The sequence below is a fragment of the Molothrus aeneus genome, chromosome 1 (genome assembly GCF_037042795.1).
Source record: "Molothrus aeneus isolate 106 chromosome 1, BPBGC_Maene_1.0, whole genome shotgun sequence".
Taxonomy (NCBI): Eukaryota; Metazoa; Chordata; class Aves; order Passeriformes; family Icteridae; genus Molothrus; species Molothrus aeneus.
In genome coordinates this window covers 123,906,944-124,051,122 of record NC_089646.1, presented here as the reverse complement: position 1 = coordinate 124,051,122, position 144,179 = coordinate 123,906,944, and the positions used below count along the sequence as shown (strand labels likewise).

At 42.6% G+C, this 144,179-nt stretch overlaps 1 protein-coding gene across 6 annotated transcripts; it reads left to right on the top strand.

Moving 5' to 3' along the window:
• Positions 1–82,585: 82,585 nt before the first annotated feature.
• TPD52 (tumor protein D52) lies at positions 82,586–123,506 on the top strand. Of its 6 annotated transcripts, XM_066564171.1 has the most exons (9): positions 82,593–82,706; positions 91,060–91,141; positions 111,278–111,393; positions 113,009–113,157; positions 114,051–114,152; positions 115,181–115,207; positions 119,463–119,504; positions 120,851–120,899; positions 122,047–123,506. In XM_066564171.1, exons 2-9 carry the CDS (start codon positions 91,135–91,137, stop codon positions 122,161–122,163), a joined length of 609 nt encoding a protein of 202 aa, XP_066420268.1. In that variant the 5' UTR covers positions 82,593–82,706; positions 91,060–91,134; the 3' UTR covers positions 122,164–123,506. The 6 variants fall into 6 exon arrangements, with proteins under 6 accessions (XP_066420260.1, XP_066420268.1, XP_066420235.1 ...); XM_066564163.1 differs by lacking the exon at positions 91,060–91,141 and having other exon boundaries at positions 82,586–82,706; XM_066564138.1 differs by lacking the exons at positions 82,593–82,706; positions 91,060–91,141 and adding an exon at positions 106,099–106,270.
• Positions 123,507–144,179: the final 20,673 nt, after the last annotated feature.

Here is a 144,179-nt window from a genome sequence, read left to right as displayed (position 1 = left end):
AGGTTTTTGAAATGATTAAGGCTGGCTATAAGCTTCTGTTCTACCCTGGAAACTGTACTTTCTGGAAATAAAATAAACTGAAATTTTATAGGCAATTTTTTACTTTGTCATGATATCTCTATCATGACAGAAATTATATCTCTTACTGCAGCACAGGGGTTTCCCTCTGACTGCCCTGGCTGATATGTTATGAAAGATGTAGTTTGTCCTGCCAGTGGGAAAGAAAGGAACAACTTTATTGGAAACAACAAATTCTTTCTAACTATGAAGCTAGATGGACATGGAAAATGGAAGTCTGAGAAGACTGGAAGAAACGATTTTTTGCCTTGTTTCAATGTGATTTTCTACCCTGATGTTTCCTAATCAAAAGCTTTGGAATATGTGTCCTGTACCAAGAGAAGGTACCTTGAAACTTCTCCAGGAGGTACCTTGAAACAGAACCTCTAAAAACTTGAGTACAGCTATTGATGTGCTTGAGTACAGAAGAATAACAATTGGTGAAAAATACAAACAACTTGTTTGACCAGTATAACAATAAATAAAACTGCAGCAGAATTTGTGTCTGTTAATAGATTCAGAGAACACAGAATGGTTTGAGTTGAAAGGACCTTAAAGATTGTCCAGTTCCAACGCCCCTGCCATGGTCAGGGATATCTTCCACTAGACCAGATTGCTCAAAGGCCCATCCAACCTGGCCTTGAACACTTCCAGAGACAGGGAATTCACAACTTCTCTGGGCAGCCCTTTCAAGCACCTCACAGTGCTCTCATAAAGTGATTAATGGTACCCAGCCTAGACCTCTTTCAGTTTAAAAACGCTGCCTCTTGTCCTGTCACTCGTAGACACTGCTGAAGAGTATCTCACCAATTCCTTCTGTAAGCCACTTCTGGGTACTGGAAGGTCACATTAAGGTCTCCCCAGAGCCTTCTCTTTTCCAGACTGAACAACCCCAGCTCTTTCAGTCTGTCTGTACAGGACAGGTGCCCCAGCCCTCTGGTCATCTTCATGGCCTCCTCTGAACCCACTTTAACAAATCTGGTCTTGCTTTTTGCTGAAGTCTTATCCTTGGTGATTACTAAGTGCTTTTTTCATGAAAGGAATGCAGGAATAGCAACTGTCTTTGGGATCATAAAACAGGATGAAAAGGAATAATGACACTTCCCAGTTTCCTGAAGGAAGTCTGAATTTAGCTTTATGTAGAACCAAATCTACCTTGACAAGTTTTGTATAAACCTATCACTTAACTTTTCTCAGGTATTAAATGTTTCTGAAACTAATCTGAGTGTGAAATAGGGCATTTTAGTAACATTTCCATAATGTGGTGTGTAATAGCTCAGGAAGTATATTAGCAACTTGCCTCTTGTCCACTCTTTTATAAATAATGCATGTTTTGTATCAAAGCCAATATTTTAAATTTACAACAGACATGGAAGGCACAAACAAATGTTCATGTGGGAAAACAAAAATGCAGGATTAACTCTGTTGGTATGAACTATTTGAATCTTGAATATATTAAACCTTATTTGTGAGCAACTGTTAACTTTTCAAGTAAAAGGTTAAAGCAAAAAATAAGCTGTGGTATGATGGCAAGTAGACTGAAAGATTTGTGATTAGAAGAAGTATGACTTTCTAGTACTTCTAGAAGTGTGCCTGAAGAAATCAGTGAATATTATTGAGAGTTACCATATTGCTCAAAGGGCTGTTACAGAAACATGTCTTCTTTTTTTTTTTTTTTTTTTTTTTTCTGAAATTCTTGGCCAAAACATCACCATTAGCCTTATTTGGTTGTATTTCTCAATTTACAGATTTGCTTGTGATTTTTTCTACTCTTTCAAGTGAATTAGTTAATTGATGTTTGTGCCATGTTTTCAAGACAAAGCTACCCACAATGAACTACAGTAACCCATGACTGCTTCTTAAAATCTAATCTAAATTCTATTTTTCATAACTAATCTGCAAATGAGCCTCAGTTATAGTAGGATTTTACACAGTGCAAATGTTGCCTCAGACTTCTGGAAGTGTCATTGCTGAATGTTCCTGCAAATCTAATATCAATTTGGCCTTTATCCTCATCTTAAAAAAAAAAGTCATATTGTCAAGTTATACTGGCAATAAAAAACATACAAAGTTTCTTCCTCTTGTTCCTTCATCTATCAGCAAAGGTGGTTTTGCACTTAACACCAGGAGGGTTTTGGCTGATGTGTGCAACCCAACAGACACAGATGTAGGCTGAGTACCTTGACCTGCAGCTAAGCACAGCTGCTGTTGGAGCTGGAAGCACAGCACAGAATGTTCTGGTGTTACATGGCCTGGAGGATGTGTTAAACCAGGCAGTGTTCATGGGGAGAAGAGAACTGCAGACCCCTTAGCTAGACTGTGCTCCTCTTCCCCTCCAAATATACAAATCCTTGGGCATTGCTGTTGATGATGATAAATAGCTCTTACTGTGGCCCTGCTGTTATGTTCAGGAAGAATAAAATTGCAAATTTGAGTGTCCTGTTTCAATTATGCATTCAAAGGCAGGAAGTATGGGTAGATATTCATGTTACTGAAAACAGGGAAAGGCTTAAACAGACAATATCTCAGCTGCCCTTTGATCCCACTGAATGTGAAGCACCTTCATCACTCAGCATGTGCACTCACAAAGTTACTCTGATGTTATCACTCAATGTCCAACCCTGTATTATGGGATATAGCACACATGCTGCTGTTTACACAGTTTACAGCAAGTTTTCTGCTCCATGTCTTTAAAAAGTGACTTATGTTTTACTGTAGTACCCACATCTGACTTGCCAACCCTCCAGGCAGCAGCAGCAGCCTGCTCCTGAATGGGAAGGTGCTCCTAGTAGCCTCCTCCAACGTCAGATGATGGCATTACATGGTTTGCCTGTAAGTTCTGAGGGTGCTGTTAACTCTGGCAAATTTTCAGGACAGTGGAGCTGCACTTCTCTGAGGTTATGACCCTACACCAAAACTGGGAATTAGTGTGGACAAAAATCTCACAACCTGCATCTGATGTCTTCAGTCTGTCACATCACCAGCAAACACGTGTGCCTTGCCTTCAGAGGTCAGGTATCACTGCTGACACATCCTCTTCCTGTCCTGGATGTCAGATTTAAGTTACATGCAGGAACAGGTCTGGTTCCTGTCTGGATCCATGTAGGCCAGCAGGGAGAATAGAGGTGTGATGAGCCTGCAGATTGTGTCAGCAAACACTGGTGCACTTGGAACCTTCTGCCCCGGGATCAGCAAAGGTAGACAAGATCTCTCACAACAACTAACTACACTTTAGCTGCTATAATACCTTCCCCTCCTTTTTTTTTTTTTTTTTTTTCTTGTGGGCTCTTGCAAACTGCCTTCAGCAAAGCTGGCAAATAATGTTTTATCTGTGGCATCCAGCATCTGGTCTCCACTGGGGATGTGTGGCCTGTGTGGTCACAAGCAGAATGCCACGTCTCTCAAGAAGACTTTTGGCCATTGAATCAGACCACTTGTGAGTCAACTCCTTTTAGATGATACCACAGACTAGAAAAATTTCTGTATGGAATTCTTCCTCAATGCTTGTCCTGGAATTTCCTGCAAATAACATGGTGACCTTGGGTAGGCAGAGTAGCTGGTTATAGACTTTGTGTGTCTTACTGCTGTGATTCTTTGTCTTCAGTCTTCTTGTTTCACATTCTGGCATCTGTGACACTCCTTAGCATTGACTGGTTCCTGTTTTTCATCTTGCTGACACCTTTGGCTGTTGAATGGAGCTGGAGAAAGTCCAGGCTTCACCCTGGTGCCTAATTCTTCAAATCAAATCCATCTTCGCAGGTTTGGTTTAGGCTTTTATTTTTGGTTAATGAAGATAGTGGTACTAATGTTGCTAACAATGATGTTTGTTATCTTCATAAAATTGTTTCTGCCTTTCTTCCACTCATCCAAGGTCTTTCTTTTGTTTTCAGTCTTCTATTATACACATGAATTTTGCTGCATGATCTTTACTGTCTGATCTCTTGTTCTGTTTATAACCCATATCAAAGATTTTGCCCTTTATGTTTTAGTGGGCTGTCCTGGTCCCATATCCAGCAAAATTCCAATAAAATCTTCAGCAGGCAGAGTCAATGTAACAGTCTCAGTGTGTCCCCAGCAAGGGATCCTTGCTAAAAGATCTTTATCAGGAGGAGATTCCTGTGTCCCTGCTCCTCCAATGATTGAGAGACTCCCCAGATACCTTTTCAGTTTTGTGGCCATCTCATTTCAAATGCAAAGATGAACGTGGCCATGTGTCCTGTGACACATTTTCTTCAGCATGGACAAGTTCTTGTACACCTTTCCTATTTTCAGAGTCTTGTAGTTGAAAAAACCCAGCTTTATTTTTTAATGTGAATCTGAGTATTTTCTGCCCTGTCTTTATCTTCTTCACCCAGTGGGAAGGTGAATTCTTCCCTTTTCCAAGAATCTGTCATAAGCTGAACCCTTCCTTCCTTCCTTCCTTCCTTCCTTCCTTCCTTCCTTCCTTCCTTCCTTCCTTCCTTCCTTCCTTCCTTCCTTCCTTCCTTCCTTCCTTCCTTCCTTCCTTCCTTCCTTCCTTCCTTCCTTCCTTCCTCCCTCCCTCCCTCCCTCCCTCCCTCCCTCCCTCTTAAGAACTTCACCATTTTCAGTCTTTCTTTGATGACATTTCTTCTCAGAAATCCCACTCAGCCAGACTTTCTTTCAAAATATTTTGCTGAAAATGTAATTGCACTTTCTTTAGAGTACTTTCTTGAATAATTTTCTCATTTATTCATATGCTTCTCAATGTTTCAGCTGTTACCATCTGTCATGGACTGCTGATGTCCACCTTTCCCTTAGTTAGATAATGTCTTTTATTCATATATCCCATCTTACCTTTCTAACTAGTCCATCTCCATGACCTGCACTGATGAAGCTTTCTCTGTGTGGTTATGTTCCCTCTCTTTTCCTCTCTTCACAGACATTTCTCTGATATAACTCACTCCAGATTTTCTTAAGGCTGTTTCATAGGCTGTTGGCACTTGAGTCTTTTATTTTCTATCATTCACATGAGCTCTTCTACATATTTTTAGTTATTTTTCACAAAACATCTGGCTTCCCTAAACTCTGCATGCTATAACCTGTTTAAATAGTTAGCTGTTGTAGCACTACTATCCACAGCATACTTGCACAGTGAATATCCTTCATTTGAAGTAAAATGTTTGCATGATTTGCAAAGGCTTTGATTTTACACTTGTAAGCTCTGGTCCATTGTCTACCACTGCCATTATCAGTGTGCTATTTCTGGCAAATACCTTGACTATGACGTTGGTTATATGCTCATCAGCTGTGTCATGTTTCTGGATAGAAGAAATCATAACTTAGAGACAGTGAGTACATTTTTTCCACATGCAATCACAGACCAGACAGTCTCTCTGCAAACTGTGTGGTCAAAGTGGGGTCAGCCAGAGCAGGTACCCCAGGACCCCTGGGGTACCCCCAGGCTGGGCTCCAGCTGGGGCTGGTGCCTCCCATCACAGCTCTCTGAGCCCAGGTCATGGCCAAGGGACAAATCTGTGCACCTCAGTACAAATACTTTTCCTAGAACAGTAGTGTACACAACATTGGATTCTGGTCTTGGATTCTTGGCTCTAACACTTCTCAAGTCAGACTTGGTAGCAGCAACATTTTATCCATTTGATATTCATCTCCTTCTTGTAAATTTGTGGGGTTTTCCTCCCATAACTTCTATACTTGTATTTAGTATGGTTTTTTCTTGTCCTCATGGCCTGTCTGGCTATGGTGAGTGCTCTGTTCCTGACACCAAGGGATCAGGATTATTTTGTTGGTATCCAGGCATGTGAGACATCCACATACACTGATGGATAAAGCATGGGGTCTACAGGACAGCCATGCCCTATGGGAGAGTAGATGGGTGTGATATGCACACACTCTTTGCACAGAGAGAGACATAATTCTCTGTCCCAGGATTTTTCCTGGGGAAGGCAGTGAGGAAGCTCAGAGAGAGAAGAAAAAACAATTCTTATCTCTATTTGCTGCGCCTGTTGTTTGGCACATGTGGAATGTGTTATGGAGATGTTTCCTGAAGAGTGATTTGTTAATTGGACACCGGTGATGGTTGTTTGATTGATTGACCAATTAGGTCAAAGCTGTGTTGTGGCTGACTTGAAAGGGTCACAGGTTTTCTTTAGTATAGTTTTAGTATGATAGTGTAATATAGTATAGCTCAATAAAGCAATTGTTCAGCCTTCTGAATTGTGGAGTCAGAGCATGTTATTCCCCAGCTGGGGGACATCCTGCATCTATAGATGGGGTCAGACAGAACTGTGTAGGACACTCTGAGGGAAATAAATTACTTATTTATGCAACTGAATGGAGCCCCTATTACTAAACTCATTTTTTTCAACCATTCCCACTTGCTGAAATGACTACAAGCATTAATTTCCCAAAATAACTGCTCCCCACACTCTGTATTGCTGGTCTATAGCAGCACACCTGGATTTTCTTCACAAAGTCTGGATGGTAACTGCAGATACCAGAACAACCTGCCTGAAGTTTTTGCAGAAAATAATTTTAGTCTTGTAAATACAGCAGCTGTGGGGAGCTGGGTACTGCTGATCTGAGCCTGTTTCTAGGCTGCAGGCAAGTCTTTATGCTTATCTTCTGGCAAAACAATCTTCTTGCCTTGTGAAGCCTCTCCCTGAGCTTTCACTTTTGCTCTAGCTGCTTATGATGTGTATCAATCTGTGGTTTGCTAATTTAAACTGCTGTTTGTTTATCTCCTTTGTCCTTCAGAATTTGCTTTGGGTCTTTGGCCATGCAGCAGAACACACAAGCCTGCTTTGCAGAGAAAAAAAATTAAATCCAGGTTCAAGTCAAGAGCTTTTTTTTTTGGTCTTGATTCTCTCCTTCATATTACTACAGATGACATAGATCTTCTGAGGGCACTGAACCAAGAAGTAGTTAATCTGTGGTAAGTGGCCTTAAAGTATTGACTCTTCTATGTTTATATGTGTGTGTGTGTATAAACACCTTAAAGAAATATATTATATATAAAATATATGTTTTTATCCCAAATTCAGTATTTGTAGGTCTGCAGTATATTTAGGGTATGTCATGTCAAGACCTTCTCTCCCTACATCTGCACTGCTATTCTCTCTCCTCTCTGTCTGCCATCCAACAGGAGGTGGGCCCTGAAGGACTCTCCTGCTCACCTCTCACACACCAGGGAATGGGTGGGAGATCACAGAATCACACAATCACTTGTTTTGGAAGGCACCCAAGGCACCATCTGGTTCCAACCCCTGCCATGTGCAGGGACACCTTTCACTAGACCAGGTTGTTAAGAGCCCAGTCCAGCCCATTGTTGAACACTTCCAGGGGTGGGGCATCCACAACTTCTCTGGGCAACTGTTCCAGTGCCTCACCACCCTCACAGTAAAAAAATTCTTCCTAATCTCTAATCTAAACCTAGTCCCTTTCAGTTTGAATCCATTCCCCTTGTCACTACATACTTTCTTAAATTGTTGATGGCCAAATCTCAGCCTGACTTAGGACAGGCATGAAAAGCCCCCCCTAGTCTGGTAAAAAGAAAAGCAAAACAGGCAAGTGTGGTGAGCTGTGATGGCCTTTGGTTCCTCATTTCTCTGTATGGCAGGTATCTGTCCCAGCCCTGCCTGGGAATGAGAGATCACATGGGATGTTACAGCAGTGTCTGCTGTCAGACACCTTTGCTGAGGAAATACAGTGCTGATGAGCTGACAAGAATGACTTCAATAAGAATCTGTTAACATAAGCCTGAAGTTAAAGCTGGGCTTTCAACATAAATCAGCTGATTCAAAAGCTTTTAGCATATTGGTGTCAGAAGAGCTCCTGTAGCCAAAAAAGGGAAAAAAAAAGTTTGCCTGATCAGCTTCCCCTTCTGTAAATAGAAGAGGTCACTACTTGTATAGTTTGAACTGAATGCAGGATATAATAATAATAAGTCTAAAGGAATAATATATATTTAGTATAAATCTCTGCTTAGAGAGAGGTTTAAGTCACACACTTCACAAGGTTTTCTTATCTGGAGTGAATGGCAACAGATGGATAGGACAGAGGGATTCCTTTACCACCAGTAGACACAAATTCTCGTGTACAAAACAGGTGTTGCCCAGAGTTCCTGTAAATAAAGGAAGAGTTTCACTGTATTTGTCACTGGAAAAACATAAGGGCCTTGAGCCTGATTTTCCCCTGTAATGTCAGGAGAGTGAGAGTTATCCAATCCCACCTCCCCGTGCCACAGCCTCAGCTGTGACACTGTTTTGGAGAGAAATTATGCCCAATCCATTTCTCTCAGTAGCAGCAGCCATTTTGCTGCTCTGAGCTGTTTTAGTGAGTTACAATTTGAGGTCCAGCATATCCAGCCTCCTGCTGTGCTGCCCTTCTCTTGCCATGAAATACATGCTGAGTTGCTGAGGGTGAAACTCTGGTCTTCTGCATTCTTGCAGTTTTTTGAGTGGAAAGATGTGAACTGTCTTGGCTGAGATTTTGAGGTAATCTTCCACTACAGCTCCCTTCAGCAAACTGCACAGTTTTAACACCAAATAGCTGACAAAGTGGTGGTTAACAGGGCTGTAAAAATGGTCTGTGTGTTGTTAAGGCAATATGGTACCAGGAATTGGTCATCTTTTCTTATGAAGACCCTCAGCCAACCATTATCTTATGGAAAAATATCAATGGCAACAATTGAGGCTGAGCAAAGCCATCCCAGGGGGTCCCTCAGGTGCAGGCTCCCCAGGCTGGTGGCATCTCCCCATGGCTCCCCAGGCTGGTGGCAGCTCCTCATGGCTCCCCAGGCTGGTGGCAGCTCCCCAAGGCTCCCCAGGCTGGTGGCATCTCCCCAAGGCTCCCCAGGCTGGTGGCAGCAACCATGGCTCCCCAGGCTGGTGGCAGCTCCCCAGGCTGGTGGCAGCTCCCCAAGGCTCCCCAGGCTGGTGGCATCTCCCCAAGGCTCCCCAGGCTGGTGGCAGCAACCATGGCTCCCCAGGCTGGTGGCAGCTCCCCAGGCTGGTGGCAGCTCCCCAAGGCTCCCCAGGCTGGTGGCAGCTCCCCACAGCTCCCCAGGCTGGTGGCAGCTCCCCATGGCTCCCCAGGCTGGTGGCAGATCCCCACAGCTCCCCAGGCTGGTGGCAGCCACCATGGCTCCCCAGGCTGGTGGCAGCCACCATGGCTCCCCAGGCTGGTGGCAGCCACCATGGCTCCCCAGGCTGGTGCCACCCTGGCCAGCGTGGTGGCTGAAGAGAGGAGCTCAGCCTCTGCAGTGGGTCTGGTGACAAGGCCATATATTACTGCTTTGCTCAGAAGATGACAGCAGAGCCTGGAACATTTCAATTTCTCTTTATGTACACAGGGCATGAGCCTGAGCCACAGGCAAAATGGTCTTTATAAGGCAACGATTCTGGGGTGTCTGGGGCAGCACTAGGGATGATCTGTGCTCTGCTGCAGCACTGCCATGGCTGGCTGGAGGAGCCTGGGGATCCCCAGCACTCATTTATCCCCTGGCTGAAACGGGGGCTGGCTGGGGTGGGAGCCTGTGCAGAGGCACTGGAGCAAGGTGGGGCTGTTTGAGTGCCAGGGGAGCTCAGGGTCCTGCAGATCAGCATCCTGGCAGCCACAGTGCAGAAGGAGCCAAGACTGGATTGTAGCTGAGGGAGGGTGAGAGAAAAGTAGTTTGCAACCTAAATTCTTGGCAGCAGCAGAAGCTGAATGAAATGCTGTCAGTGTTGTTACAGTGGTGGTCTCTGAGCTGTGCAGAAGCCAGGATCCCACTGCATTTGGAGCTAAATCCTTCCCACATGACTGGCTTGCTCTCTACTGCCCTTAGCCTGTGCTGTGGCCACTTATCCAGAGGGACAGTACAGGGCTCTGCTGGAACCATTTTTTGTCCCTGACAGGTTTGGATTCGTCTCACTACAGTCTCTTCTCAAAGCTATTTGGTATTAGTCACCCTCAAAGTTTGCTGTCCTTGTTGTGTGGCCTGGTTGCTCTGCATGTATCCATGCTCTGGAGCTGCCTCCCTCCTCTTGCATGTCCTGAGAACTTTCTGGCATGCAGAGTCCAGAGCTACAGACTACCTGGGGTTCTTTTTCCAGAAGATAATGTGTACTTTGAAAGGAAATCCACCTTAGACCACAACAGACATTTTTACTGAACTTCAGGCTGTGCTGGAAGTCTACAAAAGACAAAAGAATGTTACAGAGATAATTTAGTACACATTTAAGTGAAACAAAAACCAACAAACCATTCAAGATCTGTAAGCAGTGGGAACCATATATATGAGATTTACTTGTTATGTTTCAGCTCTCGGAGGCAATGCAATATATCTGCAGCTAAATCTGAAGTTTTATATCTTCCTCATGTTGAGAGGCTGAATGCACCATAACACTATTCTGCCAGGCATGCTTTGGATGATAAAAGCAGCATATGAAACCTGGGAAGTGCCACAGGACTGCTTGACCTCAGACAGCACAGTTACATGGACAGAGAAGGTGTTAGAGCTGGTGCTCTGTACAGTCAGGGAAGGACTCTGTGTTTGGAGCCATCCCCATCATTCAGCAGTGGCTGAGTCAGAGAGATGTGGCAGAGATGAAGAGGCTGGGTGCATTCAGTGTGTGGCCTTCATGAGTGCCAAATGGTGTGAAGGATTCTCCATAGGATCACAGAATAAACTGAGCTGGAAGGGACCCCCAAGGGTTACCAAGCCCAGCTCCTGGCCCTGCACAGCTCCATCCCCTGCACATGTTATCATGTGCCTGAGAGCACTGGCCAAACACTTCTTGAACTCTGCCAGCCTTGGTGCTGGGACCACTTCCCTGGGGAGCCTGTTCCAGTGCCCAAACACCCTCTGGGGGAAGAATTTTTTCTAATACCCAACCTAAGCATCCCTGACACAGATTCAGGCCACTCCCTTGGGTCCTGTCACTGGTCACCAGAGAGAAGAGATCAGTGCCTGCCCCTCCTTTTGCCCTCACAGGGAAGTTGCAGATTGCAGTGAGCTCTCCCCTCAGGCTCCTCGTGGCTGAACAGCCCAAGTGACCTCAGCCCTCCTCATTTGGCTTCCTTTGGACACTCTCCAACAGCCTCATACTGTTATGTTGTGCTGCCCAAAAGTGCACACAATATTCAGGGTGAGGCCACACCAGAACAGAGCAGGACAAACCCCTCTGTTGCCCTGCTGGTGATGCTGTGCCTGATGCACCCAGGACACAGGTTCCAGAACTCGTTGGGGAAAACATCAAAGCCCATTAAGAGCACTGTCACTGTCATTTTCTGGCCTTGTGTGAACTCACTGTGTAACATTGGTTATTCACATTTCCTACTGTGGATTACATGTTCTTTAATGAGATTCAAGTGTCTGTGCAGGGCAGTAAAACACCCAAAATGGAAACCTAACTGCTCTCCAGGTCAGAAAATTAAACTCCCCCCTTGAGAAACAGGTCAGATTCAGCAGTGTTAGATCTGTACAGGTTCCCAAAGGACTGAAAACATAAACCACTTATCTTTTGTCACAGGAGCTTGTAAAGATTCTGAGAATGGCTCAAGAAAGTTCAGCTCCTGTGAGAGGGAGTCTGGGGTGTTTCATTACTGGGAGTGTTTGATTCTGCATTTACTCAGCCTGGTTTTATTATTAACTTCAGCTGAGTTAATCCTGATCTACTCCTACACAGGTAACAGCAGAAGCAAGGATTTTTGCAACACTTGAGACTAACAAAATGCTCCTGAACAGATGATTAGATGTGAGTTGATACTGAGGAGCTAAGAGTTTGTACATGTACACACAGCAATGCTTCCTACCTCATTACATGGAAAAGTAAACATTATTCCCATTTTTCTGGTTAGAAGATGGACAGAAAGAGATCCAGTAACCTGCTGAAGGTGAAGGTGGCAACTGTTGGAAGAGCTTGAAATAAGATTTTATTTCTTGTGATTTCTGAGTTCACTGCACATAGAGACATGGAGAGTATGGCAGGACATGGATCTGCTCTGGTTGAGGGTGTGGATAACCACCCTCCAACAGCCCTCATGCGGGTCTGCTGTGAACTCACGACTGTTTTTCTGTTGAATTACCCAGTAATGTTAATTCCATCTGGACAAGGACAGATTTCATCTGATCAGGAAAAAAAAGAAAAGAAAAAAGAAAAGAAAGCCTTTAGGGACAAAACTGCTCTTTCAGACCTCTTTTGAGCATACTTGAACTGGCAGAAGGATTTTGCACCACTTCAACACCTTTTGTCAGATGGCTGCGAGGCATTTCAGCTGGCATCAGGAGCCCTCCCAGAGGAAATGGCACCCCATGGAGTCACTGCTGGGTGTGACAGCCCTGGAAGCTAAGGAGCAATCAAATGCCAAGCCTATCTGATGGTTCTTTCCATCTGTTTCTCTAGCAGCATGCAGCAGGAAACTTGCCACCATTTCAAGGGAAGCAAATTTGTGTGATCCTCTCTGCGTCTCTGTGTCCCTGCCATCACCTTCCTTCAGCCCTCTGCCTGCTTTGAGCACACTTGATACAAGGATATATGTCTCCATACAAAATTATTTTCCTGCATAACCCAGCATAAATAAATTACCAGGAAGAGGAGAGAACTGAATTTGAATGGGCATGAGATCCTCCCTAGTGACTTCTGATGGTTGAATCAAACAGGTGAGCTTGGTGGAGACCACAAAGCTGACAACCATGTGTACTATGAACTAAGACAGCCAGAAAAAACCAAAAATCCTCAACATAAAGGACTCATTAATACACTACAAATGGAACCTGCTGGGGAAGAAATGAGGTAATTAATGTAATGAAGAGTGGATTTAAGGTCTACATTGTTTTTTTATCAATATTTGGTTTTTATGATGTTGTGATTATGTTTTTTTTCCAAGCTGCTCCATGGATCTTAGGTTTTAGATTGTCATATCCCCACAAATTTTGAGATAGGAAGGTGCTTAAAGAGACCAACTGTATGTACTTAATTATAAGTCAAATTAGCTAACCTATTTACTCAGGAAATTAAGTGTTAAGGAATGTCTTTACTGATGAAAATCACATATTGTCAGCTGACTATGTGTTCCTTCTCCAAGCATAAAGTATTGAGTTTTTTTAAGGTAGAACAAAGACACTTAGAGTGTATTTTGAAGAGAAAAAACCTAAAGTTTGAGAGAGATATTTTAGGTTACCTCCTTCACTCAGCACAGATGCTCCTATTTTAGTTTCTCCAGGAATGAGATGATACTGGGGACAGCAATCCTTCTTTCATTCTACAACTCCTAAGCAGAACAAAGTGGACAGGCTAACCATGGATATGGCCCCACTGCCCAATCACAGTGTGCCAGCAGCAGCACCTACAGCAGAAGTTTTCTGATGTTAGCACGTGGCAGAAGGAGAATCAGAGCAGCCTTTGCAGTGACACTGCTTTGGTCTTGATCCAGGGCCCTGCAAACTCTCCATGGCTTTGAGGGTGTAGCTTTCCTTCTTGGTAGATGCTGCCAGTCTTTAATCTCAGTTCAATATACAATATACAAGGTTCAGAGCTGCAAATGCTGCTGATTTTTCAGTGGGGAGAGCTACTATGGATGAGAAGGAAGAGAGGGAGAAAGGAAGGAAGGAAGTGAGAAATTAGAGGAGTGGCAGAGGAAGGGTAGGAGGATAATAACTGGTTCACTGTTATTAGATTACAAAGACAAGTGCTTAGACAAAGAAATAATTTTACTGCTTGTGCCACTGTAATTATTTCTCCTCTGTGCATGCTTAGGATGGTGCCGATTTTAATGTCACAACCACAATTAAAGCAAATAACTCATGTTCTCACTGATAGGGCAGCACAAAATGAATTTAAAGAGAACAAAGCTGCAATTGGACGGATCTATTATTTCCCGACTTCTCAGTGCCTGAATTTACCATCCAGGCATCAGTAGTTTTAAATAGCTTGAGTTTACTGAGTCAATGCTGCTTACAAAGCTCTTGGGATCAGAAGAAGGCAGAGAAGCCTCTCAAGTACCGTGCCAGGAAGCTTCACAGCCAAAGCAGTGACAGCTGGAGGTGGGAATTGGAGGCTGCTGTCAGTTTTTAAAAAGATTGATGTGCTTGCAGAGCAGGACATCATGTCAGTGGCAGAAAAGAAGCAATCTTTTATCCCACAGTAAGGAGTCTGATGCCAAAAGCAGCACCTGAACATCAGTTCTGCTTTGCCATAAGCAAAGCAGCCCAACTCCCAGGCTATCACAGGGATCCCTCCCTCTGACCAGCTTCCACTGTCCCACAGGTTTCAGCTGCTGCCTGGCTTCCAAAGATGAGCCACGAGTGTGTCCCCAGATGGAACTGGTTAAAGAGCTGCTTACAGCTCTTCTCTGACATGAGGTTCAGTCTGTGGACTACACAGCCTCTGACTCCTGTACTTTCAAGGACAGGAGCTGAGTGAGTTTCAGCTGGGTTCGTCCTGGCACCTATCCTTGAAGGAGGCTCTGTGGACATGATCCCAAATGGATGAAGGGACATAACTTTTTCCTCAGTTCTGTATGTCTGTGAAGGAGGCAAACAGCACAGCCAAGCAGACTGAGCTGCTGCTGGGGTGCACCCAGTCCCTGTGCTGTGCTTCCAAGGGGAGGGGAAGTGCCTGAGCTCGATTGCTCTGCAGTGATTGTACAGAGCAATATGTCACATGGATTGGATTGCTGCCCAGGGCCAAGTGCTTCAAAGTATGATGGAGTGGCATCTACATTCCACCTCTTGTTTTTTTCCTTCCCACAGAATCTTTCTTACAGGACTTGCCAAAGGAGAAGACAGTTTTCTTTCCTGCACTTAGAAGGCATATGGGCTTCAGTGTGAGCAGAAGAAGAAACTAAGCTAAAACAGTGTTTTCTTATTCACCATGTCATTCCTGAAATTTGGTCTTGCAATGTGTTTCTAGGGACAGTACTGCTGTTCCATGAAGCATTAATGCATTCAAGTAACTTTGAGGAGAAAGGCTGGACCTTAAGGTCAAATGCATTCTGGAGTTAGGGCCAGCGTTGAGGAAACCACCAAAGCCCTAGAGAGAAAGCAAACAAATTGTGTAAATAAATGGGTGAGGCTTATCAGTGCAGAGAAATACCTGATGGGGGAATATAACAAGGACTGATAATATGACATGAAAGATAGTAATATGTCTAATATTCACATCATAACATTATGACATGTTGTATTATGACATAAAACATAATAAAAACACATAAGAACAAATAACAGTGTTAGACTCTCATGACTAGTATCCAGTGAAAGGACAAGATAAAATATAATAAAGAACTTTATTTACTGTTCAAACCATGGCACAGGCTGCCAAGAGAGGTCTGTAGTCTTTCCTTGGAGGTGTTCAAACCCCAAAGAGACATTGTGCTAGGAAACCAGTTCTAGGTGACTGCTTTGAGCAGGGGTTGGAATGGAAGACCTCTGTGATTCTGTGCCTCTGTGAAATCCACTTAGAAAGCAGGTGAATGTGGCAGCCTTAGCAGCACTGTCCCCAGTAACAGCTAAATCTTCACACTGAGAGTCTGGAAGCCACAGGTTGAATGCTGAAAGACATCAATGCACCCTGGAAATCCTGCATTAGTGATGTGACATAATGCATTCATTAAATAGCTTGTGAAGAATTGTGCTAAACAACAGGTCAAAGATCTCTTCTGTCCCCGTACTGTGGCCTTTGCTCACTAGTAAGTGACACAGAAAAATAATAGGTCTGGGTACTGATCAAAACATCATAAGGCAGAAGTGGAAATCCATGCTTTGGCCACATTCTTGGGCTTCTGTATCTGTACACACAGCTATGATTCCTGCTTAGCCTTTCATGAAATACAAGCAGTGCAAACAGCAGAAAACACTTTTTAAACAAATGCTGCTATGGAATATTGTGCTTAAAATATTACATGTGTACTGTCACAGTGACTTCTCAGGCACAGCTCAGTGGAAATTGTGCAGTATTTCAGTGGCTGCAGTTTGTGAGGCAGAATCATCATTAGTTAAGGAACCTTGAACTTTTGGGGTCATTTTTAATGATGTATTTCAATTATAGTAATTTTGGTGGAGCATGCATATATGAATAAAATCTGTATATCCTCTTTTTTCAGACTGTGTTTTTTAGGCTGAAGTTCTTCTTTCTTGTAATTTTTCAATGAGGTTTAGATTCCTTTCTGTATCTTGTCTCACACTTGCATCATTCTTTAGGTACCAGAGCATCCTGTGAAATCTGATCCTGTTGGCTTTAATCTTTGGCTGGCCATTTATGTACTGAATGGACAGGCAGGGCAACTACCAACAAAGGCTGGAATCATGATGGGGAAGTAAGAAAAGGCAGAAATTTGCAGGTTTTTCCTCTTTTTTTAATCCACTTTTTTTTCCCCAAGACTTTTTACATTTAAAACCTTAACTTTTGTTAAGGTTTTAAATGTAAAAACCTTAAACTTGGTTTAGTTCCTTGACATTGGAAGTAGCAAAGGGCTCACTTGCTACTCCTAGATGTTATACAGCAGTGTTAATAGTAACATACTTGTTTATAATAGAAAACCTTTCTCTGACAGCAAACATCTTTATGTTGAGCCACTCAATGACTGTTGTGAATATATTTACCTCAGTCTTTCCATTAGTCTTTGATGCTAATCTGGCATAATTGTCAGATATTAACCATAGTGTAAAAATAGATTACTGAGACAAAGTCCATTAAAGTAATCAATGTTTGATCTTAGACAAAAGAAACTTCAGCTGCCAGCACTTGGGGGTGAGAGGCTGAGTTCCCTGAGCACAGGGACACTTAAATTGTATCACTAGCCTTTAAGGGCTGTTCTTGTTTGTTCTGTGCTGCAAGGGCCCATTTCCGTTCTGGTATCTCTGCTGGTTTGGAGGAACTCCAGCATCCCATGAGCTCAGGGCTACTGCAGGAGCTGGCACCTGTGGCTAAGGCACTGAGCTGGGAGCTGGAAAATCAGAGGCAGATCTTCTCTACCTCAGATTTCCTGTGTAAATTCTCTAAACAGCCCAGTCCAGAAAAGCAATGGGATGCCTGATGTGCAGCCCAGGTGGAATTTGGCCACCTGGCTGCAATGACAGCAAACCTGCTTTGTCCCACAGAATCTGCTCTTCTGGGACACCTGAAGAAGTTCTTACCTGTAAAATTTCTTAGGTGTCCTCTTTGCCTAGCCTATGCTGGGCACGTTGTTGCTATTTAATTTCCATCTTTGGTCTCATGAACTGCACATCCCTGCCCTTCAAAGGGACTATTCTGATAGATGATTGTGCCTAACTCAGGCCATTCACAGACAGCAGCAAGGACAGGCATACACTTCAGAATGTATCCTGATGTAGGGCTGCTGGTGCTGCCAGCAGTGCTTTCTTTACATGAAATATCTTCTTCTACAATCCTTAACCCTTTTCCCACAGGGTAGAAGACTACAAACACGAAGGAGCATGGCAAAAACTTTTGTTTACACAACTTGGTCAGAATTAAAATCTTGCTTGTTTAAACTTCCAGCACCAGATATCCTCACCAGCTTTGCTTCATGAGTTGTACCATTACACCTCCCAGACATCACTCACACCACTTTCCAGCTAGCTGTTGGATTTTAGGCAGGAATTCTGATATTGGATGTATCAAAGGTCCATATGCAGGAACCCCATGTCTGTGCAGATAGTACCTGCAGAGGAGGCCTCTGCTCCTGCAGCAATCTCCTCCAGGGACAGCTGGTTTTTACAAATCCCTCCAAAGTATCCTGGTGGCAGTCCTGATGGTACATCTGTACTGCAAACTGCTGAAACCTTTTTACCACAGATCTGTGTGATAAGACTGCAAGCAATATTCCTGTCAGACAATTTCAGCAGTTACAGAGAGAGAAAGCCTGGAGGAGAATGTGCTATTTCAAATGCATGCATACATATTTATTTTCTAATTTGCTAAGGTTTAAGATTATGCAGATATACAGCAGTGGTTTAGCCTGGAGTTAAGGCAGCAATGGAGTGTGTGCAAACATAAAAGGGTGTGTTGTTCTGGCTTCTTGTTTAGAACAGTTATTAAGGTTTGAGGGTTGGTTTTGTTTTTTTTTTTTTTCCTGAAACACATGCAGCAAGAAGAATAAAAACTGGCACAATGCTATATAGAGCTGATTTTAAATGGTCATTTGAGAAACTAGTGCTCTCTTCTGACTGCTCTCACTGAATGCTTTTCCAGACAACTGAGACCCCATGGCTCTCACCCATCATTGCTGCAAAGCCCTGCCAGTTGAATGGCCATTGGAGCTGAGGAGCCAAAAGATTGCTCTGAACTGCCATGAGTGTGATAGGAAGGAGACACCTTGAAAATGAGACTAATGGTCTTCAACTGTGTCATCAGGATTTGCATTTACATATAGACATGGTAGAGTAACACCTATGTCCTTGCACATGGAAGTTCTCCTCGTTGGCAGATAATCCAGGAACAGACTGGACATTAAACAGCATCTTAAATCAATGACTAACCAATTACATTATCATCCTAAGGGCTTAAAGTTAGTGTCCCACTCTCAGGCTTTGTCAATAATTTCAAAATCTGTGGGAGCTGTAATTTCTGCATACTGAGTGCAGCAGAGCTGGGAGGTTGTGAACTCCACCCACTGGTGACCTACATTTTGGCTGTCTAGTCAGCCTCTTCCCAAGAACTGCTTACCTCAAGCATCCACCAGCAAATTACTGAGCCTTCATCCAACACTCCCAACCACACACAAAATAGCTCAGTTCAGGAGAGTCTTGCCAAAATAAGCACATTCTCATTGGAATGGCTGTCTGAAGGCAAAGGCAGTTAAATATTTCTCTGGAAGATGTTTTTGTCTTGCTGGAAGGTAAAAGGTCCTCATTTCATGTTGATGTTCTTCCAAACTCCATCATTTTCACGCAGAAATCCTTGTTCTGGGATACACATTGAAAAGCTTGACCTTTGGGTCTCTTTTTTCTTTACACAGAACCAGGAGGAGCAAAGGCATCTTTGAAGGATCACAACCATGGAAAACCAAGTTCAGCATGCCTGAATTAAAGCAAAACAAAGCCCAGTGCACTCCCTACTTCAGACTTTGGTGTATCCTAATTGCCCCTTGCCTCTGCTGGGCTTCACTCCCACCCAAAAGCTTTGTCCACACCTGAGGAGGCATCAGGTTTGGAGTGAAGACGGCCAAAGCAGTTCCCTTGGTCCTGTTGCTCCAGCTGTCAGTGTAGGCAGGCTGGCATTGCTTATCTGGGTGCTAAATCCTTCACAGCTCCACCTGTGATGTCTTACAAACATTTTGGAATTAACCAATGTGCAGATTTGCAAACTACTCATATGAACCTGTGCATCTGCTTGCAGTGTATCTTTTCAGAGCTATGACAGTCAACTGGCTGCCCAAAGCCATGAAGTTTGGGGGAGCAGAGGGGGAATGGGCTCCAATAAGGGCTGGACACCCTGAGTGAGCAGTGGATGGATGGAGGGTGTGGGTATGTGCAGCATCTGACATTTCTGTGCTTTCTGTTCTCTGTCTAAGGGCTCAGTGAAGAATGACCAGGGTTTGCAGTTGTTTTCAAGGGTAGGTGGAGTGGACAAGTGGATATCCTGGTGCCTGGTGGTCTCTGGTGAATGAGTAAAGGGAGATACAGTTCTGTGGAGGTGGTAAAATGTACTGGAGGCTGGGAGAGAGGGGCTGTAACCAGGACACCCTGGAGGACAGAGGTGTGGAGTTAACCTGTGATTATTTTAGGAGAACAAGAGAGCTGAAGGAGCTTTTTCATCCAAAGCAGGAGAGTGCTGTTCCACTGATGGCAGGTGAGAAGATTTTCAAGTCTTTCTGTGCTTGGTTCCCTGTGAGATGCCAGCTTTCCTGTCCCTGGCTGCTCAGGAGGCAGCGAGGCAGTGGCTGGAGGCACAGGCACGTGGCTTCCTCCCAGCTTCAGCTCTGCCCAAGACAAGGAAACCCTCAAGATGAGATAAGGCAGCTCTGATAGGGAGCTTGAGTGGTTTCAGATTTTCCTTTCCCTCCACAAGATAAACAAAAGAAAGGAAAAAGGAAAATCTTGAGAAAAAAAAATGTATAGGGTTGAGGAATACCACTAAGAGTCACTATTTTCATTCTTTTGCCATTAAAAATATTATTTTGCTTCTTTGAGAGAACACCAATTGTTTAATTGACCCTAAAAAGGAAATGGATTTTCTGTTCTTTTATAAAAACCCAATGTGCTGACGTTTTCCATCCTGAACTAGAATTAAAACAGCTGCAGTGAGAAAACTTAGCGTATTTTATTCATCAAAGAACTGAAACTGCTTTGAGGGGGGGTTGAGGGAGGCTGTAGTTTCATGTTACATCTTCTTTGCGATCAGTGCAGCACTGGGAGTGTTTTGTTTTGAATTTTTTTTGGAGATTTTTTAAGCCAGTTAGAAGATGGGCTCCCTGATCTGGTTTGCCAGGCACACAGTCACTGCTGGCACAGCTGCCAGGGCAGCAGGGAGCAGTGCATGGGGGGACAGACAGGCCTGTCAGGCTCTGTCAGAGAATAAAATATAAAACAAAACCATTACATGGTATGTTTTCATAAGTGAAGTGCAGTCCTTTCTAGAGTTAACTCTGGTTAATTCTATTAACCATATATATAACTATTTACTATATAACTATTAACTGTGGTTAACAGTATTCATTGGCAGTGTACAAAAGCAGAGGTTGGGAGGAGAGGAGGACCCTAGTCCTGAAGGAAGAGACCCAGGTTTATTATCTGGCTGTATTGATGCTCACTGTTTTGGGTTGGACTACTTGTTCTAGTAAATGTTCCCACAAGTTCAGCTCTAGAAAATAGAGCTGTTTGTTCTTTGAGATATCTGCTCATTGTCTTGGGATCCAAAAACTTCAGTGTCCCATGACATTTTGGGAACTGTCTTAAATTGGCCTTAAATCTGTATTTGTGCTGAAAGGAGAGACTGGCCTGAAACAATGTTTCTTTATGCAGAGGGACTTCACTTCTATCCAAAATAATCCAAGTCAGGTAGCTGAAATAATTTGTGCTGGTGACTGTTGATACAGTAAAAGTCCACGGATTAATGTTGCATAGCCACTGTTTGAATAGCCAGGAGAACAGGTTTCCTGCATGCATCAGTTCATTAAGGGACAAATTATAAAGGCAACTGAGCATAAATTACTGTAAGGCTGAATTCCTGTCATCTGAGTCACCCAGAGAAGGAGGAATTCAAGGAGCCCTTGTGCAAACATTCACTAAGCCAGGGTCTGGAGAGCTGCCTGGCAGGGAGCAAGGCAGCTGGGACTGGCCAAGGGGTGAGGACACCCCATCTTTATACACTGATGTGGCCTCAGAGACTCTGAATAAGCTGGAGCACCTGGGGGTGCTTTCAGAGTCCCACAGTGGAAATTATTTACCAATAGGAAACACCAAGATCAAGGACACAAGGGAGTGCAAGTCAGTGCTGATCAGCTGAATGTTCTGTGTTAAAACATGTGGGTAAAAAAAGAATTAGAGACACAAACCTACAAAAAAATCATCATGATCATGTTCTTGCCCTAAGAATTAAAAGAAATTACAAAGCATTTTATATATCTATATATATCTATATATCTATACATATATATAGATACAGATATAGATATAGATATAGATATAGATATCTATCTGAGTTCTGATGCAAATTTAGTTTGTTATTTTGCTTCCATTTTCAAATACAAATTCTTGTAAAAGAAAAATGACTGGCCAACGTTTGCAGAGAAAGCAATTCCTCAATTAATAGCTGCATATTTGTCTTGGATGTTTCCCTTTGAAATCTGAGGCCTGCAAATAACTGAAGAAGTAGATCTATCCTGACAAGAATGTTTGCAGAAAGTGTAACAGCACAAATCTACAATAGAAATCTGATTCTCTGTGTAAAGGCTCAGGTAGAAGAATACTGAAATGGTGTGTGTCAATCAATATATTAATTCTCAGATTTGTAGTGCTATCAAAAGTTTTTCATTAATTGCTGACTTGTAGAAATAATAAATTAATAATTTCATATGAATTAGTTCATGGAGGAAATATGTATAATCATACATTATTTTTAAAAACTTTAATCCTGGTGAGTCTACTTTTTTATGAAAGATAATCAAAATGGAATTAGTCTAGGGCAAAATAAAAAAAAAGGAGAGGGCAAGAAATAGCAATCAAAATCTGAAACATTTCAAGGATTTCAAAGATATTTTACTCCTTTAAACAAACTGAAAGGAAAAGAGGAAGACACATGCAATGTTCTCATTGCATTTTGGTTATTTATTGGTATTTTAAAATGAATCAGAAATTACAAAGAAGATTAATTTAAAAATCTAATCTGAGAAAATTAAGATTAATACGCCATTGATAATGAACTGTAACAGAACATTGTATACACAACTATTAAAGAACTAGCATTTGCAGTCTAGTGCATGCTATAGGTAATCTGTGTGTGAGTATTTCTGTGTTTGGACACATACACATTTATATGCACAAGTGTTTGTGAAAAAGAGAATACACACAAGTTGTGGTGAAAAAAGTTTTTAAAAGCCAAAACCCTGGAGTGCAAATTAGGCAGAAGGAGACTGTTTTGAGAACCAATAATTTCTATTTTAGTCAAACCAATGCACCTAGAAGTAAAGGAAAGCAGCTGCTGGAGGAAAGCTGTGATCTCAAGCAGAAAACACAAGACAAACTGCCCATTCTCAGTCATGCAGGTGAACAAAACACAATGCTGTCCTGTTTCTGTGAAATTTCTCCTTCACCTAATGTCCCAGGTACAGAGAAACCCAGGGCCACCTTCAGAGGCCTGGAGGTCTCGAGGATGGCAGGTGTCTGTTTAACTCATTCAAGCCCTGAAAAGCCATTTTCAACTTGTTTGGTCGGTTTGCCAGTAGATACTTGGCCAATACCTAAAACCATTCCTCCACATCTTTGATGATTTGTTATAAACCCCTCTGATGGATGGGGGGTTTGAGCCAAATTCCTTGCTGAAGCATCCTTTGAACCCCAAGAATTGGAAATCCTTGGTTCTGTGAAAATGGATTTTTGTGTCAAATTCAGCGTTTTTGGGCTTGAGCAAAACAAAGACCAAGCTTCAGATGTCACTCTCTATCAGCCTGTGTATAAAGATGTGGATTTTTGGTGTAATTATACCTCAGTTCTGTTTTCAGCACCTAGTTGTACCCCTTTACAATTACCATGGGGGATGTTTTTCACCTGTGGAGACAGAGCTTGGCCAGCCATTCCAGCAAACACCAAAGGTGGTCCATGTAGAAAGCTTACTTTGCTGACACCCAGTTTAAATATGACTAAAGACCATAGATGCAGAGGAAAAAGCTTTGTCCATCAGTATGAATCAGACTGTAGAGATGATTTTAAACCATTGGCTCCTGGCTGTCAATACCCACAGCAGTGCCCTCTGCCAGCTCTGGCTGCACAGATGTGCTGCTGTGCACAGCCCAGCTGTGCCCCTCCTTCAGACCACAGCTTTGAGTTCAAGTCCTGCTGGCTGCACACTGAGATGGAGCAGCTAAAAGGCTGAATCCATCTTTTCATCTGGCTTTTAAGCTCAGCCTTGGGAAAGGCTGAATGCATCTGCCTCTGGCTTTGCAGCAACTTGCATCCGGTGCTCATCCACAGCCAGAGCTGTATCCAGCCTAGTTTGTGCTGACCTTCTTCTGTCAGGGGGTTTTTAAACACAGTTGGGCAGATATGGCAGCCAGTTTGATGTCTGCAGTTTTAATAAAGCCAGGCACTCACACTGGTGCCTGAGCTGCAGGAGGACAGGCTGTGGTGTCAGATCTCATGTGGTTTTGAAATAGTTTCTTGTGGCATGTGTGATAGCACTGCAGAAACCAGCTCCCTCGGGCTTCTGAACACCAGTACTGCATGGGATTTCTGTAGGTAATGCATCCTCCTGTGCTCCCTGGGCCTCTGTGCCCAGGAGCATATTAATCTGCAATGTAAACATAGCTGATGCACAGAGATCCTCCTGACCTCTTAGGGTTTTCTGCCTTTGGATGTCTGTACATTAGTATGTGCTGACTGCTCTGTTTTGATCCTAATATGTTAACCAGGTGGATGTGGTGTCAGGCATGTGGTAGGGTTTACCTTTGGCATCTGCTGGCAGAGCTCACTTCCTAAGGAGATGTCAGAGGGGAAGTTGCCATGGACATATTGTTCTCCTCAGACCCCGTGGCCTCTCCTCACTGGGAGTAATTTTCCTGCTACATCCTTGGCAGAAGGAAAAGCTAAAGCTCAGTAGAGTTGCAGTATTTTTACTCGAGATTTACTTACAAAAATAACAAAAAATGTAAATAGAAGATTATTTAAGAGGACTGAGTGTTTGGATTTTTAACATTTTTTTCATAGTGCTCTGATCATACTGTGAGTTAGGTCAGTGTAAAGTAAGGCATGAAATGCAGCATCCCATGCAGTGAGTACAAAGTGTGCCACTTTCTTTGCAGCCAACAGACAACAAAACCTGTCGTGCTGTAAGACCTAGTCCATTTTATTAGCAGAAACAGGACAGCAGTATGTTAAAAACAGCTGTGTCTTCAGCAAAAGCTCAAAGCCCACTTCTCAGTGAACATGGAAGTTTTTCTCTCCAAACAGCCACCCTGAGTAAGGTGTATTCAAAGCCCAGGCTGTCCTCACTTAGACACCAAAGACTGAGGAAAAGGGAGCTCCCTCACCCCCCATAGCCACGGGCAGCTGCTGCTATCTCCCCATCTCCTGTTTCCAAGCCACAGGGCAGCATTCCTCCCTGCCTTCCTGCTGTGCAGGCACTGCAGGCCTGGCAGCAGACACCTCCCTGCTCCTTGGAGAAGCTTTTTCCTGGAGCAGTGGAAAAGAGCTGTGGCATCACTCCTCAGCTGGTCCAATGCCACTGTGTGCACAGCACCAGCAGAACACCATGTGGCTGGGTTTGTTTTTCTTTAGAAAAAGCCCATACAATGAAAAAATGAAACAATAAATGAATAAGTTCAGTATGATTGCCCAGGGCTACCTCCCTGGTTATGCCCCACTTCTGAATGCTTTTGCTCTTTATGGAGGTGAGGGATGTAAAGCAGGCTGAGAGAATTCTAGCTTATGTTAGCTTCCCCTTCCTTCAGCTTCAGAAGGCTTTGCTTTCTTGCAGTTTCTTAACACTGTGCTTAGGTAAATTGAGTGTTTACAGAACTAGAGACAGCTTTGGTGTTACAGGGTGACCCTCATGACAAGCAAGATTTATCATTTATCCATTTCTCAAAATTTTCTGCTGCTAAAAACAACAAAAGATAATTATTAGAAATGCTGGGAGAATCAGTGAGCAAGTCAGAAAGCAGTATAGAGGAGTGGGCTGTTAGTGGTCACACCATGAAAGTAAAGCATGGAATGGAGGTCACACCATGAAATAGAAACAAAAGTTATTGGTTCTCAAATCAGTCTTCTTCTGCCTAATTTGCTTTTCTGGGTTTTGCCTTTTTTCTGTACCTTGAGTCCCTCTGTACAACAGGAAACACTGAGTAGCAAAGTCATCTTTTTTTTCATATTGCAGTCTTTGTACTTTGCAGTTCATTAAAAGGTGGTCATAAACAGGAATGACTTGGGGAAATTGAACTGGCCTAAGATCTTCCCTGCTTACCCAGTTCAGCTGGTTTGTTTCCCCAGAAAGCAGGATCTGGCATCTCCTGACCTGTCAGGAAGGTTTCCAGGCAGCTGAAGGTTTTCTGCTCCAACCTCAAAATCTGGCTAGTGATTTCCAGTCTGGAAGTGTTAAATATTTGATCGCTTGGTATTGTCATGAGTTCCCATCTCAGCTGATGGACATCATAGGCTTGTTTTGGGGCTGGATCAGGTTTATTGACTGATGGAAGTGCTTGGACCCTGGCCACGTTATCCAGGGAGTTAAAAGAGGCATTGCCAAGAAAACAGGTGTTACAATTCAGAACTGTGCTCTGTCCTTGGCTCTGTCACAGAAATTTTGGACAAGCTGCTAAAATCAGGCTTTTCCAAAGTGGCTACTGCTAGTGTTTCACTCTGCCAGGCTGCCTGCTTGAGAGCTGGCTGCTTCCTTCATGAAAATATTGTGGACATCTCTGACTGCATCTCAGCTGTCAGCTGTGAAATGAGAAATTCACAGCAATTCTCTTAGAGGCAATGTGAAAAATGAATTAATTTGGGGTTGTGTTGTACTTGGATAATAGGATAACGCTTCTTCAGGACAGCCTTGGAACAGATTAATAATTCTTCCTTCAGATAAGGGTCTCAGTAGTAGGCAAGGGAAGAGAGACTTAAAGCTGAGCAGAGACCAACTGTTCATGTACCTCACCTTCCCATTCCCAGCTGGGCAGCAATTCCAGCAAAATGGCATGTTCTTGTGTGACTAAAGAATAGCCATAGTGTAAATGCAATAGCTTATTTCTATCCTTTTAGTCCTATCTATTGTTTGTAAGTATGTCACTTTGCAGCTTCTAATGTTCTTTTAGCCTCTCTTTTTTAATGGCAACTAGTATTAAACCCCTCCAAATTCACCTAAGCAAAATTAACATCTCATTTCATTGAGGAAATAGCAATCTTACCAGTACTAGTATCCTCAGGAAATAAAAGCATATGGAAATAAAATGAAAAAGGTAGGAAAATGCATCCTCTCTTCCAGGTAGGTGTTACTTTATCTCTAACTCTTCTGCAAATGCATTAAATCTCCTTTTGCTTTGGTATTGCAATTACCTTCTCCCACTCCCAAGGGATTCAGGCAGGGCAGAGGAGGAGGAAGTGCAGTGGGGAGGTGCAGTTTACAGGCATTTTATAGCTGTCACTCATTAACCAAGAACCCGACTCCACTGAGTGGAACAACTTTAATGTTCATTTTGCCCTTGACATTTTTCTTACACTGGCTTAAGGTGATGCCTACTTTGAATTTCATTGTAAGCCCACTCCTGATTCTTTTCTTTTCCCCCTTTTTTGAAGCAGGATGTCTAGTTATCCAGTAAGTGGCAGCAAATGGCTTAAAGATTACTGAACAGTAAATTGTTATCCAGTGAATCTTTGACCAGTGAACGAACAAAAGTCATGGATTTCTGTACATGACTACAGAGGGTGCAAGAGGAAGGAGAGGTGTGCAGTTTCCATGCTTGTTAACCCCCAAAACCTCTTGCCCTTAAATTTTGTGTCAGTAGAACCACTGCTGTTCACAAGATGCTTTAGCAAAAACTATGCTGAATTCAGTCTGAAAGAGTTCAAGCTGCCTAAGCAAAAAGAAACTTTTTGGTGATGTCTAATTCATGTGTCTCTTGTGGGTGGTGAAGAAGTATAAACTGAAGGGAAAAAAGGAAAGAAAACAAAAAGAAAGGAAAAACAAAGGCAAATGGTATGCAAAAAATCACTTTATCTCAGGGTTTTTTTAAATATTGAGGAAAGTAAGTAAATAGGAATAAAAGAAACAGTCATACAGAGATGCATTTCAATGTCATCCTGCTTCTTTTCACTTTCTTTCATAAAAAAAGAGAACAAAAACCTCTGAACTGGATTACAAATGAATAAATTTATGAAATAAAAGGAAATGGAAACAAGTATTTTACCACAAACTGTGGCTAAATGACACGTAATATTCTAAAAAGGAAATATGAGAAAGGACTGTCTAAAAAAGATGCCACATCTGGTAAAAATTTTATGAAAAACCCAAATACTAGCATGTTGAAACAGCAATTAGAAATAGTATCCTAAGAGTTTTCTTCTACTTCTAGTAGAGGCTATTTTTCAAAGTGGAAAGACATCCTAGATTCATCTGTTTCTGAGATGAAAACTCCAGGGCAGTGGGCTGGACAGTAGTGCAGGCCATTAACAACCAATTCTAAGGTGTGCCAGAGGTGACTGGCAAGTTCCATGGGTCCTTCTGGACATTCTCAGGTGGGATAAGAGCTCCTTAATGAATTTTTCCAGCCCAGTAATGAATGCTGGGCTGGAAAAAGCTCTTAGAGAGAACCACCGTGTGCCATTTGCCAACAGTGAGGAATGAGCCTCCCTGGTTTTCATCCTCTGACCAGGCAGATACAGCAGTTTATCTGCCTGACACCTGTAAGTGGCTGCTGAGCCTGTTTGTGATCCAGAGTGAGGCAGTGGGGCTGACAGGGTGTTGTGACACCATCGTGCAGAAGATAATCAATCCGGCATCGTCTTTCCATTTATTGGCATGCACATGGCTGGGACAGACATATGGATGACAGGGATGACTGTGAACTGCAAGTGACCCACAGCAACTAAAAAGGGAGTCATGCAATGAAGCTGATTCTGTATGAAGTGTCTTTCAATGGCATCCACTGAGATTACCCTTGAAATAGATGGCAGATAATGGATTCTGCTGAATCCATCAGGATCACTTGAAGGTGCTATGATTGGGTAAGGGATTGGAGCCATCTCCAGCAGGGCGGGTGTGGTGGTGTTCACAGGGGTCCCAGGACGAGGGAATAGACGAGAATCTTAACTCTGTGTTTCAGAAGGCTGATTTATTATTTTAATATATATATTGTATTAAAAGTAAATTATATATTAAAACTATACTGAAATAATAGAAGAAAGGATTTTATCAGAAGGCTAGCAAGGAATAGAAAAGAATGGGATGATAATAAAATCTTGTGACTGACCAGTGAGTCCAGGACAGCTGGACTGTGATTTGCCATTAATTAAAAACAACCACATGAGACCAATCAAAGATGCACCTGTTGCATTCCACAGAAGCAGATAATTATTGTTTTTCTTTTCCTCTGAGGCCTCTCAGCTTCTCAGGAGAAAAAATCCTAATGAAAGGATTTTTCATAAAATATGTGTGACAGGCAGGCTTTACTGTATTCAACCACAAGTTAGTTCTCTGTGGGTCTAGATGGTAGAGTGTCTTCAATTTTGAGTGTTGTTCAAGTGCACCTTGAAAAGAGGTCAGGTCCAGATGAGTTCTCCTTTCCCAGATATGATAGCACAGTTTAGGATGACTGTAAAATTCTAGGGCTTGGATTTCTGCTCTACTGATGAGTAAAATTCAAGGGGTTGGTTTGAAGGTCTAGAAGAGAAATGACACCAAAGGTTTCGTTTTTGTCATGATGAAGTCCCAGACTGCAAATCTGTGTGTACTGATGGTATGTGAGAAGTAGCAAAGAAACTTCCATCTGGAAGGGATTACCTTAGTCTCTCATGTAACCCCTTCTGCCATAGGCAACCCTGCCATGTTCACTCAGAAAGGTGTTTTCCAAAAGGAGGAGCCCAGGCAGTTTGCATTGCCTTATTGCATTGTACAACACTCTCCTATGTCAAGGATCCCACTCAGTCCAAAGCAGAGGCTTCCTCTGAACTTCTGTCCTCTGAATCTCATTTTTAAAGCTGTCTCTTTGCATGATGGAGGTCTCTCTGCCATTTGGGTGTCCAGCTTCCCACTGGGCAATAGTTGCAGGTAGAGTGAGAAGTGAGGATCAGCACCATTTGCTGGGGACAAGAGCCTGCAGTGCACTGGGACCATGAAGATGGAAAGGAGGGGCAAGAGAGCACAGTAGAGAAATAAGTCAGGACACAATGAAGAGTAGTAAAAGTGAGATGAAGAGATTAAAAAAAAAAGGGAAAAAACCTGGCAGGCTGTACAGGTGAAAAAAATCATATTTGAGATTTCAGAGGATGCCTAGGCAAACCCTTGCAATTTGATGTTCACATTCCCCTTTGTGTCACAAATATATCTCAGGAGATTCATCCTGTGGTCATGGGTTTCTTTTCTATGGTCATTGCATATTTTCACAGAGAAAAAAGACATCAGACTACATGACTGTAAGTATAGATAATACTAAAAAATGTCTCATGGTTGTTCTGTAGTTGCCATCTGTGTATGGATTTTGCTCCGTTGCTCCCAGATTCACAGATGCCAGGTCACAGTTTTTTCCATTTTAAAGTTTTACAAGATTTTGGCAGTTGACTTCCCCCATCCCCACCCCCAGATATTGCTATCACTGTCACTACTGAGGTGCACAAAAGAAGCAAAGGTGGATTTTTGCTATGGAAAGTAGTTTTTTGTTTTTCAGAAAACGTCTGAAGTGTTGTCATAGTCTCTACTGTTGGACAGGACTAGATAGTTCTGTTTTCAGTGTGATGGAGTCAGAAAGGGGCAGTGGTGCTGATGCTATAAGATGGACTCTGAAGCTTCTAGCTCAAGCTGTATGGCTTAGTTTAAATATTCTGGTTCTGTCACACCAGCCAGAGCACGCTGTGCTGTGCTCCCTGCATGGGCAGGCTGGTGTGTAATTAACTACAGAGGATGATGCATGAGGAAAAAAAGACAGCCAGTAAACAAGAAAATCTATGAATAGCAGTGAAAACAACTGTATAATTAACAGCCTTTTAATTACTTTTATTAAATCCTGGTTTGTAGTGGGATAGAACATAAGTAAATAAAGGTAGTATAAAAAGTAATCTTACCCCCTAATGAGTTGCAGCTGAACCAATTATTAAGGATTAGGAGCTGGCCTGATTTTAACAGGCCACACCTGTAGCCAATAAGAAGAGTGTTATAAAGGAGTGGATTGGTTGGTGGAGGGGAACTGGAGTCAGTTGGCTGCTGTGAGGACAGGGAAGAGTCAGTGCCTAGAGGAGCTGCCTACAAGAAACATCAAGGAGGTATGAAACTCTGGCAATATAGAACCCTTGCAATGTAATGACTATAGAACTTTTGTAATATAATGACAACAAGTGGTGACCCCAATGTGATTTGGGATAAAGGACTCAAATACTCAACTATATGACCCTGTGGATTTGGGACTAAGCTATATAACCCCATGGATTCAGGGAAAAGGACTTGAATACTAAACTATTGGTAAAATATATCAATTGCAGCTATTAGTGTTTGTTAAATATGAGTATAAAAGATTTTGAAGATAAGCACTTTGTAAACTGAGAAAAGCTGCAAAACTGAACCAACACTCAGAAATATATATATATTTGTACTATAATATGTTGTTTGAACATTTGTGTAACTCTTACTTCTAAATGAAATATATGAATGTGTCATAATACTAATTTATTTCAACATGTCCTTCTAGAAATGCTGCAACTCTGTAATTAAAAGAAAAAGGGGAAATTGTAGGGGGCTAGAACATAAGTAAATAAAGGTAGTGTAGAAAGTAATCTAACCCCCTAAAGAGTTGCAGCTGAGCCAATTATTAAGGATTAGGAGCAGGCCTGATTTTAACAGGCCACACCTGTAGCCAATCAGAAGAGTGTTATAAAGGAGTGGATTGGTTGGTGGAGGGGAATTGGAGTCAGTTGGCTGCTGTGAGGACAAGGAAGAGTCAGTGCCTAGAGGAGCTGCTTACGAGAAGCATCAAGGAGGTATGAAACTCTGGCAATATGGAACCTTTGCAATGTAATGACTATAGAACTCTTGCACCACAATGACAACACTGGTTGCCAGTGTTCTTCAGCCTGAGAGGTAAACCATAGGGTGGCAAGAAGCTTGCCCAAGGTTCTGTACCAGGATAAGATGGCACTTGATGACATGGCTACTAGCCTGTGGCTGAAGGTAGTCGTGGCTTTGTGGCCTCCAGCAGTGACAGGCTCGCTGGGCAGATGGCAAGCTGCTGAGGGACATCCACAGAACAGCATGGTAATCCTTGCTGTGGTTTCCTGGAAGATAAGCAGGGTAAGTGCTAAGCAACTTGACTATTTCACATCCCTGGAAGTGTTCAAGGCTAGGTTGAACACTTGGGAGCTCTGAGCAACCTGGTCTAGTGAAAGGCTTCCTTTCCCATGGTGGTGGGGCTGGAACTAGATGATATTAAAGGTGTCTTCCAACCAAGGCATTCTGTGTTTCCATAGTTATTTCCAAAATGTCCCCCTTGCTGGCTGGCTGAACAGGAAAATTCACAGTGCTTCCCACAGCTCCAGACAGTGGCAGGTGCTTTAGCTGAAGCTTTAGCCAGATTCCCTGGGCAAATGGTGATCTCCCAGTGACTGCTGAACCTGCCTAACTGCATTTCAAAGCAGGACTTGAAAGGGCACTGCTGACCTTATAGGCTTTCCATGAAGGTCAGCTGCTGTGTAAATAAGAGAGACACAAAGTTGCCTCCTTCCCCAGGAGGATGGTCATCACCAGCAGCAATGCTGGGGCTGTGGCTGGGTCAGGGAGGAAAGCAGGCATTGGGAGAGCTGTGAGGGAAGGTGTTGGTACCATGGGAGTCTGCTGAGGATGAGAATTTGAGCTTTCAGGATGCAAATCCACTGGAAAAGCAATATTTATTAATTTGCTGCTTACAAGAAACCTCCTGAGGTTATTCTCAGAGTTTTCTCATCTGCAATGGAGGTTGAGTTTTTGTCAGGAAAAAGTAGTGAAGACACACAGCTAAAAGGCTTGGGACTGGAGGTTAGTGAGCTGCTCCTAGCCATGGACAAGGCTTTCCATACAGCCCTGAACAAGCGCTTAATTTTTCCATGCCTCAGTTACCTCATTTATGAAACTGGAATGAAGATTACTTTTATCACCAATTACCTTTGGTAGCTCCAAATAGCATTTCTCAATCAGTGCCAGACATACAGTATCTCACAAGCTTTTGACTACATCTTTTCATAAACTTGGTGTCAGATTCTGACTTTTAGAAAATAATCTGCCTTTCTGTACAAGTATTTAAAACAATGCTAATACTACCATATTATAATATATCACATACAACAAATGTGATATATTATAATCACATATAATTATGTGATAGAGATAAAGCTTTTAAGAAAGCAGCTGTTTACAAACAGTTGCCCGAGGGAGGAAGAATTGTCGAGACCATACTATCAAAGCCAAGCCTTCTTTCTTCAGAGGAAGACCCACTCCCTACTGAGATGCTGATAATAAGGTCCTGAGCCCCTAATTGCCAGAGCCACCCCACTGAGTGTGCCCTCAGGGGAGAGCAGATCTACCAAACAGCTGCTTAAAGCCCATTCAGCCTTTCAGGGGCATCACAGGCAGCTCAGGAGAGGAGTTCTCACAGCCACTACACTCAGCTCTTCCTTTTCCAGCCCGGCGCTTTCTGTGTGAGATGTTCCTCTCAGAAAGGGTGTGTGTTGTGCAGTGCCAGTGTGGGATAGGATACACCCAGTGCTTCCAGCCAAGGGTCACTCTGTGCCTCTCCCCTGCCCCCCAGCTGTGAGTGCTGCTATCCAGCCTTACTCTGGATGGCTTTTCTAGCTTCATCTTTGGGACACCATGATTATCAGATTTCATCTCCTCCTTTATGGATAACGCTCAAGGCAATGACTTTATCATCACACAATGTGACTTAGGGGAGAAAACTCTTTTACTTTTTTTCTCCAGCTTCTCTACCAGGCTCACTCACCACATTCTTCTTCCATGAGGGAGTCAAATTCCTCTTGCCTTTGAGGGAGCACATGTCAGAGCATTTCTATATTCTGGTGGCTCCTTTTCCTTCCAGGGCTTTGCAGTTTACCTTGCAAAACCAGGGCCCTCCAAGACAAAGGTCAAAAATGACCAACAGGGTGTGAGGGTCAGGGAGGAGCAATGTGCTTCCAAATAAGACCTTTGTGTTTCTGGATGGCCTCAGATTAAACCAGTGGCCTTTCTTTCCTGGTGAAGTCCTGTATCCAGAAAGAACTGACAGTGAGTTATATCTTAGTTAGCCAGGAGTTTTGTGATTCTTTAAAAATTTTGTAATGAATTATGTTTAATTATTTAAGTGATGTTTGAATGTTTTACTTTGCTGGTTTTGATTTAGATATGTGTTGGTTGAGTGTCATTAGAAAACTCTAAGAAATTAGCTCATTGCACCTGCAGAAAGGAGCTCCATGGACACCTACCGCTTGGAGAATTCAATCAATAGATGAAGAACAAAATTTAATAAAGAATTGTTTGATATTATATAACTAGAGATAAATTAGGTGTTATAGAACAAGAAAGATACCATGAGGAAATTAAGTAGTTGAAGGTCTGTACACTGCAGAAAACTTGATTAATATGTTGCAGGTGCAGTGAGGGAGTCACTCTGTAGGCTTGTACACCCCAGAAAACTTAATCAATAGTAGTTTTCTAGCCAGGACAGCAAATTTAACAAAGCACTGTTTAGCTGGATAAAACTTGAGTCATCCATTAAACAAAGATAGATGAGGTGTCCTGATAGTAAATTAAAGAAACAAAACACCTACACCATGATGCAATAAACTGGGTGGACTTCTGGGAGTGTCTATAAAAAAATCTTGGATGCTGCAGGATATATAAATGTCTGAAAATTGTTGTTTCTTTGAACATGTCCATGGTGAATAAATTCTCAATATGCTCCAAATTTTGACTCCAAATTTTTATTAGGAATGTTTTTCTAGCAGCTTTTTGCTGTTAGATTTAGAGCTCTTTGTTTCAGAACCTGTTCACCTGTAGGAAAGGTCATGCCAAGAGCCAGGGAGGTCCATAGTTGCAGGGTGCACAGGTCACAGAAATCCCTTGGGAAGGCTGTGGGGGGCAGATGCCTTCACATCCCAGCAGGACCACCCTCTCCATGCATCTTCCAAACCCTGAGCAGCACCTTGTGCCTGCCAGGTGTGCTCTGTAAAGCATCCCCTGGGCTTTCAGGTTTGGCAGCATTTCTGAAAGGGTTCTGCTTCCCTTTGCCCAGGAAAGCTCTGCCTCCCTGAGCCAGCACAGAGCCCTTGAGGGCAGTGCTTTCTTTGAGCCAGCCTTCAGCCTCCTCTAACCAGCAGCTGTGCAGGGATCTGCCCCTCCGGACTTAGAATGCTGAAAGAACAAACTAAGCAGCTTCTTGGCTTGGAAAGAAAGAGATCCTCATGAATATTCCTGCTAACCTAAGGAAAAGTGATCGTGTATCTTTTGTCTGCCTCTAAACCCGTGCCAGGCTCTCCTCACCTTCTCCCTTCTACCACCAAGCAGAGATTCAGGTGGAGTGGAGAGCTTCATTTTGTGCAGCAAGAGACCAAAGATGGCCCTTATTCCTGTCTCCTGGGTAACCTTAGGATGTGCAAACATGGATGGGATTTTGTGGTTGTGCTCATAGGATAAGGACTGAACTACTTTGCTAAGCTTCTCAATGCTCAAGGAGCACTAAGCCAAATATAACTTGCATGGTGAAATGTTATTTATGCAGAGGATTAACAGATTGCTCATAGAAATGTGTTTATTTTGATTACTTATCTGCCCTGGGGAGGGCAGAGGAGCAACCCATGTGATTTTACATCTAATTGCAACACCTTTTCAAAGAAAACTTGATTAGCATGACTGGAGTTAGACTGCAGATCTCCAATTTCAGTTGAATCCACTTACAGTACATGACATTCTCCTACCAGGCTTTTACTTCTTCTTTGCCTGTAATATGATTGTTGGGTTGGGTTTTGTTTTCTACTTTTCAGTAATGCTACACTGAGAGTTACCTACCTGTGTGTTCTGGGCTGATCATTTTTGTCACTCTTTTGTTGATGGGAGAGGAAATAATTCATCATTGGAATCAGTTCAGGCTTTGCAGCATTGCACACACCACTAAGCATTACTGCTCTTGTTTCTGGAACCAGAGTCAGGCTACATCTGCCAAGAGCATCTGGCTTTCTGAAACTGGCACAGGTAGTCCCCAGCTCTCTGCAAGAGCCTAATTTGCCTGTGTTTGGAGGTCAGTCTGCTTAATGTAAGCCTGATTTATCTAGGTTCTCACTCCACCTTGGATCTTTGTGGTGCTACAGTTCCTAAAGGTTTATCCCAGTTATGGTTTGCCAAACAAAGCACCTGGTCTGCAGCACACTGAGATATCCCTGGCTGGGGCTCCATCTCTTTCCTTCTAACACATTACTGCTTTGCCAGGGCATGATCCTCCTCAGCTTCACAGGTTTGACAAGCAACAAGAGCTTCTCATGACAGTGACAGTGCTCATCCATGATAAATGGGCAGCTCTTGGAAGCACTGGGGATCTCCAGGTTCCTGTGATGTCAGAGGATGGAGGGCAATGGGGACACTGAGAGCCCATGGCTGAAGACAGCCTGTCACACAATGAGCTGGAAGCCCTGCCCAGGAGCCCCAGGTCTGTGCTGGGGCCAGCCCTGTGCCAAGACCAAGGGCAAAGAGCTCCTGGGTTGTGCCTTTTCTGTTGACAGAATGCTGAATTGTAATCTGTCAGGACTGTGGACCAACTTATGACTGTGGCCAACAACTTAGGTTTTATTGTGTTTTAAAACAGACCATAATGGATTTCAATATATTGAAATAGCTGTTTATTTTAATCATGGTATGGTAAATCTAAAACTCAGCTCTGTGACCAGGCATCACCATCTCTGTCTGCTCCATCTCTCACCTTTCCCTCTTTCCTGCAGCTCAGTGTGGGTGCTGAAGCCCACAGGGGACATGCAGTGGACACTCCAGCAGCTCCTTGTCCCTGGCTGAAGCCCACTTGGTAGGGCTGTGGGTGCCTGGCCTTGCTGCCTTTGAGTGCAGGAGGTGCTGGGAGCCCTGAGGACCTTCAGCAGCCCACAGGTACCAAATCCTCTCTGACAGCACTGGAGGCTTGCCAGCCGGACAGCAGCCAGTCACGACAGGCTGGGTAGGAAGGGGATTTATAAGCTGGACTTGAAGGAAAGAGCTTTGAGCCTCTGGGCTGTGGCATCCCAAATGGTGGAGAAAAAGGTGCAGAAAGTGTCATGTTCAGGTCTCCTCAGGGAATGAATAGCTGAGAAGTTCTGCAGGTGAGCCACTTTGGGTGTTGAGCTGTTCTTTGTTCTCAGGAATGCTGTACAGCTCCCTGGAAGAAACCCTCCCACCTCTGAATTTCACAGGGTTTTAAATTCATGGGTCAGATGACAATCAGGAAGACCAGATGCTTGTTTGTGCTCCCTCACTCCCCTCTCCCTTAGCAGATGAGATGAGCCAGCGTGGGAGGCTGTATCTGCTATCCAAGCCATTTTTTGTTCCTTCTTTTTGAGGTTTGTTCAAATGAAAGGAGCTGGTTGAGATTTCATTTGCAGGTCTCCCCTCTCAGGAAAATGGAGCAAAATACAAGAGCTTTCTCTCCTGCCCAGCCTGCTGTCCTTCCAGCTGAGTTGCCAGGCTCCCTGGGGCTGTGCTCTGCATGGAGCTGACAGCAAGGGCCAGCAATCTGTCAGCTGAGCTCTGCTGTGCCCTGCTCACGACCTCCCCAGCACAGGCTGCTCCTCACTGCCCTGCTCGGGACACACTCTCTCACAGTCTATGCTAATTCTCTAATTATCTCATTTGTCCATGCCATCTTCAGACCTGGACACAAGTAACTGAGGTGCACACTGTGTTCAAGAGGGGCAAGTTAAATTTTAGATGAAAAATGGTAAGGGTATCACACTGATACCGTGGAATGGCTGCATACAACAGGCTTGCGTGTCCATCTGTGCAGGGATAAATCTATTGACTGGAGCATGGTGATGGTGCTCCCAATTTCCAGTGAGATCCAGCTGTGTGACCTCAAGGCTGAGCTGCAGATGTGCATAAAACACCATCTGGATATAAGGGGGCATCCAACTATATGCAGTAGGGAGTGATATCAGCAGATGCAAAAGCTAGAGACAATGCTCTCCTGGGTATTGCTGGCTGCTGAATTTACTGGGTCACAGCCTTGGGATCCAAATCTTCTAAAATTGCAATTTTTACTGGTTCTTGAGCATATCTGATAAATTCACAACAGCAATTTATCAACTATTCTGCTGCTGATAAACCTCAGGGTATAAATAAATAAATCAAGGTATAAACCTCAATGCAGTTTGATTCCTGAGGTCTTATCTTCTATAGGAATTTCTGGTTTAGGTGTAATAAAACTTATCAGTGTAAGTATATTAGGCAATAGCCCTGGCATAGTTAATGCAGCTGATAACAGCAAAAAAGGCACAAGCAAATGTGGATCTTGCTGTAAGAGTTGAAATAACCCATCAGATATTAATTTTTCAAGATGCAAACCACATCTGTAAAATGAGTGCCTGCTCACCTTTCTGAGAGGAGATCAGGGTTTAGCTTGCAAACCATTTGGAGCATGAATTGCGCCTTGTCTCAGACCCCACAAGAGCAGAGCCTATCAGTGCTGCGATTAGAAGAGCCTTCAGGCTGACTAGTCACACCACAACTTGGGTTTCTTCCATGAGAGCACTTAATTAGATTGAACTCTGCTAATTTAAGATAACAAGATAAGGTTAGCCCGGTTAAGTGTTTGTGGCGATTTTATCTGCTATCAGCGGTAGGCTTTGTCTTTTTCTCAATCGTGAGTTTAACTTGCGATTCCCCACGAGGTGTTATCAGCCCTCACCTGGGTGAGAAGGAAGCAGGAGCTGCAGTTCTGCAGGCAGCCCTGGAGGGGGGGTGCCAGTGGCCCTTCTCTAAAGCTGGGTGGGGGCTCCTCGCCTGTCAATAGCGCTCACACACACACACATGCACACACGTGTATCTGGCTAGACCCAGCTCTGCACTCTCCCAGGTTCTGGAAAATGTAAAGACCTTTTGAGCTTATTTATTTTTTAAAAGCCCTTTGATACCATGTCTGATACCATGTTGACACCATGTCACACTCTATGAAATGAAGACAAAGATAAAAAGATTCCGTGATTCAGCGGAAGCCGAGATTTCCATCTTATCAGCTACTTTCAAGATAACTGTTAAAAAAGTAAAAAGAGGGTGGTGATGTAAAATCATAGGCTGGAGAGACCAGAGCTGAGTATTTTCTGAAGTACCAGGGATTTCCAAGGTCCGAGCAGAGGTGCATGCCCGTGTCCCGGGGTGGGAAGCCTGTGGCTCTGACCCCCACGGGGGCACGGCAGCTCGCTGCTGGGACTCGGGCAGCTGCTCTGCCAAGCCGGGGAATTGCTGATCCCAGAGTAGCTGCTGCTTATGTCTGAGCCATCCTGGAAACAGCCACCAAGATTTCCTCCAGAACTGGAGACTGGAGATGCTCCCAGATGAGCAGCATCTCCTGGTTAGTGCTGTGCCACTGGGACCCCGCATCTGCTCCTCTGTGCTGGTGCTGATGATCCAACACTCAAGAAATCGGGACAAACCACGAGTGCTCTGACTGCTGCTTGTGATCCCATTGCATCTGCCTGGAGCTGAGGGGAGCTGCACTAGGAACAGCAGCATTTCCCTAAGCTCCGTTTGCATTTTATAAGAGCTGACTTCAACCTGCTCCGTGGTTTGGAAGGCAGAGGGAGAATAAGGATACAGGGCTCAGGTAAGACTGTTCCTCTGTCTAGAGCAATGAAGATGGAATGAATCAGCATAGATGAGAGAAAAGCTATTTTTGCTTCTTTGCTCTTATTATATTTATTCTCATTAGTATTACAACAAATTAATAATGTAATAGTATAATTATCATATAACATTAACATGTATAATAACTATAATATTATGTTTGTTGATTATATTATATTATTATATAATAAGATATAATAAAAATAATTAGTATAATTATTAACAGTATTAGGCAGAAAAACTATATGCCTGAAAAACTTCCTCTCCTGAGAATGGTGACTTCACATCCAAGTACAGTGAGAAATGCTGAAGGCACACAGGGAAAATGCCCTCCCTTCTGTTGTGTGCTAGCTCATAATAATAATTTGGGGCTTCAAATATGGATCACAACCTCCCTCAGTCCTGTACAAAATAAACACTAACAAGAAACAGTCTCACCCCAGAAGTGTCTATAACCTGTGTATAAGACACCTGTCCTGCAGAGAGAGGATGCTGTTTTGCTACCACTCTGCCTTGATTTTAAGTATCATATTCAGCTGAATACTTGCACATTATTTTATTACAGTTCTGGAATTTGTTCAAGCCAGCCTTTCCAGCTTCTCCTTATCCTGTGATTCATGCAGGTGTCCCAACTCATTTAGAAATCAGTCCTATCTGAGGTCAGCCTATCTACAAAATTAGCTACTTGGCAGATGTTGGCACCTCAGCTATTGTGAATGACCTACTGCAGATCACTGATAACACAGGTAACCTCCAAGATAATTTTGTCATGCTGAACTACTTATTCTCATGCTCACTACTTATTCTTCTTTGTTCTGGCTGAGGTTAGAATCTGTAAAAATACATGAATACTGTAATGATTATTTTTCTCATCTCTGTAGTTTCTTGAAGCTCTCATCTTCATAGGTTTTTTTTCAGATGTTTCTGACAGAGGTCTTGACTCACAAGCTATCCACTTCTCCCCAGCTAGTGTCCATGATCTTCAAGTGTGCCTTTCCCCTCCCCTTTAAAAATAGACATTGAACTCTCTTTTACATGTTTTCAGAAGGTTTGGATTTTAACCATCAGCAGATGCAGTGATCAGTCATTCAGTATCCACATTTTGAGACTCACTTCAGTAAATGGCAGTAGCATGGGACAGATGATGTGTATAATGTATTGTCACTATCACATTTACCTAACAGTAATCAGATATCTGTAATTCTGTATTCATTAGTTCATTGGGAAATGGAGCTGTGCTGCCAGATAACATTCTCTTTTTTTGGCTATAAAACAGTTTAACATTTAGGTCCATGTTTGGCATAGGGATATTGTAGCTCAGGAGAAAAAGTTGATGCTGTAAACTGGTGGTGCTGACTGAAATGAATGCTCCCCCTGCTCCTCTCTTTGTTTGCACTGAATGGCACCACCACAGGAGCAGCAGCCAGGGAGCATCGAGAAACAGCCACAACCTTTCTGTTTGTGCAGCAAAATGCTACGCTGAGAATAAATATTTGTCATACCCTACAGGTCCTACAAAGCTGCAGATGAAAAACAAAAAAGGAATCTAGTTTCAGGCAACAAAGAAATCAGTGCTACAGCTGGGTTTTTCCTATATTTATGTACCACATCCCCATGTAATTTTTGTGACAGTCTCCAGTGTGTTCCCCTGAAACATGAGAATGGGGGTCAATAATATTTAATATTAACATAGGACCTGGGTACTAATGTCTGACCTTATTACTAGTCTAAAATTGTATATTTAATAAACATCATGAGACAGGGAAATCTCTTCTAATAGCATCTTGAATCTTTAAAGTGCAGCTTCCCCTGCTCCATTTTCTGCAATGAGCTCTCACTACAGCCTGTGCAAGTATTTGTATAAAGCATGAACTTCATGCCAATTCTCTTTAATCTTTTAAATATTGCTGGTAGCACACTTTTTAGTACATTAGATCTTTTTAGGTCCCCCTTGCTGCCCTCTCTCCTCTCTCCTCTCCATGAAGAAACAGTTCCTGGTATGTTTAATTTACTAATACAGTTGCAAACAGCATTCCCAGCCTAAGATGTCATTGAAATTTAGCTTTTACCCCTGAGCTGGGCCTGTATTAGCCTCTGTGTAAGTCATAGGTTTGTCTCCATCAGCATGGACAGAAGATGAGCTTGGACTCGTTGCCAGCTTGGGACTATTGCAGAATACAGTGTGACGTTTTCTGTCTTCTCCTTCCTCTGAAATATTCCCTCTGTGTTCCCTTTCTGACAGCTTTCTGCATGTTTCACTACCAGGTTAATCCTGAAGCAGAAGACAGATGTGGTGAGATGTTTCTGGTGAGGGCTTGGTGTGGCAGGCAGCGATGGCACCATTTTCCTGCAAACCTGCATGAGCCCCAGGGGCTCAGCACACAGCACAATCTGGCATGTGTGACCCCTGCTATGTGAAACATGGAAATGCCAGCTGCTACTCACAAACCTAGGGGGTGGGTCAGCTCTTGGGGCTACTGTCAAGAGTTATGCACCAAATGGACACACCTGAGAGCCAGGACATCATCCAGAGGGACCTGAACGAGCTTGAGGAGAGGGCCCATGTGAATCTGGTAAGAGAAAACCAGGCAAGTACAAGGCTGAATCTGGGTCAGGCAGCCCCTGGTGTCAGTACAGGCCGGGGGATGAACAGATTGAGGGCAGCCTTGCTGAGGAGAATGTGCTGGTGGATGAGGAGCTGGATGTGAGCCATGTGTGTGCACTCACAGCCCAGAGTGCCAGCCCTGTCCTGGGCTGCATCCAAAGAGCCCTGGCCAGCAGCTCAAGGGAGGTGATTCTGCCCCTCTACTGCAGTCCTGTGTGCGCATCCACCTCTAGTGCTGCATCCAGCTGTGGGGTCCTCTGCACAAAAACCCCATGGACTTGTGGGAGCCAGTCTAGAGGAGGGTCCCAAAAATGCCTGGAAGGCTTGAACACCTCCCCTATGAGGAAAGGCTGAGAGAGTTGAGGTTGTTCAGCTTGGACAAGACAAGACTCCAGGGAGAGCTCATTGCAGACTTTCAGTACTTAAGGAAAGCTTATAATGAAGGTGGGAACAGACTTTTAGCATGGCCTGTTGTGATAAGACAGAGTAATGATTTTAAAATAAAAGGTGGTAGATTTAGACCAAATATAAGGGAGAATTTTTTTCTTTGTAATGCAAGTAGTGAGGCAGTGGAACAGGTTCCCCAGAGAAGTTGTGGGTGACCCATCCCTGGAAATATTCAAGGCTAGGCTGGATGGGGCTCTGAGCTACCTGGTCTGGTTGAAGATTTCCCTGAACATTCCAGAAGGGGTTGGACCACATGATGTTTAAAGCTCACTTCCCACCCAAAATGTTCTGTGATTCTATGAAATGACAAATGTCATTGCATGAGTAATGTCTGTGACCTTCTCATGAGATTGCTTGTGTGGAATAGCTTGTTGAAAATATGTTTTGATAACTTCTATCCTGTACAAAACTGTGGACTTCATTGGTAAAAACTGGTACTTTCTAGCAAAGCCTAGTTAGTCCTATAGTGGATTTAATAATATAAATGCAGCTTGCCTAGAAAAAGAAATGAAAATTTGTGCATTCTCCTACTGGCTGGCCTTGCCAGCATGGTGAACAATGTGGTAGAAGGAGCACTGCCTAATGGTCTTATTCTGAGAGAACCTGTTCACCTTCTCTTATCGTTAGATAAAGCAAGCTTTTGGTAAAGACTGCACTGAGCTCTTGATACAAAATAACTGCTTAGCTAAAGGATGACAGTGGAGACTGAAAAGCAAGAGCTCAGTGCCAGATGAAAGCCTTGAGGCGAGGATTAGTGTGTGTGTGACTCATGGCAATAAATCCAGCCCAATGTTCAGTGTGGGCTCAACCATAGGCAGTCTCCCCTTCAGGTTCCCCAGCCATGTTTGTAGCCTCGGGTCACTAGGGTTGTTAGCCCAGCCAGTCTTTCTTGGCCAGAGCCTTTACTGCTTCTCTCCAAAATTCCAGCCCCTGCAGTGGGGATGGTGCAGCTCCCTGCCCCACCTCCTTTCCTGAGGTGGCTCCAGGGGCAAACACAAAGCAGGAGCACAGGGAAAGGGGGCTGATGAGCTCGGGGATGCTCATCCCCGAGGCAGAAGAGAGCACTTGCATGTGTGTCAGCATTTGTGCTGACGCTGTTGGCACAGTGCCCTGGCTGCCAGCACGGTGACCCTGCACACGTGCAAAGGCCATGGGAGGAGGCCACGGAGAACACTGAAATAAACACCAGCACAGAAGGATTGCTGCAGCAAAAAAATCTTCGTGGCTGATTTTAGCACTGGAAGACCACAACAGCAGTCTAGTTACATCCAGGAAGGAAGTGTGTCACATGCAGAGATCTTTGTGCACAGACAAGCAGTTCAGAGTGGGTAATGCATAATATAAATAGCTCCTTAAAGTCTAGGCTGGTGCAAGTTCACCTGGCCATCTATCCTAAAAATGCTTAGAAAGTAATTCTAAAAATACCACATGCAGTTGCCGTGGGATAAACTGAACTTTAAACTTCCATTATGTAAATGAACATTAAATTAGTGAGATGAGCGCCAGTCCACTAAAAGAAAGGAAAGAAACTCCCTTCTTTGCTCCTAAGGCTGACCAAGGCAAGACTGGAGACACACTCACACACAGAGCTGTACATAAACTGTGGAGTTTGAGTAAGGAAATGAGATCAGTAGCAGTTGTTAGCTATGAGTCATCCCCTCACAGTTTTTTGGAGCATGGCAGTGAGCAGCATGTTCCAAGCAATATGCTTACTGGAGTAAAAAATGCAGTCACCACAGCCTATTTACATCAAACAATATTATTGTGGCTATGGCCTCCAGGGAAGAACTGAGCTAAAAACCATAATGCAACTTTTGATAGCTAATAAAAGTAAATAGAAAAACTGAGAGGAAAGCTAATTCAATGAATGTCGTTTATTTAAATATTTATAGAAAAAAATTTGCTCCAGTATGGATTCTACTGAAGGCAAAATGTGGCTCTCCCCTGTTTAAATTATGAGGTAATAGTTAATTTAAAGTAAAAAGGATGATTATTAGATCCTGTAGGGTTGTATTGCAATATCTAATTTCTAGATGGCTGTTTTCTTTCTTCTGCATACAGAATGCAGAGCTAAGCACCCCAGCTTCCTTTGTGGTGTGCCAGGGAAGAAGGAGAGGGATGCAGAAAGAAGAAGAAACTGCATACTTATTTGCTTTTTTGTCAGCTGCAATATATTGTGAACCTGCAGCTTCTTTGTTCCTACACACCATAGGGGGAAAACTTCTCTTCTGGTCTAAATTTAATCTATTTCAAGCAGTCCTTTTCCTTGCCAACATTAGTGCTTCAGTTAAGGGATGCTCTTTTGAAACAGATTGTCCAGTTGTTCCCACCTGCTGCATCTGGCATTGCATGCCTGGAGCCTGTGAGCTAGATCCCTTTCAGATTAAATTAAGCCCTGAGATTCTCCAGGAGCACATCTGAGGTGTGTGAAACACAAGTGCTTGTTCAGTCCACTGGACCAGATGAGCTGGTCTTAAGTAACCCTCCTAAAAGGCACCTACTGTAGAAGCCAGGCTTTCAGCATGAGCTGCTTCATTCTGCTGTTCCTCCTATAGTGCTGCATTACTTGTGGTGCAGACAGAGCCCTTCTCTCAGGTCACTGCAGGTTGCTTGGACTGAAAGGTTTTTCTGCCTCCCATTTACCACTGGCCTACAGCTAGTTCTCACCTTCACCAGCATTCAGTTGCCTCTCTGGAAATCATATGAAAATAAACCTCTCTATAAAGTGCAAATCCAATATTAGCAGGCAGCTGACACACAGTGAAAACAGGTCATATGGTAATGGAAATAAAAGTGAGAACCAGCTTCAACTTCATTGATTTGTAAGAAAAACATCTTTAAAAGTTCAATATGGGTCTGCTTCACATCCCCTAAGGGGCATAATCACTCATAACTCAAACTCTCCTGAAAACCTGGTAACACAGCTGCATGTGAGAGAGCAGATTTCTGGCAAATCCCAACTAACCTGCCTCAGCCCAGGCAGGCATTTCTCAGATACCTGGATATGATTGTCCACAACATGATTAGCACTATCAATATGCTCCCTAGCTCAGAGGATCAGGGTGTGCAGGGGATTTGTGTCTCAGGGCACTCCTATTGCCAGTCTGGTAGGTCCTCCCCTCTGTGTCCCAGCTATCATTTCCCATGTGAGGAATCACACTGAGGGGGTGCAGGGTGGGCTCAGAGCAGAGGGTGTCCCTGGTGCAGGTGCCACAGTGCAGAACCTGATTGCTCAGACTTGGGCACTTTGGTGTTGGGCTGAGCTCTCTCCACTGCCAGGGCAGAGCTGCACCACAATCTGCCCTGAGGAAACACTTGAGGTGTTTGCAACAGGATAAATAGGTGAGAAAATGGAAGCAGCTCCTGAAATTAGGAATTTCCTCACATAAGCAGAGCTATGGAGGTGGAGCAGGTTGCATGAACAGAATTTCAGGGCTCTTGAAGTTTCCAAACTGAAACCCCTTTGAACTCAGTACATTTTAACAGCACAGGGGGAAGTACAGAATAATTAGCTTGCAGCAATACAAACTTCTGCTTATTTCAAATAATTTTCCATTGTAACATTTCTCACAAGTACTGTCCTTTAATTACCACTCACACAAGTGATTTAAAGCCTATCTTACTGCTCTAGTAGAGGCTATTTGAATTTGAAATCAAAGAACCTTCTATAGGCAAAAGGCAGAGACCTCATTAAGAACAGTGGGTAATTGTACAGGATTTCTCCAAGTCAAATGGAAAGAGAAAAACAGCCTCTGAAGGCCATGACAGCTCAAAATGGTGGGAACTTACACAATACATTGCATGTAAGTGTATCAGGAGCTAAAACCTGGCCTGATGGAATGAGTTGCAAATGCTGAGGAAAGCACGCTGGCTGCTGAAAGCATGTTAGAGGCTGGAAGCCAGGAAGAAATAAGGAAAAGTAATGGAGAGAGATGTCCTGGGACAGATCTCCTGGAGACAGAAAATTTGGAAAAGCTGTCTTGAAAAGAGTGAGCAGCACAACTGTGCTGTTCATTTCCAGGTTGTTTTGGGGACATAGGCATAAATGCACTTCCCTGTAAACAACCAGGACTGCACAACCAAGAATTACTTTACTCATATAATCTTCTCCTCTTGCTAGAAATAAACCCACAGTGCCACTGAGTATTGGCTGACTGAAACAAAACACTCATATAAAAGGAGCAGATTGGACAGCCAGCTCCTGCTGCATCCGCTGCTCGGTTGTACCTGGCCCTTCATGCACATGGAGGAGGTTCCCATGTCCCTGGGCATGTCTGGTGAACCAACCCACCTCTGACCAACATCTTAGCTCTGAAAATGGTGGCTTCTGATTGCATATTGGATATGCACTCAGACAATCCAGCCCAGGACTGTCTTCAGTGAGCAGGAAGCAGCAGAGTGTGAGAAGCTGCACTGTGGTTACAGGGTCAGCTGAGCACTCTGACAGTGCCTCTGAAGCCAAGTGTGTATTCCTACAGTGTCACTGATCTAAAGGAAGATCTCAGTTTTAAAGCCCTGGAGCACAGCCAGCAGGGAATCTTTCTGTGACAATGATCCTGCTGTAGCTCCTCACAGATGACACTTTGCCCTGGGCAGGCAGGATGCTGGAGGTGTAGTCCTAAACATTACTTTCAGCAAACCCTGGGAGATACACAGAATTTCCTGTGGAAGATTGAGCTTGTTTGGGTTGGTTTGCTAGGGTGCATGGCATTTAACATATTTTACAATGGTCTTTCATAACAGGAGGGTGAGAACAGAAATCTAGCTAATTTAGGAGTAAGCTTGCTGAACTTGTGCAGGGACTTGGATGGTGTGGTTGCTGTTATAGCAGAGGACTGGCCTCAGCCTGTTTAAAGCACCCCCATGATCCTCCTGCTGCAGTGTGCTTGAGGCTGAGCTTTCTGGCAGTTTACATGGTCTTGACCTCTAATATCACTTGGAGATCATTATTTTCAGGTGCCACAGTACACCTGTTGTGTAATACAACTTCATGGCACAGGCTGGAAGCTGGGCTCTCACACAGGAATAACCTTGTTACCTCCCAAGAAATAGAAGCCACTGAAAGTATGGTGGGGACCTGAGGGGGTTTTCCTGAGCATCGGAGGAGAACCTCACATCAGGGTCATCTTGGAACAGCTGTAAAACTTGGCCCCTCAAACTTACCTCGGTCCTGTGCACTGCGAAGCAGAAAACTGTCCAGTGAGCAATGAACTGCTTCACCTGAAATCCCTGTAGCTCATGCCTCCTCCATGGTTATCAAACACTGCAGCTCTTTCCTTGCTTAAAAACTCCAACATTGATAACTGAACCCCAAAATGTTGTTTTCCTGAGAGATAGCTGCTGTGCAGATCTGGGCTGTGTTACTGCTTGGTGTTGACACCAGCCACTGAATTCCCTAGATGATGAGCTCTGTGTGTGTTTACAGAGGTTTAGCACCATTTGATTCCTCTGCATCTGCCACACAAACTGAGGCTTGTGCCTGCTTAGCAGCTCCCTCCACTGGCTCTGCCCGTTCCCTATCCAGCATGGGAGGCAGCTCTGGCTTGCCCCTTGTTTTTGTACAAGCACCAGCAGAGCTGTGAATGCACATTCCCAAGGGCACTGTGCACAAGCAAAGGAAACAGCAGAAAGGCAGCTGGCTGTGGCATGTGGACCCCACCTACTCCTGCTGCTCCAATCCAAGTGTTTGCCCCATGGCTCTGTCCTCCATCCCAAAATGTGATGCTGGATAATTCCCATGGAGCTGTGTCACTCCCAGGCTGGGCACTCCCATCTGGGGCTGTGAGCACACCTCAGAAATACAGTTCAGGACAGGTTGCATTAGGATGACAAGTTAAAGTCTTGGAGACAAACAAAGCAGGACCCTTTGGGGTCCATGATCAGCCATGCTACATCTCCTCAAAAGTCCCTGCCTCCCACCAGGGGCTGTAGCATGGTTGCTTCCCAGCCTTAGACCCTGCAAAGGCTGATCCTGCATTTCTGCACAGGCAGCTTTTGAAAGCAGGTAACAAGGCTGGTATGGCAGCCTTTTGGGTGAGCTCAGAAAATTTCAGGGGCTGCAGCTTGAGCACAGTCTGCCAAGCAAGTGGTCAAAGCATCAAGGGACAATTGGGACAGCCCTTGCAGAATGCTTTCCTGCCTGCTCTGTTGTCCTCATGCCAGCCAAGGTGGCACAGTGCCTGCCAGCCTGCTGCCAACCCCCTGCCACTGACAGCCCAGCCAGAGCTACTGCCACGGGGCACCCACTTCTTGCTACATGTTCACTCACTCCTTTGTGGAGGTGTCAGGAATATGCTCACACTGTGGTCTCTCTGGTCACGGTCTTCTGTGCTTAGAAAATAAATACCCAACAAATTCTTTGAGCAACCCTGGGAGCATTTATCCAGAACTAGAGATGGTGAGGGGAGCTATGCTGTACCAAAACTGTACTGCAAACATACTTTGTCCTGCTCATACCTGCACCACATTCCTTTGAATGCCTGAGATAAGATCTTGTCCTGTGTGGAAAATCTGGAGCATCCTGATCTGTACAGACTCCAATTTAGGCTGAACCTCTGAGGTGGGTGACCTCTGTAGCTGACATGTAGGTCAGCACAAATGCATTCAGGTTTTGTGGTCACTGCACTGGATCTCCAGAGCAGCTCCTTGCCAGTATGGGGCATCACCTTCATCCCCCCTGCCCTTCTGTAAGGACCTGGTGCACAGTGCCCACCTTGCATCACTCCATGGGTGTGGTGTGAGTAAGTGGAGGACATGACACCTGAAGGGCCTTGCAGGGTAACTTGCAAAGACTGATGAGAAAAATATCACGTGAAAGAGCTTGGGATTTGCCCAGGAGCTGCAGTTCAGTGCTTCTCCAGTGGCACCCTCTGGTTGACCTTTCAGAGCACTACAGATATGACTCATGATTGCTCACAACAGCAGTCATCAGCAGGGGGATTCCTTAGGTGTACTTTCATTTGCTGTGCCAAGTTACCACACTGCAGAACTATCAAGGTCTTGGCACTCAGAAAACACAAAGAAATTTAAAGCTTTGTTCAAACATACAGGCCAGAGCTATGCATGGTAAATATTCACATGGCTCAGGCTGTTTCAGGGGTGACTGTGCAAGCCATATGCTGGGTATAGGCTCTCTTGACAAGCCCCAGGAAAAGGTATTTTAGTTTCAGGCTCAGCAAACTGTTACTGACATAATTCAGTCAAAATACAACATGATCTAAAGGAATATCACTGCCTGCTCACTTTCAGGGTAACACCCCTTGCCATTTGGCCATGAGTAGGTAATCTTGGGAAAACCCCAGATGTTTAAAAGAAAACCAAAAGTCATGCCCACATGATATAATAACTTTCAGAGAGATTGAACCTGGGAAGCTTTACCTGGGTCTTGCCCAGACAAGTCTGTCTCAAGACCAGATGTCCTTTTCCCCACAGATGTCTCCAAGGCAGCTTTTTCCAGATCTTTCTTTCCTTAACTGTATTCATGTAGTTGGAGCTGTAAAAGCCAGGTGGGTCAAATTCCTATGGTCAGACATTGCCATAGTGACTTTCAACATTGTGCTTTACTGACCCCCTGAGAGTCCAGCAGGGAAGAGCTCTTGGTAACAATCTCTTGTCTGCTGGAAGTGGGATGGACTCTTCTACCAGCAGCACAGCTGTCCAAGCCTGCTCACCACCTGGAAGGCAGGCAAATAAAAGGGGGGTTGGAAAAGGAGCCAGGACACAGACATTTAAATAGGATCTTTGTTATAAATGAGCCCTGAGGAAGCAGATCTGTTGGAATATAGTTGGAGGAGATCCTATTTTCTCCAGAGTCCTCCATGGAGACCCACTGACCATTCAGGTGTGCCCCCAAGGACAGTGATAGTGTCTTCAGAGGTCTTCATTTGCTGCTCCATGAAGACCTCTGGTGTGTGCAGAAATGAATCTCCTGCTTTTAACATAAATGGAACCTGTTTTAAACACCCTGCTTAATGGTACATTTATGGCAAAAGAATGACTGTAACAGAGGATACAAACAGCTGTATTTAGAGACAGACTTGCCTGTCAGCTGGAGGTCTCTAATGAAACTGTCACCTTAGACCCTCATCCCTCAGGAAAATGGGCAGCTGTACCAAGCCTGCAGAAAAGAAGTTGTGACAAGACCAGCTCTTGCCAGGCAGGCTTAGCTGAAGAGTTCTTCCATCAGCTTCACATCACTGGCTTAGGAATGGGAGGAGAAGGAGAGAGGAAATCTGCCCATCCTAACAGAAATTACTGATGTCGTGGCTGTGACACCATTTGCTTCAAAAAAGGGATAGAAAGCAAAACCATAGGGACATCTGAATTTGTGGATGCAACTCCATCATTGTTGGTGATTAATACATCACAGTTTTATCAGAAAGAAATATGAGCTTTACCCCAAATCCATAGAGGTCACAAATTATTATTGGCTTTATTATAGGAAAATCTCTTTTTGAGCAGTAGGTTGCAACTTGCATATACCATGTAATGAGTAAAGACCCCCAAAAAACCCCCGTTGTGTGTTGTAAGTAATGCTGAAATTCCAATTAATAAGCGAGAGGTAAGGAGACTGAAAATGCACTTTCGTTGAAAACAAATGTTAACTCTCAGTTCCATAGTTAGCACTATAAGTGACAACAGTGACATGAGGAACAGATTGAATATAAATGGAACATGACCAACAGCAACATTTGAAGTGGCTTCTAAAAATGGGAACAGGAACTACAGAAGGTCAAGCGAAAAAGCTCAGTACTTTCCTGATGATGTATTACTGCCATGTAAAATGGGCTTAAGCCACAAAAAATGTCAAGCGTGCAAAGCACAGGCAAGCCTTCTGCTGAACTCTGGGCTGAAACAAAGGTCTCATTTAGGCAGAAAGAATTTCTGTCAAAACAAACACCCCCAGTGTCACCTATCTTCCTGGGCACCCTTAACGGCCTTGGATTTCTAAACACAGGCCAGGAGCCCGTGAATAGCACAAGGAGAACTGTGCTCACCAGAAAGGGACTGAAGCACCAGTCTGACAAAGCTCCTGCCAAGCTGCAGGACCAAGAGAGAAGATGCCTTCTCCTCCTGTAACTTTACATGTAATCCATTGACTCAGGACCCTAGAGATAGTCCAACTATCACATGACCATCCATATGACCTCACTACTCAAGTCACCCATAGGCTGGAACCCTGCTTGTGCTTTGGCAGTGATGAAGAGCATACTCTTACAGCTTTGAGAGTCATTTAGTCCAACCTGGTGGAAATGCTGCCTCCTTCTGTTCAAAGCCTTCATGTAGCTCAGCTCCAAATATTTCAGCTTTATTTAGAGGCAAACAGGAGGAGCCTCATTAGAGGTTACTTAGCTCTGAGCTGTCACCTGCACCCCCTGCCCATAAAACAATCCAACACAAACGCTGAAGGCTTTGGGGCAAACAAAGAACTTTATTCCAGGTTCTGTTGCTGATCCTTGCCATCTTGGCACAGAGAAGCCCTCTCTCCTCCCAGTTTTGACAAAGTCTTATTTCACGTGCAGCACTGAAAATTGTGAAAATATTGTGCTGGAATTCTGGGCAGACAGCTCCAAGCAAAGAGGCATTTTGAGGCTGTCCTGCCTGCTCCTCATGGGTATGCAGAGAGCCCACTTACAACTCTGGAAAATCTGCAGGGAACTCTGGCCCCTCTTCCCACTCCTCACCTGAGGGCTCTCACCCACATCTCTCACTTGGGAATCACAGAATCACATCATGGATAAGGTTGGAAGAGATCACAGTGGGCCATCTGGTCCAGCCTCCCTCGAGCAGAGTAATCCTAGAGAAATATTAACAGCGTGGAAATGTTAAAACAGAGTGGGAGGGAATGCAGATCAGCCAGCACTGGCTTTATCTACTGTTCAAAAGGGGTTGAATCTGACAACCCATGCCCATGTGGGCATGACTTTTAGTTTTCTTTTAAATATCTGGGGTTTTCCCAAGATAAGCATAGGAAACATAAGTAAAGGATAATTTTATATTTTCAAAACATATATATAAACATATATAGAAACACACATATATAATAAACACACACATATATATAAGGGTTGTCATATTCAACCCCTTATATATATATTATATATATATTATATATATAAACATATATGTAAACACATATATAATATATATAAACACAAGCATGGAACCCTTATCAGCATGGAAAACACAAGTAATGGATAACTTTATACTTTCAAAACATTCCAACACATGCTCAATAAATGTCAGCTGCACAATGAAAAGGCACAGTGCTGTGTATTTGTAGCTAGATTTGGGAGTGAAGTGAAATCTAATCATTGTTACTCCATAAAGGGGAGTCTTATTGACATACTTTTTTTGACTTACCACAAGAAATGAAAAATGGAAAGATTGGACTGCCCAGGACACCCTCCAGACACAGTACAAGCGGAATGTATTTGTTGGGCACAGCATTTCAAGTGTTTAAACTATTTTATTCTTGATTTGAACTGCCAGCAATGAAATGTGAGACTGGGCTCTGAGAAGCAAAAATCAGGAAAAACCTTGAACAGTAAAGTGATGATAAATGGAGTAGAAATGGATAATAAATCACAATGGATTAACAGCAAGAATAATGCATGAGACTATCAAATTATGTGAAGTCATTTGCTGTGGAGCAATTACCTCCCACAGCATTTCCGATCCCGCAGTGAGTGCCAGCTCCATTGATTCAAGGCACCTTTATAACGTCAGGAGCTAAAAAAAGTGTTTCCATGCCTTGGGAAGGTGATTTTTGTTAATGCATTACTAGCAGATACTGCCACAGAATATGGGACAAAGCAACAAGAACAATGATGAATGCCAGGGCCAGGTCTACTACAACTGTGTTACTTGTACAAAAATGCTGAAGAATATGCTGACCATGCTGATTAATTGATTTGCAGTTGTTACTTTAGTTTTAGTCTCAGACTTGCTATTGCCTTCTGCTGAATAATTTTAAATTGTTTTCTTTTTCTTTCAGGTAGAATTTTAGAAGGGAATCTCTGCACTTCTATACTTATAAAATGTTAACCTGTGCTAAAAAGATGAGTCGCTATAAAGCAACTGTTTGCCAAAAAACCCACTAAATAAATAATCAATAAATGCAAAACATGATTTACTATCACCTGAGAAAAATTTACCAAGTTATCTGCTTGTGTAAGAGTATCAGATAGCAGCTTAAAAAAAAAAATTACTGGTACCCAGATTAAGCACAAAGAGATGAAATGTAATTTGCTCATCCAGTTTTTGCAGCTCTTCCCTTCAGTACAATATCTTTGCAGGCTTCAGGATTTAGGCTGGGGAGCTTTATATCAATGATACTGCATGGTGTGTTGCTCTGCAAGCAAAGAGGCAGATTTCAAAGCTTGAGTGTTCACATCCTTTAGGAAGCAGGCACACTGGTGGGCCCTTAGTGTGCCCTTACACAGGAGCTACATTCCTAAAGGGACATTATTGTGGTTGTATGTGGGCTCTCAAAGGCCATGGATGAGCACAAAATGAAAGTGTAGGATTTGTCTTCTTGTTTTTGCCCAAGAAAAAAAATTAAAAGAAAATGCCTTGGACATGCATTTATTTCAGTCACTGGACCACCAGATCAGCAGCTGGCAAAGTCTGAATTAAAACCCAGATTGGCAATGCCTTCTAATGAAAATGTTATTGTTCCCATCTGCTGTAGCACTCTAGATGTCTGAAAGTCACAAAGTCAAAGCCATTAAAATATTGCACAAACAGAAGATGAAACTTACAGGGGCAAGTACAGTTAAATCATTGTGCAAAGCCAAAAGCCTCAGCAAACACAGAGTTCTGAGAGGATTTATACAGCTTCAGAAAATTAGAAGTGGTGGGGAAGTTCTCATAGCATGTACAGCTCAAATTCAACTACATCTCTTGTTGCTTGGAAGTCCTGTGGCTGAGCAGGTGAACTTTTAAACTCCCTGCCACTTCAAAAACAGTCTTTCTGAAATATGAATACACTGTGGCTTAACAAGATATAGGGTATAGATTACCTTTTCTCTAGCCTTTGCCTCTGATTTCTGCAGGGAACCTGCTGCTCTGGGTTTGTCCTTTTCAAGGCTTCTCCGTCCACAAGCACCACTTTGAAAAGGAGCAGAGTAAAATGGGAAGGGAAAAGCAGATTGAAACGTGCTTGACAGCATGAAACTGGCAAATCTGCCTAAGACAGAGCATGGTGAAGCTTTAGCTGTGTTGAGACATCAGTGGGAAACCACACAGTACCAAGCTGCTGGGGGAGCTGGGCAGTGGGCAGTGATGGAGGCCATGTCTCCACTACAGCCTGCAGTTTGCTGTGGAGTTACTGTGCTTTTTAGAGCTTGGGCACCAAAGGGAAATGGTTTAATGTCTATAGATACACAAAGGGAAAGCATTTAAGTCAGTCCTCAAGGTACAGCTGGAAGCCCCTCTGGCAGAATTGTGCACATTCCCTCCAGTTCTGGATGTCATAAAAGATACCCCCACCTTTCCATTGCTTGTTCATTCTTAACTGAGGCTCCTTTGTGCCCAGGTGTGGTCTTCAGTGTTATCATCTTTGTGATTGTGCAGGATGTGATCTGCTTCAGGGAGTCACAGCTGGTGAGGAGGCTGCAGTCTGTTCCCTGAGACCTTCCCTTTAAATATTGCAAAAGTTTGCTTTTAGAGCACATGAACATGAGAGGGAAAGAACTTCACTTTACACTGCAGGGAAGGCTAGAGAGTCAGTCTCTGCATCCTCCTGGGAAACAGGAAATTAAAAAAAATCATTAATGGGGTGGAGTAGCAAGGCCATGCTAAATGTGACATGGAATGATCAGCAGCACTGTGCCAGCATAGCCATGGCTGAAGGTGTAAAACAAGAACTGACACAAATTTATTTACATACTTGCATCTGTGAAAACTATATTTATTTAAAGGGATAATGGAGGTTATCTTGTAGTGTATTTGAATATGGAAACCAGTATGAGCTGTGCTAATGAAATAGCACTTTTGATAACTTAAACTGCATCTTTCCTAATTCTGCCTGGAGAAATTAAGGGCTCTTGCTGTCAAAGACAGCATACTGTGGTTTTGGGGTAAAAAATGCCCATGGAAATGGTGCTGTTAAGAAGAAAAATACTTGGAGTAGAGATACTGCTGATGAAAGAGGGGAACAATTCAAACAAGGAAGAAGAGATAGAACAGAGCAGCATTCTTCTTACATTCCTTTAGCAGCCTCTTCTTTGGTGCCCAGTCACTCATTTGGGAAGGTGTTTGTGCTCTCTTGGATATCCCTGCTCTTCCACCCTCTGTCAGACTGCAATATGGCATCTCCCAAATCTCTCAGCAGGATGCTCTGCTGGCTTAACTTTGATGGGATAAATGGCATACAGTGTCCAAAGTGGAAACATGATCCTGCTACAGCTGAATGTAGTTACAGAGAGCTGAGAATAAGGAGAGGAGAGCTCAGTTATTCCTAGGGTGACAACCATCATTATGTATCTTCAATTTGTTATTAAAAAGCCTGTAAACAGGCAGCTAGAATGGATCATCTGAAGTGCTTACTAGCACTTTTATTGGAACAATATCACATATCATTTCTTCCAGGCTGCAAAAAATATTAAAACCTTCTTTGGCATGGCCTTCAGGATGTTAATGATAAGAATGAACATGGCTTTAGGATACATAAGGAGGAAATGAGTAAAAAACCTCTAGGGCTCCATTGCTGTAGCTGAAGTGCAATTCTGTTCCCATGAAGAAAAAACAGACCCAGAAGGGCTCCTTTAGCTTTGTTTTCACCAGAGGACAGATGTGATCGAAGGGACAAGGGATTCAGAGAGAAAGGAAAACACTGGGAACAACAGGAGGCAGAGGAAGAAGCAAGACAGGGGCTCAGCCCTTGAATTTCAGATTGTCCTGAGAGACTTGGCAAAGCCCCCCTTTGTCTGGGTCTCCTCAGTGCAGCTGGGATGGCAGATTTCCTCACATCCAGAGGAAAATGGTGGAAACAGTCACCCTCACTGGGTAACCTTATCATCCACCTCTCACTGGGCTGGATCCATCCCAGCAGCCCAGCCAGGAGCCACACATGGGGACACATCCCTGGGGATGGGGACAGGCTGGGACAAGGACATGGCTTAGTGGGACCCAGGGGCAAGGAGGGCAGGGCTGGGGGGCTGGAGGGGCAGCAGCTGACAGCCCCCTGGGGGCTGATGTGGGGTCCTGGGACCCAGCAGGCTGGGAAGGCCAGTGTGGCTGACAGAGTCAGGCAGGCTGAATGAATGCCCTCAGGGCTTTGATGCTTTTTTTTCCCCTTTCATCTTCTCTGGGATTTTAAAATTATTTTGCTGTTCCTCTTGAAAATTTTCACTTCTTTTTTCCAGTCCTGATAAGTACATGACAGGTTCCTCCCCAACTGACCTGGAGACAGTGGGTCCAGCTGGCATCCACCGGATCTTTCCTTTCCTTTCCTTGTTCCAGGAGCCTCCAGGGAGGTGCAGGGACAACAGACCTTTGGTCCAGGCACTGCTCATCAGCCTGAGGCAGAGGTGTGAGGGTTAGCAGGAACCTCAAAAGCAGGGTGTGGCATGTCAGGGTTAGCAGGAATAAAGGGAGGATGAACGATGGAGGAGGTATTGACACATGGATTTCCTGCAGTAGAGGTGTCAGAGCTCTGTTACTGTGGAAATATAATAGGGACAATATTTGGGGGAGAGAAAGATTATTCTGAAGCACAAGGTTCCCTATTCTTCAATATTCAAGTTATTTCAAGTGCTGTAATAAAAGCAAATGCATATTGCCAGCCCAAGGTGATGGAAGTGTAAACAAGGAGCTGCAGCACCATCAGCTGCAGTGTGGTGCCTGCATTACCCCCATGTGAATACACCAACCCATGTCATTTATTTATGCATTTGGACTTGCTGAATTTCTTTCTCCTTCCTCCCTGCTGCCTTCCTCCCTGCAGGACTTTCACTCCTCTTTCCTGCCCTGTTGGCTCTGGCTGCCTGCCCCTGCCTGGCCTGGCAGGGCTGGCCAGGGTCCCAGGGCTCCCCAGCCCTGCTGCCACCACCCCAGGACCTTGGGAATGCTTCATAGGTGGCTGTGGAAATTTAACAGTGTGGTGGTTTTCATGGGAAGGGTCAGCTAATTAAGTCATTAAATATTTCCTTATGTCTAGTAGGAAAAATTAGAGAATCGCCTTTATTTGAAGTATTTCAAAAAGAGCTTCTCTGCTGTTTCCTCCTTGTTTCTCTTTCACACAGACCCCAGCATTTTAAAGCACTGTTTCAAGCTTTAAACTAGCTTGTGTTATGTTTTGGTTCACCTTGTGGTTTGCTGTACCAATTCTGCTCTAGCATTTTGGAACATCCCAAAATAATTTCCTTTTTCTCTTCCTCTACTACTGCATCCGTTATCAGGAGTGCATCAGCATCTCTTTGGTTGCTTTCACCTCTTTTACAAAGCAAAAAGTCTTACCATAAACATAAAGAATTTAATTTGAACAATTAACAAAAAACAACTTAACTGGAACCCACTGCCATAATTTTAACTTTTCCCCCAGTGAGTAGTCTGGGCAAACAGTGGCAGCTGAAGTCAGTGATGATTTGGTTTATTTTTCCAAAAGGGACTGAGCCTGGCTGAGTCAGTAGTGTCCAGGATTGAGCTTAAATGCTAAAAGGCTTTCCAAACAAGGTCTGATTTAAAAGCTGGGAAAGTTGTTCTCTAAAGAAGGAAAATATAGTTCTCTATAATGGCAGAGCAACTGAGTTTCTATTACATTTGAAAATAATTCAGTGCTTAGGAATACATATTGGAGAGTTATATCATAGGCTCTGCAACAAACATTTATATGGTAAGTTTTCCTTCATTATTTTGTGAAACATTCTTCTAATTTTTATTATCTTTATTAGATTCCTCTGTTGGAAAAGTGTAAAATAATTTTCAAATAGAATTTGCAAATAACTTAATTTTAAATTCAAATAAAATATGGTTAAAACCCCAAACTCATTGCTCTGAAAATCAGTGTATGCATTTTGAGGACTAGAATGAGAAGATAAATAATAAAGATACTGTGTCTTTATTCAAAATTTTTAACTCTAGTGGAAGAGGCTTCACATTTTCAGACTCTCTTAAGTATGAAGGAGATTTCTATTCTTTAAAATATCGTAAAGAAAAGTTTTAAATTCCTTACAACCAAATAGTTTCTGGAAGCTTTAGAGAAAACACTTGTCATGGGAACACTTTCTACAGAATTTCAAAAACACAAAGCAAGCCTCATTGACTTGTAAAAATTACTTAAAGAAAGAAGTATCTATACCTACATCTGGGATTTCTTGGAAAAAACCCAACACCCCAACACCCCCCCTCCAAAACTAAAAATGAACAAAATGAAACCCTCCCCTCCAAACTAAAAATGAAAAAAAAACCAAACAAAAAAAGGAAACCAAACAAAGAGTCAACCTGGAAAAATCCCAGCATTTTCAAAAAACTCTGGTGTTCTTCTCATGCAGCTATTGATCTGGTGGTATTTCAAAGACTGGGGGCTTGTCAGGTCCTTTGAAGTTCCTCCTCTGCTGCACTGTAGTTATAAATTTCAATTTTCGAGTGTGGTACTGCTAACCTCAGAATATTCATTATTCTCTTCTCTGCTATTTTGGTACTTTATACATAAACTTAATTTCAAAATTAGGTGAAAAAGTAGTCATTTCTATAAAGATAGCCTTCTGAGGAGCTCTTTTATTTACTTGCTTGTTTGTTTGCTGAGGGGGCCATCTTTAGCTGGAGTTGCCAAGTCCTCTCCTCTCGTAATTAAAATGTATGTTTGGAAGAAAAGGAAAGTATGTAGTGGTTTGTTTATTCAGGAGAAAATGTTTGATTTAATTTAACAGATTATATTTTTGAAATGGAACAGGGACAAAAATAGATCCTGAGCCAAATTCAGCCTTGAGCTGCATCCTGCTTAAGGGCTGCCAGAGCAGGTCCCTGAGAAAGGGAGGTTGTGGTGGGGTTGTGTTCCATCTCTGCAGGAACATGAGGGGAGATAAAAATAGAGATAAAATAGAGATAAAAATGCTCCAATAGCTAGGAAAACTGCCCCTTGGTCTGCTTTTCTGCCAGCTTCAACCTCTGCCCTTGCCAAGGGAATGAGCTGGGGAATGTTCTCTGCACCCATGTGGCACCCCCGTGGTGGGGTGGCTGTGAGTGACTGTGGAGAACCTGCCTGTCCTTCCTTCCCAACTCCTCATCTCCAGGGACACAGCAACAAGGGAGAGCTGGGGGCTGGGGAAGAATGCAGACAATTAGCATTGGTCTTTACTCTCTCTTCTGAAAAAGCCCAAACCACAATCAAAGGATTTAAATTATTGGGAGACATATTTCTGCATATTTGTGGAAATTAGGATATTTTGGTCAATTAGAAAATAAAAAAGAGAAAGGAAATAAAAGATTTCCCAGTGTTTGTCATTTACTATGCATTGCCATGATTCAGCTTTTCCCTTTTTTGGGGAGGAATGAGATGAGAATGGGGCATTTAATGTTTTTAGGGCTGGACATCCTAGAAGGGGAAACTGATAGCAGTGGCCAGTGCAGGGGGGTGTTTCTCTGCTGCTCACTGAGAGCCACAGCTACTGTTGAGGATGCTTGTGTTCAAGCTCTGCAATTCTAACATTTCAAAGGTTTGATCTTTTGATCCTCATTTCAATCCCTTCTTTACATGAGGCAAAACACTGAACAACACCAGATGCAGAAGGTAGAATAAAAATGAGATATTACATAAAGTATTTTTCTGGTCTACAGCCATTTGCAACCTGGGACCACCCTAGATAGAAGGGGTGATTAATATTAAACAGTATTTGATGGCTTTTTCTTCCTTTTTTGTCCAATTGTTCTTTCAACTTAAAACAGCTTTCCAGACTCCTGGTGTCCTGTGACAGGAGCTTTACAGCTCAGTGGTGTAAGGTGTTAAGAAGTACTTTCCACTGCTGTAACTATTTTGTTTCATGCCTTGTGATTTTTTGTGCTCTAAGAGAAAGTTATTATCTGCTTTTATTTTCTGCATCAACGATGATTTTATCAGTCTCTGCCATTAAATCCCCTGCCCCTTTAATATCTTTTCCCTGAGGGACAGATGACCTGGAAAATGGAAGAGTATGAAATCCTCCCAGGTGCATTTAGCAGAACACATAGTCACAAACTGTCTCCCTGTAAAAGCAAAAGCAACAGCCTTAGTCTGCACCACAGAGTCTTTCTTGAAGGAAGAACGTCTTTGTGCAGGGTAACACTCAAATTTGAGTTCTAAAAGCAGGACCTTGACCTTCTGCCAGTCTAGTTGAACCAGCTTTACAAGTATTATAAATCCTGGGCTGGTTCAAAGCTTTTCAACAACTACACTTTGTTTTGAATCACATGCAGCAACAGAACTTTCTCACTGCATTCCCAGGACTACTTTAGGGACAAATTTAAACTTTGGGGAAATAAAGTGTTACTTTTAAGTTTTTTAGATAAAGCGTCTATATCAGGAAAGTATTTTTAATATTAGCAGCTAGTGTTTCTCCTCTGGCTCTTCTTTCTTTAGTATTAGCTGACCATATCTCCTCAAATTGCAGCTGCTCTCCAGTATGGGTGGGGGGCTCTGTTTTCCAGCTCTATTTAGGATATGCAGGAATTTGAAGGCATTAGGAAGGTCTGATGCTATTATGCAATGGTTCTACTGCCCCACCTGCAGGCCTTGGGGCTTACCTTTAAACCTGCTTTGTTTGAACCAAAGAATTCTGCATTTCAGGGGCAGAGGTACGTTCGAACTATGTCCTGGCATAACCAGAATTGAAGACCTGACAAGAGATTTTATTTTTCTTCGGTTTGGGAATAATTTTACATTGGAAAAAGTCAAAACACTTGCATTACACCTGTAAACTGCAATATTTGGTTCAACTACAGGTGTTTTCCTGCATCACTTTGCAGTCCTGGGTTACTCTGGTTACATCTGCAGGTGCCTAAGAGGAGACTGGAGAAAGGGCTTGCAGGGATTGCGAGATAAAACCAGTCCTTGCTTCCCTGCAGCAGGACTCCTGCATGAGACCCCAGAGTGAAACCACACTTTATCTCAGGCATAGCTGAGAAGCAGCTCAAGGACAGAAAGGAGGAGGGGCCAGCTGGGAAGCACTAAACAAATCAGCCTGCCTGCCCACACCTCATTCTAGTCAAATGGCCTTGGAATGTGTTTACAGACAAAAGAGCTGTGGATTGTGCTGTTTGGCTGTGCTGGGAATTACTGCAGGAAATCGGTGTAGAAAGCCAGGGTTAGTTTATTAGCTTCACAAATCTTAGCAAGTTATTTTGCTTTTTAAGAAAATATTATTGTGCTAAGAGACTTTAGATAGTGGGGCCTTTCTGTGTAACATTACATTTACTGCTGGTCTTATTCTGGTAACAAGCAAAGTACAGGGAACCAGCACATTGCAAAGCAAAGCCACAAACCCCTCTGACTCTGCAACTGCTTGCAAAACAGGACTGGCAGCTGGATGAGGAATCTGATCATGCCCACAAGGGAGATAAATGTATTTCTGACTCAGAGAGGGCTGTGGCAAGGTGCTCTCATTGCTGCCAGTCAGGTCTGGTAGAGATGCCCGTGCTGCCCTTGGCCGAGCCCGCTGGCAGGAGGTGCAGGGTGAGGAGCACTGGCCCTGCCTGCCAGGCTCTGATGGTGGTTCACAGGTGCATTTCCCGTGCTGGCTCAGAGCGTGGTGTCTAACAGGCAGGAAGGCTTGCAGAGCACAAGCACCCAGCACCCCATTGCCTATCTTTGCAAGCAGCTCTCACCCAGATGATCCCTGAGACCTGCCTTGCTTATGCTGCTAATCAGACTTCTAGTCCTCTAGCCAAGAACCAGCACAGCCTCTGCCAAGAATCAATAAAATGCAAAGCAGCCTGCAGCCAATATGCAGCCCATTAGATACCAGATCCTCATGCCAGGCTGCTTTCCTGTATCAGCATACTATGAAACCTGAGAGGAATATCTGAAAATGAATCACTGCCTCTAGGGTCTTACATCTATGTGCAGTGTCCTTGGGACATGGCTTTCCAGAATGGGATGTGATCAGACTTTTAGCACTGTTACCACAGAAACTGAGGAGCCTGGAATGAGCTGACTCTTGCTGCTATCCCTCAGAGCCATGCTGCTCCTGGCACAAGAGATCTCTGGGCAGCCTCAAAGACAAAATGTGCCCACTGTGACTGTGAGCCCTCTCCCAAATTTACATGGTCTCAGTGTAAATCCCTTTTATCCAGTAATTTAAACATCTCCACAGTGTGCATGTTATCATATTTACTGCTGTTTGCTTTCTTGTATTTTACATGTACTTTAGGGATACTCTAATTGCATTCTGTTTGTGTGTAGGAATATTTCTATGAACACTTTGTGTTTCTCATGGAGAATTCACAAAGCATTTTCAGGACAGCCTTTGTATAGATTATGAACCTACCTTGGCCTTGTACCCCAGCACATAATATTAATATTAATATTCACACAGGCTGCACTGATAGTTCCCAGCACAATCAAATGTGTGCAGCAATGAGGTGTATGCACCCCATATAATGTGTCCCACATGGTCAGGTTTTCAGAAGGGACACCAAAACCTCTGGAAATTAATTGAGTCTTCATGTGCTAGCCAAGGCACAGTTCTCTCTTTTGCTTTCCTACGTGCTGTGCAGGATGCAGTGCAAATTATGACCTGAAACAGATACTGGTCTGTTTTCTTAATATTCTGGTTAACCCATGCTGTGTACAGCTCATCTTCCCAGGCACTCTCAGTCTTGTCTTCAGGGAGAAGAGTTAAATAAGTTTTGCTCTGTGAGGCAGTAGAAGGCTTCATTGCTTTCTGCAGGAAAGGATGGTGTACTCTTGTCTCAGGATAAGTGCAGGAAGGCTGGTTTGGTTACCATGCATCAGACAGAAGAGGTTATGGTGCCTTGGGCTCCCACAGTGTGAGGACAAGCCCACGTGTGGGAGGCTCACATGACCCTGCACTCAACATCTACTGCTCTATGACATTCATTCTCCCTTGGAGAAAATACCTGAGAGATCTTGAGGCACAAGCAGTGGCATTTGGTGCCCTAACACCATCACAGCATGTAGAGCTGTGCCATGCCCACAGCCATGTCAGGTAGCATGAAACTGTCACAGCCTACCTGAGCAGTCAGGTGGGGTGGGGGGAGGAGAGCCCTTCAATTTGTCCCATAAAATCATGTGAAGTTGCCTCTGCCATGTATTCCAACATGACTTGCTGAGCAATCCTTCAGGATGCAGAACTCAGCATAACATAGAGACATCACTGCACCAAGCACATACATGATGGAAAATCCTCAATGCATTCCTAGGAAAGCAGTGTAAAGCTCTTCTGTAAAAGGTTTTTCTAATGGGGTGCTCTATTTCTCGTCAGATAGTGTGAACTTAAGGAAATAATTTTGAAAATACGCCCGCTCAGGCACGAAAGGCAGCCTGGAATTAGGTAACATTCCTGCCCTTGAGGTGAACTCTCCCTGTGTATGCCTCAGTATCTGACCTTTTCACAGTATTTTTGGAGGGAGACACACACAGCAGGAAAGACAGTGAAGGAGAATTCCTCTCTCCAGCACTTTGTCAAGTGTGGTTCTGCATTAGAGCTGCGACATTTCTGCTGTTAGTAAAGGAGGAAGGAGAGAAAGTGAGGCAGCCCCTGCAGCTGGTTCTTCTCTACCTTGGCTAATGTTTGCCTGTGAGCAGGGAGAATCATTAACTGCCCCAGACAAGTTTTACTGCCTCAAGGTCACAGAGTAATGGTGCACTGAAAGGCCACAGAAATGCAGCAAAACAAGTCCCTTGGTGCTGGGGAGACCAGAGCACTTTGTCCAGGAAAGGCAGAGCTCTGTGCACACCTATAAAGCTGCAGCCAGGTTTGCTCCTGGGATCCTTCATCTGTGGTGCTGACACGGTACAAGGACATTAATGGTGGATATTCTAAAACCAACTTCTTATTTATTTGTTATTTATTAATTTATTTTAATTTTTATCATTTATTGCAGTTCCAAGGGAAAAATTAGCCCTAGATGTCTAATCTAAGTTATTACTTGCTAAATTTCTGACATCCTAGTCCAGTAGTCTCCAACAGCCTCGTTTTTCTTTCGGATAGCGTGCTCCCTGTTCTCAGGCTGGTACCTGCAGGAGGACTAAACCCAGTGCTCCCCTGTGAACACCTGGCAGCTCCCTCACTTGCAGTGTGATTAATGAAACCTCTCCTCCTGACTGACAACAAGAAACTTGCCTACTTTCTCCATGCCCTTGAGCACATGCAGAGCCTTTATCTGAGGTCACTTTTTTCTTGTAGCCCACAAAGCACAAGCAAGGCTCATCCTCTCAGTGTGTGACTCACCTTTTGGCCCTATTTCTCACTCCCCAGGCCAGATGAAGATAAAGAGAGTTTGTGGAGGAGGAAGGCAGATTCCACCTCCACAGCTCCAACCATGTGCCCTCACCAACAAACAGGTAGGTGCTGCCCTCCCCTGAGGACATCCCCTCTCTTATCTCCCTCGATTATGAGTCAAACTCCACCTATTCCCCCTGGCAGCGCTGGCATCCTATTTCCAGAGGGGTGCTGCTTTCAGCTGTGCATGGTGCCCGAGGTCCTTGAGCCAAGGACAAGTCACAGCACTGCAAGCACAGCTGCTCTGCAGTGTCCTGGGCTCTGGGCTTCATTCTGCAGACACCAGACCAAGGTCACAGTCCCTTCCTCCCCACTCACCTTCCTCCTCCTTTCCTTAGAACATGACCTGGTGCATGGTATCCTATTGTAAATGTAGGTCCACTGGAGTGGGGAGAGAATGATGCATCTGACTCCATGTTCTCAGAAGGCTAATTTATTACTTTATTATACTATACTATATTAAAGAATACTATACTATACTAAAGAATACAGAAAAGATACAAACTGAATGCTAAAAAGATAATAATGAAAACTCATGACTCTTTCCAGAGTTCGGACACAGCTTGGCCCCAACTGGCCAAAGAGTCAAAACAACTCACACCAGAATCCAATCAGGCCATCACCTGTGGGTAAACAATCTCCAAACACATTCCACATGAGCAAAACACAGGAGAAGCAAATGAGATAAGAATTTTTTTCCTTTTCTCTGAGGCCTCTCAGCTTCCCAGGAGAAAAATCCTGGGTGAAGGAATTTTTTCAGAGAATGTGAATGCCACAGTATCCATGTGCAGCAACATCCATCCATCCATCCATCCATCCATCCATCCATCCATCCATCCATCCATCCATCCATCCATCCATCCATCCATCCATCCCTCAGTCTAAAATACCAATTTACAAACTTAAAGGTCAGTAGATTTCATTTGGCATGAACAGGAAAAACGCAGACCAACCTTGCAGAGAGACAGATGTGTTTCCCTGCATAGGTTTCCTTTCTGCAATGTAAGCACAACCCTGAATTTTCCAGGCTTCTGCTCACCTGCTTTTTTGCTGCAAGAAAGCTGGAGCTGTTAAAATGCTTCCAGCATGCAATGCCCTCAATATAATGTAATTAACATTTTGACCACTGGATGCTACTCTTGCTCCAAACATCTGCACAAGGGACTGCAGGGTGAACACTTACTGGCAGTGCAATCTTGTAATTTTTTAACCTAGAATCTAGTTAAATCAGTCAGCGACCTGTGAAGAGGTGTTTATTGCCTGCCCATCAACTGAAGATGAATAATTAGGAAGTCGTTATGGGGATATAAAGGAATGTCTGCATCAGCTACACACAAGCAGATGATTAAATTAGTGGTAATGGACTGAGATTTTAGCGGTGAAGAAGTGATTTTTCAAACCTTGGGATTTCTAGCACATTGACGGAGACAAAGAAACAGTTTTGTATGCATTATACCAGTGGTGCCCAAAGCCCAGAAATAAACCACATATTTACGTACATTTGACAATTTATGCTGCTTTCTACTCACTGTCACACCTGCCCTAGAATGGTTAGTAAGCCTTATGTGTAAGCAGGTTCTTTTACCTTTACTGTTATTAGTTATTATTATTATTATCATCATCATAGTCATCGTCATCAGCAAACATTCTTGAACATTTCCCATTCTCCACTTGTTTTGCTCTCTCCTACATGCCTCTCCCCAGCCTTTCTGCGTGGCTCCCACGCACTTTGTCCCTGCTGCTTTCACTGATGTGAAGCAAAGCCTTCCCATCAAATGAGCGCAGTTGCTGTGGTTGAGATATGCCCAGAGCAATTCATCATTTATTGATTGGTACCTCTGTGAAATAGTTCCTTTGTGCACACTGTGTTGCAGGAGCTCCTGTGTTCACCTTCCCCAGAGGAGGAGGAAAGCCTTTTAAAGATGCATGGTAGTTTGTCCAGCCTGGGCACCATGTGGGAAGCTGATCTGTCCTCCTCCAGGTGGACACAGCCTACACCCTACACAAACTGAAATAAATTCTGTACGTTTATCTTGTACTTGCACAAAGATGATTGCTGCTCTCAGTGTTTTCTTCTGATTCCTCACATATTGCAGGAAACATCCAGGAACAGTTCCCAGAGCAAGGCAGTGTTTTCTGACAGTATAATTCTGTCTGAAGACCCAGTAACTTACTTACATGTTGCCTTGTCATAGCACAGTTCCAGAATCTGAGCAGGCATCTAGAAGAACAGGTTTTGCACACTTTTCTGAGATCCTCACGTGATCTCTGGGCCAGTTTGCCATGTCTGTAGATACACCTTGCTTGAAATCAGAGGGAAAACAAACTCCTGTTCAAGACATGAAAAGTATGAATCCTCACAGAAAGTACCTAACCTAAATAGGGAACAACTCAAGGATAATTCACATTGCCTAAATGTAAATGTTTAATGATCCTAGAGGGGTGAGCCAACTGAGACATGGCAGAAAACTAATCCAGGAAGAAACAAAACTCCTGATAAAAATGCTGGTTTCTGGCCATTTGTGTGTTGAATGGCAAAGGGAAGGCTTAATCACTCTGCATACCAATGCAGCATAGATTTATACAAACCAAAACCAATCAAACAAAATATGCTTTCTCTTTTTGACTCAGTGTTATCACTTACAAAGGGGCTGGCCAAAGATTCTGAACCACTTCCTTTATCTCATCCTGATAAATTCTTAGAGAATAGATACTTAAAATAGTTTATTTACCAAACTTCCTCTCTCTCAATTTTGTTCCTACCTTTTCTCTGAAAAGACTGCTAGTGGGCTGACATGATATTTTAACATAGAAAATGTGTGAGCTTTTTAAACCAGCATGTAAAATTCTTTCATATTTGAACCTCCTGATCTAACTCTGCTTGCTTGCTAGGACAGAGCAATCTACAGCTGTTGCTACACACTTGCCTTTGTCATGATTTATACACCAGATTAAGGTGAGGGATATAAATTAACAAAGTGTAGCTCCATAGTGCATGATCCTCGGTGCTTTAAATTAGAACTGTCTCTGGTGGGCACAAGAGTGATCAGAGCAGAATTTTGCCCTACAGGCATATTTTTCACCACCTCATCTGTTGCCCCAGATACTAGGGATAGAAATGCCCATTTTGTTAATTTTTCTTATCTTTTCTTTCTTGAGACTGTTCCAAACGACATAGGAAAACAAACAACATTTAAACCAGGACACAGCAGTGGAATGCATGCTACAAGCCAGAACAGCATAAAATATTCAGAGAAGGACTACATGTGTATTCAGGTCAAGTAAAGAGAGGGATTCCTGCAGTCAGGAATCATTTCAGTGGCTTGAACAAATTAGTAATCATTTGCCAAGGATGCCCCCTTCTTTTAGCTCTCTTCAGCTGAAGAGCTGGTGGCCTGACATTTGGTCCCTGGAGCCTTTCCATGAGATTTGCCTTCATCCCATGTCAATCCTCTTTTCAAGAGCTTGAAGAAGCAACTTTATCTTCCTGTAACCCAGAGCAGGGAATGCAGGACACCCAGAATAGAAGAGGTCAAGTTCAAAGCATGAGATTATCCCCCTGAATTTAATCAAGAGCTGGTTTCTTTGGGATTCCTCATGAGTTAGTCAAAGTGAACTCTTAGCCAGATTAGCTCTGAGAGTTTTGGAGAGAAGTATACACCTGCAAGCCAGAGCAGCATCTACATCAGCTTTGCTTTTCTCTTTACCTTTTTTCTCACTTCAGGACCATTATTTCCTGCTATGAGCTAGAAAAACATCTGTTCTGAGTGAAGATGGAAACATGAGACACTATTATTGTGAATTATTTGCCTTTTACTAAATCCATTTGGTTCTCCATTCTGGCAAATTCAGGGCCAATAGTCTATTTCAAGGTCTCCTAATTGTGAAAAATTCCCTCCACACATTCTTTTGCCTTTTTTTTTTCTTCACATATTCTGTATGTGATATTGCAGCAGTGACAAGCTTCTTTGCCATACTTGGATCTTGCTTAGAGTAACCAATATGTGGGAGTTCAGAAAAGTTCAAGCTGCTCATTTCCCACAGCAATTTACCAATTAATGGGATGAAAATTGCTAGATCAATAAATAAACATAATCAGATTTTTAGGCTTTGCACATAGAAATACAGGCCTAATTCTGTAAGTGTTCAAAGCTGAATGATTGGACACTCTTGCATTCATAATTTCACATAACTTTCCAAATATTTATTCCTGGAATACTCCTGAGCTGTATTACTTTACAGCTAAAACTTTGTAGTTCCCTCCTGCACCATGGAAAAAGCCAGCATATTCCAAATACTCATCTTGACTGACAGAGATCAGTCAAGGATCCCTGGAGGTGCTGAACACTGACCAGCAGCATCCAGGCTTCAGGTTGTACCAGCTGCTGCTGAGAAAGAGCTTCTTTGGGGGTCTCTTGTTAGATCTTTGCAATTTGTTGAATGAAGATGGGGTAAAATATCCCTGGTTTTTGTGATCTCCCATTTCATCACAAATGATATCTTCACTGCTGTCTCTAGAAAAGAAGAGCCCTGGATATTCAGTCATTTCTAGTCCCAGTTATCTGACAGTGGTTGCTTCAACACTGCTGCTTTCTGGTGGGATCTGGTCCCTGTAAATGTCTCTTTCCATCCTCAGAAGCAGATAAGTGATAGCATATTCCTGTGGTCCAGCAGGGAATTGCTGGCTGCCACAAGCAGCTTCCTCTTCCCAAGGCAGACACTGGGGAGTTACTCCACCAGTGAGGAGTCCTATGAAACATCAGAATTAACCTCTGGGTCAGGATTTCCCTGTCTGATTCTGCACACTCTCTAATTTTCCCTTTCTTTAAACCTAACATATGCTCCACCTCCGACATGTGACTGCTCACCTCCAAATATTTAAGCAATATGACAAGCACTGAAAAGTTTGTGTATATAATACTGTAATTGGTCCACATGTCCCCTCTCTGGCTCTCCATGTGCTTGTTGCCTTCTCCATTGCTGCTTCTTATCACCACACATATCTGTGCCTGTACATTGCATGAAATTAATAAAATGAAAGCAACCACATTGATCAGACTTTTTCTCTTTCAGAGGCATCAGCATTTGTATAGAAGAATGAGGAAGGAGAGCTTGCTCCATGTACACTTTTGTCTGCTGTTGCTGGGTCCAGACCCAGAACTGCTGTGCAGAGCTGTTCCTGGCAAGGGAAGCTGCTAGGCTGCCCATCTACTTCAAGCCTAATAGACATTAATAGACATTAATAGACATTTAGTAGACATTAAAGCCACATTTACAGCATGATCTCCCCAAGTGGTAGATGTGCTTAGTAGTGGGAGCATGAGTAGCAATAACATGTATTTAGTGTGGCTTTTCACCAGGGATGGACCAGTTCCTCTAAATGGATTATTTTATTTACAGGGATAACTTCCCCTAATTTTCATACTCCCTGCAAAGAGCAAGCAGTATGTTAAGAAGCTCTTCCTCTATCTAAACCTGTCTTCTAATCCCCCAGATGTGTTCTTAAAATTAAAATACACTTGCTTTCTTCTTTTATTGTGAAGTCATTCAACAATTAGCCTGCTGAAGATTTTTTAATTTTGTGAAATTTTTAATTCATACTAATGAGATGCAGTTTTGACTGACATCTATCAAAGAGAGTAGGAGAAGGTGGAGAAAATTATATTCCGAAACAGGGATGGAAAAATGGAACCTCCTTGCCAAGACCCTGGGCAAATCCCTTCTGGAGCATAGCTGGCTATATCCAAGGCCAGCCAAGCTCCACTGATTAGGGCTGTTGTGAAGACACACAGAAGCACAGGCCTGCCCTCCTGGGAGCTGTTTTTAGCTGAGGTTTTTACCCCTGGCCCCACCTGTGCTGCTGTGCTGCAGTGGTGCCTGTGCCCTGGGTGGTGCTGCTGTGATTGTGACCCTGGCCCAGCTCCTCCAGATCAGCTTCCTGACCTGCCCTGGTTGTTAAAGACTTGCTTGGTGAGCACCCACCTGTGTCTGATGCCTGCTGCTGCCCTGGAGCTGATCCTGTCCTGGCTTCTCAGCACCCCAGCTCCTTGTTGGGGAGGGCTCAGCTTTGCTGGCTGTGCTGCCAGGGAGCAGCACTGTGCTCCTCACAGCACCCTGACTTGTTTTTGGGCTTTCCAGAGAACAATTTAACCACATTCTCTAAAATTGCCTTCAATTAAAAAATCCAAGTGAAACTGAATTGCCTTGTGCTGCCACATGCTGAAGCTGTTTCTGCCCAGCTCATTATTTCCAATGAATAATAGCAGATTTGTCAATATTTATATTGTATCCTCAGTAGAAGTCAGTTTGTCTAAGCTGAAGTCAATATCAACTATGCTGATTCATGCTGGTTGAAAAATCTGTTCACATTTTCTAAACACTTCAGTTGAGTTAAAACCCTTGCACCTTTAGAACAAGAAATATCTTGTGTTAATATCTCCATGTTAATGTTTTCCCATTATGTAGATCACAGGCTTGAGGAATGACATTAGCACTTTCCTTCAGCACATTTATAGCTTTTGACAGCTTCCTGACATTGATAAAGAGTGTTATGAAAAGCAGAGTCAGCAGGCTGAAGACACTGACTGGGTTATGTTTTTATTAAAAGCATTATTCAGCTGTCACATAATGTCACATGTAAATTTCCTCATGACATTCCAGCAAAGCAATGTCATAATAGCAAAAGGTCTCTGTTTCCCCTGTTGTCTCTGCTGGAAGAATATCACACCAGCTGTAAGAGAAGGGAATGGGGGCCCTGAAGCTCAAATCCACCCCTCCTGGTTTGTGGGCATTCCTGAGTGCCTGGGCACAGGACACATGAATTCTCAAGCTATATGAGAGAGGTGTTACCTTCCAGATAGATACCTCACAATCTAAAGAAATATTTACAACCACCATTGTAACTCCATTTTTCATGTGAACAAGTGCTGTCAGATTGATCTGCATTATAAACTCAGCTCTGAACTCAATTGTGATGTACTCTGTGGAGATTATCACCTCTGAACTCAGCTGTAATATACCCTGTGGAGATTATTTGGACTACTCCCACTGCAGTGTGTACCCTAGGACAAGCAAAGACCCCTCTTTGCATACTGGACTCATCACTAAAGCCATGTCTTGTGGACTATACCCTGACTAGTTCAGGACCTGATTATGTAGCTGGGTAAGCCCAGGGCTCACCTGCAGTCCATATTTCTGCTGCCCACAGCTAGATTACAACCTGCAATTCAATTTCTTGCTCTAGGGCTGCATTACTGAAAATCCCAGAGTAGGGTACTGCAGAGCTGGCCTGGAGTGGCTGCAGTGGTTGGCACAGCAGGTCCTTCTGCCTGCCTTGACACAACAGGGTGAGGGACAGCAAGAGAGTTCCACAGAACCATGGAACAGGATCACAGAATCATTTAGATTGGAAAAGATCATCACCCCAATAATTAACCTAACCTTAAGATCATCACCCCAATAATTAACCTAACATCACCAAGCTCACCACTAAATCCTGTCCTCAAGTGCTACATCTATGCATCTTTTAAATACCTCCAGGGATAATGGATCAGTCACTTTCCTGGGCAGCCTGCTCCAATGCTTTATTTCCCTTTCAGTGAAGCAATTTTTCCTAACAACTAATCCAAACCTCTCCAGGTGCATCTTGAGGCCACTTCCTACTCTCCTGTCACTTGTTACTTGGGAGAAGACACTCACTACCACCTCCTTTCTAGCAGTGAGAGTAGAGAGTGATAAGATCCTTTCTGAGCCTCCTTTTCTCCAGGCTAAATAACCTCAGTTTCCTCAGCTGCTCCTCATGAGAGCTTTGTGTAAGAATATATACATATACTAATAAAAATTAACAATAAGCAAATACGCCTCTGTTTATTACAGCCTCACAACTAAAGATGCAATGCAATTGACTGGGCCCACAAAATGCATTTCTGTTTGAATTTGGCATTGTTTTGCAAGTAATAAGCTTGTAGGAGTGATATAAAAATAGTAACTAGTGGGTTTGGAAAATGACTTCTGAGCACAAGACACCAGATTTGTGGTGAGCAAGTCTTGCAGCTTGATGTAAGCATAATATTTGGGGTTTTTTGCCCAAGTTTCATTGTCTCCCAGTTCTTGATTATGTATGGCATTCACCTCCATTTTTCTTCTTTTCTTTATGGAGTAGCATTAATTAAGCTGTTTTGACCCAAATTTGCACATGACCTAGATGAAGGCGTGCACTGTGTTAGAACTGCCCAGAAGGCAGAGAGATGAGTCTGAGGGCATGAAGATCCCTCAAGGCTCTTGATGGGAAAAGAAAGTTAAAATAACCAGAATTATATCAAATGCCATTTTAAAACCATTTTCATGATTTTGAAGACTTTATCTTGTCTTCAGCAGTGGCAATAAGGAGGCTGGAGTCTGGCCACTTACCACTGCTTACATGTCCAGCACACATACCTCATTAAGGCTGTAAAAGGGTACATTCCTGCCCAATCCTTTTAGTATTTCTATTTCTGTTGACTATAAATAAGAAAAGACAAGGTAAATAAGGACAAGCAATGTAAGAAGTTTCATGAGAAAGGAGGGCTGTTGGAGCTTTGTCTTTTTTTTGTCTCTGGCAATGCCTCCTAGGAATGTCTTCCTCCAGCTGCTGTCTTAAGGGCTGTTTTTGCTCTTTGGCCTGCTGGTCTCTCCTTTCCTCCTGTTTTGATGGGGGTGGGGGAATCCATGGGGCTTACAGGCTGGGAAGCTGCAAGCAATGCATGGAGAAGCAAGGAGGGAATTCACTGTCAGCAGACCAGACTGCTGAACTCCAGCCCCTGTAAAAATGCATCGCACAGAGCCTGGAGGTACTCTGGGGGAAGCTCATAAACATCACATGGGGGGTGCTGGCATTTTCCCTGGCCTGATAAATAATTACAGGCACCTTCCAAATGTTGTCTGAGGACAGTGAGACAGTGCAGTGGCAGTGAGGTGGCAGCTGCCACAGAAATGGGTCGCTGGAAGAGTCATGCAGCTAAGGCAAGTAAAAGCCAAGAAATCATCCATGTGAAAATGATTTAAACATCCCCACCTTCTCTTATTGTGTGCATGTTTGTGCAGAGAGATGGAGCATGTGAATAGGTGGAGTACTTATCATCAGCCAGTTTAGGAGGATTGTTGCTCTGGTTTTATTTGGAGCGGGGGTGGTGGGCAGGGCTGAGTGGAAGTAGTGTACATCTTCTTTAAATATGAAAGAAATGACCACTTAGAGCTTTTCTAAAAGCTCTGTCTTCCCCTGCCCTTATTTATTATTTAGTTCTTCAGCTAACATATTTAATACTGCAAGGCACTTGGAGACTCTAGGTTGACAGAAATACTCTGCACAAAATCAAGCTTCCTCACAGGAGCAGGATACATCCTCAAATGTTAATTATGTTTTCACCATTAGTCAAACCTCTTTTTTACTGCTTTACTCAATAAGGAAAAAGAATGTGCAGCATGTCTTTAATTTCTTCAGGGTGCATGCTAAACTCCCCTTTCATTTTCTGTTTTGATAACAGTGAAAACTGCACACCAGTGAGTTGACTCTGACTGTGTCTTGGTACACAGAAGAGAATTAGCTGTATTTTCTGTGATATCTCTTAATGCTGAAACTGGCTGGAGACACAGAGCCACATAGTGATTTACTTTATTAACCCTAAGGATAAACCATATAAGAGCTGCAAAAGAAACTATGGGCCTTGTCATAGGCTGCTTTATGTTGACAGCAGTAGATAAAACATTAAGTCAAATGCACACTGAAGATACCATCATGTACCATTTTCACAAGAGAAATAAAAATAGAGAGTTCAGTGTTCTGAGACAACAGCCACAAATATTAGTTTTTCACACAGAAAAGAAGGGTCTGGCTCCAGGCTGAGCAACAAAACCCTTCACACGCTTGTTTCCTTCAGCAAACCAACATATTGTTCATAAAACTTCTCTGAATCCCTTGATTAAATGATTAATTATCATGAACCTGTGAATTGCAGGACATGCTGCCTTACAGCATTTGAACTTACACACTCTTTTTGCCTTTGAACTACAGCACCTAGAGATGTCTGTGGGTGTAGGGGGGCTGTCATGCATTGATTTCTGGTTTTGAGTGAAAGGGAATACATTCAAGTACTTTCAGCATAAGAAGAAAGAACAGGCAATCAGCTGTTTCCTCAGACCCCCTCTTGTGTTTTGCATTCTCCCAGGGCTTTACAGAATGGGTTAGGAGTTTACCCTTGTAGCACCCCTGATTGCAGTGCAAAGTGAGTGTCATTATTTGTAGCATGTCCCTACTTCGAGGCAGGAGCTCAATGGACCCACCTGTAGGAGATTTAAAAGCACAAGGCTGTGACCAAAACTCTGGGTTGCTTTGTGGGGTCCTGCCCTGCAGTGCGGTAGGTACATCCACGTGCTTGGAATGACTTTCCCCCAAAGTAACAAAGGAAAGCTGCCTTGCCAAGTACACAGTCAACAGCCTCTGCTGCCATGAAGGAAACAGAATCTGTACTGAAACCAAGTCTAGCTGTTAGTCAAATTCATATGAGAAACTCAGACTATTTATCTAGTGAAGTAATGGGAATGAAGAATGTGAAATGAAAAAATACAGTTTTGAGAGAGTAGGGGGAATTTCTCTGACACAGGAGCTTCACAGTCATTCACCCAGTTCACGTCTATATATTGATCTGGAGAGTTGCTGCTGCTGCAGTGAGGACTGAGACTGAAAGTCTCAAAGCATGAACTGAGGACAACCTGAGGCCAAGAAGGAGCTGAGAGATACAAATTCAGAATGAAGGGAAAAACATCCATATGTGGCCCAGCTAGTGCTGTAGGAGGGCAGGGTACTGCTTTAAGAGACATAAATTCTCCTTTGGCTTAGTGGGCAGGTGACTGCATGTGCACTGCTTGCCATTAGCCTGCAGTGTGGCTTTGTCACTGCTTACAAGGACAAACCTCAGTGAACGCACAGACAAACAAGAATGCCTTCCTGCTTGCATTTAGCACATGCAGCAATGTATAATTCAGACACAAAACCTACAGGCTATTGCAAATTAAATGAGTATTGTCATTTTCTCTTTGAAGGGGAAAAAATAAAACCGGAACCTGCTTGGGCTGGGGGCTGACTGGTGGCTGACTTCGCAGAACCACCTCTGTGCCTCCTTGCTGCTGATGGGCAGGGAAGTGGCTGCCCCATTTTTGAAAAGTTCTGGGGGTGGTTTAGGCTCTCTGGGAAACTGGATAAACTCTGTGCTTCTTTTAAACAAATAGATATGGTGTGGGAAAAGAAGGGAGGAGACTTGCTTTATCTGTTTTGTTGTGACTGAAATTGGAAGTATGATCTGTCTTTCGGGAAATTTCAAGGCATGATTCTTGCAAGGAGTTTCAAAGCGAGCTTTATAAGATCAGGTAGTAACTATGTTAAGACATGTAGCATAGTTGGCTTCACAACAGTCTGGAGGAAAGACTGACTTATATGAGTTATATCTGATTTGTGCATCTCTTACTGGAAGCATTTCTAAGTGAGACTGTGATGGAGCTGCCTACTCACTATAATAATGGCAGCAGGGAGTAGACAGTGTTACTAGTAAAATATTAATGAGATGAATGAAAGTTTAATCTCAGTGTTTATAGTCTAATTTGTTGCTCTTATTTTCACTTTACATTATCTAGCTTAATGGTATGCCTGTCAATGAAAACAGCTATGTACTTAGAAGCCTGAAACACAGATTTTGTCTCTTCAACAGGCTAGATGTTACATTATCGAGGAGCTATGAGCCTTGACTTCTTGTTTGTAAAATGGATAAGGAAAAAATGTCTGAAGGAATTCAAAATGCTGGAGTCCTACAGCTTCTGTTATGTAAGCAAGCAGGCTTTCCCGTTAGTCTTCTTCTGCCTGTAAAATACATAAACAATTTTCAGCAATTTTAGTTAATTGGATCATTGCTTTTTTTCTCCCTTGTAACCTTGTAATTACACTCCTACATATTTCTTCTGGCCCCAGTTCTGCTTTTCTTTTTTTGTCTGCTTCTAAAAAATATTAAATAATACTTGTGTTTTGGCTTGCCAGTAGTAAAGTGGCCCTGGTAGTACATAGTTATCTCACAAGAGCATACTGAAAGTTAACTACAATTTAAACCTAGATCCTCTGGTTCTTAATTATCATGTTGTAACTGTACAAAACTGCAACCTTAAAAATAATTAGTAATGAGTTACTGAAGATGTGACCTCATTTTATTCCCAGTATCAATTTTAGAATGATAAAATGTTCCATTTCATCTATTTTCTGAAATAGAATAATTGTGACTAACTAATTAGCAGCAGTTAATTGACATGGATTTAGTTTAGCTAAGGCTTTACCTACAGGATATTTACTACAGCAATAAAGCTTGCTGTAGATGATGACACATGGTGAAAAGACAAGACTGTGCTCTCCAATCAATATATTTATGTCATAACTGGAAACAGCTAGAAGGCTTGAGAACAGTTTATCACATCATTCCTGGAGCTATAATTGAGCAAATGCTATCAAAGACAGTTGTGGTACAAGATAAATAGGTAATGAGAAGTTAGAAACATTTCTTCTGCTCACAAGAGAAAGTAGCAGGGGTGGGGAGAGGGAGGAAAGAGAAATATGAGGTATTCCTAGATATACATTTACAGCATTCATGCATCTGTGTGCACATCTATGCTCAATTTCTTGTATGGATCTCATGGAAAATAAGATCTGTGTGGAGATTTGGGCACTTAATTAAAATAGACATATAGGTACTCTTCCTTTGTTGGGAAATAATGAAGTAACCAGGAGACACGCAAATTCCAAACTCATGCGGTGCTCTAGCCCTCCCTCTAGTGCCCCTGTAGCAGATTTAACACAGGATTAGAATTGTTTACTTATTTATTTATTTAAAATGTTTACTTCCCACCCCAAGCCCTTTTACCCCACATCTGCTAGCAGCTGTACACAGAGGGTGCCAAAAGCAGCTATAGGCAGGGGGTGCAAACTCCCAGTTAACAGCCTTTTGCATGCACCCAGTCAGATTAGTTCCAGGAAACAAGCTCATGTAGGCACTTGAAGCTTGGTCCTTTGATGGAAGGCTTAGTTCCTGTAAGGATTTTGGGATTTGGCCCAGGACAATAACAGTCTCACAGCCAGCTGACCACTGTGCAGTGCTCGTGGAGGCTTCTCTATGGTGGTCTACTCAGCTGAAGACCTTTAAGATCTTTTGGAGGCATCTCCAACAGCCCCGGCCTCAATGTGTTCTCACTCAAATGCTAAGAACTGCAGGGTGTTCAGCATTTAACCAGTTCAGTAGTGGTTTCAAAAGAGCCTTGGACTTGGAGACACTTGGCCATTTAAAGAGGTGGAAAGGCACCCACAGATATTTTCAGCAACATGAAGCACTTTGCTTGTGGTGAGGTGGGAGCCTATGGGATTTTAGAATCCTACCAGGCATCTGCTTATCTATCCCAGTGGGTACCATGGTATGATCTTGACCTGTAGTCACTAAGAGGTATGAAGAATTTATTTTCCACAAAAGAGTTTTAGCAAGACAAACATAATTAAAAACTATAAACTCTTTGACTTGTGAGTCAGATGATACCAGCCTAAAAAGGCTCTTACACATTCAATTTTTTTTTTTTTTTTGATTGTAGAGTTGGTTTGGCATAGGCAGATCTGATTTTAGGGACTTTAAATGCTTCCTCAGGAGGGACATATTGCATAGCATTTCTGATCCAATGTATGCCCCTCTTTGGCTGCCAGGACCCTGATCCAGTTAAGTGCTTTCAGGGTTCTGCTTGGTGCATCAGGCAATAATGTAGAGGGAGTGTGCTTGCTTGTCTGTTTTCCTTCCACTAATATCCCAGTGATATTCACCTGGCATATGGTAAATACAGGATCCTTACAGTTTTTATTTACCTGTTATACTGGTGGTTCAGAATGTACATGTGTCCTCTGCTAAAGGGGTTTTGAATTTTTATTTTGCAAGAGAGTGCCCAAGCCAGAGGTTATGAGGAAGGGGCTACGAGGTGAGCCAGAAATTGTTGTGCTTAGCTATATCACAATGAATATTTATAAATGTCCTTAGCAGAACACAGCTGAGCAACAAGGTTCTTCTCTCACTAAAATTGAATGTCACACTCTTTTGGTGCTGTGAACTTTTTTTATATGTACTGGCACCATTTCCATTGGAGGTTCTGAACATGACCCTAAACATGAACCCTGGATGTTCTGCCACATGATCCTGAGGCAGAGTACTTCCTCTTGAGCCTGGGACAGGTTTAAGGGAGCTAAGGGCGTCATTCTCTACCTAGAAGAGGTAGTTGAACAGAGGTTTAGCTTAATAAAATCATTCCAGGCTTTGAAAGAAGCTAAGCCAATGGTGCCCTTTTGCTGCATTTTGAAACAAAATGTAAGTAAGTTGTGGCTGTCAAGGCAGTCACAACACAAAGCAGAGACCACAAGTAGTCTCAGTTGGCAACACTTTATTATTGAACATGGCTGACTTTTATACACTTTCCAATTGTTTATGCTTCTTTTATCTTTACTATTGGCCACAATAAGTCAACATAATACTATTGGTGAGAAGTTATAGTGACTTCAACTAACTTTCTAAAAATACTTCGTCCAGCTGCATGGTTCTCTTATCTTTCTTCTCTCGGTCTCCTTGGCTACAGCCTTGGAGAGAGCTCCTTATCAGCTTCTTCTTACTTCTCAGCTTCTTCTCGCTCCTTTAGCTAACAGGCCTGCTGTTAGCCTCTTCCACAGTAAGTTACTCTTAAATGTATATTCTTCAATATACATTCACTTTAGCAGTATTAATTCTTTGACACCTTGGTCTTTATTCACTTCTGACTGCCTTGCCAGTTATTTTCAATAAACAGCTGATCTAGGGGGAATGTATTTTAAAACTGGGCTCTGACACCACCACCAGTGGTGACACTCTGACACTCACCAGTGGGAGACCAAGCCTATGAGTAGGGCAGAATGCTGGGAAGGCTCCAGGGTCGTGAGTGGGAAATGAAATGTGACATGCAGCCATAATGTCAGGTGTTTCTGTGTTTGCTGCTCTACTCATATTCCCTGGCAATAAACATTCCTTGCACGGGACAGGCCCAATACCACTCAGGACTAAGTATTTTCAAGTCCTGTATTTAGGTGATTCAAAGTTCTAATAGGCTTGCCTTCTATAGAATCCTAAAACGGCTTGGCATGGAAGGGACCTTAAAGATCATCTAGTTCCAACCCCACTAAAGCAGACAAGGACACCTTCCACTAGACCAGGCTGCTATACATGCATGTGTTCGTTTTTATTTGTTATAAGTGATTGGAGAAAACAAGAAACTGAGCTCGGTACACCCCCAGTCCCATTGTCCTACACCTCTGTCCTTTTTCATAGACACAACAGAACCTTCAGGACAGATGCAGTCTTTTCTTCTAAGTTCATGGGTTTATGTCCTGTGCTCATAATTGGAGCCTGTAGGCAACATTCATATACCTTTTAACAGGCTTCAGTTTGAGTAATAGATGCTTGTTACAATTCCATCTCCTTGCTACTCAGGACAATGAGTAAAAAGGCAATACATCATTGTATTTGCAGATGGTGGGTTTGACTGTGTCTCTTGTATCTAAATTTTTTCTGGGCAGGACAGCTGGGGACCTACTTAGGATCTAGTATCACATGTAGTCCCATTGCTACTGTGAGAGGGCCACAGCTGCTGGGGAAATTGAGCAGCACAGTATCCAGCAGGACTGGGAAGAGAATATTTCTAAGCTTAGACACTGAGTTCAGCCAAGTGGGAGCAAAACCATGCATTCAGGCTGCACTTTCATTGAACAGGGTGTTCCTCAGCTGGGTGGGTGGTGAGTGACTCAGCAGTGCTCTGCTCTACCCAGACTGAGGTGGGATGGTGGGAGTGCCACTACCAGAGGGTACTGAATCAGCTCTCCAGGTAGCAGTCCTTTCCTGATGGCTAGCTCTTGCTTTTATGGACATGCTAATGAAATGTCCCTTCCCCTACAAGAGGCGGTGAGATGCTGACAGCTTCACTGCTCTGCAAGTTGGTTCTTCATAGGCATTTCAGAGCTGCCAAGCCTGCTGATAGTGAAAGTCCCTGCAAAGGAGGGCAAATTTTATTTGTACTGATATTCTTCCATTGTGATTACAGATAATGTATCACATATCAGCTGGTCAGTGGGAAAGCTTAGGACTTCAAGTGGAGTACTGTAGGGGAAAAACATCTGGGGTTTTTTGTTTTGTTTTGTTTTGTTTTTTTAATAGAAGCAGATGTAGTCTCTCAAATATCTATTTGAATTTATTTTTTGAAACTGCCATAAAACATATCTGAGATATGTGGGATGAATTTCTGTTGAGTCATATATCTGGGAAAAAAATATAAACATGCAGGGTACATTCTGAATGACTCCCTATTTTCACAGCATCACTCTAACAACCTCCTGCTGCAACTATGCATATCCTAGAATATAAACATGCTTTCCTTTTCCCTAGGAAAAGCTCACATTCCTCAGCTGCCTTGTGGATCGAAAACTACCTGGATTTGCTGCCGCTGTTTGTTATCCAAAGCAAGGACCTTCTGAGTTGGCACCTCATGACTCTCTATTGTGCTCTGCTTTAGCATGTGACTGTGCTTGCTGAACGCTGGGGACAATTTGGCTATTCACACAGCCCTGCCATGGAGGCCTTGCTGCTCATTCTGCACAAACATTGATCTTTTAAAGCAATCAAATCCATAGATGTCAAGGCCAGGGATTTGAAAAGGGTGAAGCAAAGATCTATTTGGTAGCTTAATATTCTCAGTAAGGCAGCCTGCTGGTCAAAATGCATAATGAAAACTCTGCACTTAATGATATTTTAATAGAAAGAGCTGTGATTGCAGCTAGGATTGCAGCTGGAGCAGTTGTTGGTTTTCTCTTCAGCTGCTGAAGTCTCTTTAAGGCAGCCACAGCTATTAGCTTGCCTAGTGTAAATGCTAGTGAGTCTTGCAAGGCAATCTCTAAAGTGAGAATAAAATCACAGTTTAACTTCTGTAATGCAACAATTTGTGTGGGTGGGTATATTTTGATATACAACCAGAAGGAAGATTCCACAGCCACACAAAGGTGCTGGGGCATGTCCAGGGAAGGACAAAAGCTGGAGAAGGGTCTGGAGCACAAGTCTTGTGAGGAATGGCTGAGGAAGCTGGGGTTGTTTAGCCTTGAGAAAGGGAGGCTCAGGGGTGATTTGATCACTCTCTGTGACCACCTGAAAGTAGTTTGTGGCCGGGTGGAAATCTGCCTCTTGTGCCAGGCAATAAGCAGCAGGACAAGATGAGACAGTCTTAAGCTCAGGGTGGTTTAGGTTGGACATTAGGAAGAACTCTCTCACTGAAAGGGGGATTACACATGGCAATGGGCTGCTCAGGGAGGTGATGGAGTCCCTGTCTCTGGAGGTGTTTAAGCAAAGACTGGATTTGGCACTTGGTGGTATGGTCTGGTTGACAAGCGGGTGTTTGGTCATAGGTTGGACTCGTTGACCTCAGAGATCTTATCTAACCTAACTAATTCTGTGAACTGGATCTCTTCGGTGGCAGCTTCCTCCTGCCCGTCTCACCAGCTGCGGGCAGCAGGTTGGTTGTGCCTCTCCGCACCGAGCCGGTACCACGCGGTGTCAGCCCGCACACGCCGAGGTGCAGCAGCACTGCAGAGCCAGGCGCTGCCCTGGAGCCAGGGTACAGCCGGTGAGGGTCTGACCAGGGGCAGGCTCGGGGCGGCTCCCCCGTGCGGGCCGCGCCGCGCTCACCTGTGCGGGGCGGGGCGGGGCGGGCGGCGCTCGCTCACCTGGGCGGGCCGCGCCGCTGAGTGACGGGCGGGCCCCGCCCCGCGGGCACGGGCGGTGCCTCCGCTGCCACCCAGGCGGGGGCGGGCGTCGAGCCGAGCCGAGCCGGGCTGGGGCAGCCGCGACGGGCACCGGGACGGGCGCGGGGCCGCCATGGAGCCCCCGAGGGACCAAGGTAGGGCGGGGGTGGGGCGCTGCCGGCGCGGCGGGGCCGGCGGTGGCTCTCGCAGCCCTCGCTGCTCGGCCCGGACCTGCCCTGCTCAGCCCAGCCCAGCCGGGCCGGGCAGCGCTGCGGCCGGGGCGGTGCGGAAGGCGCTGCCCGCGGCCTGGGCAAGGCTGTGCCGGCCGTCGGCTCGGGAAATGCGGAACCGGGGCCGGGCGGCGGAGCGCGGGGCGGCTGCCGGCCGCCCCCAGCCGCGGATGCACGGGCAGCGCGTCCCGGCCTTCCCGCGGCGCTTCGCGGGCACAATAAACTTTCTGCTTTCACCCTGCAGTAAAAGTAAAGCTCTTCCATTATACGAGTGTGCAACTTTCGATTGACCAGCGCTGCGCGCAGGGTTTGTTCCCTTTTAATTCTCTCGAGCCGGGGTTGTTCCACAGCTGGCAGCTGTTTGGGCAGCTGTCCCTCGGCCGCTGAGCGGCAGCAGGGCCGGCGCCTCTGTGGTACTTCACTGGTGTGCATTTTGCCCGGGAAGACTGGTGTCCTGCCTGCCTGCCTTCCTAAAACTTCATGGTTTATTGGAACCCAAAAACCTTGGGACTGCTTGCCCAAGACAATAGTTGGTGCCCTGATGGAAACTGCCATGAACGCAAGCAAAGCACGTTCTCTTGGTGTATAGGCTTATCCCACAGAAGTGTGTTACATTTATGAATGTAATACCATTCATGAATCAGTTGGAGCCTTTTATATGGTGTGGTACTGAACGACAGGCCAGCTGCTCTCCTCTAGACGAGGTAGGGCAGGCTGGGGTCACTAAGTTACCTGCGGTAAGCTGGCAGGGCTGCTTGGCCCAGCTCGGTGTCTGTGCCCTTGGGCTGATTTCATTCAGGGTTTTCCTGCTTGGCATGCTGGGGATAGCAGGAAGCCTGCACTTGTGGCAGCTGGGATGTTGGAAGTGCAGGAGCTGCTGGGAATGTACCCCATACTCTGCCATGGTCAAGCTCTGTGCTCTGCCAGCTGAGCAGGTGCCAGCCTTGATTTGCTCCCAGTTAAGGGTTTTGAGGATTGTGTAGTACACTTGTACAATTAACAATGCCTTCTGAGTTTCTCTGTATTTACAGAAAAGGTCAGGCTATCTCTGCCTGAGCAGAAGGTAATCTGGTGAGGGGCTGAATCACCTCAGAGAGGTTCCTTCAACCATTTTGAAGTGATGTGTCTGTCTTCAATATAAGTATAAATTAAAAACAAAACAAACAAAAAAACCCACCAAACTTCCCCAAAAAAGGAAAGAAAACAGCCCCCAAACCCTATTCTTGGGCACCAACTAACAGAATTGTGCCAGAAAATAGCACAACTGTCAGTTGCTTCAGAATTTTAATTCCAGCTGCAGGAGCATTAAAACTGATTTCAGTAGTTGTCTCAAAGCTCTTGAGGGTCTCCTATAAAAAAGGCAGAGGTCTTTATTGCAACTGCAGGGTTTTAAACAACTAATGATGGGCAAGAAGGGTAAAATAACATGATCTTCTGAAAAACTTTAGTGACAGTCCTGACACTTACTAGAGGCTTGTTTTGCTGTTGTACTCATTTCTGTTATAAATTGCTTTGTACAAAGAGGGTATTACACCTCAGGATGTTTGTCAGAATAGTGTACCTAGTGTGATGTAAGGGACTGTTACAGAGCAAACATGGTGCAACACCTTCTTCCTCTGCCTTCTTTTTGGAGTGATTATGCTGTTTTCTCTTCATGGAGATCTGCAGGTATGGTGGGAAAGTCTAGAATAGTCAACACACTTGTGCCAGTTAATTAAAGGCTTCTAATACCCTGCCAGTTAGACGTCAAAGACCACCTTTCTTGGCAAACTGGAGTGCTTACATTGGAAACTGCTTGATGATAAAATATTATTACTCACTAAAGCCAACATATATGGTTAAAGTCCAGGCCATCAGGTCCTGTCTCTGGTGCCTGCATAAACATTCTGGATTACCACTCCCAAACAGAAATTATTTGTTTAAAATTGCGAGCCAGAGGTTGCACTCTGTTGTTATGGTGACAGCTTTCTCAGATAGTGGTAATTAGGAGGTAGGAAGAAAATCTAGGTTATGGTCAAGACTGCAGCCAAACTAGACAAGGCTAATGCTCCAGCTGTAGAACCTTGCTTAAGTCTCTCCTTTCTCTTGAGCAGTCATGTTTGGTAGCAGTACTTAAAATGTTGTTCCTAGCCTAGCATCAGAATCAATGAGCAACTTTTCACTTGAAGTGTCTTTGTTTTCAGTGAAGGGATATTTGGACTGGCTGGATGGCTCCATGTGATTCTCAGTGCACTCCAACAGCTCTGGAAATGGGTCTCCAAACACTCAGAGTCTCTTGCTCTGTGATTACGGGCACCAAAGCGGTAGTGTCAGCTCAAGCCAAATGGATATAATATTATCCTGAGATGAGGAGTCCCTTGTTCTGTTGCTTTAACTTGTCATGAACAAAAATCTGATTCACTGTATGGACTTAGTTGCTGAATAGATTAATAACTGCAGTTGTGCTTTCACAAAGATGCTGCTGACCCCTCTTCCTCCCTACTCTCCCCCACCAAAAGAAAGCAAAACAACCAAACCACAACCACACCTGATTTTCCTTGCAAAATGAGTCTCTCTCTGACTTGCCACTGTTACTGTTGGTGCTGGTACAGTTTACCAGTGGAAAAATAAGGATGAAGCTGCCCCTGCAGTGGAAGCAGTGTTCTGAATGAGGAGACTGTGCCACTGAGCAGTCTCACAAACACATGCACCACAGCACAGTTATCTGGTAACTGATGATCCATCTCCAGTCTTGTGTTCAGGGGTTCCTCTTATGCTTCAGCAACACTTCACTTATGTAATCTGGTGTCTTTCAAAATCTTCAGGCTTTTGTGGTACTTAAAAGGAGTCCCAAAACACTACATGTGATTTCTTGAGAGACTATGTAAGCCTTTCTTTTCCTGTAGCCTTGACTTGCACTTTTGGGGCTGACAAAATGGACTTTAAAATTCTTTTTTGTGCAGAAAGAACTTGTTGCTGGCAGTAGGACAAGGTTTCCCCCATTGTCCTATTGGACAAAGCTGCACCTTTTCCTACTGCTTTATTTGTTTTCTTATCACTAGGTACTTGCAGTACTGTAGGTAGGATTTTTTTTTTTCACTTAATGTTCAATTGTGAAATCAAACACTTGTAAGTAAATACAAGTGGGCAGCTGTTGTGGGAACTGCAAAGAAAGAATGATTTCACTGAGCTGAGTGTCTGTAACAGTGACTTGAAGATAGTAGAAATATCAGAAGAGTTACATGAGTAGGTCCCTTGAACAGCAGCAGGCTTTCATTTCTTTTGCAAGAAAAACTGTATTGGTGGGGAAAACCTGTTCTGTCTCAGGCTGAGGATCCTGATGCAGTGAGGTGGCATTACAGAGATTGATGGCATTGCTGTCCTCCTCTCTCAGCCAGTGCATGAATGAGGTACAGAAATGTGGGGGATCAGTGTGCTGTGTTGGAGGGACGCTGCAGCAGCTGATGCACAGCTGTTGGGTGGGCAGCTGGAGGCTGGAACAGTGTCAGCTGTTCCTGCCCTCTGCAGTGCTGTAGCATTGCAGGGTAACTTGAGCTCTTCATTCATACTCACACCCACTTCAGGAGGGTATGGGGAAGGGGCCAGCCCAGTGCTCCAACTGTGCAAAGAGTCTGTTGCTTGTGGTATACAGGGATCTTTTTCCCTATTCCCTACAATGACTGCTATCCCAAGCAATCAATACAGTCCTTCACTCAGGCAGAATAAGGTCTGCTCTCACCCTTTTGGTACAGGGAAAGCTTAGCAAAGGAGGATCCTTTGATCTCCAATGAGGCCAAGCTGTAACTGCTTGGGGCTTTTAAAATCCAACATGAAACTGATGCAATTCCTTTTTATTCCAGTTTCCCACACTTTGAAGCAGCCCACGAGTTCCCCCTTTCTCCCACTGTGAATGCCCACCAAAGCAATGGGAGGCCTTGGAGGCTCAGGCTGACATTTCTGGCCTAAAATTAAGCACTGCAACTTGGCTTTGGTTTAACAATGTGCTGGTGGAGGCTGAAGAAGTGCCTTGCTCTGCTTGATCTGGATGTTTTGTGGGTGAAGTGGGAACAGCTGGTTTTCATGGCTGAAAGTTGACTGCCATATGTTAGCACCTCTCCTGGCCTGGGCATGAGTGCTGTTGAGCTGCTATGAACTGTGCTTGGAGGCTGCAGAGCACAGCCCCTTCCATCTGCAGGGGCTGTCAGTAACCACATACTCTGCTACTCAGCCTTGGGAATGTTATCTCTATTCATTTTTAATTCATTCATATCTCTATTCATGCTCCTGTCTATCTTGTATGTACATTTTTTCCCCGTGTCTTCTACAGCTGCTGAATACAGCAGCCTTTGACTAACAACTTCTGCTTTGTGAGCCAGATGTCAGTATAGTGCCAGGAGGAGCTGGGTGATAAAGGAAGTGGGTCTTGGGGCTTCTGATGCTTTCTGCCATGCACTGACCCTACTGGGTAAGGACATCCAAAAAACTGCTTTGGCTACCTGAGAATTGTAAAGGCTTTGTCCTTTACAATTTTCTTCACAACTGTTTCTTCACAACTGTTTGCTCCTTTAACAGGAAGATATTCTGCCAGTTTTTATTGGCAGGAAGTCCCTCAGCCAGTACAGAGAAGTCTTGTAGGAAAACAAGGGCCTAGATTTGCCATGTAAAATCAGTGAGCTGTTTGTGGATTGCTGATTCCTGAGGGTGCTGGACATTGCTGCAGGTAAGAGAGGATATGTGCTATATCTCTTCAAAAAGTGATGTTTCCATGGCAGCAGATACAGTGCAGGGAGTGTTTTTGAAAGTCAATGTTTCTTGACCAATTTTCAAAAGAAAATAATCCTCCTTCTTAATTTAATAGCAGAGAGCAACAGTTTCGTTTGCTGAGCCCTGTGCAGCAGACACCTGATAGGTGTGGGGTTTTTGTGCTTTTTAAAGATGCTCCAGGTAGGAGAATGATGGCCCCACTGTTGCCTTCACTGGAGTCTTTGTAATATGGGCACTTCTAATTTGAGATTTCCTATATGGAGGAAGGGAGGTGTTTAGCCTTGTTCTTTTAATATCCTGCAGTGAGTAAGCAGAAAAATGTCAAACAAAGGGTGACTGAAAGGGAAAGCAAGCATTAAGTGAGATTAAGCACTAAATTGAAATGCTCTTGTTCAGCCAACACAGTCACTCTGTATCAGCTTCAATTTAAGTCTCCAGAGGGACAGCTTTCTCTCCTGTTAAAGGTGGAGAGTGTCTTCAGAATTGCTCATATTTGGGTGTGTTAGCCAGAGTGACTGGGAACCTTCACTCAAAAACCTTGTATTGGAGGACAGGCTTCCTACTGCAAGCCTTCTCTTTTGAAAAGGGCTGCAGTAACAGTTCAGCTACGCAGAACTTTCTAATCTGGATCCCTCCTGAAGGTTCAGTGGCACTCCTGCCTTTTCCTCTTACTTGTCTTCCTCCTTTTCCTCTGCCTCCAGTTAAGGGAGCAGAAGTGAAAGAATATATAGCTGTGTGTTGGCTTTGGCTGTTTGGCAGGATGATACCATGAGTCAGGCTAACTGGTCTGGGGTATCCTTGCTGTGCTGTGAAAACACTTCTTTCTGGCAGAGGTGTAGATGGCTGTATGGATTTTCTGCTAGTGCTAGTTCACGTACCCCTGCAGGAGTCTGCAGCCACTTGTCCCTGGGTGGGGTAGGGGAAGCAGCACAGCACTGGCTGCTAGCAAATGCTGGTGTGTGGAAAAATGCTCACTGTGCTGTTGGTTGCTCCTGAGCAGAAAGGGGTGGATTGATGCTATCTGGAGAGAAGCCAGCACTACTGCTGTGGTGTGAATGCTGTCACTGAAAGAGGCAGCTTTCCTGTTTCGCAAGCTGACTTCTCTATTCCAGAGTGTGAGAGCAGAGCAGTAAGTGTCCTTGGATGCTGACTGACATGGAGTGGCCCAGCAAATGCTGCCTTGGCCAAGCCTGGAATGCTCCCTTTTCTGCAGAACTGAGGTCTGAAGACATGCTTTGACACGTGGTTTGGAGTGACAGGCTTCTAAACTGCCCCTCTCCTGCTTGTAGCCTCCCAGAAGAACAACAAATGTGTACTGTGCTTAAAAACTTCATAGGTAAAGAGTAAGCACACTTTTTGTGTGTGTACATGGAAAGAAAACCTGTTTATTGTTAGTGTGATTGAAATTTTAGCAGCCTAATTCAATAATTAGTTTAGAAAAAGACTATTATGCAGATGAAGTCTTAGTAATAATAAAGCTAACATACAAACTTAGTTTCTGCACCTTTTTCTTGGTGGTTTACTCATCCTTCCCCTGGCTTCTGAGACTGTTAGTATCATTTTGGCAGTGGCAGGGGTATTAGAGCAAGTTGTCATATTGTGACTCCTTTTCTGGGAGGAATAGGATGGTGGTGGTTTCTTCCTCACTGCAGGGTCCACTAGAATCCTTCTGTTATGTTTGCTTTTTACATATCTGCTGTTTCTTTCATGGCTTTGCAAGCTCTGTGTTTCATCCAAAGCTATTACAGAAAGTGCCTTTTATATATGCTAGATATCATTCCTTTGTTCTCTGTTATCTCTAAAATAGTTTTGTCCAACTGCACATTTCCACCGGTGACTGATGACTTTCTTACAGCCATGGGATTTCCACTGTCAGCTCTGTGCTCCCTTACTTGTTCCATGCCTGTATTCTCGCATTCTGTGTCTGTACTCTGAGACACACCAAGAAAAACAAACCCACAGGCAAATTAAGAAGGGTAGAAACAGAGCAAGCCTGACAAGTCTCTAGTCCTGGGGCCTTGCAAGCTTGGCTCAAAGCTGATGTCCTGTCACTAGCAATGCCTGTGTTGTACTGTGGAGTAACAAAGAGGCTGGGGAGCACCTGCAGCTTGCTGGGGGTGATGTGTTAGGCAAGCAGAGGCAGAAGAACAGGTATTTTTCCTGTTTAGCTTTCCCTTGTCTAGCAGCTAGAGGGAGTGCAGACAGAGATGAAAAGATGTGCCAAGGGGGGCAACCTGGGCTGGAGTTGGTGTTTTCAGACAGGTGCTCCTCCTGTGCTTCGCTAGGATTGGACTCCATGTATGGCAGTGATGTTGGTTCATGAGAAAAAACTCAAAAAGATTGAAAACAAAGCTTTGTAAGTAATGTTTTTTAACTGCTCCTTAGCCTGGCAAAGCTGTGTGTTTCAGTTCTGAGCACTGGGGATGTTGCTTGTGTCTCTTTTGCATTGTTTAGTTTTTGCCTAAAATATTTTAATTAAACTACTACCAAGATGAGCAATAAGTGATCTTACTCATGTCTCTTTGTCTGTTCTCTCCTAAATATTTATCACATCATGACATTAGAAACTCTTGATTAATTTGATCAGGATAGCAGAATTTGAAAGAAACTCCCCTTATGCTTCTACTCGAGTCATCTCTGTCTGATGTTGATTGCTGTTCTAAAGCAATCCAGTCCCTGGGAATAACATAGTGGTGGACATTTGCAGCTGCTGCCAGGACAGGCTGCCTTTGAAGAAGACCATTTCATTGAACCTGCATCTACTGATACCCTGTAGTCCCTGCAGGAGTACATCAGAGTTTTGATGTCCCTTGCTTTTCCTCACACAGGTTCCCAGGAATGGGGCTGTACAAGGACTTGCCTAGAAGCATCTTTAAAGAAGCTGTCCTTTAAGTAGGAACCAGTACTTCCTACTCAAAAGAAGGGTGTGGGTTATGAAATGAGCACAGCTCCCACTGGCTGGAGTGCACCCTTCTCTCTAGTGTCTGTACTGTTACACAGAAGAGAAATCCCTTCAGCACATCTCAAAAGTGTTTTGCCTACATCTCTACATCTGTGGAGTCTTGAAAAGCAGGAGAAGGCAGAGGAGAAAGCCCCCAGATCAGTCCCTGTTTTTACCCTGCTGACTGCTGAGAGCTGCTTTGATTACTGCTGCAGAGGTTAGCTCTGTGCCTGCACACACACAGGCTCGGTGTGTGTGAGCAGATCACACACTGCTGTGCAGGCTGTTTCCATAGCACCAAAAATCTGCACCAGGCAGTCCCTGAAGAGGCTTTGCTGAGCAGCTGACGTGCATTCAGCATCAGAAGTAGTACCAGCCTAGGCATGGGGTGGGAATGGAGCCTGATTTAAATATTGACTTTCCTCTTGCCAGATGTCACTGTCTTGGCAGCAGGAAAACAGGCAGTTTTACTGCAATGTGCTTTGCTTTGAGCTATGAGCTCATAAAAGCACCATTCATGCTCTGTTTCGTCTCCTCAGCAAGCTACTTGCAAGTGTTGTGTTCCAAAACTGTTTTTTTTTTTTTTTTTAACAGGGAGTTTGTTCTTGAGTAAAAGGAAAGACCTGAAATGACTTCTTGTCTTTCTCTTAAGACTGCTCTGGTGCCTGCATGGCAGGTATGTTTTACCTTCTTCTGCTCTGAATTGTGAGAAGTCTTTTGTCTGTTGCCTGGGCAGACTGTCTAGGTGCTGTGTAGCTCTGGTATCCCAAGTATGACATGTAGGGGCCCCTGTGCAGCTCTGGCATCCCAAGTATGTCATGGGCCCTCAAGAAAGGGATGGGTCCACCTGCTGTGTTCAGAGCATTGTGGTGTGGTGTGTCACCACCTCTGGAGACGCTTGAAGCAACAGGGAACAGAAGTTCCCGCAGAGGACCCCAAGGAGAGCTCTCTGGACATCTGAAGAAGGTCACAACCTCAGCTTCTTGTTGTCTGAAATGGCAAACTGGTGCTGTGCTGCTGTTGGCCAAGCAGGTGTTCATCCCTGGTCTTCTTGTTGAACAAGACTGAGCACATTGTGGGTCTGGCTCTCTACTTCTTCCAGGGCTCAGGCATGGTTGGATCCCTGCACAGTACCTTTTTCCACCAGCTCCTGGTTCAGGGTGCGTGAGGACTTCAGCCCCAAGCTTGTTGGGGGGATCCTGTCAATCATGGAAATTGTTGTTTAGGTAGTTTAACTGCCAAAAACTCTACTGCACTTCTAGCTGGCTGCTACTGTCATATGATTTAAGTGCAATAATTTGGAAGGAGGGGAAGACTGAAACATTGCTGTTATTTTCTCCAATAAAGCAGTCCTTAACTGCAGTAAAGATGTGTTTTAGATACCCACTCTAAACTTCCTTGCCTGAAAACTCTGGTGAAGGAATAAACAGTTGCTGCTACCATTTAAATAACTGTTTAGAGCAATCAATCTTAAATATTAGCCTTCCTAAAATACATTTGAATTTCTTAGTGCACTTCTAGTAAATGATGAGGTACAACAGAGACACCTGTCTGTACTTTATGAACTGCTACTTGAGCTTTGTATATTGAACTTGTTAAAACTTGATATAGCAGAACTAGTGTAGACACTAAGCAGGTAGTAGTATCCTTCTTGGGAAAAGTGAAATGCAGTGACTGAATTTGAATATAGTGCAGTGCTCTTTTTTGAATATAGTCTTGATTTTTAAATGCAAACAAATTTTGCTTTCCTGCCCTTCAGGTTAATCTCAGTCAACTTAGTTCCTTTTGTTTTTCTGGAGGAATCTCTGATTAGTGTAGGGAGAAGAATTTTGTTTTGGATTGTGGTGTCTCCAACAGTTGACTTTTTCTGCAGAAATTGGTCTACTGCAAATACAGTCTTGATTATTCATTTCCAGCAGTGCTGACCTTCAATATAAACTTGTTTAATATCAAAGGAGGACAAAGCCAGCTGCTCACCAGGCACATAACAAGGCCCAGAGAGTTGCTGCATGTATTGCAGGACGTGGCCTCTGTGTGCTGGGCTGCACTAACTGCCCACTGATTGGGTTGGTTGGACAATACAGAGTAGGCACTTCTGTAAAGAAGCAGGAGTTTCATGGTTTTGCTGGTGTATGTATGGGGATCCTTCAGGTTCAAATATGGTTTTGAGGACTTGGTTTTAACAGTCCATCAATGCTGCAGGGAAGGTGGTTGGTGCTCTCAGAGCACAGCTGCAATGGTAGGTGAGCCTTCTGCTTAATGCTCCCCTCTGGGTGCATTGCTTAAAACACCAACTTCTGAGCTGCAAGTTGTTCTCACTCTTAGGTGTGTAATTTGTTCCTGTAAATTATTCTGGGTTATGGCAACCTGTGGTATCAGTGCAGGCAGGGGAATGAAGGGATTGAGAGCACCTGCAGAGAGAGCTGGTGCTGGTGTGTGAAAAGCTGGACATGAGTCAACAGTGTGTACTTGCAGCCCAGAAAGCCATAACACATCCTGGGCCTTATCAAAAGCAGCAGTGGCCAGCTGGTCAAGGGAGAGGATTCTGTTCCTCTTCTTGGATCTCATGGGATCCCACCTGGAGTGTTGTGTCCAGTTCTGTGCTCCCTAGAACAGGAAAAACTTGGACCTGTTGAAGCAAGTTCAAAGGAGGGCCATAAAAATCATTGGAGGCGTGGAACACCTATTATATGAGGAAAGGCTGAGAGAGATGAGCTTGTTCAGCCTGGAGAAAAGAAGGCTCCAGGGAAATCTTACTGCAGCTTTCAGTAGTTGAAGGAGGTTTATAAGAAAGATGGCAACAGACTTTTTAGCAGCACCTGTTGTGATAGGACAAGGGGTAGTTGTTTTAAGCTGAAGGAGAGGGTAGCTTCAGACTAGATATAGAGAAATTTTTTATGATGAGGGTGGTGAAACACTGGAACAGATTGTCCAGAGAGGTGGTGGATGCTTGATTCCTCAAAACATTGGAAGTTTTTGGTGGTCCACTGGACGTTTGAAAGGTCCAATGGAAACACTGTACGGGGCTCTGAGCAACCTGATCTAGTTTAAGATGTCCCTAGCAGGGGAACTGGAGTTGCCTTCCAACCCAAACCATTCTATGGTAAAACACAGATACTGACCAAATCTTTAACTGGGAAATATACACCACCCTTAAAGGATATTTGGCGCATCCCGCTTTGCTGCCTTTGTGTGTGAATTGCAGATGAACATGAGTACTATGGTTCATGAGCAGTGGTGAGCAGGGAGAATTAGTTTCTGCACATTTCTGAACAGTAGCAAGTGAAACCTGTTGGAGTTCCTGCTTTGAAGCTGAGTGGTTTCGATTGGCTTCTGTGCCTGTCACTGTGCAGGTTTTTTGGCATGACAGATTTCTGGAGATTGTGTAAGAAGGAAAACAACTTGTGTCAACGGAATTAGCAGAGTGACGTGCTGAGTACTTTCTCTGTGGTGAGGAAGTGTTTTTGGGATAAATGGCAAAAGGGAGAGCTTTACTGGAATGAATGTACAGACTTTCATTCTGTGTTAGCACACTGATACATGAAGTCTTTAGTATGCTTCTGTTTCTTATTTACAATTCAAGACTAAGCTTCACCTTGGTGAATCCCAAAAACATACTTCCCTCCCATCCCCAATGAAGAGTGTTTTCCTATTCATACTTCTGAGAAAGTGAAAATACAAGAAGACGGATACAAAAGTCAAAGCAAGACCTCTGTGTTTTGTCAAGAGGAGCTGAGAAAACTTTTTAATATTTTTAGAAGGGAAAACTGATAAATTAAGGATAGAGCAAGTGCAAAGTAAAATAACTTCTCTAGTCTTCCTGTTCCAAGGTGATATTACTGGAGTGGCCTTCGTTGCCCTTCATGCAAGGTGGTGCCAGCAGCATTTCTGAGGGATGTGATGGCTTCTTAGTAATAATGCTGTATCACAGCTCCCTGCTGCAGGGCACACTTGTGGATTGACAACTGAGGACTAGCAGTATATATTCATAGCTATTTAAGCTCTGAGTTATTTTGAGTGGTTTTTGTGCTGATAGCCGAGCTGTGATGTGCCAAATCTGATGTAACAATAACCTGGGTACCAGCTAGAGCAGTCCTTAGCCATAAAGCTTGAAAAGTTTACCAGAGTAATCTTTTAAACACAGTGGATCCATTAAACTAGGGCATGACCAGTACTCAAATGGCTATGAATATATGTATTTTTTTTGCTTGACATTTACAGTTGTGAAATGAGTTGTGTCGTGAATTAGCTTGTGCAATAGCGCGTGATGCTAAACTTAGATTTCACATAACAGTGTAAAGCTTTGTTCTTGGAGTTTGCACTGATGTTCTGTTTCAGGTCAAATACTGGGAGGAGGCAACTTGTGGAAGAGTGCAGTTCTGGAGCAGCTGATTACTAAAATCAGTGGAGGTGTTCTTTCTTTACCAAAAAAAAAAAAATACCCAACCACAAATCCCAACATAAAAAACCCACAAACAACCAAACCCACATAAAACTAAAAATAACCCCAGTCACCTCCTCCCCTTCCTTTCTTTCATTTCCTGTCTACTTTTAGTGACGAAGCTCAATATCTTTCAAACTTTTCTCCTTTAAACTTGCACTTCTTTCCTCCCCCTGTAGTTTTCATCACATCAACTGCACCGGAATCAGGAAAACTGCCTGCCTGACTTTCTGTGCATTAGATAGGTCTTTCCAGTTTTGTCCACTATCATATATTTCAGTAAAATGAATGGTTAAACTCATTCTACTTACTTTGCTGTGAAGTATAAATGAGGAGGCTGGACACTTATCTAAGCATGCTGATATTTAGGAAAACTTCCCTTTGTATGGAATAGGCTGGAACACAACTAGATGGTGCATAAATATATTAATATTGCTTGGAAATCTTGAGAGATTAGTACTTTCATGATCTGGACCTGTGTAGGTTGTTAAAAAGGAAATACAGGTTGCCTGGTAATGTCACCCAGCAGCAAAAAGTAGCATTTCATGTCCGAAGTCTGATCTCATAGAGGCAGGTATGCTTAAATCTTCTAGGACCTGGGAGTCCTTTAAAGCTTTATGTCTTTTTGTGGAATCATCACTGGACAAACTTGCTTGACCCTTATCTTTGCCACCTTCAGCTTTTGGAGTGATTAGTGTTTTATGACTGCCTGTTGATTTATGTGACAGCAGTATCTCTCTAGGCTAACAGTTTCATTTAATTTACTGTCCTAGTGTGACTTGAAGTAGGGGCAAATGTCTCTTAACAGGATTTACTCAGCTCAAGCAGCATTAAAAGTCAGTCAAGGACATATCAATTGGATAAAATCTCAGAGTACTTATTAATATAATGGCAACTTCAGTGGTCATAATAATCTAAAGGTTGATGCATTATCTGCATTATATTAGAAAGAAAAGCTGGTCAGTGCAGTTGGTTTGTTAGTGAATTGCTGCTGGTTGCTGCATGCACAGCTGAAGGATTCTCTCTCTTATCTGTTAAATGAGATTAAGAGCAGTGCAGAAGTATTCAAGCCCACATCCTGAGTTTGTCCAATTTGCAAGCCTGGCAGGATGTGTCCAAGATCCTTTAAGTAGTGATAGCTATTGCTCCACATCTGTTTGGAAGCACTGTAGGAATTGGTGCCTCCCAGCTGGATGTGGAATTTAGCAGTAGGGGCAAGCAGCAGGCACACTCCATCTGGAACAGGACACTTCAAGCACTGCACAGTTGAATGGGTGACTGGTAAAGTGCTGGACTGTAAAGGAGTAGGTAATGTGTCTTGTTTGGTGCTGCACGGAAAACAACACAGCTTATTCTGGGTTTTCAAGTGAGAGATTCCCAGTAATAGTGATCTGCTGCACAAGTACTTTATATCAGCAGTCTGGTGGTGTGCCATTAGCACTGCTTTGTTAGGTTGTACTTCCTTAAGTTTAGGAGGGTGCACTGAAACTCTACAGTGTGAGAAATGTAAATGAATAATAAGGGCTTGTCTTCATTATGGGCTTATCTGCTTGGATAAGCTGTAACTGGCTCAGTGTCCATTGTCAGCTTTTAGGTACCTCATGAACAGGCTGATTCTCTGAAGGGTTTGTAGCAAAGCCCATTACTGGTCTAAAGGTGTGAATTGACTGGTTGAAGAAGGGGGATCAGGAGCAGGTTCTTATGAGCTGAAACATTTCTGGGGCTAAATGTCTGTGAATTTATCATACTAGTGCACTTTGCTGCTGACTAGGCAGAGTTTTACAGTTTCACAGATATTTCATGCTATGCTCTCAGATAAGCCAAGAGCAGAAATGTTAATAGGATTTCAATACAGCTTGCTACTTGCAGTTGCTTGCCTTTGAGAAATTGTGCTTTAAGTTTTATGTAATTACACTTGTTTGACAATACAAGTCAAAATCGTAAACTTACTTAGTAAAGTCCTGAGAAGGGAAAAAATCTGGTGGTTTGCCATTATTGCTAAGCAAAAAGCTGATCTTTATTATCGATAGCAGAATAAGATGCCAGGCTACAGCAGGAGTGCACCTTAACCATGCAACCAGTGACTTGTGTGTGGTAAAATTAGCAGTACTTCTAAAAAATGTCACTCCTTTTGGTGTTATGTGTGATCCTTTGTGGAAGCTCATGTGAAGATTAGTGTGCTCTGACTATTTTGGGGAGATTTGTGTGCTTGTGCTAAAAATTACTGTGTCCTGAGCGCAGAAGTGACTCTCCCAGTGCTTCTGAAGGGCAAGGTGACATCTCTAGATGAACTGACATGTGTTTGGAAGCTTTTGTATCAGCTTTTTTCTGGGCTGAGGAGCTTTGCTTGGGGAACCTGAGAGCATGCAGTAGAGAGTTACTGGAGGAGTAAAGGAAACTGCACTGGAATGGATGAAAAATAAATTGAGGGGTCTGAGAAGGGAATTCAAAGGCTTAACTTGAGCCTAGTTTCCTTGGTCTCTGTACAATTGATAAAGGGTAAAAGGAGGAGAGGCTCCTGCTGAAAGGCAGCCTTAGCTCAGTGACATGGGTAGTTTATTTGTCTATTGCAACTTTTTCTTTCTGTACAAAAGTGAACTCTTCCTGCTGCAGAAGCATACATTCACTTCCCTCCTGGAGAAGGGGTGTCAGGGGGAAGTAGATGGCTTTTGTACTTGCCAAGAGCTGCTTCTGTGTCTGGAGTCACATGTCAGGCCCAAAAAGTTGCTTGCTCATTCATTAAGTGAGTGAAGTGTAAGCTTGTCCCTTTTTTGAAAATACAGGAGACTTTTCCCCTCCCAGAATCTTTCAGCTATTTCCTGCAGCCTCATAAGAGAAACCAGTGTAGTCTCTACTGCTGCAATGCTTTGCTTGTCAGCTGTCATGATACTCCTGTGCACTGAGTAGAAGTAAAGAAGTGAAAAGTCTCCCATGAAGTCTCTGTCTATATCTCAGTTTAGAAAGTGTGGGAGAAAATGGAACTTTATTCTGTCAGCAGTTAGGTATTTGTAAATCTACTTCACAGGATGAAGGGTAGGCCACAGACCTGCCCTAAGGCAGGGTGCCAGGACCCCTTGTGTTCCTGAAGAAGAGAGGTCCCTGGAGGATCCTTGGAGAATCTGGAGGAGCAGCCTGTGACTTGTTACAGCCATTGTGTTAATCACAGGATTGTTAAGGTGGGAAGGACCTCTAGAGGTTCAACCCCTCTGTTAGGGCAGAGCCACCTGGAGCTGGTTGCCCACCAGAACCATATCACAGAATGGTTTGAGTTGGAAGGGACCTTAGTGCTCATCAGTTCAACCCCCAGGCATGGGCAGGGGGGGCAGCCACCCACTAACTAGATCAGGTTGCTCAGGGCTCATCTAACCTGGCCTCGAACACTTCCAGGGATGGGGCATCTACCACTTCTGAGCAACCTGTTCCAGTGTATGACCACCTTCTGAGAAACTAATTTCTTACTGATGTCTAATGTAAACTTCTCCTCTTTTAGTTTGACACTGTTCTCCCTTGTCCTGTCACTGTCTACCTACAAAGTAAGAAGTTGTTCTTCCTCTTTTACAAGTCCCTTTTAGGTACTGGAAGGTCACAATGAGGCCTCCCTGGAGTCCTCTTCAGGCTGAAAAACCCCAACTTCCTCAGCCTGTCTTTGTAGGATCTTTCATAGAGAGATCGTATTTGTGACCTTTCTCTGGATCAGCTTTAGCAGGTCAATGCCCTTCTTTGCTGAGAACTTCAGAGCTGGGTGCTGTGCTTTAGGTGGTGTCTCACTAGGGCAGTGTAGAGGTGAAGAATCACCTCCTTTGACCTGCTGGTCAGTCTGCTTTCAATGCAGCCCAGGATGTGTTTGGCTCTCTGGGCTGTAAGCACACACTGGTGGCTCATGTCCAGCTTTTTATCCACCCAAATCCTTCTCTGCAGGGCTGCTCTCAAGGACTTCTCCCAGCCTGTACTTATATCTGGCATTGCCCTGACTCAGGTGCAGCACCTTGCACTTGCACCTGTTGAACTTGATGAGGTTCTCATGGGCCCACTTCTTGAGTTTCTCCAGGTCCTTCTGGATGGTGCCTTGTCCTTCTGTTCTGTCACCTACACAGTGCAGCTTTGGATCATCTACAAACTTGCTGAATGTGCAGTTGATGCCATTATCTGTGTCATCAGTAAAGATATTAAAGACTACTAGTCCTTGATATCTATGTCCACCTTGATGATCACGTCCAGATGGCTTTTGAATATCTTCAAAAATGGATTTTGTGAAGTACTTACCCTAAACTCTTGTTGCTTGCATCAAATTGTGTGCTGCTTGGTTGCTTCTGTACCTCTGCCCTTGATAGTAAATGATGGAATTTCTGTCCTACATCAAATTCAGGCATCAACTTGGGAATTATATGGTGGGAGCTACTGAGTCCCACAAGCAATGAAGATTTTGTTGGTATTATTAAGGTACTGCTAAGACTACAGAGGGTGCTTTTTTTGGTGGTTTTAATTTTAGATATATAATATGTAATTCAGCCTAATGTGTAATTGAATTCGCTTTGTTCTTAGAACCTCAGTGTCAATTTCATGGTGGGACCTGGTAACATAGATTGAGGATGGTGGACTTTTCTGGAGCTGCTTTTCAGAAATGGAGGCTCTGGGATGCTGATGCTGTGTTAAAAGAGGGAGGTTTGCTTTAAGAGTGCAGAAAAGTAGTCTTGTCTTCTGAGGGAGGCTGGAAGTTACTCCAGAGTCACTCAAGTAAAACTTTTAATTAGATTGCAAGGTTACATACTGAAACTTTGCTTGAGACAATCCCATTTCTGCACTGCAGTGTTCCTAATCTTTTCCAGCTATCATCTAGCTGCAGCTCAGCACTGTTTCTTTACATTTTTGACAGGGTCAGTCTCTTGCCTGAGGGATCAGAGTCTATAGAGAATGGCAGCATGACTGGGATAAGTGGCTGAAGTGAAATAACTAAACACATTCCTCTAAAATCTACCTGACAGTGTTTTGACTCTCTTAATCTCACTTGGAAATGTTCTTCTGTGTTTGCAGGTTTTGATCTGACTTCTCCAAAGTCAGTGCAATCTCCGATCACTGGTTCTGGGGTGGTACTCTGTCCTTTGGCCTGGTCCTTTTCCATAGATCGGAAAGCTTTTCACCTGTTACTGTTGGAGCTGACAAACATGAGCTTTGAGCACTGTTTGAGACACACAACTTTGTCATAAATCTGGGATTTCTGCCTAATCTTCTAAATGCTGAAACCCTTGCAAGGCAGTAGAGAATATGTGCAAATATAGAGAATTTTGTCTGACATGAATAGGTTAAGTATTTTACTGTAGTATCAGCTTGTCTAGTCGTAGGATATGCTGGAGCGTGGATGTATTCCCTCACAAGAGCTCAGGAAATGAGTCTGAGTTTATAATTGGATTGAGAGGAGAGACAAGAACTGCTGCCTTCACCAAGACGTGCGTCAGCTGTCTGAAATACCGCGGGCTGAGACTCTGGTTTAAGAGAAGAGCAGCACTGGCAACCCCTAATCCCTACCTGTAACATTTGCAAGTGTTTCTGTTGCAGGGAGATACATCTTCAAAGAGGTGGTGGTTGTTGGTGGGGGCTTTTTCTTTGGGTTTTTTGTTTGTTTTAATAAGAGTGACTGAAGGCAGCACTTAGGCTAAAGAAGGTGCTGGAGAAGATATTTCTGTACAAAGAACTGTACTGAATGATGTAGTTGTATCAGGCAGAGCTTGTCCAGAGAAAGCATGTGGGGGAGGCTGAAGTACTGAGATTAATATCATGGTGTTGTGTTGATCTGCTAGAAGACAGCAGACACTTAACCCCTTCAGCCACATTCTGCTGACCATAACTAACAGGGTTGCAGAAGCCTGTGCTTGTACTGTTCAGAATTGCTGTAGCTGTGCAGCTCCATTCATGTCATGCACAAATCTCAGGGGACTGAAAGAAGTGTCTGCTGTTAAAGGAAGGGAAGAGAGCGCAATGTGAAAATAGGAGCACTAATGTACAAATTTCAGGCTTGTTTAGTCTTTGGGCTTCTGTCCTCTTGCTTCACAGCATCTTTTTCTCTTAATACAGTTTTAAGGCCTCAGATCGGGTGCTGAAAGGCTTTACTTGTCTGTAAACTGGTAAGACTTTTAAGATCAAATTGATGCTACAGAATCTAGATTGGCTTAAGATGCTTAAGTAGATTTATGGCTCTTAAAATGGCTTATGCCATATAAAACTCTGTTGGAGTGGGGAGAGGAGCCTGACTGTTGCTGCCTGATTGGGATCTACCGAGGAAAGATGGGGGTGGTGGAAGACCACCTGTCTGGGATGTCTTTGCCCCAGACAGACTTAATGGAAGGCCTCTTATCAATCTTGCCTCTTAGCAGACAGAAGTTGAAATTCAAACCAAGTATAGGCTGAGAAGGCAATTGAATCTTCACAGGCAACCTTGAAATAAGAGACTGAATCTTTTTGCTATGCCCCCACAGAGCAAATGCTTCTTGCACCTCTTCCTCCTCTTTATCAACAAAGGCTTCTTATCATTTTCCCCCATTTTCTTTTGCTTGCTTGATTAAGTGCTGGAGTCATGATAGCCTGGCCAAAAGTATGAGCTGTGGTGCACAAGTTTGGCAGCTCCGGGTATAATCAGAACACAAACACAGGATGTTCAATGTGGTGAAGGTGCCTGTGTAACAGCAGAACTCAGAGCAGATCATGTGGATTGGTTATTTGGATAGCTTTGTCCAAAATATTGTTTAGATCATGTCCTAGGGTAGCTTCTGCATTCCTCCAATCCTGAAGCATGAGTGGTAGCCTTTCCTGAGTTTAACTGTTTGTATTAAACACTACTGAATACGGTAGTGTTTAATACAAATTGAATACATAGCTCAGTTTCTTCAAAGCCCAGATGTGGTACTCATTCATACTTACTCAGGAAACTTCATCCTACTTCTGTAGGGAAAGAGATATAAAGTTTCCATGTATAAACAAACTATTTTTCTGCTAGACATATATGTGGGAAAAGCAGCTTCTCCACAAGGCTACCATAGCATCCTATCCTTGCTCAGCTGCTATCAAGGTAGAAGTGCTTCAATACTATATTGCATTGCTTAAATTGTTGCTAGAGCCTTAGGTTAAGGTGGAAGCTGCAGACCTGGGTAGCAGGTGCTAGCTGAAGAAAGAACCACGCCTGAGACTAAGCAGGCAAATATCTGGCGAACGGTGTTGGCTCAAACTTAACAGCTTTTCTAGCTGTGGAGGGAGTTCCCTTCCTTATGATTCATGAGGTGCACAATCTGTACTGACTGTTAATGCTAAATAGTTACATGGGAAAGCTTTAAGTACACTCTGTAACCTTAGCAGGAGATTACACCTCTGTAGCCTTAAGAGGAGATTACAACATGGTTAATGGTAGGAATTGTGATAGTAATGCTTTGCTGAGGCTTGCCAAGCCTTCCTCAGACACTTTGTGACATTCAGTTGAACTTGTCAGTGATTGGTTCAAGCATCCTTGACAGAAGGTATCTACCTTTGTGCCACTCTCTCAGACAGCTTCTGAATGCCATAGATGACTTAAGTACTAACCTCTAAGTTATCCTGAGGTGTTAAGGGCAAATGAATGCTTGTTCTGGAATGGCAAAATCTTGGGTTTTAATCTCTTGCATAGTAAGTAAAAAACCACTGCTACTTGGCTCTGGAACAGTTCCTTCCTTAGGCTCCAAGATCATTGCAGGTACTGCCTTGCAGCTATTATCTGCAGTAACAACCAAGGTACACAGTAAAACTGAATTTGCAATGCAGGGCAAAGGACAGAGATACTTGAGGATTCATGGTTAATTACTCTAAGCCATGTAACAGAAGCCTAAACTTAAACTTCAGCACTGAAATGTGTGTGATTTGCCCTGGGAAGGCAGCATCCATCTATTAGGGTATGGCTCTACAGCCTCAGTTCCACCTCCAGCCAGCTGCAAGTGCTCTGAATTATTGTGAAGGAGAGAAAGCCCATCCAGCAGGATATTTTGGTCATGGGAGGGCCCTTTAGAAGGGTCTCATAATGTGCCTGTTTTTATAGTGTACAGAAATCTTGATTGCTGTGACTGTCAAGAGCTGCTAAAGTGGTCAGAAAACTTCAAACTGCAGAGAAAGACGTTGCTTTTTGGTTCTGTGCAACTGCTGTTTGTCATCCCCATCCTGCTTTGTTTCCTTAGGCCATCACTTGAATTTAGAAAATCCCTTGGAGAGGGATTCATTCACCCTCTAAATGCACCACAGGGAGCAGAACCTATCTTCTTTAGACTGGCTCTGGGCAATATGGGGGAGTCCTGCCTTGCTCTGCCCTGAATCCCTGGATGTGCTAAGAAACTTCTGGGGAAGAAGCAGATAAAATGATTGTTATGGCTGGCAGGGGATCTCTTAAAACTAGAGGTTGTCTTCTCTGAAGTGGATGAGTTTGGAATGACAGCCTAGAAGTTGTCCTACAGTAGATTTGGAAGGGTGGACTGCAGTCCTTTCTTTCTACAGAGAGATTGACTTATACTTCAGTTTGAAGACCATCAGATTTCCCTAAGTGATGAGGAAGGAGCTTGTTCAGCAAAACAGCTTCCTTCATCACCAGGTAGGATTTGTACCTGATAAAAGTGAGGAGCAACACTCCTGTAAACTCCAGCAGGTAAGAGAGCAGGAGGCTGATGTGTTTAGGTGATGTGTTTGGTAGGTGCTGTAGCAACCCATCTGTATGGCCACTATAATTGAGCAAAGAGAGGAACTTGAAGTAAGGACCGCTTGCATGGTGTCCCTCTCTGGGCAATGACCTTAGAACAGTAATATTTCTGTAATATTTCTAAAAACTAGAGATTGTCTTGGGTGACTTGGGCTTGTGCTCAGGCTATGCATAAGGATGAACAAAAGCAGAATTCAGCCTCTCAGGTGGAGGCTCAGATTTGTAATTCAGCAAATCTTCCCTGAAAGCCAAATGTATGTTCCAGCAGTGGGCCACATCCTGTGTGTGTCTGTGACTACACTGAAGAGGTGTTGAAGAGTTTGGCCCATACAGATTTCTGTCAGTAGGGGTGGCAGGCCAGGTCAGTGGTTGAGACTGGCAACCTAGATGTCTCTAGGGACATGAAACCAACTTGTGCACTACAAAGATACAGGAGGAGTACCAGATTTTTTTGAATGGTGGGTAAATCTGAATATAGGGAATTTTTGTAATGCTTGCTTCAGGAAATGCCTAGGAAACTGTATTCTTGATTGTTAGCAGGGATCAACAGATTTTCATAATAAGGGGTTCTTTTTCCTAGAATAGCTACTTGCAGTTGTAGCCAGCTAGCACTGACCAGTGTTAAAGTGAATGATTATCTAGGGTTAGGAAAAAGTCCTAGGGTGTAGCCTCCCCTTCTCTCTCTCTCTATCTCTGTTTTGGGAGAGTGATGGTAGAAAACACCCAGCTCTTTGTGTGCCACATCTGATAACTTGTCATTTTGCCTAACCCAGTTAGCACAACTGCTGCCCGAGCCTTTTGCATAGAAGACAGCCCCTGACTGCTGAGTTATACAAGGGGAAGCTGCAAAGTACAATCTGTAGCTGTTCATATTAACAAACTTCGTTAATAGAGTATCTTATTACTGTAGCTGTATTACAGTTCTCTGCTGCCTCTGGATGCCTTAACTACAATCTGTGGCCAAATCTTTGACCTTTGCCAGGTGAACTTTGCAGTATTTCTGGCAGATGTCACAGCCACGTGTCAGAAATGCAGGAGGGCATTCTATTTTCTTCTTTTCAGTGGGTTTAGAAAATAGCAGAGACCTGTGTTTCAGGCTCCAGCACTCTCATTGTTATGAGCCTGCAGGTACTCTGCACCTGCAGAAGTGAATGTAGGTCTTTAGCCTAAAGGATCTGCTTTTTAATTAGCTGGAAGGTCTGTTCCTGTGGCAACTGACTGACTGCAGTGGAAATAGGAAGTTAAAATTCCAGAAGGGATGTGCTTTCTTCTCATATGCCCAGGGATTACTTTGCTTGGACTTGATTTCGGAATGCTGCAAGGCTCCTTCACTTCTTTGGAATAATGCCTGATCGGCTCTGTCCTTACTGTGCAGGAAAATATTAACTCCCATTTGATTATGCTCCTCTGTGTACAGGCTGCAGTGAGGATCCTGGGTGAAGGTGTGGGGTTTGGGAGGAAATTGTTGCTCAGCTCTAAAGGTGATCCACATTGCTAATAGCCTTGTGTTTTTTCAATGAAGGAAGCTGACCTTGAAATAAAAATAAAACAATGTGGTGAAGTGCTGCAAGACTGTGCTGAGTGCCTCTTTTAGGTAAGAAGCATTTCTGCTTCCCAGAGTTGAATCTTAAAGGCCTGGCATGAAGTCAGATGGCTTATGTAAGTTGATCTTTCTTTATGGGGTGTGTGTCAAAACATAAATACATTTCAGGCAATGCATTACTGCTGTTACTGGCTGCTCTAAACAATGCTGGTTGAAGCACCAAGGACGTAGGACAGTGTACTTCGTAAATATTTAACAACCCCCTCCCCCAAACAAAACCCCCTCAGACCCAGATATGTTTAGCCTCATGAGCGAAAGTCATAATGCACATTAGAAGGTTCATCAATAAACCTAGGTGGTGTTTATAGGCCAGCCTTCAGAGAGGAGTGCTGCTCTCTCCTATTCTCAACTTGCACTATGGTGTGATACCTGGGCAGCAGAGACTGAGTTCTCACTAGTGGTTATTACACTGATGGAAGCAGCTGGAGAAATAGCTATGCGCACAGAATTTTCCATTAATCAGAGGAAAAAGTCCAACACAGATGGTATATAGGATAGATTACGGCTGGTAATCCTTTTGTGTCCTAGAAGATTAAGGATATCCTGGTGTAGCTGCAGTCAGCTGACCTTTTTCTATTTAAACGATTGAACACAGTTGATGCAGTTCTGCAGAGTACCAAGGCTCTTCCAGAAGCCATGAGTGGTGCACTGTGAATGTTTGTTAAAGGAACGGTCTGTTTAAGTCCAGTCTCAGTTACAAATTTACAGGAGCTTAACTTTGTGCCATGTAAACAGCAGCAGCTCCAGGATGGCTAAGAAGTCCCTTGCTAGGCAACTCTATCATATGTAGCAGAGCTGAATTCTCCAAGGAGGCGCAGGGAGTGTCATGTGGAGGAATGGAGGGTTTCTGAATGCTGCTGTCTGGGTCGCCCCAGAGAGCGAAGATGAATGCTTCAGTGGAAGAGGAGGATGGCTGCACGCACTGAACTGTCTGGCATGGATCTCTATGAGGATTACAAATCACCCTTCGATTTCAATGCTGGAGTGAACAGAAATTATCTTTACTTGTCGCCTGGCATAAACCTTTCTCCACCCGGATCACCTACACTGGCAAAGTCTGGTAACTGCCTTCTCTTCCTTCCTTAAAATCTCTTCATGAAATGCTTAGCAGTTAATACCTGTAAAACTTCTCAAATTAAAAATCTATAAAAGTTGGCCACATGTTAATTCTGGTAGTGTGTTAGCTTCAGTGTGTCATGTAGATAATGTCTTATGTGTTATACATTTACCAGCTTTACATTATTTGTTATTTATTCAGCCGAAATGCAGTTTGAGTAAAAATGAAATGGCAAGAACAATTAAGAACAAAACTTCTGCAAGATTGGAATAATTTGCCTAGTTTGACTATTAGATTTTTTTGGGGGGGGAGGAGGTAGAAATTGCATTTTTAGTAGGACTTCAGAGCTCCGGATAGTCTAAAATCTGCTTTTGCCTTAATACTGAAAATCTCACTGATTAACAAAAATGCCCTCTAAAACCTTTACTCCATTCCACCTAGCATTTAAAATGCTGCAAACCTTCCACCTGCAGATAGGAACTGCACTGGGATTGCCCTGTGCTGTGCTGCAGTGGCATCCATTTAGTGCTTAACCCTATGAGTTTCTTGCTGGTAGCCTGTTGTACAGAACACCTATAGCTGTGCCTCCCAATACATCCTAGTCTGGTTTTACTGTCGTCATTCCTTTCCATTTCTTGCTGCCAGATGTAATCTTCCAAAGTAATTTTAAATATAGAAAGCTTAGACCTACTTCAGGTGTAGCAAAGCAGAGTTACACAGGTGTTAACTTTTTTTAAATGGGCTTGTTACTTAAAATTTTAAAGAAACATGCATCCCTTGGGGAACCTCTGTGTGAACTATAACAACCCTCTCTGTGAAGTTGATGAGCCAGGAGCTATTGGGAAACAGTGGTCAGCATTCACTTCTGCAATTACTGCTTCTCCCAGCTCTTCTAAAGGAGAGGGGAAGCAGCTCTCAGTGTCAGGTGATGATGCATCACCATTACCACTGCCTTTTCTGGGCTTTATTTTCTTTTTCATTTGCTTTGAATGAATGTCTAATCAGCATTTGGGAGAAGCCCAAGAATTTCTCCCCAGGTTGAAGAAGTATGTCTCACTTTGGCTTCTTCACTGAGATAAATGGGAAGCACTTAAATCTGATCTTTCTTATGTACTGCAGAGTAAATATGCTCTGTAGTACTGTATGTTACTCAAATGTTAGAGTGGTCTTATAACAACTTTGCAACAGCTTGCTCTCCTGAACTCTAACAAGCACCTTTTTTCTTTAGCTTTGCCAACTGTGTAGTGATAACCACAATGCTCATTCTGAGTGTCACATGCAGAACATGTCAGTGTAAAAAAAAGCTTTGTGGAGGTTAACCCACCCCCACCCTGAGGCTGCTCATCCAAAACGAAAAGTACTTCTTAAAACTGCTCCTGTTTGTTGCTGATCTCTGAATTCAGGCTGGGGAGGTAGGGATTTCTGGTCAAAATGGAGCATGAACTTGGATTGAAACTGGCCAAAGCAAACCACAAATCAGAAAAACTTGAGTGTTAATTGAATTACTCTAATGCTTTGCCTACCCTGGCAGAATAATAGGAACTTAAATGCCATTTCGCTGAATGTGATCCATGGAGTCCTAATCAATTGACTTGCTCATGTCTTTATTTGGTTCATTTAAGTAGCTCTAATAAAGTGCTGGGAAAATATGTTAATCTTGGAAATACAGACCTAAAACCTAACCTTAAAGCTAGGTATGTTTTCTCAATACTGTCTAAGTCTTTATGATTTTTTCCTCCCAAACAGATTTTTATTCTGTTTGAGAGACATGAAATGTTCAGTTAAACTTGGTTATAACAGAGTACCAAATGACTGAATTTTAAGTCCTTCACAATCCAATGATGCGAGAGAACTAACATAACGAAGGGTAACAAGTTGAAAGCTGTAGTAATAATTTTACATAGCAATATAAAATAATAATAGCAACAATTCTCTTGGCAAAAAAAGACCACAAGTGAGAAATGCTCTCTTAGTAGTAGTTTGAGCCAAAGCTTTCCATCTGTTGGCTGATTGCTGATTTCCTGGTTTCTTGCCCCATAGAGAGATCTAAGGTGGGCTGTGCATTTTTCCTGATGAAGTTTTTTCAAAGCCATGCTCTTACTGGCTGTCAGCCCTAGTTTATGGGATGCATTTGGATTGTAGGCACACCATTGTGGAGGTCTGTGGGTTGTTAGCTGTGTAGAAAACTGCTCCTTGGCCAGATGGCTCAGCATAGCCTAGCCCATAGTATGGATGATTCCTGTGTCCTGCAGGTATTGAACTGGAGAATGGGAACAAAGGGAACAGAGGGGTGACAGGAGAGAGAGCAGAGGTGCCAGAGTGAAGATTGATGGGAAGATGTCAGTATGCTTCATGTGAAGCTCAAAAAAGTAATAAATGGGAGGGGCTCCGCAGGCAACAAGAGGAAGGCATGGTCACTTGTACAGGGTGAGATATGGAGGACTCTGAATAGCAGTGATTTCCTGTTTCCCTAACAACTCAGGGAATGTGAAGGGGAGGAGGGGTCATTCCCTTGCTTCTTAGCATTTTGCCTTAAATTCTGTTTGGTAGGCAAGAAGCAAAACAGTCTTAAAAATGAGTTTTTCAAAGAGAAGCTACATTCCCCAAATGGAAGCTGTTGCTGCAGGAGACAATCTGGCATGTTTTCTTACTGGTTGATTCACTTGATCTATTTTTGGTGATTTAATCCAGATGACTCCTCATAATCAGATTGAACAGACTTTCAGCTGGTTGTGCTAATGCTCTTGGAGTCAGGGTGGTTTTGGTACTTGCAAACTTTCTGAAATGGTTTTGTAATGGCAAGCAGGTGGTCCTGGAAGGGCTGCAGGTGAGAGCAAGGAGAGGAGTCACAGTAGAACACACTGAGGGGGTGTAGGGTGTGGAGGAGAAATGCAGTTCAAATGTTTTCCTTCAGGGTAGGTTTATGTAATTAATAGGTTAAATAGCAATTTAACAAAAAGGTGTGGCATTCTTAACTGTTAAGGAAATATGTTGATGCATAAAACAAAAATTATCTGATTGTGAGACATAATCCTTTGTTTTAGGTGCCATAGTGCTGTGCTTTGGTTTGGGCATTAGACTTTGAAGTTCTCACTGCCCTAGATTTTTGACACAAAATAGTGTATTGGGAAACCCACAGGGCCTACATGTTTGTGTAGAAAACACATGTAAATCTCTGGGAAAACGTGGCACAGATCTCAAGAATAAATACAGAATTAGGTTTAATTTTCTTCCTGTAGGCTTCCTTCTCAGTGCACTTGGTAGTAACAGCATTCACAAAAAATCCTGTCCATGTAGCAGTGTGCTTCTAGAGGACAAGTGTTTTGGACACAGATACAGACAGACAACATAGCCTTTTGGAAAGAATTTGTGGAATTGAGTTTTACCTGAGTTCAGTAATTTGATTCAAGAACAAGGTTTCTTCTTTGTTTGGCTTGACAGCTGCTAGGACTGTGTTCCATAGAATGTGCACAGCTACTTAGAGACTCGCAGAATCTTTTTTTTCCCCTGATTTTTCAGTTGATTGTGATGTAGGTGTTTGATATGAAACCTCACAGCAAAATCATAGTGGTGATTAATGAGTTTTTGATTCCCAGAGGATAGTATAGAGTGCCATCAGAAGCTGCTGAAATGAGAATGGAATTTCATTGGCTGGATGGTTAATTTCTATAGTGATTAATAGGAGATGTAACTTAATGCCTCTTCACCTTAGATCAATGATATATTTATGTGCATACACACACACACATATGTGTGTATGTATATACACACACACACATATTTGTACACATACACACTCTTCCTCGCTCCTTATTAACAGACAATCCTGATCTCTTTCCTCTTGTATTTTAATATTTTTATTTGGCTTCTTTTTTTTTTATCTGTAAGGCTGTTTTATGTCTTGAATAAAGAATTACTCCTGGGAATCCACAAGCATTCTGGCATGCAGTCTCCCTGCAAACTAGTCTCTCTGCAATTAGAACAGAATTCCTTGATTTTGGCAAACTTTATGTTTAAGTGTCAGCTACAAAGACTCAAAATGGGAAATCTTTTGGTGGAAATCTTGTTGCATAAAAGTTGTTTAAAATGACCTTACTGCAAGTAGTAAGGAGTAAAAAACCTAATCATTACAGTTATTACATCGTAGTAATACAAATAATATCATCCTCCTTCCTTTCCCTGAAGCTGTGAAAGCAAAAGTTGAGGAAGACCATGGGGATGTTTGTGTTTTATGTAGGAAAATTAGGCAGAGTTTTGGTTTCTGGATTTAGAAGAGGCAGCAGTTTGAGTGGATGCACATTCTTATCAATCCCTTCTCAGTACTCTCCTGCTTTGAAGCGATAGCCTTTCATTCCTGAGCTCTGTCTCTGGACTTCCCATCTGTCTTAAGGTCCAGGTGCAAACCAGCAGCCTACTTCCAGTTCCATGATACCTGCAACCTTCTAGGCACTGTGGTCCCAGTTACTAGGGACAGAGAGATCAAGCAGGGTACAGAGTTCATACTTGTAGTGCAGTAGTTTTCTCCAGGGTTGTTAACCTTGCTTGTTGCTGCACCCAGTGTGCACTTTATAATCTGATCCAGAGAGTAGTAAGGGAGGGACCCTCTGCATTGGCCTTGAGCATCTCCAGCAATTCCAGAGTTTCTGTGCCAGATGAATGAGAGACTAGAGTGTGCACAGACTCCTGGGCAAGGTTGTGTAGGAAACACTGGTCAGGACATAGCGTTCTGCATCTTGGTTTCTCTCACAGAGCAGTGGGATGTGTTGTTCTCAACAGGTTTCCAGTCTCCTATTACAGCAGCAGCTGATATTATATTGAGCTTTAATACACCTTGATAGAATGAAATATAAAATGTCTTTGGTTTCCTTCCTGTAGTTGGGGAGCATGACTTTGGTGTCCTCTCATCAGTTTTTTTTTGTGTGCTGGGACAAAAGAGCTGTGTGCTAATGTTAGCTGCTGTTTGGCAGTCTTGTGGTAATCTCACTTTTAATGCTTTTTATTAATCTGAAGGGCTGCTGAGGAGTGACTCTATACCTGAGGTTGGAGAGGATGCTGCTGCTACAGTCAGTATGGCAGAAACACTCACAGAAGAAGAACGGGATGAGCTAAGAAAAGAGCTTGCCAAGGTAATTCTTTTGCAAATAGCTCTTAAACTTATTTTGATAATGAAAATCTGGAGTAATGTTATCTTTAAACATACAGTTAATGCTTTGCATAGTTATTCTGTGAGTATCTAAAGCTGGCACTCCTATGCATTGCACAGATAGGAAGGAAGGGGTGTCAAGGAGAAAAGAACAGCCAGTTCTACTGGTGGGGAATTAAGCTGGAAGTGCTGAATACACAGATTTTAAACTAAGATACATAAATACCTAACTCTTTTTTTTTAACTTGAGTTAGAAGGGGGTAAATCAGCAAAAAGAACATGGTTGGAAGCCAAAACCCAAGTATTGTCTGAACTGGTGTGGAGTAGCTAAAGCTGTTTCCTTCATGAAGAATGCTTTGTAGTAGTATTTGTGTAGGCACTGTATTGCTAATGTCTAACCATGTTACTGTTCTTGTTCATAACAGAATATTTTTAAGAGTGAGAAAAAGTAGCATTCTTTGAAGAGCAGGCAGGCAAATATTCAAGCCTGATACATGCCAAAGTCAAGCTTTATTAAGCAGTCTTTTTTCTTTAGTAGCTCTATGGGACTTTAGGACCCTTATGAAAGACACTAGCTTATTAGGCCTAAGGTTAGCAAACAAACGTTAGTTTTATATTAAGCATATTTAATACATTCTTGTATTTGGCAGTCCTGAGTATCATTTCATGCCAAAGATAGTGAGGGTGGGCTGGTCCTGCTAGGATATGTCATGCTGGGCTTCAGACAGATGTCTAAAACAGAGGTGCATCGAAGATACTGTAAGGAGTACAGTAAGGAGCTGTACTCCTGTAAGGAGCTTAAATGAGTGGGCAGCCTGCTGCTCTAAACTGGGGTGATTTTGTCTGGATGAGGAAGTAGGATGGGAGGGATGCCCTTGCCTTTATATGTATGGCCTTAGTGCCTCTGTCACTTCTATATAAAGCTCACAGAATGGCACTGTAGCACTGTGCTGGCATCTCTGGTCATGTTTCCAGGAGAGGCTTAAGTGACCATCTGAGTAAAGAAGGAAGTACACCAACAATATAGTTTTCTAGTTACAGAGCAGGTGCTGTGTGTTGTGTGTCTGGGTTTTGACTGCTCAGTCTGCCACCATTTCCACACCTGCTCTGGGGAAGAGGTGGCTGATCCAGTCTACAGGTGCTGGCTTAAGCCACGAAAGGACCTTCTGTTGAAGCAAGGAGACAAAATTTGTGTATGACAGACATGCTCTGAGCTTCCTGTTACTGGTCACACATTGGTATATCTTCTGATGTGGAAGCAGAATACAGGGTTGGCAGTTGTCCCAGGTTTGACTAATCTTCAACCTTTACATATCATAGGTACTAATTTCTAGCTATGCAGTCTTTTAGTTACCAACTTCCTTGTACATATTCAGTAACAGAGCTAGCTGCAGGTACATTACTTTCTCACTAGCTCTTATAGTATCTGTTGGATTTCCCTTTTAGTATTTAGGAATGACTGTGAGGCAATGTTAAAAACCTCTTTTAGCCCTCCCATTACTGATCTCTGGTGGATGCTTTAAAGAAATACATAGTTAAATGGTTGGGTATATTCCTTGTTAACTGTTAACCACTTGTTAACAACTCTTGTGCCACAGGTGGAAGAGGAAATCCAGACGCTCTCACAAGTGCTAGCTGCCAAAGAGAAGCATCTAGCAGAAATCAAGAGAAAGCTGGGAATTAACACACTACAGGAACTAAAGCAGAACATTACCAAAAGCTGGCAAGATGTTACATCAACCACAGCGTATGTACCAGCTCATGATGATTGTTTAGACTGCTGAAGTGAAAACTGTTTAGATCTTGTGTCATGTCTAAACACTCTGTTCTTGTGAAATAAGTATATATAACACAAAGTTAAGTTGTATTAATACTTCTCTGGGTAACATAGACTTTTTAAAAAGAAGAACCCTGCAAGCCATATCTCATGCAAAAGAAGAATGATTAATCAAAATATGGGCTATTCTAACACACTTTTTTGTGTCTGATACATCTGAGATACCAAGGTGTCCTAAGTCCAACAGAATACCCTTCTTTTCCACACTGAAAAATTGTTGCAAACTGAGCCCATGCAGGAAGAGCGTGAAGTCACAGTTACTGTTCTTTCCAAACTCAATTGTTAGCTTAAGGTCTAGAGCAAGCTGCCTTCTGCAGTTAATAAACACAGAATGTCACAAGATGTACATCAAACTTTTTATGGTGAATTTTATTGACAGAACTGTGCGGTGCAAGAATTTAGATGCTTGGCACAAAAAAATAGACCTTTTTCAGTGTGTGTGTGCATAATTTTATTTATTTGTGGTTTGTTTTCTTTTGTATTTTTTGAGGTTTTTTTTCCTTGATAGGGGTGTTTTATGTGTGAGTTTATTTTGTATTTTAATAAATCCTATGAAAGCAGATAGCATCTGTTCTAGGGGTGGGGTAGTAGGTGCATGTCGGTGAACTGCGTCTGGTCAGAGCTGGCAGAGATGCTGTAGCCAGAAGGGACTGCAGAGGCTCAAAATAATGTCTTAAGCAGGTTTTCCATATGACTCCAAAGCTGAAGTGTACCTCTGCATTTAATGCAAATAGACACACCCTAAAAGTTTCCTTATGTGTTCATTAAAAAAATCTAAAACTTAAATGTTTTTTTGAACACAGATACAAGAGAACATCAGAAACCCTGTCTCAGGCTGGTCAGAAGGCTTCTGCTGCTTTTTCTTCTGTTGGTTCAGTCATAACCAAGAAGTTTGAAGATGTCAGGTAGGTTTATTTACCTTTTCCCAAGTAACTGCGTTTTTTATTTACGCGGTTGATCACTGCAGTAAATTTATGCTGTTAACGTACCTAGTGCTTCTAAAAGCTAATCTATCCAGAGCCTTCAGCAACTGTTTTAGGGGAGGTAAGAGACTTGCTGCAGAATCTGCTTGTATGTTCTCACTGGTGCTGAGGAGTTCTGTGATGTGTGTTTTATGTAGGCAAGAGAAGCAATGTGTGCTGCCACCTCCACTGCTGCTCTTACTTTTCTGGTGTGATTCCAGGCGGCACTGTCTGCCTGCCTCTGTGGGGTACACATAGCACTGTCATTTCTGCTCTCTCTCAGCTTGTGGAATATTACATTTAAACAACTAATATCTTTCACTGTGTTTTGTTGTTTTTCTCTTTTTTGTTGTTGTTGTTGTTATTGGTTTTTGTTTGGGTTTTTGTTTGTTTGTTTTTGTTTTGTGTGTCGATTCCTTCCAAGTCTGTTTTATTTCTGTCTAAGCTGTTCTGCCTCATAGAAGTGGCTTGATTTTATTACATTTTTAAGAGACTATTGGCACTTTTTAATTCTTAAATATTGTTGGCATGCAACATATTTTGACTTTGTGCCAAATGACACAGCCCTTCATACACATTAGGTAAGTCTGCCAAGTCATTTTTGGAACTATTTTGAGCTGCTTGCAAAAATCCTGCTGGATGCAATACAATCAGATGCTTGGCTTACAATTCCTTGATTATGTAATTCTTAGTACTGGAACCTATACAATTACTCATCTCCACAGGTAATTTGTTATTGTTAAACTTATTTTTCAGTTATTGGGCAAATAAAAATTCACACATTCTCACAGAATATTGCTGCTTTGGCAGCAGTGTAATAAAATCAGCCATTTTAAAGTGCTGCCATTAACTTCTTGCTTTTTGAAGTCTAGTGAGAAAATGCTTTGAGTACAACTACACAGTTACAGATTTTTCTTCAGATTTATCAGAAGTTCATTTCTCTCTTTAATGCTTACTCTGGCATTGTGCAGACTACAGGCATTTTCACATTCCTTTAGGTAAGGTGGGCACAAGAATTGCTTCTCAAACTAAGCATGTAGTCAGACTGTCTCCATTACAGTTTTTCATTTAAGTTTTCTCTGTAAAAGGTAATTTCTTCTTTTCTTCAGTGTTAGTAAGGGTAAAACTGAAGCCCTTTTAATGTCAGGGAAGATGTTTCTTCATGTTCACCTGGTAACTATCTCAAAACACAAAATCTTGAGTATACATAATAATTAATAAGTCTCTCTTCCTTGTTAGAAGTAAACCCACTAAAATGATGCTGCAAGGTTTTTTATCAGGAGACAGAATATGGTGTTGAGGTCAATGGCATGCAAGATTCCTCCTTCTTTGTCTGTACAGTGTTTGTGCTGTGGCAGAACAGAGATTTCCCCCTTTTTGTGTCTATTACAATGGCTGTTTAGCATTGTGAATCTAACTAAATTACTAGAGTCTAAATGTAAAATAGTTTATACATTCTTTGTTCATAGGTTGTCCAGTGAAACAATCCTTGAGTTGATTACTTTAGCAATGCCAGTATCTTAGTTACTTCATCTACATTACCTTTGATCTAAGCAAATACTCAGTGTTTTCAGCAGTTACAACTTCTGTCCATTGCCTCTCAGCCCATCTATCTGAGCCTGACTTTATCTTTTCTGTACTCCCCCAGTAAGGAGCTAAAGACAGCAGTAGGTTCTCTATAAAGATGTTGGCATTTGGCTCCTGGAGTACTAACTGGGAGCTGTTGTCCCAGGGGAGGAGATGTTGTTCCAGGGGAGGAGATGAGCAGAGGCACAGGATGCTATGAGAACTCAGACTCTAAAGTGAGCTCAGTTTGATCAGGTATAATAATAGCAGCCAGTCTCAAATATGTCCTGTTCAGCAATCAGTGGGACAGGGGGAACCTGGAAGACTCTACTCTGTTCCCTCTGGATGCAGAGCTCAGCTGCTCACTTAACAGGAGTCACTTTTCTACCTTAAGGCTGTGGTGTTCCCCAATTAGCATTGGAGTATTTCACTGGACAAGGACAAGCACAGACATAGAGCTGTCTTCTACTTCAGGAATGCCTTAGGAGTGTCTTAATTATTCCAGTTAGTGGCTCTGTTAGTGTTGAGTACTCTATTAGAAACTGGGCCACTGGGAGAGAATGTTAACAGTATCAGAGAAGTCTGCTCTGTTGGTGTGCTTCTCAGGGAGAATCATGATGATGGAAATGCAAGGTATTGTTATAAATTCAGGGGCAGCTGTGTTTAGAAAACAAAAGAAAAGTGTGAAGAATTACTGCTGTTAAAGATCTTAGTTGCACTTGAAACAAAATAGTAATGTTTTTCATGGGAACCAAATTCATCTGAATTTAGGTCTGAGGGTTATATAACTACTCAAGGGCAAGTCTGAGCTTCAGAAAGGTTTAGATGCTTAAATTCTTTCCTGGAAGTGAGAGTTGATGGGCCTGATACTTGAACTTGTACTGAATATGCAGGTTCATTTTTGTTCTTAAACTCTTGCATTGGCTTCATTGTGGCTCACTTTCCCTTCTATTGTTTTTTGAGGGACTTCTCAGCTGTAGTGGTGTGATTTCTTCCCTGTTGGACTATATTATGGACATATGCCATGCAGCAAACATCACACACAGATCTTTATTTGGGCACTGCAAAGTGATGTAATAGGGAGTTGCAAAAGGGAATGAGGCAGCTGCTGGAGCTGTGATTTTGGAAACAACTGAAATGGAGAGGAAGAGAGGACTGGTAGTGCAATGCCAGTGCATTTTTTGCTTCCTTTTTGTATTTGTTTTCTCTGCCCTTTGTTATGATGAAAATGAACTCTGTTCCATCTTAGGTTTTTCTTAATACCTTTATTCTCTTTATAAGAATTTGTTGAAGTTTTGATAAGCTAACCTTCCTTCTGTAGGCAACAACAGTATTCTGTGCAAAGTAGTAGTACCAAGATGTAGCTTTTGAGCAGTCATGACTTTGCACTTGGCCCTTCTTGCACTGCATTCCTATAATGGAGCAAAGTCCATCTTTGCCTTGCTCTGAGATTACAGAATAACTTTCTTTGCTTGCTTTAGAAGTCTGATCTCTGATCATGGATTCCTAAATACCGTAACATATCAGCTGGAAATTTAACTACAAAGTAACTAGCTACTGTGTATGTTGAGCTGTGTTTTCTAGGCTGGGACTCTGGCATACCTCCTTGTGCCTTTTCAAAATGTGAGGCAATGGAGTAGCTTTAAAAAAATTATTGTGTAGAGGATAAGAAAGCTTTAATACAATACAAAATGCATGGAAGACTGGAGAGCAGCTTACTGTGCCTTTTTATTTATTGTCTTTTTTAAGCTAGGGGTTTGCTTTTGAGCATTGCCAAGAGGGCTTGTCTTTCAAATTGCCCAAGCTGATGGCCTAGTTGAGTGAGTGTTTTAGTGTGGCATTCTGTGCTTTGGGAAAGAAATACAAGTTCTTTTCATAAAGCTGTTCAAGGCTTAATTGTGCCTCTTGCATTACCTGAAGAATAGGTGGTTTATATTAAAAAAATCAACTGCATTTATCTAATTCAGTTCTCCTGCAAACCAGATCATTGTATGATAAAACTATGTAATATGGTGTTTTTTTGCAAACTGGATACTGAGGGTATACAGAAGTGTATTGTCCAGCAGCAAGTAAATTCTTCGTGAATACATGAATAGTTCTTGTATTAAATGATGTCTGAGATGAAACTAAACTTTTGCAGACACCTGTTAAAACATCTGTGATACATTATAGCTTGTTGTTTTTCAGTGTGAGCAGTTCTACAGTTTGTAAATATATGTATTTAATCCTCTTTAGCCTTAAACTTCTTGCAGGGAGAAACTTCTTGCAGCATGAGGGGAATTGGCTGAGCATTGACTGAAACTAGTTAGTGTCAGTGTAGCTCTGTAATAAAACCTGCCATGTAGCAAGCCCAGAACTTGTAGTAATCCACATCACAGTGAAGGATATATATTACAGTCCAGAAGACAATCAGCTTGTCTGTGATCTGGAAAAGCCTGTGGAAGCCAGGCCATCCATAAGAATGAAACACAGGAGAAATGGGCTTGGGTAAATAGATGAAACATAGCTGTGCATTACTGAAGTGTCAGGAAAGCATCTGGCCTTGTGTATCTGATTCCCAGTACACTGTAACTACAAATCAAACCATAGTTGTGCATCTGCCTTAAGGGATCCCAACCTTTTTTCTATCATTTACTAATGAGCCCTCATAAAGGATCTCCTAAAACTTTTTCTGCAATAAACATAGAACTTTTTGTCTTCTGTGCATGTATCTTCCATTGACTGTGCTGAGATGCTAATTGTAAGTTTGGAGGTACATTTTATGAGAGTTGTTTCCCTTCCCTCCTCTCCTTCCCCAATAACTGCCTGGAAAGTATTCTCTTGAAAGGCATCATAAAGCCCAGACAAATTTTGACATTCCATATGTAGTTATGAAAACCTGAGATCATCACTTGTAATAATTCTAAGTTACTGTTGTGGTATTTGGTAAGAATTATTTAGCATATAAGGCTTGTTTGTATCTGCAGTAAACAGGGATTTCTTGTATGGAACTAAATTAGGTGTGTGGTAGTGGTGTTAAAGCTGTGCAGGAGCTCCTTCATCTATACCCAATTACCTTCGAGGAGTGGATGTGTTTTCTTGCTAGACAAACAGTAACTTTATAGCAACACTGGCAGGTTATAGAAATCCTCCATGAATTTCAGAGCACAGGACTTTATCCTGCTCCCAGCATAAATCCAATGACTGATGTGACTGCTTTTGTTGATTGATGAGTAGATAATTTGTATTGATGAGTGTAAAAAACTTTACTGAATGTAAATGGAAGCCTTCTGGATGTAGAGATAATTTTTTCAGTAGGAAGACTAGCTGATTTATAAGACTCTCAAGTGTTTGCTACTCGCTATTGCCAAAACTGTAAATGCAGCATGACTCCTGTTGCTTGAGAAACTTAAGGAGCAGACAGACTGTTGCAGCTAAGCAGAGCAAGTACTAACAAGCATGGCACTTGAATCTTTCTAAAAGAGAAAAAGGTTGCTGCAGCTTTTGCTCTGATGTACTTGTGTGTGTGTGTGTGTGCATGGCTAAGCAATTTAAGAAAGCAAACCCAAGCAGTTACTAAGACTGTGTAAGACTGTTTGGCTGTTTACCAAAGATAGTTTACAGAAGTCAGCTCTCTAAGCCAATTTCTTCTCAATGTAATCCTTAAACTAACTTTTTGCTTTCTTTTCTCTTAATGCTGGCATGTAGTATACGCTCCATACAACATTCAATTAGTATGCCTATTATGAGGTAATGTATGCATAATCCAGCTCTTTGGTTTATTTATTTTCACATGTGGAATCAAGTCAAATTGAACTTAAGTCAACTAATGTAGTTTTATAAAAAAGCAAAAAACCCACCCAGCTTTGTAATGGAGTTCCTGTACTAACATATAGGATAAAATTTGTTTTATTTCTGGTTAACGGAGGTGGTTATCAAACATCTGGAAAGTCACATTTCCCTACTGTTTGGAAAACTATAACAGCTTTTCCCTGTCTGTTAGAGTGTAATGTTACTAAGTGATTCCAAGTTTTAAGGCAGTAGCTTGGCATATATTTTTGAAAATGAAAGTGAGTAAAAAAACCCTGTGGTTTCACAAGAAGTCTCTTGGTGATCTGGGGTGCTTGCCTTTTCTCTCCACTTGCTTGGCACCGTGTCCCTCTGAGAGTCTGGTTTGACACGTGTCACTGTGTGCTCTCCCAAGAGAAAAGTGTGCAGCTAAGTGTGGCTGACCCACACAAATGCCAAGCAAAGCAAGAAGGGAAGCTGTAGGCTTCTTTTGAAAAACACCCTTGTCTGCAATATTTATATAATACATTTTTGAGTAATCCTTAGTCCTGGTCCAATGAAGGCAAGCATTTTCCATCCTACATAAAGGCAGAAAAAGTGTTGCACAGATTTGCACGTAGCAGTGACAGCTACTTGGAGCATTAAGCCACTTTTCTGACCCTAATGAATTATACACCAGCCTTCAGCACTGGAAGTCCCAAGCTGTCCTGCTTTTTGTATGCATAACTTACTATTTGTAATTACAGCTGCCTTTGGCACTTAAAGGCAAGGGAGAGTCTCACTTAAATGTAACATGTTAGCAGAAAATGCCACTGTGAACCATGTTTTATTTATTGAACATGTAGCAAAATAAACTGAATTGGTTTTCCTGTAAAAAGTAAAAAAACTGATGAGCTCTCTTCAGCAATAATATATTAGGCTAGCCAGAAGTGATGACTAAGATTTTCTGAACAAATGCTTTAAGCCAGAAACATGTTTGAAAAGACTGGGAATAATATAAGCTAAACCTAAAATACTTGCTAGTTCTCCCTTGCATGTTGATAGGAAGGATCCTGTTGTGGACCTGGCAATGTTTTGTTGCCAAGTTGAAAGTGAGCCTGCAATTCGCGTATGTTTGAATTTAGTTTTGTAGTACTTGGGAGGATCAAGATGTAAACTATTTTTAGGCTATCTTTAAAACAGGGAAAGAGCCCCAAACAAATCTCGTGTTACTGTTGGGTAAAAGGAACTGTCTGCTTGGTTTGTGATGTTTATAGGTTAACTAGATGTAATTTTAATTCTGTGGATCCTTTTTTTTATTTTTGTAGAAATTCTCCTACTTTCAAATCCTTTGAGGAGAAAGTTGAAAACTTCAAGGTAAGAATTTCTAAAACACATTATTGATTGTGCAGCTGTGGATGTGGAAAAAAGACTCAAGTCCTTTTGGGCAGCCTATTTTTTAGTTACTGGTAAACTGTTGAAGAGGTGCTTGGAATAACATCTTTTTAAGTCCTGTGGAAACAGTTTCTCTGCCTAATGATTTGCAAATAAAGTAATGGGCTGCCTGCACCTCCTACAGGAGGATGCCTTTAGAAGAACTAAGAGCCAGCTAACCTACACAAACAGCTAGTATTAGGTATGCAAAATAATTAATACCTAATGCTAGCTATCCAGAATTGTCTAGGCTTTTATTTCATACCTTTCTAGGGACTAGTATCCTACACAGGAGAATACCTTGGGATACATCTCTCATTTCTGGCATAAAAGATAAAAGGTCTTTGCACTTTAATTTTAACTTCACTCCTGAAAGCCTCAAGTGTCAGAAACAATCATTAATAACTTCTCCAGGTAAAAACTGGTAACATTAATAACTTCTCCAAGTAAAAACAAAAATTACTAATCTGTGTAATCAGAACCAGATTTGACTTCTCCTGGGGACACTGGGCTGAATGAGAAGCATGCAAGTGATAGCAAGGGGAATTGGGCCTTCTTTTCTTGCAACTAATTGACCTTAACACCCCTGCAGTCCCACAGAGCGTATGGGCGGAGGGAAATCAAAAGGTAAACATGTTACATGGAGAAAGTAACATAGTTGCTCTGCTCCTCTGAAGATCTCAGGACTTGCTCTTAGGACTCAAAACTGTCCAAAGTTCTTTCTTGAGAAATAAAGTAACGAGTTTTAACTCTGAATCTCTTAAAGACTTCTTGATTTGAAAGGCTTCATACCTTTATCCACTTGAAACTGAGGTTGTATCAACCTTTGGACTCTGGAATCAGCCCTGGAATAAGGGCTGCTTCGTGTATCTCAAAGTCAAAGGGAGATTACTGTGTTAATCTGCTGGTGAGTGTTTCCTGCCAGATATGTACAGATTTGTTTCAAGAATATTGTGGAGGTCTCCTCAACCTGGAAAAGCTGCTTTGTTGAAAAGAGTTATTAAACCAGACATACTGGTTTTGTACAGTTAAGCGTGTTTGGCATGCCAACTAACTACTATGCTTTGTTGGGGGTCTCTCTGTGTTCTAGTCTAAAGTTGGAGGAAGCAAACCTGCTGGAGGAGACTTTGGAGAAGTTCTCAACTCTGCTGCCAATGCCAGTGCCACAGAAACTATTGCAGAACAGACAGAGGAAGAGACCCACTGAGATTTCTGCTTCTGTCCCGCTACCCACTGCCAGATCCTGCAAGGAAAACCAAGCACACTTGTAACATTCTCTGCGCTCTTTCCACCAGATGTGCTTTTATTTAGCACGTAGTTATTTTACCCGATTAACTGATACCAAGCTTGTTTGTGGGTTCAAAATATTTTTGAAACTAAAATACATTGTTTGGGATTTTGTGTGGGAAGGGGAATTTCTATGCCTTTCAAGCATTTAAAGGACTTACCTGTAATTTGAAGACAACCTTTAAAATATAGCAATGAAAAAAACCTCTTTTGAGAAGTTAATTATATTGTACAGATACTGTGGATACCTATTTTCTTTTCAATCTGTAATTACTGCTCAACTTAATCCTTATGAATCTACTGCTGCTGCCAAACTGAAGCTTGTTACTTCGCTCCCTTGTGATTGTTTCAGTTGAGTGTTGCCTGCAAGAGACACTGGACAGGAGGCTGGACAAGGAGGAAGGATCACTCCCAGCTAAAGAAAGGACTTCAGTTTCAGCAGGCTTTACACAAGTTATAGCAGGATCACACATGAGTAGGAATGTACTGTCTTTTGAGCGTGTTCCTCATCCAGCAGGTGTGGATAGGTGATAGACCATGTAAAACTTAACCCATCTGTCTGTGCACTGTCCACCTCAGAAACTTCTGACCAACGCAGATGGAAGCAGGATGCCTCATAGTGCTGGTTTGGTTCAGTCACCATAGCATTTTCAGTCTTGTTTCTTGTACAGGATATCACTGTGGTAAGATAACACTCTTCTGAGCATTGGACCAGTCACAAATAGATTCATTCACACGTGGTGGTGTCATATTCACACTAACAAAGCATGGACTAGAAGAATAAGCTTGACCCCAGAAGTGGTTCTTTTGTAGTCATCAAGAGAATTGCTCCTATAGCCTAATGTTGTTTCTCTTGTAGGCTGAGCCCTGAAAACATCTGCTACACCATTTTACTCTTTTTAAATGTATTTAAGCCAACACCCCTGTTGCCAGCCCCAGAAGTCTGTTTAGAGAGGTGCACAGTGTCACTGCTCAGCATAGCTCTCCTAAAAGATGTGTCCTCCTACATCTTGTTTTGTCTGCTGTACTCCTCAAATTTCTTGTGTTTTATGTGTTTCTGCCACATGGTTAGAACATTTTATCACCCTGCTTAGAACTGGAAACAAGTTTTGGTACATTTGTGTGAAATCCATGAAACTTCAACTGCCACAGGTGTCTGGAGGAAAAAAAGTTGGCTCCTGACAACCTTGCTAGCATGTCAGATGTAGAATGTGTGCTTAATTACAATGTGAGAAGCTTAATAAAGTGTATGTGAGGAATGTATTGTCCTGTGAACATGGAGGATAATGTAAATAAGTAAGGAGATTTCATTTCTATTTGAAGTAGTCATTTAAGTTTGGTTCAGAGCAGTGCTGGTACATACTACTGTACTGCTGGGACTCCTCATGGCTGAGCTTGGCATTTCTAGAGAACACTGAGCCTAGACAAAAAATTACAAATCACAGCATTGTTAGGGTTGTAAGGGACCTCTGGAGTTCATCTAGCCCAAACTCCCTGTCTCTGAGGCAGGCTCACCTCTGGAGCAGGTTCTACAGGACTGTGCCCAGGTGGGTTTGGAATGTCTTCAGAGAGTGAGAATCCAGGACCTTCTTCAGCAGCCTGTTCCAGTGCTCTGCCACTATATAAAATTTAACTGCCCTGGTTACGGTGTGAAATTCAGAAAACAGAAAACAGGTTGACCTGTTCCCTCGGCCTCTGACAGCTCCAACTTAACAAAGGAACAGAGAATTGCATGGTTAGAGAGAAAGGAGCTCTTCCTCCTTTGGGTCAATACCATGTAGGGCAGGTTCTTCTGGAACATGACCGTTATTGGATGGGTCTTTTATTTATTTATCTAACTGGCAAAGAGAAAGGTCATCTAGTCCAGAGTTGAGCTTTCTGTTTGCTGAAAGAAAGCTTTTTTTTTTTTAAGGCCACACTCCAGGAGCTTTTGCTGCATCTTCCTCTGCCCACAGCTTCCTTTCCTCATGTGCAGCTGGCTTTGGGGCTGCTGTGAGCACTGAAGCTTTGCTTTCAGGGCTCGTGTAGTAATCACAGAATCAATTAGGCTGGAAAATACCTCTGAGAGCAGGGAGTCCAGCCTACGAGCAAACAGCACTTTGTCAGCCAGACCATGGCACTAAGTGGGGCTCCAGAGGGGGCGGCAGAAAGTTGTGCCCGGCAATGTTCAGGCCGGGTATTACAAGAAGGTTTTTCCCGCAGAGGGTGTTTGGGCACTGGAACAGGCTCCGCAGGGAAGTGGTCACTGCACCAAGCTTGACAGAATTCAGGAACTGTTTGGACAATGATCTCAGGCCCATGGTGTGACTCTTGGGGTGTCCTGTGCAGGATCAAGTGTTGAACTCCATGATCCTTATGGGTCCCGTCCAACTCAGGTTATTCAAGTCCAGTCGTTCCTTAAACCCCTCCAGGAACGGTGACTCCAGCCCCTCCCTGGGCACTACAATACGTACTTACCTTTTCCGTGAAGAAGCTCCTCAGGTGTCCATCCCGCCCGTTCCCTGGCGCGGCTTCAGCTCCGTGCCCGCTCCCGCTGCTGCCGCCGGGGGGCAGCGCGGCGCCGCCGTCCCGCACCCAAGATGGCGCCGCCCGCCTCAGCCCCGCGCGCTGCGCCTGCGCGCGGAGCGCCGGCCCCGCCCCCGGTCAGTGATGGCGGCGGCGCTGTGGGGCCGCGCGGCCCGGCCATGGCGGGCGCTGCTGCCCACGCTCCGCCGGGCCAGCGGCGCCGCTTCGGGAGCCGCCGAGACTCCCCCGCAGCGAACGGAGCAGCGCCCGGGCGGCGGCACCGCGGGCTCCGCTCCCCGGCAGGTGAGGGCGCGAGGGGATCGAGCCGGGGCAGCGTCCTCGGCCCTAATGCGGCAACAGCCGGAGCGCTGTGTCCGGTTCTGGTCTCGGCGGTACAAAAGAGAGGAGGCGCTGCTGGAGAGGGAGCAGCGGAGGGCCAGAAACATGAGGAGGGGTCTGGAGCATCTCTCGTACGAGGGGAGGCTGCGGGAGCTGGGTGTGTTCAGTCTGGAGAAGACAAGACTGAGAGGGGATCTCATCAATATATAAGTATAAATACCTAAAAGGCAGGTGCCAGCAAGATGGTGCCAGAGTGTTTTCAGTGGTGCCCAGCGACACCACTAGGGTAGGGAGCAGTGGCCATAAACTAAAGTACAAGGAGTTTCATCTCAACACGAGGAAGAACTTTTTTGCACTGAGGGTGGCAGAGCACTGGACCAGGCTGCCTGGGGAGGTTGTGGAGTCTCCCTCTCTGGAGACAATCAAAACCCAGAAACCCACACACTCCAGTGTCACCTGCTCCAGGTGACCCTGCCTTGCCAGCAGGGCTGGCCTGGATGATGTCCAGAGGTCCTATCCAACCCTAACAACTCTGATTCTCTCTTCTCACCACTTCACCCTGCCTAATAAGTAACCTGCAGAAACGTGGACAGCTCATATTTCTTTTTAAGATGCTCCTACAAAAATGTAATGTAGAAAGCATGCAAGGTACTGATGCATGGACAAAGCTGTGTTCAGGCTTTTTACAAGCTGACAGGGAGGATGTAGAAAATCTCTTGATGATTTTATTGGGTCAGATCAAAGATCCGTTAAACCAGTATGCCAGAGACTTTTCGTGGAAATATAAAGGCCTTTATGAATGAAACACCTGTAGAATTGTATGTGTGTGAAGCCAGTATAAGAAACATGAAGACAAGGGTTGAAAGGATGCTGGATGTAACTTTGAAAACCCACAGTTCTCTGGGAAGCTGTCCTTGGCTGTAAAATTAGGATGGTGTGCTTGGCAAGGCCTGCACTCTGGTGAGCTGCAGCATGAATGATTCATCAGGAACAGACCCTGCTTCTGAAATGCACAAGGAGGGTTACAGGATTGTGTCCCACATCTTACATGTCATTTGTTTTCCTGTGACTCCACCATGAATCAGTCATGGAGAGGGAGATGATGAGCAGCAGTCTGCTATTTATTGAGGCTGCAGTAAGTAGAATTCTGGAGCAAAGGACCACCCCATCAACAGCTGTTGACTCCTGAAGGGTGTAAAAGATTTGTCCAAAACCTAGTTCACCATTGCCAAACCAGGAATTCCACCAGGAATAATGTCAGAGGTGAGGCTTTGATAGCTGGCAACCTTCATCCTCGGTGTTGTACCCAAATGAGTTTTCCCCAGGTGCTTGTTGGGAATCCGGGGATATGGGAATGTGAGTGGATGGGACTTGGGAGAGAGTGAGTGGTAAAATAAACGCAGAGATTTTGTGAATAACCATCACTTTCTCTAGCAATGCACTGAGTTTTGTCATGCTGGTTTTTCCCACTGATTGTTACAGTGCCCATTAGCAGACAGGTAGGGAAACAGAAGACAGTTCTGTGTGTGTACTGACATTCCAAAATATCTCTTCTAAACTGAAAACCCCTGACCTCTGCTTATTCCTCAGGTGGAAGTGATTCCATGCTGGTGTTTATCCTTGACAGTCATCTTTTTGTAATGTTTTTCAGTTCTGTATCTGAGACTGCTTGAAATGTGCTCAGTAGGATATGGAGATTAAGGCTGTGAATTATGACAGGACTTGTTTGGTATTGCAGGTGTAGAACTGGAAATGCCTATCACTGAATCCAAGACCTGATATCCCAAATTACTGCATAATCTATAATATTCCGTTTTCCATTGAAGATCCACACTTGCAAGGCTGGCTGTGCTAAGATCAAAGGTTTGCCAAACCTGGGGCTCAGGTGGTGTCTAACAGAGGAGTTTAGGAAAAGAATCACTTGATGTAGCTGTAGCAGATGCTGAATGGTACTTTGGGGATTTTAATTTTTCCTCCTTTTTCTGTTGAAGTGAGTAGCTGGAAACATTATTTTCTATCTACATAATCTCTTTCTATCTGTAAATGAATTGTTATCAAGCCTTTAAAGCTTCTTAACTAACTCAAATGTTACATTTTATTCACAACATGTGAATTGCATACACAAATACAAATATTCATTAGTAGAAGTCAAACTAGGGTTTTAAAATGAATATCTGGACCACAACTCTGAATTTCTGTACACTTTGCTGAGCTACTTTTTCACTTGAACCAGAGGAAGGAAAGTAGCTTGCTTTGCAGTGCCTAGTGGTGTTGAAAGCATAATAATGAGGTGAAGATTATCATGAGTCTACTTTCATGCTGTTCTCAGCCCAGGTAGTGCTCAGTGAGTCTGAGTGTGATTAATGTTTATTAATCTTGAATTAACAGATTGCTCTTTGAATAGTTTACTGGAGAGGGAGTGGGTGTTGGTGAGAATGAGTTAGCAGTGGAAGGTGGCATGAAACAAGAGGGAAATGAAAGGGATCTGACTGCAGTGTAATCTGTTCATTTTGTGTAGCTTTCTTGAAATGCCATTATCACCACTTTCAGCTGATATTTGATTGCTAGACAGTATATAAACTTTCCATAGATGGGAGCAACCCTGATGCTACTTCGGTAAAGCTGGGTAATACTTATGGTAGGATGCACTGGATGCTGGTGGTGAAACTCAAATATTTAGAAGACCTTTTGATAAGATCCTTCTAAGAGAAGCACCCACTTCCCTTGGGAGAGGCTGTGATGGCTCTACTTGCAGTTCCTTCCTGTGGTCCCAGCAGCTGCAGGACCTGCTCTTTGAAGAAGGAGGAATGTGGTCTTGCTCATCCCTTACCTGAGCTAAGGTCAGAGGAAAACTTGTGTTCCTTATCTCAGCTGACAAGTGCTGCCTGTCTTTTGCTGTGCTTCATCCTGTAAGAGCCAGAGCTGGTGTTTGGATTCTTTGTGTTTCTCTTTCTTTTGGGAAGAGGCTTGATAACAGCTCCTGCATGGGTTTCCTATGTCAGCTGTTCCTCCAATTTTGAAACTGTATGAACTGGCTGACATTTGGGTGGCAGTGGCTTAGTTTAGGCAAATATAAATAAACTTGATAAATGGGCATGTTGACATGTGTTTGTCTTCAGATGATTTAAAAAGCACAGGGATGATATTTTGGCTATGTAGCTCTTTAAGTTTTTTTGCAGCAATGTGTGCTGCTGCCCTTACCTCAGAACTGCCTGGTGGTGTCTCTGCTGTGCTGGTAATTTTAGAGGGGTTCAGGTTTGTGTTTTAGCTTTCACCTTGAGTTTACAGTTCTGTTGTTACTGTTTTGTTAATAGTGAAACTTACAGACAGGGCACCTAAATGTTGATTAAAACTGTTGAAAAGGCAGCAACTTGGTAAGCCAAATATCCTGATAAACCCATATGACATTTTTCTACAGCAGGCAACTCATTTCTTGCTGCATTTGCCTCTGCACTTTTATATTTAAGTTTTGCATTATAAACAACAAAGAAAAAAAGATAGGTTTAAAGTTCTTATTTTTTCTTTATGGAATTGCTTAATGAAATCTTTTAGAAGGACCAAATGCTTCAGGTGTTACCTTCATTAATGGTTTAAAGCTGCTTGCCTAGTAAAACAGAAAACCTTGTCTTTAGGAAGGATGAGATGGTTTTTGATACAGGTAGAGAAATGTTTTATGAGCTGTGTTGTTAGCTCACTTACCAAAGTTTGAAGAAAATGTAAGAATAAACTCACTAATAAGGAACAAATGGACATTTTTTTCTTCACTGTGAACTAAGCAGTCTAAAAATGTTTCAAATGCGAGTGGTGAAGTTTGTCAAGTGTCCTTTTAGGGAGAAATGGGTTCCTTAAGTGAACTTTGCCGCTAATCCACTCTGTGTGTCACAGTGTGATGGAGCTGCCCTGTCGGGACGTTTTCATTTGAGAATAGCAGGGTGCGAGCATCAGCCGCGTGTCAGGGGCTGGTTCCACGAGCAGAAGGTTGTCCTGGTCAAAGGAGGGACCTGCAGCCCCTGGCTCGGCCTGGAGGGCCCAGCGGGGCAGGGATGCTGCTCCGGGGCTGGGTGAGCATCCCCGCCCGGCACAGCAGAGGGCACTGCTCGTTTCCAGATGTCTCAGCAAGAGCAGCACGTTTGAGGGGTTTCCTATTGAATTCCTTGAATGCCGTGTTTGAAGGGAAAGCATCTGTTAAGAAGAAACGTAACTAATTTCGTCTAAAGTTCAGATAGAAGGGATTGGATTGGTATCAGTACATGATGATCTCTAATTTCTGCAAGAGAGAGATCAGAAATTATTCTTCTAGGCACAGACGTGTTTAAATTAACTTAGCCATAGGTTCTTTGCTGAAAGGATTAGTAAATTTGAGGAAGATGTTTGTGTATTTAAATGTCACTATTTAAAAAATAAAATATCAGTATTCATTAAGAAAGAAAATGAAAAAATATTTTCATAGGTCATATAAAGAGCCCTTTCATCTGTTTATATATTAAGAGAGAAATTAAAAACTAAAACACAAAAGTGACAATTTAAAAGGAATGTATTACATTTCTGAAAGCTACATGGATATCTTTATAAAGAATGTGTTGTTGTCTTGCTTGTGCAGTATCTGGGCATCCTCAGGTTAAAATAATGTGTGACACTGGATGTTTTGATATCAAATAGTAAAAAAAAAATTAAAATTATTTTAATCTAATAATTGATGTGAAATATTTCTCTCAATCTGTCTTCCCACCTAAGTTAGCATTTAGAAGGTGATTTTAGTGAAATTGCAGTTATTTGCTGATTAATATTTAGTGCAGTTTTCACCTGTAATTTTCATAGTGTAATATTTCTTAGTATACCTGTAATCTGCTTTGATAGTGCTAATAAATAACTAATAAATAACATTCTTAGTTTAATTACAGATATAACAGCTATATGCCAAGTGCAGAGGTCATTGTTTTAGGTGGCTTATCTTCTGGTCAGCATTCAGGTGCTGTAAGCTGCTCACTAACTGAGAGAGGGACCATGCCAGTTGTGGGGTTTGTGGGATCTGGAATGAGTAGTCTTTTCCTGGAAGTTTCCCTTGATTTGCTTTGCCAGATTGTAATTCTGTGTTTGAGAAACTTGGGTTCTGTGTGCTTGTGCTATGCTGTGAACACATCCTGGTGCTTACAGGTTTGTGCTGTAAGGACTGTATATAAATATATATACATTCAAGCATATTATGTGTCAGCCTTCTCAGCATCCTCTCAGCTGGATCTGCTTGAAATGCTGGTTTGTATTACAGTAGGAATCAACCTGTTTGTCCTTCTTGTGACCTCTGTGAAGGAGCATCTCTGTCTTGTGAATGCTCTGGCTGAGGCACCAGAACTTGTCTGTTCTGACTTGGGTTTGTCCCAGGTGAAGGCACAGCTGGGTCTGTCAGATGACCTGCTTTGCTTGTGACAGAAGTGCTTGCATGACAGGATTTTGTAAAACTCACTTGGTGTTGGGTGTTGGAGCAGCTCTCTCTGAAAGGAAGTAGGCAGGACTTCTGATGTTGGACAGCAGAGGAATGATGCCTGCTGCCCTTTGGAGGGCTTAATTGTAGTACAGTGACACTGTCACTGCTGCCTATCACAGCCATGTACTCAGGGACACCAATTTGTGTGGGAAGACCTTGGGCCCTTAGTCCTTGTTTGGCTTGAGGAAGATGAAGATCACAGCTCTGGAGGAGTTGTCTGTGGGACTCATTCCCTCAGATAGCTCTGGTTGGCGAGTTGGTTCTTTGGCATTGCTGGGGATCCATGAGTGGTGGGTGATATGGCCTTGGTGACTGGCTGTCAGAGTGAAATCCCCAAAATTAAACTGTCTTGGGACTGCCAGTATCATGGAGAAAAGGAGTTGCATGACAGCTGCCTGGATTTGATTGACTGCATGTGAGATACCTGGAAGAAGGTGCCTGTAACCATAATGTGACAGTTAAATAGGAATTGAAATCCTTTCTAGTGGTTACTGTTATCAACAGGATATTTACATCCCCTGCTGCTGTGGGAGAGCTCTGCTATTCTCCAATTATGACTATTGAAACAGCATCCTGTCCTCCAGGAACCTGGAAAAAGAAAAAAAGTGCCTGGAAGAGCAAGGTAGTGATAAATGGAGAAAGGCAGATAGTGGGCTCAAAACACCATGGGCTGTTCTCAGGACTGTGTGTGCTCATCTGGTTAGATTTTCTTTTTGACTTAATCCATTGCAGTAGGTTCACCCACTTTCTGTGATTTAGATGCTAATGCTCTCTTTGTTTGCTATAAAGTTACCCTTGAAAGAAATATATGGATAAATACTTCATGTTTTAAATTCTATATGGAAGTTATTTAATTTCAAGAAAAACAAGCTGCTTTATTGTGACCAAATTCTGAGCTATTTTGTGTTGTGAAATAAAATCTTAGCTCAGCGTTGTTCAGTAAATGATCCACCTGGCTAGTCAACAGCATATTTTCAAAGCTGCATTTGAAATTCTTTATGAAAGTCTTGTTTTGCAGTTTCTTTGCTGTGTATCCAGTCAAAATGTGAAGATAAATGGAAAACCTTCCTTTTACTACAAACATAAAGAAGCTGGTATTGAGTCAACCAGTGCAGCAGATTGTACATTTATAAGACTTGTTGGGTAAGCCTTGGTGGTTTGGGTAGCATTATAGTGTGTTAGCAGTATGACTTTCTGGTTTTAAATGGGCAGCTGATTGATGAAAAGTTTCAAAAAAGGATCTAGAAGTAGCAGATGATTAATTTTTGTGATACAGCTGGGCTGACCTTCCCCTCCCCAGATGTCCTTTAATGTTTTATGCTATTCCTCCTAAGCACTTGCTCAGTTACATAAAGTCACAGCAAAAAAAAAAAGTTGTTTTTTTTTTTTTTTTTAGTGATGTGTGTCGCTGTTTATAATACCAAAACACCCAGACTCAAACACAATAGTGTAAACCTTTGTCTTTTCTGATAATGAGCAGGGATAGCCATAATTAACTAAAAAAAAAAAAAAAATCACCTTAATTTGCATTTACTCTGATAGCACAATATTTGTTGTAGGACATATGAGATGAGGCTGTTAATTGAAAAAATTGACATTTGTTTTGTGAACAGTACTGCTACACTTGAGTTAGTAGCATGTAGTAAGGCACTGCTAAGTTAAACAAAGTATTCTGAATAATTATGCTCTTCCATGAGTTGAAGGAGAGTTTGTATACTGCATCTCAATGATAAGGTTAAGAAGCACCCATCTTCAAATAGAGAACAAGCTGCAAATAGCTTTAGCAATGGAGATTTCTGGACAACAAAGAAGTTTTGATACTAAAAGTACAGTTCAGGAAAACCTGTTGAGTATTAGGCACAGCACCCAAATCCTATTCCTGTGATTTTTTTTTCTTTTGAGATCTACATGATTCTTCTTGAAAAGTGTAATTGTGAGAGACAAAGGTAGTTTTCACCATGGTATTTTACTGGCTTAATACTACATGTATTTGGTTCTCTTTTAAAAATGTGCTTAGTTTACAGTATTACATTATTCATTATTATGAGGGCAATATATATACAAATATATACATTCAAGCATATCATGTGTTCTCTGCACAGCTGAGATATTTTTAATTAGAAGTTGTTCTGTATGCAAAATTAAACTAGGTTTGGAATATGCTGTATTCATCAGTCAGCATTGGAGTGAGTACCAAAATATGGAGCTTGATGGAAGGTTGTTAATGAAGATAAATTTATATCCAGTAGTGTATGACGAAACTTTTGTTGTTTTTAAAATTGAAGTGTAATCCTTTCCTAATCTGCAATCAAAACATGATTTTAAGCACTTTTTAAAAATGTATGATTTCACTATGGGAAGTTGGCTTAACATTTGTGTCTGTAGCCAGGCAAAATCTTGCAGCGGTCTTTGCCAAGTATGACAACCCTTATAACTTCCTATAACTGTGTTTGCTTCCCTTTGGACAATGCTACTAAATATGAATAATCCTGTTCTTGGTAAAACTGAAGTTTAGTACTCTCCATATTTTTTCTTTTTAGGATAGGAAAGGTTGGTAAACAGGAACTGTTACTTGGACAAAATGAAGATACTCTTCTGTGAAAATAATTTATTCCTGCCTTACATGAATTTCAGAATAACCCTGTAGGTATTTTTGTGCAGTAGCCTCTTTCTTAATTAGTTACAGTTCTTCCCAGGTGGAAGTCAGTGAAGCAGTACAGTTCTTACATTTTTTCTTTAGGAGTAATGTGCCAGAAGGTTTTATGTCTTGCATGGTATTTGTATTGTTGAAAGTATAGTGTGTCCTTATGTAACTGAATCTTAGACTATTGATTTTTAGGCTGGAGATGATCACTGGGGCCATCTAGGCTGACTTGGACTGACATAAGGCACTGAATTTCAGCCAGAGACTTTTGCATTTTCCGTAGCAAACATGTCTTTCAGGTAAATTTGTGGACTTCAAAACTGATGAATACCCTTTGCTCTTGTGAGACCCCACCTGGAGTACTCCATCCAGTTATGGGGTCCCCAGTATATGAAAGATGGAGAAGTCTAGAGGAGGTCATAAAAATGACAGCAGGGCTGGAGCTGCTGTGAAGGAGACAGGCTGAGGGAGTTGGGATTGTCCAGCCTGGAAGGCTCTGGGAAGACCTTTCTGTGTACTTTTAATATAAAGTAAAAAGTCCCTCTCAGTCTTCATTAGTAGGGCCTGTGGTGATGGGGGCAATGGTTTTAAACTGGAAGAGGGTGGATCTAAGTTGGACAAAAGGAAGAATGGTGGTGGTGGTGAGGCACTGGAATAGGAAGCTGTGGATGCCCCATCCCTGGGAGTGTTCAAGGCCAGACTGGATGGGGCTCTGAGCAGCCAAGTCCAGTGGCAGATGTCCCTGCCTGTGGCAGGGGGCATTAGGACTGGGTGACCTTTACAGTCCCTTCCAGCCCAAACCATTCTGTGAAAAAAATACCAGATTGTAATATGTATGTGTAAGAAGGCAACATCCATCCAAGTGTCTATTCCAGTGTTTTCAGCCTTTTGAGGGCAGCTGGATATCCAGTTAATGTAACTATCTAAATGGGATTTCCTAGAGGCTTTTTATTAGTGCTATTGTAGTTTATTTAGGTCTAAATTGATAACTAAGTAGGATTTTCTTCATATTGCAGGGCTTATAGCTTAGCTGATTTCAAATGGAGTGGCAAGAGCAGCTCTAAGTTCACTGGTTTACAACTAAGATTTAAAATACTGTCAGAATGTTCTGTCCAAGCTGCAAAGAAGGCTTATGGAATAGATCATGCTGTCTGAAATGTTCTACAGGGGAGAGGGTGCTCTTCTCCAGAGGGTTCAGTTCAGTATGCTCACAGGTATGCTGAGACTTCCAGCACACATATGTAGCAGACAGTATGAGATTTTACCTCCAAGTTAGCAGTGAGAGTGGAATTCTGTGCTCCTTAAAGCCTAGTCCTGAAGTATGAACAAAAACAAGGACTCAGGGCTTTCATGGGGAGGATTTTACAAAATACTCTTAGGCTTTGACAATAAAATCTAAAATCCACCAAAAAATCTTAATATCTGGAATAAAGTTGGAGTGATGCTTTGCCAGACAGTTACTGTTCCTCATCAGGGGGTGGTTACAGGCCTCATTTCAGCTTCTTCCAATCTTTTTGGCTGATGACTTTTGTTTGGTTTGCATTTTAAAATAAAACCATATTTCTTCACTGTGCTGAGGAGAGTGTATGGATGTTCTTCTTTTGATTGAAGCAGCAGAAGTTTGCTTTGCTTTCTGGTCATTCTTTAGGGATACTTGCTGTTTTAAAATTATGATAAGAAATAACTCTGGACAATTAAAACCTGAAGTAAAGTTTTTGAAAGTTAATAAAAATTTAATTAAGAATGAATATATAGCAGTCAATTTACCTCATTCTCTATAGGCAAAACAGAGCTGTTTCCCTTGCTTTTTCCAATCATAAAATCTGAAAGATTTTTTCCCTCCAAATGCTACAGTTTTGGAGGAGAATCTGGTGCTTACTGTGTTCTTCTTGAATATCACTTTTGTAGTACTACATTGTACTAACAAGTGGTTCTGTTTTCTTCTCCCTTCTCCTACTTTTTTCAAAACTTTACTTTAAAACGTTGAGTACAAATACTATCTGTGTTTATTCAAGAACTATGGAATTAGGAGTTTTTTACCATTGGTGGTGCAATTCAAATCATTATTCAGACTGAGAAAAAATGAAGGAATATGGTGTCTGCTGGAACTCTTAGTTACACTGTTATTTCTTCTACTGACCTGTAGATATTAAATAATTGATAGTAGACTAGAATCCTTATAGCTAAAATAATTGCCTTATAGAATTCAGAATGTGCTAGCTGGTGTGGAAGTGCTGTCTTCATGGAAATTTTGCCTTGTAACAACTGTTGCATAGGAAGTGATTCATATGAAGCTTTTTATAAATATCTTGTATATATATCTTATATGTATCTGTATATCTTTTCAATATCTAGCAGGGAAGATTCCAGTTTTCTCCTTGACTGCTTTCAAAGCTCTTCTTCATGACTGTGCAGTCATTAATCTTAGATTTTTCCCTAAATTACTGCTTTGAATCACAAATCCTTGTTTAATGTTTTCTGTTTGGACTATTTCCCTTCAGTAGTTTTATTAAATAACACCAATCTTGTTTTGTTTAAGCTTTGTTCAGTATTTAGTCTTCAAAGCCTTTTGTTAACAAGAAGTTTAAATCAGTTCTTCTTCTTCTTTAATATTTTTGTACAGAATAAAGTGGAAAAGTCTCTTGTTTAAAGGAAACTGAAGAGGTCTTCCCTGTCTTTGTGGTTGCCCACTTTGGGTTGTAAATTGAATCTGTGGGGAAACAGCATAAACTTCAGTTTTTTGATTTTTTTTTTAAATGGAACAAAACCTCATGCCACTCATTGGGGAGGAAAGAGAGCTGTATTCTTGGGAGGATAAATATAAAACAGAGAGTGGACTTTAAAGTATAGACTCTATGTTCATGGTGTCTTTGGTTGTAATTCTGCCTCTGTTGTATGTGGGATGATGTGCTGTTATTTATGAGCATTAGTAGGTGAATTTTGTGGCTTTTATATTTAGTTATTTGTATGCTAGGTAAATTCTGTGTCTCTGTTTATTCTTATACAGCTCTGCCTAATCTGATCTTCCTGTTTTCTACTCTGTAGTTTCTATTTTATCCATAAACATTTGGAGTTTTTAAATAATGGTATTTTAAAATTTTCCTTGGTACATATTGCAGAATTAAATATTGGGCTTCAAAAAATTCTAAAATAGCCTTATACATTTTTAAAGCACTGGCATCATGCTGGTGTTTATTTTATGTGTTGTCTGTGTATACGAGTGGCATATATTAATGAGCAATTTGCAGATTCTCTTCCTTAATACTGCTCAAGATGAATGTCATTGGCAAATAAGAGAATAACAGGTAATTTGGTACTTTTTCCAGTGGTTGTCAAATACTAGAATAGAGATAGAGAAGAGATGGTTCCTGTCTTTACATTACTGTTCACATTCAAGTCCAAAAGATGCTCCTGAGTTATATTTCATCTTAGACTTCTGATTTTTTAGAATCATAGGATGACCTGAGTTGCAGGGAACCCTAAGGATCCTCTAGTTCCAACCCTCCTTCCATGGGCAAGGACACCTTCCACTAGACCAGGTTTCTCAGAGCCCCATCCAACCTGGCCTTAAGCACTTCCAGGGATGGGACTTGCACAGCTTCTCTGTTCTTCCATGTACTATAGAATAAAGGCAAGTCATGTAATGTATATTGCAAGTACAAGTATTTATCAGATTTTGTTCCTCTTTACTGTTTATTGTTATGTCTGTTGATAATAAACAAGTAGGTGAAGCCCTGCAGAACTATAGTTTGTGTTGTTTGGAAAAATAATGGTAGGCACAAATCTTCTCCAAAGGAGTAAGTTGTATAATAATGTAGTTAGTGCTGTATACTGAGGTGGTTACTGATGGTGTTTTCTTCATCTCAGGATATATCTAAGCTGTGGGACAGGGTTTCAAAAATTTGAAGGAAAGGAAAAAAAACCCAATTATGTGTCACCTTGTCTGTTGGGTAGAAGTACAGCTGGTAGAGACCCAAGGTGGGCAGTGCAGGATGTTTTGCTCAGTGCAGAATTACTTTAGAAGAGGAGACAAAATGTCTGTGACTACTCGAGGTGTGGAGGTTTAGAGGGGATGCTGTCTTGGTAGATAATGGCTGTACAGTAAAATGAGCCTGAGTATTCAAAGCTTAGTTGGTTTTTAAGAAATGTAGCTTAGGCACATACTAGAGGTTGGCTGTATTTTTTGAGTAAGTAAGTAATAAATGTTAGTGTCAGTTCTTACTCTTTAAAATATTTTTCCCTAAACTTTTTTTCCTACTAATATGGGAAGCAGAGTTTTTTCTTTGGGAAAGCTCTAGGAATCGCTGGTAACTGCTGGGCACAAAGTTGTGAACATGTTCAAAGTTGAAGGTGGAGAAGCTACATGAACTTATTTGGTCAAGGGGAGACTGAGAGCTGTTCATCCCTGAGATGAGTTAAAGGGATGATACCTAAAGTTTGGGTGGTTATAGTCTTAGAGGAGAACAAGATACATGGAGCTTCTCAAGAAGGACTCATCAGCATTAAAACAAATAATTTAATGTATAAAAAGAAGGCAGCACCTAGAGAAAACACTTTGAGATGTAATTGCTTGTTTGCTTATATGTTGAAATTTCAGTCACTGTAGTCATGTCAGTCTTCTTGGTGCTCCTCCTAAGTGTCCAGTGCTGTTTCTTGGGATAACCTCAGTGTCAGGGAAACTGTGTTGGTGAAAACAAAGCCTGGGCGTTATTCTTTGATAAATTCAGGAGAGTTCTCAAGTTGGCAATGCTTCTTGAGCTGCTTCTGGATGGAAGGCCATTAACTGTTGGGTGTCAGATTTTGTGGTGTAGTATCTGAGTTGGTCCTGCTGTCTTTAAGGTGATATTCTTCTGCATGATAGAGTTCTGACTTAAATACAGCTTGTTGCTTTCAAGTAAAAGGTAGTAAAAGAGAGAAATTTGGTAAATAAACTACATGAATCTCTATGACCTTTTACCCTAGGTAAAAGTGCCTTCAACACTTAACAAAGTCCTGGGATTTAGGTTTATATCTAAGCAACAGTGCACACCTCCAGTAGTTATAAGGTATGGAAAATTAAGGTTTGCTGGGCTAGTAGATAGTAGAATTTTTAAGGTTGCTTGTTGAAATAAGTGCATTATCAATATATACTTGTTCAGTGGGTAGTTTAATATGTTGGATTTTGTTTTAAAATTCTTTATAGCAGCCTCCAGTCTGCTATAATCTTTCCTAAGTAAAATAGTGCATGTTGAAAGTGATCTCAGGATGTTATCTGTTCAGGCCCCTTGTTCCAAGCAGAATAAACTTAGTTGAGGTTGCTCAAGGCCTTTTCCAGTCCCATTTTTGATTTCTAAGCTAATGGGGCCCTTAGCTATTGAGGATTCCCACTAACTTAGTACTGCAAGTTGATTTTTCCATTTTGTTTTTTTGTGTGATTAAGTTTGGACAGAGAGGTCTGTCAAGCTATGGATGACAGTGCTGAGGAAAACCAATTTGATAGTTACAGAGGGTTGTGTTCTTTGCATGCTGCTAGATGTTAATATGTTATTTACCCCTTAATTGTAGCAATCAGATTACCAATCTCCCATCTCTCCTCATCCATATCTCTCACATTCCAGTGTGCATTCTACTTGCCTTTGCAAGCAGACATAAAGCACCATAGCCTGGGTTTTCAGATATCTTGCTCAGTGGGTGGGATAGGGCCACCCTGCTTGTGCAGTCATAGGCTTTGCTCCACAAATAGTAAGTTGCATTCCTCCATTGGAGTTACTTCTTTTGTTTGGATCCTACTGGGGTTTAAGTCTATGACTTTTCCCACTCTGTGGTTAATATGTATCATCTTGGAGAATTCTGTTCCTGAAGGAGCTGCTGCTTCTTCATTGAATTGTGCACACTGAAAGTGGTTGGTATCCAAATATGTACAAAAAACACTTTCAAATCCAGAAATTAGAAGGAAAATGAAACAAATTTGGCATTTAAGAAGGAGGAGGATAAAAAAAAAGCCTTTATACTTCAGGTACTTGAAAAAAATACACCATTTGTGCTTCTGAATTTTGTAATAATCTCCAGTTTTTTGTGACTTGGCATGTTATCTATATATCATCTATCAGAGCTGCATGACCAGCACTTCTTGAGAATCAGAAAAGTAGAGTACTTAATAAAGTGTGTTGCCCTGTTACTGTACAGTCATACTGTTTTTCTGTAATGCTACTGTGGAGAATCCAGTTAAGGAGATTTAGAAGTTGTAGAGCAAAGCACTCAGAATGTCATTAAATCTCTTTAAATGCTTGAGATAAATTACTCTTTAATGAGATCTGCAGAAATGAGATGAGATCTGCAGAATGAGATATGCAGAAAATGGGAGAAAATACTGCATTTTATCTCACTGTATTTCTAGAATGTCCACAAAAGAGTCCTTGATGACAGTAACTAATGGCATCTCTTGAGATTATTTTATACATAAATCAGCTGTTTGTGCTCTTGAGAAGTTCCTCTCCAGGGTGCAGAATAGAGAAGGCTGCAGACTTGTAGGCCTGTGATAGAAGGCTAACAGATTCCTGATGGCTTCTTGGAAAACTGTCCACAGTGAAGAATGGCAAAAAATTTCTCTGTACATTATCATCTGTATTTTCCTTTAATCTGTTTCTAGTAAGCAATGAGCAGATCTGTCACTGTGTAAAGATAGCATTTGTCTTTTGGGTACAGAGATTATTTCACAGGCAAGTTTGCACATGGGAGAATTTTTCATCTGTATTTTTTCTTGCTGGAGAAAAAGAGAAATGTTATTAAGTAGAATAGACCATTTTCAGGTGATGAAAACAGGAAATCTATAAGATATTAGTGTACTCATCTTCATGAAGTGCTGTGAGATTTTTTTTAGTGTAGACAGCCCTACTGAGTGTGCCACTGTATGAAGGCAGCATGGATGAGGTGAATGCCATTTAGTGAGTTTAATTGCCCATCTACTGTGAATTGTATTGATTACTTAGCAAAAAATCTCAGTGTGTTCAGATGTCATTGCTAATGACATCTATGTAAATAATACAAGAAAATCTCCTTCAGACCAAACCTAGAAGCTCTCTTGATCCTCTCTGCTAGCTCAGGCTTTGTTCAAATGATCTACATGCAAGAAAAGGCAGTTCATGTGGTGGTGTGGATCATCTCATTTAAATATGTCCTCTTACTGTTTCCAGCATTTTGCATCTTTTTCTTGGTGCACTTACAAATGCATCCTGTGTAATTAATTTTCATCTATTTGAATTTAGAATGCATAGTGAAATCCAAGCAATGCTGTGTTTGGAACCCTATATGATAGTAGCTTTCCTGTAAGATCCTGCTGCTCTGTTTGTGCTTTACCATGGCCAGATGCTTTCTTTTTGTGGTCTGTGTGCACGTATGCACATGTTGCACATTTTTCAGCCCTTGTCCTTGGGATGCTGCATTTAACAATTCCTGTTTCTGAAGCAGCAAATGTACCAGGTGTCAGATCTCCAGCTTGTGATTCCCGAGGCTTTGTCCCGTCAGAACAATCTGTGCTGTTTATGTCTTCCAGCAGAGCTGGAATTCAAGACTGTCTCTTGTTTTGACTTCTCTAAGCATAAAAGTTTCCAAAAGTACAAGTGGAAAATGATGGTATTATTCTCTGTTCATATAAAATGTAGGTGGAATTTCAGCAACCACTTGAAGCAGTCAATGGGAAAGTGTGTTGTTGAAGCCAGCAGAGCTCTGAACCATTAATTGCTTAATTATTCAGTTTAGTTCTTCCGCTGGTTCCAAAACAGTTTGAAATCTTGCACAAAATAATAATTATCAAGTAATTGTATTAAATGTGGGGAAAAATAATAGGTTCTAATTTTTAAAATCTATTTATCTATCTATACAATTATTTCCTTAGATTCACTTTTGGATATGGGTTGCTCCCAAAATGCTTCTCCCTTTTGATTTGTTCCTAGCAAGTAGGCTTTTCTTACTAATTGCATTTCAAAGGTGACAATCTTAAAATGTGGTCATACTCAGGATATCAGAGATGGCATATGGGAGATTGAGTCTCACTTTAATATAACTGGATATTTTCACCCAGCATATCATGCTAAGTTTTCTCAGGTTACAAAACAGAGATCTTTCATTCCATGAAGCATAGCAGGAAGGATTGTGTTCTTGCATTTTCTCAAAGCTCTATGAGAAAAGATTAGCATTTTGTTTATTTACTTACTTTGATTTTGTAGAGTGAAAAATGAGAGAAGTGATAGTTCAATTTTTTTTTAATGTTAGATCCGTCCTAAGCATGCTTTTTACTTTTGCTGCCTTTGCAAAATGGTTTTGTTCTTTAAAATAAAGGCTTAAGTATTATTCATTATTAAATACTTGCATGAATAGCTGCTAATTCAGGTTTGGTTTTCACTGAGGAGATAACAAAGAGATGAGCAGTGTTCTTTTTGGGAATATCTCCTACATGTGGAATGCATTTTTAAATTAACTTACCTAACCAGTAGTAGAACTGGCAGATGTTTTCAGGAGATGCACACTGTTATGCTTTTCTTTGACTGAATTAATGACGACTTTACCTTTAATGTGTTAAATATTTGGAGTTGGGGAAAGGTACCAGATGCTTCCTTAGAAGTCTTGCTAAAAATGTGATGAACACGTGAAATCTTTACTTGCTATTCAGTGAATGAAGCCTTTTTGTATGTTGAAAGTTTAATTTAAATCCTCCTTCAGACAGCATGTTTTGTGAAATGTTTTTTTCTTTTTTATTATTCATCTGTAGGTTCCTTCAGAGAAATCGGAATCCTTTGCATCCATGTTGAGACGCTCTCCTTTAATTCAGATGGGGCCTGCCAAAGATAAAATTGCCATTGGTCAAATATTCCATGTTGTAGAAGATGATCTTTACATAGATTTTGGTGGCAAGTTTCACTGTGTGTGCAAAAGACCAGAAGTTGATGGAAAGTAAGTAATAAACTTTATGGTAGGTGATTGACATCTGTGAGTGTCATCTTGAAATGCTTAGCTAAAGGGACTGGAACATCTTCTGGACTGACCTTGCATAGTTTGTAGGAATTCTGGGGTTTAAACTATGGAAGTTAAGGTATTGTGCAGAATGAAAATCCAGTCATAAACAGATCTGCATAGCTCATCATTGTCTGGAATTCAGATTCCTTTACACATTTGCATTATTGCTATCTATATTATTCCAAATTAGCAAAGGAAGTTGCTGAGTGTTTAGTCACTGAAAAAAGGGAAATAGTTGTCAAGCATTGTTTATTAAAATACTTGGGAATTTTGTGGATATGGAACTTCAATCCCATGTTAAGTAGTCTCCTTAGGCAGCAGCTATCTCTGCCAAGCATAGATGCATGAGGTGATATACTGGGGAGTTTACATGTTATTTGTGATAACACTTTTCATAGCAGGTGATCAGTGCTAATGTGGTCAAATATTCCATATTGTAGCAGGTGATTTTATATACATTTTGATGTCAAGTTTCACTCTGTCCTGAAGTAGAGCAACTGTGGTGGAACTAGAACAGTTGTACTGGGGAATTCTGTAATTAGTGAGCTAAAAGATAAGAAAGCAATGAATTCTAGTGAAAATAACATTTATGAGCTTTCTAAACTGTCTTTGGCACCTTATAATAATGTATTATTCAAAGATCCCTTGAATATTTCATTTGTCTCCAGGTTGCTTTAGTACTTATTTTTTAATATACGGGCAAAACACCATCTTTTTGAATTCATAGCATCAGAATATTTTAGTCCATCTCTTTTCTCTCTGTTTCCCCTAAAAGAGGAGGAGCATCTTTGTTAGTCTGCAACGTCACTGTTTTTAAAACATGAAATATGATTCCTGTGGTAATCAGTTCTGCAGTGGTTTATTTAACACAAAGAGATTTAACAGAAATAATCACACATTTGTGTGCAAGTCTGCAATAGTATTTTATCAGAGCATTTTTATACTCAGCTTCTTTTTTTCACAGGTCTGTGAATCCTTTATGCCCATCCCATTTGGCAGCAGGCAGAGATTTTCTTAGTCTCTTGCTGCTACTGTGGTGATACAGACCTTGTTGCTGTTTGCATCCCTTGCTAATTTCAAATTGAGATTAGTTTTGCCTTTCCCTCTCCCATTCTTGCATGCCTGAGGAGTGTTTCTATATTAGTCTCAATCTCTGACCATTCCTTTGGGTTTGTGGTCGAGTTCAGACCAAAACTCTCTGTTCAGCTGCACCAGCCTTCTGCCATTGGGGAAAACCCTGGTGAAGCATTGAGGAGTTTGTCCCTATAGATCTTGGATGTCTTCTGGGCACTTTTTCATGTCAGGAAAGCTTCTGTACCCTGAATAACCCAAAGTCTACTGTTCTGAAGCCTAGATCTGTCTTCTGCCACTTTCCTTACTCACTTTCCTTCAGCATGGAAGCTCTCATTGGTGGTCTCTGCAGCTGAGACAGCAGCTATCACATTCCCAAGCAGTTCTTATCTGCCTGTGTGTAACATGTCCAGCAGAAAACCTGTCCTACTTGGGTTGTCTGGCACCTCTGGTGAGAAGATGTCAGCAAGGCACTCTCTCTGATTGCTTGCTCCCCTCCATGTTTGTTCCTGCTTGAGCACACATCAAGACATTTAAAATGCCCTGTGACAATCAAGGCCTGCAATCCTGAGGTGACTTCTGGTTGTCTGAATGAAGCTTCATCCACTCCCTCTTCCTGGTCACACTGCTCACAGCAGACACCCACCATGAGTCTCTGTTGGTCTTCTCTCCAATTTTGGCCCACGGCTCTGAACTGCCTCCTTGCATGATTCATAGCAAGGCCTCATGCTCTCGTGTCCCTTTAGGCTTCCGCTGCAGCCTCTTTGCCTTGAGCCATGTTTGCTTGTGCAGTTCTCCCCAGGTCTGAGGAGAGGACAGCTTTGTGTTTACCTTCAAATCCCTGACTGCAATGCACTCACCTGGTGAATGCTGAACCCACCACTCACTGTTTCCTTGTGTGGCG

What these genes read in the sequence shown, in the direction of transcription:
- TPD52 (XM_066564138.1), top strand. Translation starts at nt 106,099, where the DNA reads ATGCTTCAGTGGAAGAGGAGGATGGCTGCACGCACTGAACTGTCTGGC. An exon ending in TAAGAAAAGAGCTTGCCAAG is followed by an intron (nt 111,394 to 113,008) that starts GTAATTCTTTTG and finishes CTTGTGCCACAG; the next exon opens with GTGGAAGAGGAAATCCAGAC. An exon ending in AGAAAGTTGAAAACTTCAAG is followed by an intron (nt 120,900 to 122,046) that starts GTAAGAATTTCT and finishes TCTGTGTTCTAG; the next exon opens with TCTAAAGTTGGAGGAAGCAA.